The sequence below is a fragment of the Primulina eburnea genome, chromosome 9, assembly GCF_022965805.1.
Source record: "Primulina eburnea isolate SZY01 chromosome 9, ASM2296580v1, whole genome shotgun sequence".
NCBI classification, from domain to species: Eukaryota; Viridiplantae; Streptophyta; class Magnoliopsida; order Lamiales; family Gesneriaceae; genus Primulina; species Primulina eburnea.
In genome coordinates, this window is record NC_133109.1 from 28,492,802 (window position 1) to 28,634,426 (window position 141,625).

The following is a 141,625-nucleotide window of genomic DNA, read 5'->3' on the forward strand; positions in this document are numbered from 1 at the left end:
TTATCATGGGCCATTGATAAATAATTTTTTGGAAGGATAAGATGTCATTTCTATTAAGTGTGATAATTTTAATTTAATGATAAAATACACTGTAAATTACTTAATTACCCTCAATTTATAAATGATTTTTATAAATCTATGCTAGTACATAGAAATTAAAATCAAATAAATATTTTTATTTATTTTTATATATTATATAATATTATATAATATGATAATTATGTAAATGAAATCGAGATAATTATATAATAATTTTTATAAATCTCAATAAAATTATTAATATCACCCGATTAACCTTAAAAATTTATATTTGACTTAACTCACAAAATCAAGGGCTCAATTATCATATTATATAATATATAAAATTAGGTAAAAATAAAAAAATCATGCAAGCACTATCGTCGCATGAACAGATAAAAAATATGAACTCAAGCAACAACTTTGAAATTATAAAATTTATTATGATAATGTTAATTTTGTCATCACAAACTAATATATAAACTTAATCACTCTTATTAAATCATACCAAACATTAAATATAATATCTCACATCTTATTTATCCTTAACTTATCCTTATATTATATATCACATGTTTATCCTATCATGCGTACCAAACTATACCTTATAGTATTTATCATATATAGGACATAAATTAGAATAAAAGAGATTAAGTTTGTAGTTCATCGGTCTCAGCTATTTAGAGTGGTCAAGTTGGACTAGGTCATGGAGTCGATCACCACCGCCATAGAAATTGGCGGGATGAGTTGGGAAAATCTCAACTTGTCTAAAAGCGTGTCAAACAAATTCATCTGTGTGAGTTGCAAGTTAAGGCGTGTTGTTGCGATAATCAGAATATGTTTTTTATATATTTTTTTAAATGTATTTTAAGTTTTTTTTAGGTAAATATTTTTAAGTTTTATTTAACTTACTTTGAATGAATTTTAATGATAATTAACTTTATAGTATTTCTTTAGTTTTATTTTTGTTTGGCTTACTTTGAATGAATTTTAATGATAATTAACATTGTAGTATTTCTTTAGTTTTATTTTCAAATTTTATTTAACAAATTAATTTATACATTACTAATTTCTTAAACTAATGCTTTTAAATATTGGTTGAATTATTTGATTGTAATTTATTTTCATTTGCTTATAATTTCAAAATTTTTAGCATTTTTTAATAAAAAAATTATTAGTATTTTCCCAATTTTTTTAAATGTGAAAATGAAGTTATATTTCTCTTTTATCGTGTAACACACGTGTTTGGAATCCATGGTTGAGCGCTTGGGATAGTGATCTAAATATCGGTGAACTAAGATCCGACTAGGGGGAGGACCACTTTAGGCGACTTGACGTGGCTACGGTTCGGGTCTGGGGCTCCATATGACCCGCCTTAATTTTCTCAACCACGTGTGTTCTAAAATATCGCATCATTTTGCTTTCCTTTTTTATTCGATTAATTGCAAATAGCCCCCAAATTTCCTGTATATTGCACTCTCAGCGGTTTATCACTTATATAGTCGTGTAGATCTACACTGGTTCGACAAATCTTTAATTTTTATTTTGTTCCAAAGTTTTAGATTTGGAAATTTTCATCTAATGACATCTTTGGATTATATTAATTATGGAAATTATAAAATTGGTTATAGAAACATTATCTGTTTAGAAATTATTTGTATAAGATATTTATGTAAAAGTTATGTATAATTATTTTTTTGGTTATTATGTCATTTTTAATGTTTTGTGATTATATTTATTATTATAACCATACATGTAAATAAAATTTAAAAATTGTCATATTAAGATTCACATCTAATTTATATTTAATTATTATTATTTGTTTCTTATAACTTTATATGAATAAATTAATTAAATTGTGATTAATAAAATTATCAAATCAATAAAAAATTGTTTATAAAGATCTACAGTATGAATAATTAAGTTGAATAATAATTATGATGTGACATATTAAAACGATCTGAGAGAGTTTAAATTGTCTTGACTTGACACTAATCTTCCTAAAAAAATGTTATTCTATCATTGGAGTTGGATTTTTAAAGAAGTATTAATCATGTATGTCTTTTATGTGAATACTCTTGAAAATAGATGATCGTGTTAGTAAATAATTTTATTATATAAAATATTAAGTAAATCAATCATTATACGAAATTAAATAACTAGTTGAAAATCACATGAAAAACATTTAGAGTATGTCTATTGTGAGAAGGTCTCACGAATATTTATCTGTGAGACGGGTCAACCCTACCGATATTCACAATAAAAAGTAATGCTGCTCTTAGCATAAAAAATAATATTTCTTTATGGATGACTCAAATAAGAGATCAGTATCACAAAATACGACTCGTGAGACCGTTTCACACAAGTTTTTGCCAAACATTTAGTATGATCTATAATTAAGAGCATAAATATTTATGCATGGTTAATTTAACTTCATCATCATCTGTAAAATAAGAACTTTCTTTCAATGAAAGCCTGACCTATTTATAGAATTGTCAAGTGGTAATTAGACTTTGGGCTAATGAAATATTCTGAAGGAACCCATAATTAATTAAACACAAACAAACCCCTAATTTAAATTGCACAAATAGACTTAAATAATTAAATCATATCCCAACCCATCGGAAACGTGGGAGGGAAAAAATATTAAAGATGATCTCATAGGGCCCAACCGGGTTCGAACCGGTGACCTATTGATCTGCAGTCAATTGCTCTACCACTGAGCTATGGACCCTTCATGGTTTCACTGTTCTTTTATCATAAAATATATTATAATCAACATTATTTTGCATCCATTTTCTATCAAACTCCACCTTATGAAAGAAATTGTTCACATTTTATGTATAAAATTGAACTGTAAATAAGATTACTCACATTATATTTAAGCACTAAGATAAATTATTTTAATAATATTAAGTTTCGAAAATTTGAGAATATTTAAACCTGGTATCGCCGTATCGGTAATGTGATAAAATGAAAGGATCACATGAAACCAAATCATAAAGAATCCATGATAGCTAAGCTTCACTACTAATATAATTGTTCTTCACATTGTTTCTTTGATCAGTACAGGTAAAATGGGATTCGAAAAATGCTTTCTACATAGGGTTATGTAAAGCCATCACCTCACTTAATTCCATCCATCAAAATCGGAGAAGCAACACGTATAACTCGAGAATAATTTGTAGATCTTCATTCGTTGATATCGAGCTTGGGATTTGCAGCACGAAAAGACTCTTTTGTTCGGCCGTAATACACAGATTTGTTGCCTAGGAATGTGACGAAATTCCAACCAAAAGCCGAACCACCAACAATGTATGTACCTTGGTCCTGATGATCGGAGATTATGGTCGGGCTTCCTCCATCAAGAGGAATGTTTTCAGCCGATTTTGCATTTTCTTGGAGTTCCACAGGCTTTTGTCCATCGCGTGTGTCACCAGACGAATCATTTGGCACGGTACTACACTTTTCCAGGGGAGAAGAATCTGCTGCCATTTCTTGGTACAGATCCATCATAACTTTCATCCCTGCAGATTATATTTTACATTTTTGTAAGGCCATTTCAGATTCAAGTGGTAAAATGAATTATTCGTGCATTTTTCTTGTCATACCGAATTTCACAACATGAAAGATGGTTTCCCCCGAAGAATTTTGGCACAACAATGCTATCCAAGGGGAGAAGGACAAGTTAAACGGTAACTTGTATGAATTTTCATGCTTATTTTCTCATCATGCTCGTGAATTTGTCAAACATGCTAAGGCGGCGTTTATGCACAAACTTCTACTCAATAAGTCAATACGGGAAGATAAAAAAGCTAATACTCAAGAAGCAGACTATCAGATAAATTTGCAACACAATAACAGTCAGAACAAGAAGTATTCTTGAACGCAAGCACAAAAAAGACAAGGCATCAGAAGCATAAAAACCAGAAAACACACAAAAACTCATGAACCACAGGTAATGGACTATGGTATAGAACAAAAGTTAAGGCATATGCAGTTTAAGTATGCATCTGGTAAAATGCAAAAGCTTGCAGATTACTAGAATAGGAAAGGCTTAAATCAGAAATGAGGTAATCGATAACATAGGGCACCACAGATGATGACAGTTTCCATTTATAACTTAGAATGTGGAGAATCACATTCCACCTCCCAGAGAAACTCTCTCCTCCTGGCTCTACTAAATTCCAACATTGGTTTGTGAGATTCAAACCACACAAATCTTATGCAGAGATGGATATCCGAGTCACAAACCACACAAATCTTATGCAGAGATGGCTATCCGAGAGAACACAAATGCTATTGGTAAATAGCATAATAACCCAATTCTTAAATCCTCACCTTCACGGATCTTATCAGCGGCATCACAATTATGAAAATCCGGAGTCATGAGCACCTACAAGATCACAAAAGAATTCATATATCAATTAGAAAATTAAGATTCCCATCATATAAAAATCGATGCAGGTGCTACCATAAGTGCAAAACTCTCAACTTGCATCATTTGCGAAAATTGAAGTCCACAGGTTCTAACACTTTATCTTATACAAACACTTCATGTCAGTCACCAAAACTAATAAACAGAACACAGCTGAAAACAGAATCCTTCGTCGAATTTAGTCTCCTTTGGACTAAAGAACATAACTTTGTGCAATCCTACATATTCTCGAAAAAATCAAAAGCACCACAGAAAAACGTTTGCAAGCAAAATTCAGGGGTGAATACAAAAAAAGGCCACGAGCGTCTGGAAACCCACAAATATTCAAGAAAAAAACCCCACCGAACATTTTAACCACAACAACAAGAAACGCGGTTTAAAACTTGAGACCTGAATGAAATGGGGTCGAAGATCTTTAAGAACAACATGCATCTTGTAACAAGGGGATTCCCGAAACTGTTCTACGGTTCTCTTCCTGGTTTCCTGAAAAGGTTTTGGCTCTTCCATTGAAGCCCTTCCACGCTCGGTTCTCTGCTCTGCCTTTGCGAGACGGGCAAGCTGGGGTTTTGTTAACATTGGTAAAATATTTTAGGTTATTTTTTTTTAAAAAAAAATAGTTGATCCAAAATTAAAGTGAGGGCATGATTGAAATCACTAAAAAATATTATTGACTTCTTGATTTTTTAAAAATACCAGTTTTGCCTATTTTTTAAACTCAATTTTATGTCAATTTTTTTAATTTAATTGAAATCTAAAAGTTAGTGAGATAGTGATTATAATTTTAAAATTAATTATATTAAAATCAATTGTTTATCAAATATTGTGATGACCCCTTATTTAAAATAGTATTACTTTAGAAGAATAAAAATTTTCTTATTATATAATTTATTATAAACATATCTTTTAAATTAAGACAATGGTCGCCACACATTTAAAAATATATATTTAATAATAAAACTCCAACATTTGAATATCACGATTATCAAAATCAACAGGTAATAACAACTAATTTATTTGGAAAAAAAACTCTAACATAATAAATTTCAACGTGCTTGTCACCTTCACTAATGAATAAACTTTTCATTTTAAGATTTTAATTTTTGTTCACGATCAATAAACCATTTCTTTGAAATTATAATGTATCCCAAACATTCCCTTAAATTTATAAATAAATAAGTATATTTTGTCAAAAAAATAATTTGTTCCAAAACATATTTATTAATTTTAAGAAAAATATAATTATGGTCTTTTTTTATTTAAAAAAAACAAAATAATATTCTTTACAAAATTGTGTCTAAGGTGATTGCCAACATGCTTAAGGTGGTGCTTAAATCTATTATCTCTCCAACGCAAAGCACTTTTCAATTAGGTAAATTTATAATAGATAATGTTCTTATTGCATTTGAGATCGGTCTTTATTTGAAACGGAAATATAAGGTAAGAAAGGGGAGACAACATTTAAAATTGACATGTCTTAAGGGTAATAATCGTGTTGAAGGAGAATTCTTGAAAAATATGATGCTCCATTGGGATTTATTAGACAATGGGTTGATTTGATTATGCTTTGTGTTTTATCTGTGCGATATACTGTGGTCCACAATGATAGGGTCCTTTCTGTAACACCGACAAAAATTTGTGTGAGACGGTCTCACGGGTCGTATTTTGTGAGACAGATATCTTATTTGGGTCATTCATGAAAAAATAATTACTTTTTATGCTAAGAGTATTACGTTTTATTGTGAATATCGATAGAGTTGAACCATCTCACAGGTAAAGATTCGTGAGACCGTCTCACAAGAGACCTACTCCTGTCACACCTCACATCATGGAACACATGTTCGAATCATTTAAAAAGTGTGTTCAAATATGTATAATGATACAAAGACTAATTTAACAATATATTTGTGTGTGCATCATATTTATTCAAAAACTAAAACTAATAAAGATTAATAACTCTATTAAAATAAAAAAAAAAATGAAAAAACACTAATACTTTTACTATTATAAGTTAATAAATAACGTTTTGGTGTCTTTGGTCGTTTTTTGGTTTCCCTATTTTGCCCCTATTGATATCAATAATTAATTTTGTTTTTTTTAATTTCAAAAAACATTTGATTTTATTTTTTATACAAATTCATAGCACTTTAGTACATCGATAGTTGTCAAATTTCATTTTAGCCATAATAATTATAAAAATTGTCCACGGTATTGGCAGAGTAGCTAGTATTAGAAGGTCAAGCAATGACACTAATGAGTCCAATATATGGCTATTTGCATATTTAAGAAGTGTTCTCTCACGCGCATTTTAGTTTTAAATTTGACTATGGGAGAAAGGTTTGATGAAATAGATAGAGTAATCTGTTCTTTTATCCGAGAAAAATATTTCTATTTTGCATTCTGCACTAAATTTAGGGTTTGAGTCCAAATTTCAAAAAAAAAAATTAACAAAAGTTTTAACTTAAAAAAATCAACTCCCTTGTAGCTTTACTAACACATACGTATCACAAAATTATGATAATAGGAAAAATTGAAACAATTGGAGTAATAAATCAAGCCATTGCGTAAGTTGAAAGGTGATGTTTTACTACCCTAATTCTTTTTAAGCAAAAACTTGTGTGAGACGGTCTCACGAGTTATATTTGTGAGACGAGTATCTTATTTGAATCATCAATAAAAAAGTATTACTTTTTATGCTAAGAGTATTACTTTTTATTGTGAATATGAGTAGGGTTGGCCCGTCTCACAGATTAAGATCCGTGAGACGGTCTCACATGAGACCCACTCTTCTTTCTAAATAGTCTTTTGGCATTTGACCCAGTATTTATGATAAAATTTATATCATTTCATTCTTATATATTGCATCATGTTGAAATGTCACAGATCATATTGTATTGCATGATTGATATTGCAAAAATATTATTGATTCTTATAATTATTGAGCTATTATATATGAATAGATGAACAATTATTAATTGGAGACATGAACAGTGGTCATTGTATCGAAAATTGAGTCCATCCAACAATGCAGATTCGGTCCGAAAATTTAGTCCAATGAACAACGAGTTATCAAACCAGGTATATGGTTTTTCTGAACAACGTGACTTCGGTCCTGAAAATGTGAGTTCGCCTTGACTTATAAATGATATATTGTATGGATCCTATTTGATTACGTGAAGAAAATGGTACATCTAATATTGGTGGGAACCACCTTTTTAGCCTACGATATTCACTATAAATTCAAAATCTGTACTCGAACTATAGTATCACATGCTTAGAATCGAACCCTAAATTTTCACTAAGTATCTTTTAAGAACACAAACGTTGTCATCACAAAAAGTTGAAGCACTAGAAATATTTCTAAATATGTATCTTCATTATCCATAGATGAAATAAATCTGCCATTGGGTCAAACAAATCATTCCAACAAGACCAGAATGAAAATTTATAATCTGTCGAGTCAAATGACAGTGTGTTAGAATCTGTTATAAGACTTCCTTAGAGTGTTTCATGGTTGAGTTAACAACGATGACAATATTATTGATCAAAATTGATCATTCGATTAACTTTTAGTTAAATTGTGGAAATAACTCGAATTGTTGCAACGAATATTTTGGTCAAATTAATTTACGAAACATGAAAAGAAAATGAATATGTGTGTTGGAACTTATTAGAAAAAGGATAAAGATGAACATTCGAGGTTGTTTTTGGAAGTTCGATGACCAAATCTATCTGCGTCTCCTTTTCATTTGTTTTCAGAATGTTCTATTAGAAGACTTTGATTTATACAAGTTGTTTTACAATTTCACTCCAACTGAATATACGGTCAAAACTCCTTCCATACTCAATCGTCCGACGACAAGCCCTAACTAATCTCTACATATCTTCTAAACGAGAAGTTTGGTAATCAACTCTAACTTCTCAATTGTTCTTGTGCGTCTTATGAGTTGAACTGGTGTAGAAGATTGAGTCTGGGTGCAACAAGTTACTGAAGGGGGAGCATATTGATAATTTACCTGAGATTAAGATTATGAACCATGATTGGAGACAAGACATTAATGGTGATTTGAGAACATTGATGTATTTTTGATAGTACGTAGATAGAACTTTTCTCGTTTTCTCAACACTTAAAATTTTTCGGAATTCTCTCTTTTATATCAACATCTTCTAACAGTTTAACGACTAAATCAATTTTATATAAAGTTTATCGATTTTGACATGTTTGAACTTGATGGTTTGGAACTTGTAAAACATAGTCTTGGTTTATACAGTAAACATAATCTATCGACATGTCTGACTCTTTCCCTTAATTTTTTTTATAAGTTTAACTAAAATCATGTTAAAACATAGTTAATTAATAACAAAATTTATTGTATTAAAATTTCTTATATTGATTATTTAGATTTTCAGTGTATACTTTTTATTTTTATTTTTATTTTTATTTTTATAGAGAAGCATGTTCACAGGGGCAGATCTAGGACTCCGATAGAGGGGGGGCCGCTTAGTTTATTTTGCGACGGTTTTTCAACAACTGTCGCTATATTGCGACGGTTTTTCAATAACCGTCGCTATATGGCGACGGTTATAAGAAACCGTCGCAGATTTTGCGACAGTTGTTCAAAAACCGTCGCTAAGTAAAAAAAAGACGGGCTCAAGTTTCGAAATCGGGTGGAGCAAACGTTATAATTGACTTTAGCAACTGAGATACATGGACGTATCCTTCATTTTAGGGGGGCCGTGTATATATATATATCTGTTTATATATTTAGTTTAAAAAAAATTAATATATACTAAATTTTTTTTTTAAATTTTTTAGGGGGGTCGTGGCCCCCATTCGCCCTACACTAAATCCGCCCCTGCATGTTCATGTTTCGACACTTTTCATCACAATGCCGATTTAGGTCATTAAAATATAAAAAAAAAACGATTGTAAGTATCATTGAGTATATTTTCTTGCCGACCCAAAAATGGTAAAATATTATGATGTACATTAATATAAAAAAATGTTAAAATAAATAAGTTGAAAACTGGAATAATCAATGCAAGAAATTATCATAACATATACGTGTGTTAATATCAATGAATGTATACATATATATCAACTATATATGTTTATTGGAAACAATGGATTAGGTCTAGGGTACAAGCGACCAAGTTATTCGTGAGCAGTTCGATCAAATTCGACACGAGCGTGATTTGGTTGAACTCGATTCGAGTTCGAGTTCGAGTAGCTTGTTCCTTCACATGAGTTGAGCTCGACTTTTAATTATTACCACTCTAGTAGCTCGAGAAAATCTCAAATGACTATATATATTATTTTAATTTAAGGGTATTATTGTCCGTATAAATACAAAATTTAAATTCTAAAATTATTCTACGGTTTTTTGAGCTTGAGTAATTATATATCTTCACGAGTCGAGCTCGGACTTGAAAATTGAATATTCGATAAGTTCAAGTCGAGCTCAATCTTACAAAATCAAATCGAATCGATATTTTAACTTGATTTATATCGTTTACACCTCAATTAGGTCAATGACTTCATCCATTGATCTCCAAACTAAATATTCAAATTAAAAGTCTATTGGTGCATTAAACAAAGTAATAAAAAAAAACAATCATATTTAATTATATTAATGTATACTCACGTACCGTCAAATTTAAAGGTATTTTTTAACTACAATTTTCCCCCAAATAATTTATCTATTGAAATACATATATAAAACTAAATTTTAATTTTAATAAATTTAAGATCAAATTTAAAACTAAAAATATAAATTTATAATTACATTTAAATTTTGAAATCTGAAACATGCAATTATGATAGCAAGAATGTAAATTTTCCATCAAAAATTGAAAATTAAAACTAAAAATGTAAAATTTTAAAAATTCCAAATTATGAGGGGAAAATAATTTTTGAAACTTAAAGGACTAAAATGATAATAATACCGATCATAATAAGAACGCGGAAGCCCATTGAAACTTCTAGAAATCTCGCAGTTGAAATCCGAACTCATCGCTTGTCAACAGAATCTTGAACAGAGCAGAAACCCTCCATCGTCTGAGTTTCTATGCCCAAATTTTGAGCGGGAAATTGGGAGAAAATGGACCCAAGAACTGTTAAACTGGTGCGGAGCACAACAATGTTGGCCACTGTCAATGCTGCTTATTTCCTCCTCAATGCGGACAATGGTCATCAACCCAATCTTCTTGACCCCGTGAGTGTTTTCGGCGGCATCGTGTTGCATCGATTTTTGTGACATTTTGTGGGTTTTTGTTTAATTTCTGATGTTTAAAGATAACGTGTTCTGTTCGAGCTGGGGGTGTTGTGCGTGTTTTGTCGTAGATTATGTTCATAATTTTTTATTTTAGCTGGTTGTTTGTGTGCATTTCATACTGTAAGCGTAATAGTTTGCATAAATTTATTGTGAAGATTATTAAGATTATGAACCATGGGTGATTGAGATGAAGAAACTTGAGGTTGAATTCTTGTGTAAATATTGTTGATACTTGTTTAATTTCTTGGCGGAATCATGAATATGTTTTAGGAGATTTAATGCAATTTTTGGCGGTGAGGATCGCCTCTCATTGGGTTGGCCCTGGTTAAGTTTTATCTTAAGCAAGACTGTGATTGAATTAATTTTTATTGGTATTGTTCCGGCATTTAGGGAACAATACCGAAAAGGAAATCGACGTTGAAGATTCGTTTAGCCAACGAGATGACAATAGGAGCTCAGCTGAATGCCAGTCTAGTGTGCCTTCTCTGCGGGGAGAATATTTGTGATTGGTAATATAAACTTTTTTAATGAAAAACCAACCAAAGAAACTTCTGTGCAAAGTCATTTCAGCGGAAGCAATTATTTGATGTTCGATTAACATTGGTTTCTCATGAAGGCTACCGTTAAACTGTAGCTGTTACGAGCTAAGACTCCAACTATGAGTGAAATATAGAGGAGCAATGGGAAGCAAGGGAACATGAGGCAGGTGTAGGGGGTCCAGTAGGAATAAGGAACAACCTGTTGGAGGAAAAACTTTGCATAGCATTTCCATTGCAATTCTATTCTTACAATTTCATCTAGTTCTCGTGTCTTTATCTGGTAGATAGTTTAGTTGTGCGGTGACTATTGGAATTGTTTGACTTGGAATGATAAATATTTCTGCTAATGCAATGCAGTTCATACTCGGCTATTCTTGAATTTGTTTCATTAATGCCTAATCCAAATGAGGCGTGGCTCTCAGTCTAATGTTGTCAGTATTCCTTTTGAAATTACGGATAAAAAATGCGATACTATCGGCTGAACGATCTGTGAAAGAGTTTATCTTTGGACAGGAAAAGAAAGTTCAAAATGGGACTAGCAAGCTACCTTCTCCTGCTGCAGAGAAACACCCGTAGGCCGTTAAAATCTGTTGTAAGATTTCTTGGTCAAAGTTTGTATATGTTGTTGCTTGGATCTCCTTTCAGCGTTCAAAGCTTTTGTACAGTTCAATAGTGGTGAATATAAAAGTAGCATTGTAAGCCTGTAGATATTTTGTGCAGAATGCAACTTGCTAAGCAACTCGAGTTTATTAAGCAAGATTGAAATCGAGTTAGGGTACATCTTCAACGAGGGTTCTTTCTCACGTTCATCAAGTATTGTTTGCGTGTGTATTTTAAATATTTCCCCGTAAACCTGAAAGTTTTTACGAATATGAATTTGAGTTATTACAAGCTGAAAGATGTAAAGTCATGGTAAAATCGAAAAAGAAATCTTTATTGATTTTACAGCATCCTGTTTGTTTTACTACCCAAGGCTTCGATACATTTCGATATCGAGAAGCCTTTTTGGCCAAAAACACAGATATATAATATGCACATTAATGCTATGAGCTCCTTTTACAAGACAACACAGCTACAGCAGGCTCCAATGGTTTTACTTTCGAGTTTCTCTTGAATGGTCTCCAAGTGCAAGATGATCTCTTCGAATGTAGGCCTTCGATCAGGATTCTTATGCCAGCAATCTTGTAGGAGTCTGCCACCAAAGTAACCTTTTTTCATTCGACAGTGAACTTTATTCGAACCAAGTAGTATATGTATGATACATAGAAGATGAATAAAAGGAAATTGCACGAGCGTAACAAAGGCTCTATGCTTGAGTTCCACACACACACACACACACACACTGACCGGCGAAACCAAATGAAACAGTGGCATAAGACAATCACAACGCATGCCCATTCTTTACGAAGTCCTGCATTCTTTACGAAGCCATCTATTGCTAATATTTACTCTTACGCTTTCAAATGGACAAGGTCGTGATTTTGGTGTTTGAAAGGTGTTAATTTTATCAAACCTATACTTTTGCAATGAGGCAATTGTTTTGCTTGCAAACCCGACATTTAAACTGGCCATAAACTTCTTGTGAAACAGTTACATGGCATTAGGACATAACTAGGCACCGCCAAGTTTTCATAAAGTCAAATGGTAATAAGCTAAGGATAGGAACTGTAGAGAAACTGATAAACTCACTTCTTGATCGGTTCAGGGTACAAAATTGATGAGAGATATGGCCTTGAATCTTCGTAAGCTCGTTTATCTGCCAACTTTTCTGCATCCTCTCCCCTATCTGATGGTCCTCCTTGAAACATCTGCATACTAACTAAATATGAGCAGTATTTGGTCGCAGGTTGGCAGCAAATGACTATATTCTGTTATATACTATACAAGAAAACCTTATACTTGACCGTCTTGCATGTAACTGAACTTTAAAAAAAAATGAATGGTGGTGTAAGAACACAAGAAGTTTCCAATTGCATATAACAAAACATAAGAAGTCAATTTACCTCGTGGACAATCAAAGCAAAAGAGAAGACATCGACACTTTTTCCATATGATTCTCGACGATAGACTTCTGGAGCCATGTAGCGATCTGACGAAGGTCACAAAAGCATCTTGTAAGAGTTTTTATCATTATTCAAAACTGCGAAGGTTTACAAGAAGTATACACTAGTACATGTTCCAGTTCCACCGGTCATTTTATAACCGACATCCTTTCCTTGTGTGATTTTGCTAAGCCCGAAATCTGTTACCTTAAGGTGCCCTGCATCGTTCTGCAAAACATTCCTGCAAGGAATCTTCGATGATGTAATGTCTAGAAGATATGTAGTATGTCATTTCAAGAATGATAAAATGCATCTTAGCAGAACAATACTGTGAAACTACAATTCAGACCTGGGTGTCAAATCGCGGTGGATTATAGCATGCGGAGTATGTTGATGCAGATAATTCATGCCTCTGCAGGAATAAACAAAAGCTTGATTTTGTTACATTGATATTTGCAGGGGTGGCAACAAATAATGACCTCTACAAATGAACTTAGTATCAGTAAAATTTACACTAATTTTCCCTGAATCTTAAGAAAAGATGTGAGCAATAATACTCCTTATGATGAAGATGGACAAGTATTAGTATGTCCTCCTCGACATTTTTGTTACTGTACGCCAAAATAACAGAGTCTTGCATCACATTGCATCTAGGGTGAGAGACCTTGGAATTCAAGGAGGGGGCGTGGTCAGGGTGGGGGTGATTCCAGAAACTTGATTGTTTAGAAAATCACATAAAATTTTAAACTATTCTGTATGAGTAGGAAGAGAGACCACGAATTCAGAGTATGTATATATACCTAGCTATGTCAAGAGAAAATGCAACTGCAGTCTGCATATCAAGTCTTCCCTTCCTTCTCAATATGTCATACAAACTTCCCTAGAATTTCCATTTACAGAAGCATTATTTCATGCGTTAAAAAATAACGATTGATTTCCGAGTAATACGTACATTTTGTAGATACTCAGTGAGGAAGACCAAGTGATCAGGATACTTCAGAACACCAAGGAACTGCACAATGTTAGGGTGTCGCAATTTTTGCCACAAGGCCAGTTCCTTTAGGAAGTTGTCCCTGTAATATATCGGCCAATCGAAATCAAATGAAATGGATGAGAGATACTCAACTCCCATAATCCTTCTAGGTAAAGTTGCACCCTTAATTAATGCTTCTCTTTTCATATGGATTCAACCATAGAATATAGATGATTACCAAAATAAAACTTAGAAATGTCTATTTGCCTCGTTAAGATTTAAACAGTGTTCTTCCCCCATAAGATAAACTCACTTTACTGTCTTGTTTGATGCAATGGAAGAACGAATTGTTTTTGCAGCAACTTCTGTACCACGCCATTTGACTAAGTACACTTCACCATAGGCACCCTGTCATTTATTCGTAATATCAGTATCACGTAAAACGATCCATTTCTAGTAAAGCATACGATAAAGATTCTATATTAAAATGTGTGGGATGTCTTCGGACTAGAGAATTTTAAAGATGAAAAAAATGAAGAAAAAATACAGTTGGTTTTATAGGAGATGATTGCCTTGGTATCAGGAAAGAGAAATTACTTCTCCTATAAGTGTGCCTTCACCCATGTTCACTTCACTGCTGTCAATTTCACAATATGGAGCTTGAGAATTAACTCCCATCTGTTGCAAGCAAATTGACATGAAATGTTTACTATGATAAATGCCAAAACATTACAATGTTCAGTGGCGTTAAATTCTAGTGAGAGTGGCCATGCTGGAAACTACAAAGCGACATTAATCCTGAAGCTGTTTGTAAAGACCACCTGAGTGCTTGGAAATATAACCGAACTAGCAAAACATATGCTTTTCCAGCCCTCCATTAGCCCTCAACAATTAAGTGAAACATATTTGGTATGTAAAGAAGATCAAACAAGTGCAATTTGCATTTCACATTGGCATAACTAAAACAAAAATGTTAGAAAATATTGTTCTAAAACAATGACTACTTTAGCTGGTAAAGATATTGCTGAAGCATAATATACCGGGTCAGTTCCACCATGAGCTTCCAGAATTTTGCATATGTCTTCATGGCCAAAGGTACGAGCATCAGACAGTGCCTGCAATGTATGTTTGGAAAAAACTTATATGGCATATTAAAATAGTAGCATGGTGCGCAGCAACACATGGTATAGGCCCAAAGAATCTTCTAATGCTATTAACTTTGGTCATTGATGCAGTAACTTACCCAAGTCTTGAACCACAATTAATAGCTACACTGGTTTGTAAATCATGTGACCTTAGAGTTGAGAGATGTTAAGAAGTACTCACAGTGCGACCCCAACGATCCATGGAGTTCACATCAGCTCCTTTATCAAGAAGTAGATCAACTATCTCTGTGCAACCCTCACATGATGCCAAGTGAAGAGCTGTTCTCTTGTCATAGTCGGCTAGGTTGGCATCCACACCTTTCTTGAGTTCTTGGATAACACCGGCTTTATCGCCCTTGCTCGAACAAAACAGGAGCCGGTATGGACCGTCCCACTCCCCTCCATGAGATGGGATCTGTTATAGAAAGAACAAGATGGTTAATCCCAAGTCAGTAAAGGAAAACAAGGCATCATGGCACACAACTAAAACTAGAAGTATGAAGAAGCAAAAAACACAATATTCACAAGAACGCAATATTGCATTAGTGATTCAGACACCAACCAAATTAAAAGCTTGAATATTTCACAAAACTAATCTTAAAAGACTGCCACAAACATGAAAATTTTGAATACACCCTTTGGGTACGGATTATTTTCATTAGGAAATGCATTATCGAAAGCAGTAAATAAACAGCACACACTATGGTCCGAAACAACATCAGAAGTTTGCATATTCAATAACCGAAAAGTTTATGCTTTGTATATGTTGTACAAAACTGGTTTTTTTTACCTTAGCAGGCGAAGAGCCCTGCCTCTGATCTTCCATGAGAGAGAGAAGAACGAACCCTGTTCCCAGAGACACTTCTGCAAACACTAACTGGCGTTATTAAAGGAAATGAAAAGTTCAAGAATAACCACAAAGCTTAACATGTATAACCTCAATCATGGTCAACCAACCGTGTTACAGTTGCAACTGCTGATGGAGGACAGTCCAAAAGAGTCCCGATCATCGTCGGAAAATCCCTATAACTCGTAGCATTGTCTTTTGGTTAAATTACAACTGAAAAATCGAAAACTTAGGACAATTCGTCCAAGCTGATTGACTGGATTAAAAAAAGAGGAAAAAAATCCGTTTACGTGGTTTGGATTTTGGGTTTTTCTTAGTTTAGAATACTTTGTATTACCAAATTTTCTTTGACCATGGCGTGATATCGCCGGACGGTTTCATGATCGTTTCTGCATTTTCATTTCCGAACAGCAGCTTGCTGAAGTATCAAAGACCAACACCGAAGTGTGAAAAAGAATTCATTTTTGTTTCATGAGAATCCGGGGATAAAATTTCACTGTAATATGAATACGATGAATTCTCAATATTCTAAATAATAATAGTAAAGAGGAATTTCCTCTGAAATGAGACATGGAAGGGAGCCACTACGAAGAAGTTCCGGAAGTTACCAAGGATGGTTCGAGCTCATATTGGCACAAGACGGTCAAGCGATCATCTCGGGTAAAAAATACACAACATTAAATGTTGTGTTTTTAACACAGTAGAAGATCCAAATCCCTAAACATAGATTGAGGGGAATGAAAAAAAACCATCCCACTCGCCAATGTTTTTATTTAATACTAAAAAACTTATTTTAAAAAATATATAATATATAGATAAACTGAAAATGCATTTAACATAATTATATCATTAAATTTCTTTTAAAAATTACGCTATATTCAAAAAATAATAACAAACTAGAAATGAATAATTTTAATCATGAATTAGGAGACCTTGAATGCCTCAAATTTTTTTATTTTTTTGACAGAGAATGCCTCCAATTTTAGAAATCCGGTATCAATTAACTAATTTGGTGAAACATGTCAAGATATTGAAAATTAATGACACTACAGTACTATTTATTTCTCAAACAAATCGTTACATAAGAAGGAAAGTATTAAAAATGAAAAAAAATAAATTGATTGATTAAAAATATATGATATTTCAAATCCTTAATTTAATGGATATATTAAATTCATTCAATTAATGAAATTAAATTTCTTATGGCAAAAGTTTCAAAATTGTGGACGAGGATTATTTTACCGAAGGTGCGTTTGTTGGTCAAACGATGTAAGAATTTCACCAAAGTAATATGTCTCCTATTTTCATGTATTTATTTATTAAAAATCTCGAAAATACAATAATAATCGGAACTCTTTAATTTCTCCTATATATTTCTAATCGATTTTTGGGTTTTATCCATTAACTATTTTTAGAATTTTCCTCGAAGGAGTATTTGTGGAAAGTAGAGATGGCAATGGATAGGGTATGGATCGGATTTCATACATCTATCCGGACAATTCTATCATACTCCGGGAGATTTACTCCCTCTCACTAAATAATATATACATATATAGCATTTAAAAATAGCTACAATAAGTTTATTAGCATTTATAAATGGGTAGAACATATAATTTCTTATCATAATTAAATTTTGAAATATTGATTTTTTACATTTTATATGATTATACCACAAAAATAAGAATAATAGAAATGAAAATTTCAAACCTCAAACGTAAAAGTTTTACTATCAAATAAAAATTTCATGTAATTTTTAAATATAAAATATTAAGTTTTAAAATTTGAGAATAATAATAATAATAATAATAATAATAATAATAATAATAATAATAATAATAATAATAATATAATGATATAACACATATTATATACATGAAACGAAATTAGTTTAATGATTAGTTTGGTTGATTTTGGTCAAAGTAGTTTGAAATGTAATAATAATAATAAAAAAAGGCGTGTAAGAAAAAAAAAGTAAAGGGGAGTACTTCACCTGGTGTAGGATAGAATTGACCCATCTATCCTCATACACATTTATTAAATTCATCCACATATCCTTCGGGTATTGAATTTCATCCTCATCCGACATCCACATGCCCATCGGATTATCAGATAGCCATACCTTATCCAAATATCTTATTTTCATATATAATTGAATTTTTTCAAATTTAAATTGTTTCAATGAAGTTATGAATATTTAAAAAATTATGTAAATGAACAATAATAAAAATTATTAATGATAGAAATTTGTAAAATAAACTTTATAGAAAAAATAACAAAATATTAAAAATAGTTTATGTTAGTTGAATAAAAGTACGCAATTCAACAAAAATAAAGTATTTTTCAATTTTTAAAGTTAAACATGGAATAAACTTACCAATAAAGAATATGAAAAATTGAATGAAAAATAAAAGAGTGGTAAAAAATTGAAACGTAAAAGTGAAAAGGAAGAGAAAAGAAAAAGTATGAATCTTTAATATAAATAAATATAATTAATATATATATATATATATATATATATATATATATATATATATAATTTAAACGGGTATTCGGGTCGGATGTGGGTCGAATTATATCAAACTCGCCTCCATTCTCGAACCCGAAAATCCTCATACCCGATTACCAAATTATTTAATCGGGTTTAAAAATCCTTTCATACCATCGGATCCTCCAACGGGTTCGGAGGAAATTGTCATCCTTAGTGGAAAGACGATATCATATCCGTTCACGAGACAAAATATTTGGTCTATAAAATGTTACAATAAAATTTTATAGCAATTTAAATATTGTGATAAATTTTCGATAAATGATATTTCCATTCACTTTTATTAGTTTTGGCAAAAACTTGTGTGAGATGGTTTTACGGGTCGTCTTTTATGAGACGGATCTCTTATTTAGGTCATCTATAAAAAACATTACTTTTTATTCTAAGAGTATTACTTTTTATTGTGAAGATCGGTAGAGTTGACTCGTCTCACAGATAAAGATTCTTGAGACCGCCTCATAAGAGATTACTAATTAGTTTTATATTATTTTTTTGCAGATTGCTTTTTCAAATGAAAAGACCAGAAATCATGCTAGAGGGCAACGATGTTGGGAAACCAATCTGCAGGACAATTATAAGTAGACAAAAATTTGTATGAGACGGTCTCACGAGTCTTATTTGTGAGGCGGATCTCTTATTTAAGTCATCCACGAAAAAGTATTACTTTTTATGCTAAGAGTATTACTTTTTATTATGAATATGAGTAGGGTTGACGCGTCTAACAGATTAACATCCGTGAGATGGTCTCACATGAGACCCACTTTTATAAGTATTTGGAAACCGCAATGGTGGAAGATTATCATTTATTAAAGTTATATATAGGGATGACCATAATTCAGATTTATTAGGATTCTTATCATCCCTCATCTTTTTTATTTATGATATTTAACATCATCGTCATACTCATTCTCATCGACTATTCAATTTCATTCGAATGATTGAATATCCATACTCTACCCAAATATCTTATTACCACATATATTTTTTTTCAAATCTGAATTATTTCGAGTAAGCATGAATATTTACAAAATTATTAAAAACAACATGAGAAAAATATATTAAAAAATTAACAAATTAAACATTGTAGAAGAAAAAACAACATATTAGAACAATTTATCCTAACATCATTATCTTACAAAAACAGTATCAGCTTTATACTAATAGTTTTCTTCATTTTATTCAACTAATACAATTCAACAAAAGCATATTAAAATTAATATCATAGTTGAATGTACTGTAGCACTATATCACACCGAAATTCTATTTAAAGACAACGAAAATCGAAATTTTAACAGCATGTTAAAATTAACAACATATTAAAATTTTAACATCATATTAAAATTAACATCATATTTAAAGACGACGAAAATCGAAAATAACTATATCACACCGAAATTCTATTTTACATATAAGCTTAGTCCTTAGATGAGTGAGGCTCACCAAAATGAGAAATATCTCTTCTTCTTTATTCAGCATCTCTTTTCTATTTTTTTTTTTAGAGAAATATTACAAGTGAGTTTCGAACATATTTTCATTTCATGCTTTTCAAGATTATTCTCACTTGAGAACTCCAAAATTTCTCAATTCTTTACGACAATTCCAAACAAATCTCTTGACGGGCAAATGCACATTTTCAGCAGCATCAATGATAATTTAAAAAAAAGGTGGATACACTTTTTTCCAGGAATGTCAAATTTGGTCCAAGTCGAATAGATAAATATTTTAGTGAAATGTACAAAAGTCCATGCCATTTATATGTTTTTATTTACTGATTTTTGGCATTCTTCGTCAGCAGAAAGAGTGAAAAAAAAAATTGATCCCAAGTATGTCCTAAGCAATAATAAAAACAAATTTTATACTTAATACACATCATTATTGAAAAATTAATGACAAAAACTTGTGTGAAACTGTCTCACGTGTTGTATTTTGTGAAACAGATCTCTTATTTGATCCATGAAAAAATATTACTTTTTATGTTAAGAGTATTACTTTTTGTTGTAAATATCGATAGAGTTGACTCGTCTCACAGATAAAGATTCGTGAGACCGTCTCACAAGAGACATACTCAAAATTAATAAATGAAATATTTATTTAGAAAATGATAATTCATAAATAATGAGTCGTGCACATTTTTCCCATTGACCTAAAATTTAAAAATTCCCACTCCATCACACGTTCTAATATTCACTTGGAACACATAATGGTATGCACGTCCATCCAATGGACCAAAGTCTAACATAATCATTTATTAAAATACTATAAATAATTTCTACAAAGTTTATTTATACTAAATTTCAATTCACCTAGAATAGTTCATTCATGACATAATGCTTTTTTTATATTGTTTCACACCTTCGAGACCATGGAAATTATACATAATAATTATCCAGCGTATATCAACAAGTAGCAATTGCGGGTTTTATCGACATAAATTTTTTTATACATAATAAAAATCCACTAAAATTTAATATTTTTTCTTAGAAAAAGAAATGTTTGAAATTATTATCTGTTCTAGCATCAAAATTATATAGTGACGGGTATCTATACATAACTTTATTATCGTGATCGTATTATCATCGATTACAGATAAGATAATATTTTGTGACGAAATTTTAAATAGAAAACAATGAATTTAATAAATTTGAAACGAAACGACAATTTTAATAGAAACTATTAATGGCCAACTCCGTGCCATATGCTAATTAAAATTTTATATGACACCTAATAAAATGAATAACTATTTCGTAATTATTTACTAACACAACCACCCCATTATCCATTTTTTGGACCTATTCTTACAACTTGACCAAAGTTTCCATAAATGGTATTTTTCTATAATACGACGATTTTCCATCCTAGTTCGCCTTACATATAAATCCAAATATTTGGAGTTGACTCTCATATTGTTTTTAGGCAAAAATTTGTGTGAGACGGTTTTACGGGTCGTATTTGTAAGACAGATCTCTTATTCGGGTCATCCATGAAAAAATATTACTTTTTATGCTAAAAAAATTACTTTTTATTGTGAATGTAGGTAGGGTTGACCCGTCTCACAGATTAAGATCCGTGATACGGTCTAATATGAGACTCACTCTATAGTTTATATCCCTTATTGGTGTCTGAATTATCACGTTATGACGTTATCCTCCAAATGTTTTCTCGTTAAATCATGATAATTGAGCTGATTTGTTTTTTATTCATCATAAAAAAGAGTAGGTCTTTCGTACGGTTTTGCGGATCTTTATTCGTGAGACGGATCATCATGTTCATATTTACAATAAAAATTAATATATTTGACATAATAAGTAATATTTTTTCGTGTGTGACTTATATAGAATATTTGTTCACAAAATTGACATGTGAGACCATCTCACATGAGTTTTTTTTTTTTTTAAAAAAAACCCTATAACCCCTAAAATAAAAATAGATAAATATTAAAAACAAAAAAAAATTAAATAAGTTTGTAAAAGGCCATTCAATCTAAATAAAAGAAATATTTTAAAATATACTTAATTAAATAAATATTTCTCTATAAAAAAATGTATAATATAAGCACACTCATCATGTAATCCATTCATTCTACACACAAATATCAAACTTTTGCATATTTTGATCAAATTAAAGTTGATGTTTGGCTTTATTTTCCTCTCAGAATGAAACTTCAACATCTTTAGCAACTATGGCTTGTAGTTTAAGATTCCGACCACATGGTATTCGCATGAACAAATTTTGCTTTCTTTAAGGTAAAGTTCTTGCAGATATGTAGAGGGAACTGTTTCAATTTCAAATTAACTTCTAACTCTTTGAATTTCAAATTCTACTTGCTCTAATCAAAAGGTATAAAAGATAATATATCAAGATTTTCTTAAAAAAAATCCAAAGTTCTGATATAAACAATGACAGTTGCTCTTTTTCTTGATAAAGATCTTCAATTATCGAATATTTTCCTTTTCTATTTCTACAACTTTTTGCAGTTCCCGGCTAGTTCCTCGCATTCAAATTTAGAATATAAGATTTTCATATTCATACCCCTTTTCTGTTATAACTTATTCAAGTGATTTCTTGACAAAAATATACAAGTTTTCTCTGCGGATTCTGCGTTCTTCGTTTCAAGAATATTGTCTCTTTTATGGAATGGTAATATTTAAGTGATTTCTTGACAGAAGTAGACAGTTTTCCATTGCAGATTTTGGTTCCTAACACATTAAACCAGAAGCCTACATATTGAAAAAATCAAGAAAATGGACAGAAGCACATCAAATTCTCATGATGAGAACAATGATTTGGGATATCGCCCTTCACTTTCTACTGGTCCATCATTAAACACAGAAACCATGAGTTACTCGGCTTCGAGTGGCGATTCTTTCGCCTACTGCAGGACTAATTCCGAGACCTCGGCGTTTTCGGGGCAAACGGACGACATCACCTGTTCTGAGGCAGCCTCTCCACTCAGCTGGCAGGGCCTCAAGTCTCCAGCCAGAGCTGCACTTGCGAGATTATGCATGAAGCAGCACAAGCAAGGAATGGATGAGGAGATACTCGATTTAGGTGAGATTTTTTCTCTGTTTTTTATCAAGTAATGCATGAAGTCATCAAGAATTGGTGACCAGAATCTATTTGTGGTTGCGCTCATGCAAATTCATGTGTATATAGTATGAGTATAATTTTTGCACATTTTTCGTTTCATATGATGAGTTTAGTGTCAATGGTTTGTGGCTTTGGGTATGATTTACAGAGTTGGAATTGATGAAGGAGAGATTTTCAAAGCTATTATTGGGAGAGGATATGTCTGGAAGTGGTACAGGGGTGCCCACTGCTATCACAATCTCAAATGCCATCACAAATCTCTATGGTATGATTTGAAACTCCACCGGAAGTTTAATCGAACGCGGGTTTTGTATTTTTGAAATCTTGTTTTTATTTACAGGCTGCATCTAATTATAGTTTTATGTGATGCAGCTTCAATATTTGGTCAGCATCAGAGATTAGAGCCTTTGAATCTTGATAGGAAGATGATGTGGAAAAGAGAAATGAATTGTCTGTTATCTGTATGTGATTACATGGTGGAATTGAGTCCAACTTTGCATAGTTTGAAAGATGGGACTACTTTAGAGGTGCGTTTATACATACACAATTACGCACACTCAACAACTAAGTTTTTAGGCCATATTTAACACCATTGGATCCAAGAATTTAGTTACTTTTCTCGGCACGACATATTATTTTTTTGGAGAGGGACGACTGCATGCGTCTTAATGACGGAGGAAGAATTCATTTGCAGGTGATGACAAGTAGACCAAGACCTGACATTTGCATCAACCTTCCCGCCTTGAAGAAACTTGATGCAATGCTACTGGTAAATATTTGAAATTCGAAACAATACGCTCTGTCATTTCCCTTCGGGATGTGTTAAAACGCCGTTTCATATCCAAAAATAGCAAGAAAAAATCGCTTACTGCGAATTTTGAAGTCAAGCATGAAGAAATTTTTTACTGTTCTCGCTATTCGTCTTGAACTTTCTATCAATTCAAACAAGAATGTTTGGAGGTGAAACTGAGGATGAAACCAATGTACTGAACAGGACATATTGGAGAGCTTTAAGGAGACTGAGTTTTGGTATGCAGAACAAGGTAGCATATCAGGGAATTCGACACATTCTGGGTCGTTTAGGAGGATAATTCAACCTCAGAAACCTGTACATAAAGAAGAAGAGAAGTGGTGGTTGCCTGTTCCATGTATACCCATAGATGGGCTCTCTGAGGAATCAAAGAAGCGTTTACGAAAAAAGCGCGACATTGCCAACCAAATCCACAAGGCTGCTATGGCTATAAACAGTGGCATTCTTGCTGAAATGCAGATTCCAGAATCGTTCATGGCCTCTCTTCCTAAGGTAATAAACTCAACTCTGAATGCTAAATCTTTGTATCACCTATAATGTCCTAAATCTTACCTTATGATCTGGTTTTATGTTATTGTAGAGTGGAAAAGCAAGTGTAGGAGATGCAATCTACAAATACATGTACAATGCTGAGAAATTCTCAGCTGATCATCTTCTTGACTCACTCAACATATGTTCGGAACATGAAGCCCTCGAACTGGCGGACAAAGTCGAGGCGTCCATGTACACTTGGCGTCGTAAAATGTTCACGGCTCACTCAAAATCATCATGGGGCATGGTTAAGGACCTTGTGTCTGACATAGATCGAAGTGACAAGAATCATCTCTTAGCAAACAGAGCCGATACCTTGTTGTTATGTCTGAAACTCAGATACCCAAAACTTTCTCAAACGACACTTGATATGTGTAAAATCCAGTACAACATGGTAAGTCTCCTGTCCAAATTCGTTAATCGAATATCTTGGTATTCATTTCAACACGGAAATGAATTATTCGGTTCGTGCATGCAGGATGTAGGACAAGCCATTCTAGAGAGCTACTCCAGAGTGTTGGAAAGCTTGGCATTCAACATTGTTGCCTGGATTGATGATGTTCTTTTTGTAGATAAGACCATGAAGAAACAAGAGTAGGTTTTTCTAGAACTACTACGAACATGGAACAGACAATGAAAATAGACACGACTACAAGCCAGTAGGTGCACGCCTTATGTGATTCGATCTTGGAGTCTACGAGCCCTCTTGATAGACACGAGTTTTCAGAACGGAAATGAGAAATTTTGACGTAATTAGCTCCTTCATTCAAATGCCAGGACTATACAATTGTTGACATGTATAGCAGTATAGGAGGAAATTGACGCTTATGTTTACTAAAATTATGCAATGATTAAACAAAGGAAGTTCAGATGGGTTCACATCTCAACACATGTACTTAATCATCTGAGATTATTAGCTTATGATCAGCAATATCAATAACCCGTTTCTTCCATTCTGACATATTTTACTTGGCATCCCTTTGCTATAATTTTCAATTTACAACTCATCTTGTTCATTCTGTCATCACAAAACTAAACATATACTCAAAACTATAAACATATAGATGCAGACACTCGCTAAAACAATCACAAAATCCAGAAAACTATATATAGCACCCCACACCAACACCTTGTTTCCTAATATCGGGTGGTTTAGATCTGCTCAACACTTACTGAAGCCGTATTTCAAGCTTCTGATCACTCGCGGTATCCCCCTATTCATGGGAAAAACTGGAACGAAAATGATAATTTATTCGCAGACTCGAAAAATCAAGAAAAAGTCTCACATTAGTCAGCATCAGGGTATGTCCACGGGCTTCCGGCATCATGCTGCTCTCTCCAAATGAGGAATAAAAAGTATTGTTACATTTTCATCCAAGTATCATGAATCATCGTCTATGATAGTATCATTTAGGAAGGTCAGAACAGTATCTTCCACCAGTTCATCAAAAATGGTTTCCCCCATATCATAACCGGTTAGCTCAATATCTGACCGGTTGCTTAGCTGTTTTCCAAATTTTTCCATGTCGGTTTTGACAAGCTGATCCAGAGAATGAGGCACAGGAGACCGTAAGAGATGCCATTCGACTCGTTTCCATACCTCGTTAATTAGATCCATCCCTGTTGGAACTGGCAGAATATTATGTGAAACACTTGATATTCCAGTCCAGCACTCGAAATGTGCCTCACACACTTCCTTTAGAACTACATTAGAACAATCAAAAAGAAGCTTTTGATCGTGCCGTGGTCGGCTAGAAAATAACTCAACTTCATCAAACAATGAAGGATCGAGAAATTCAATGAGAGAGAACCATCTTAAAAGAAATTCATCCCAGTTCAATCCAGAACCAAGCAACACAGCTTCCACATATTCAAATGCTGATTCTTCATCCTCAAGCGAAATTTTCATACAAGTTCCTTCTTGTTCACTTGCACAAGATTGCTCTTCGAAATGGACTTGTCGAGGTTCAATGCCTTTTCCAACTGAATGCCACGGTTAGTTTAATATCAAGATGAAAGATAAAAAGCGAAGAGATCCCAAATTATTTATGAGCAATCTAACCTGGTTGAGATGTGCTTGCAGGACTGATATCATCATCTGTGAATAATGGCTCGAGAACAGATATGGGACTGGTTCGATCTGTATTGTTAATTGCATCCTCAGAATCTTTGGTTTCCCTGGCTCCTGGAGAATGCACAGGGGGTAATGCTGGAGAAGACAATAATTGATCCTCTCTAAATAAATCCTTGAAAATACAAGAAATTGCAGGTCATTCTAAGAAAACGATAAGTAGAACAAGACACTAATGAAATTTTATGGGAGCATAGAATCAACAAATAGGAATTTTCACCGATTTGGATCCTAGGCTAGAATCTTTCAGGCATAGGGAAGAACTTTCTTCACCGTCGACTTCCTGGATGTCTCCATTCTGATTATCAATTAGGTTTGCATTGCTGGGTAACTCGCTAGAAACACTAATAATTTCACCCGCTTCATCAGGCCTTGATTCATTCATTTCTTCAATCCCCAAAAGTTTTGAAGAATAACTAGGAACTGTAGCTCAAAGAAAAAATTTCAGCACCAACCAGTGGAGTTACTTGACTTTACAACAATTTTTATTGTATAAACAATATTCACCTTCGAGAATAGTGTTATGCTCTGTACAGGATTGAATTTCTGAGGAATTTTCATGATCCTCTCCGCAGGGAACAATGATATTGGAAGATAGCACTTTGTCATAGAGGGGATATGACATATTCTCATAGTTTTGCCTATCCAGACTTGCTCGAGTGATGTGATTTTCTTGCGCTAACGTACTAACATTGTTTTTAACTATGCCATGCGGAGATAATCTAATCAGGGCAGTTATGAAGATGTCATCTACATGTTTTCTCGGGATGCAGAAAGGGGAACTATTATTTTCAGGTAGACAAAGAGTCCCACCTAAGGATTTGGGCAGCTGCCGACTCGTTGAATCTGCATTTACATCTACATTATTCTGCATCTCACAGAGATGCTTCTTAGCTTCAATATAGATGTTAGATTCCCCAAAATTCGGATATTGGCATATTTCCTTCACAGCTTTCAAACCTTTATCTCTTGATTTGCTGGCTTGTTCACCTCTCTTAAGAATGGTAGATGGATTCTCAAATCTTTCAGAGTAGAAATGGTTCCTGTTAGGAGATTTCCAGCCAAAATTTTCTACCACTTGATCTTTATCCTCAATATTGTTCCTATTTTGTTGCTTAGAACAAGATCCGTGGATAATACCATCATAAGAAATTCCATGTCTCTCTTTTCCCATTGCATTCTTAAGCCTTCTTTTAATTTCACTGAAAGAAAACTGGGACCTATTTCTCTCGTTGTGTGGATTATTAACAAAATTACATGGTGAATGTGGTGAATATCTGGCAACAGTATCAGGGCTCTGTAACCCTTTAGATCCAGGCCTTGAGATTACAATTTCCTCATCTCTTTCAGAAGTGAAGCTATCCAGAGATTTGCTCCTTCGGCGGAAGAAGTGGTGCTGTTTACGGCTACTAAATCCATCATCTTTTAAGTTTGTTGGCTTCTCTTCAGACACATGGGATTCAGTCACCGAACCAAGCTTTTGGTCTTCTTCGAACCGAGCAACTTTTAAACTCTGTATGAGCTGAACCAGAGCAGAGTTTGGATCATGTAGCAGTTTTAAGAACAATCCCTCATTTGAACCGAAGGTATCCATCAATTCTTTTGAACAACATTTCCCTTCTTCCCCTAAATTTATACAGTCATTTAGTCTCTGTTCTACAAGTGCCTTTATCGCTGCAACTATATTCTCTCCAACCACGACAGTCTGACCAGCTGGATTATGAGGTTCACTACATAAATCACGGTTCGTGCACTTTGTGTTTCTCTCGTTAATCCAGGATGCTAACTCTTCCATAGTCATTTCAAGATCAAGAATGTCCGACGAGTTTTGCAATTGGGGTTCACAAGATTCTTCACGCATCAAGCAAATTTCAGCATCGAACTTGGAAACTTCCATATTGCCTGAGTAACTACTGTAAGCTTTGTTTTTTCGCCTGTGATTCTTTTTTACTCGAGATCCTTTTTGCGAATCGTTTTTCCTGAAACCTGTATCGGAGACATTTGACTGCTCTGTTGAACCTTGCTCGTTCAACATTTCCTCTTCCATAAGTGCCTTCACTCTAGTCTTGACAACAACAGCCCTTGCCATCTTCTTTTCTTCAACATCCTGACATTCTGAATGAAATCAATAAAGCAGACGGATAAATAATATGTCAACTAGGAAAAGATACCTAAACTTACAGAAACTACTTCAGATTTTTCAGTATGGCCAGATAGAATTCTTTTGGCATTCGAAGGAGCAACTGCAGAATCACAGGAATTGAGTTAAAATAAAACTGGTATCGGATTAAAAATAACCTTGATTCTTGAAAAAGAGTAACACTTGCAGGCGTAAATCTTACCAACACATTGCTTGCTTGCTCGCATTCTATTTCCAAGCAATCTATGGGTGGAACGGCCATGACCGAATCTAAATACGTTAATCAAACCCCATATACAACTTGCTTGATTCCTTTCACCCCGTGAAGGGCGTCTTTTTGATCTCTTAGCCATAACAAGTGATGTGTGATGTTTTCACTTCAGTGTTATGAAATCATTTAGTTATCTGTCTGCTGCAACCTGCGAGCTAAATAAAACATTAATTGCCAATTGATGAATTAAGTTGAAAAATAAAAAAAAAAAGAAAAAGAAAAAAGGTACTTAGAAGCAATATCAAATAATCCAGATAAAACACAAGCTCCAACTAATATTTTCGAAACAAACTATGCTGGTATCCACAAACAAACGGACAATAAATTTTTAAACTTTACTACAGGAATAATTCGGTAGATATGCTTGCAATTGATTCTATTAAGTCAGCCATCAAAAAATGCTCTCTTCGTCTTATCCAACGCAATGAACTTCCATTCCATGACATTACATTTTCGTGAAAAAACTCGTGTTTGGAAGCAAAGGCATATACTTAAAGAGAATGTTCTAACCATGGCGGTCGAAATTCAAGACCGAGCAACATAATTTCTTGTCATACAAAAATTTCATACGCAGTTACTTTAAAAATGTAACACATACTTATGTTTTACATCTAAACACTCTTCAATTTACAGAAAAGACACAAAAGAACTAAATCAGCGAGAAAAACAAAGATTCTAATTTCTAAGTATATATAGACGTACTTGAGAAGTAAATTAAAATGCAAATTTTCAAATTAGGATAGTTACCTGAAAATGGATCCAACATGCAGACAGATATACAAAAGAGTATAGCTCAAATTAATTTAGCTTTCTGTTTCTGTCAAGAAAACAGCATTTTGCCTTCATGGATCTTCTGTTTCGACCCAAGATTCAAAATGCATACTGCAATTAGAACTATTTTACCAGAACTTTCTTGCAATCTTTCCATCCATTTGAGAAATTCAAGATTTGATTAGAATATGTAAGTCATCCAAACTTGCCTTCAAGTAAATCTTATAGAATATATGATCACATCAAACAATCAAGCAATAAGCTATGTGTATGCATGCTTCAAAGGCTATAATCCCTTTAATTATCAACATTCAACAACATCAGATTCCTTCAACATAAAATTTGAAGCCCATTTGGGAAATGAAAACTCCGTATCAAGATATAAAATCTTTCTCCGAGAAATCGGTATTTTGTCACAACGATTGGAATGCCCAGCATTTTACACTAAACCTTTAGAACAAGAACAAAGTAGCTGAAGGGAAAAAAGATTAAATCTTGGCAGCATTTACAAGCATACCCACAAACGCAAACCAAGAAAAATGCAGAAAGATGGAACTTTATTGCTTAGGTGGGAGCGTATCTAATTCCAAACCGACCAAAAAGAGAGTGGCCCAAATAGGACACCCACCAACACTCATTAGAAATGGAGCAAAATACTCATTAAAGTCCGAAAGCGGGGAGAAAAGAAGCAAAGGTTGGAAAAGTGAAAGTAACAGTGCGTGTCTGTGTGAGAGAGAAGACATATCTCTCTAGCTTTTGTAAATGGAAGGAGGAGGGGAGGCATTGTATTGCATATGCCATTTGCCACCTGCGTGTGCACAGGTGGGATTGAAGGGTGGTGGGACCGTCAGAAAGCGATGGAGAAAGGGTCTCTTTCTCGAACAGATTTCTTGGGAGTGTATATTTTTATTGTTTTCTCCAATTTTTTTATAAATTATGACATTCTGAGTCGAATGTTTTCTTGTTGTTGCCATGAAATTTTGCAAATTTGGAGGATAGTTTGATGTCATCACGCCGAGAAGCGAAGATATAACGTTTTGGAAGTTGGTACAAAAAGGGACGACGAAGAATGGTACATCTGATAAAAATGCGGAGCACAAGCTCTCGTGTGCATACTATCTTGGATGAGTACATGAGACAGTTTCACAGATCATAATCTGTGAGATGGGTCAACCCTACCCATATTTACAATAAAAAGTAATACTTTTAGCATAAAAAGTAATACCTTTTCATGGGTGACCCAAATAAAAGATCCGTCTCACAAGTACGACCCGTGAGACCGTCTCACACAAGTTTTTGCCTACTATCTTTTATCTTGCACTAGTTACTCTGCACACACGATATATGTGTACAATTTTTTTTATTATTATCGATGGACTAAAGCGAAATTTGACAAATTATAAAAGGACTAAATTGATATTTGAATGATTGAAAAAAATAGAAATTAAAGTGTGTGTTGAAATTTAAAAAAAAAACAAAAAATAAAAATGTAATATTAGTATCATATAAGGGTAAAATTGGAAAAAATAAATTGGTGTCCTCTCTAGGTAGTTATTATCATGTCCTCATACTTAATAATATAGTATAGAAGTATATATATATATACTTCTATATATATATATATATAATTTTATAATATTTTTTTATTACAATTTATTTAAATATTTTATTTTAAACATAAATATATAGATTCATGGAAAATAAATTAACTTTTGAGTAGCTTATTTTGGTTTTTGTTTTTTCAATTTGATTGAATAGCTTTGTGCTTTTTAAATTTTTTTTTTTTTGGTTTTGTAACATCCAATAAATTGGACAAAATATCGGTTGTATTAAACTCCATAACCGATATTTAGTCCAATTTATTAGGTGTCCTCTTCCTCCATATTTCTTAATAAAACTGTTTTCTTAATAATAAATTTTATATCTCTACATTCAAATTTAAGTTTGCATTCAGTTTTGATTAGAATAATTATGTGTTTATACTCTATCATCCACAAAAATATGTTTATGCACGCACTCTCTGGACTCTTATGCTTTTACTCAAATGAAAATCGATACAAAACATTTAAAATATTATACTAATATATGATATTTGAGTACAAATTATTTCACATCTATTAATAATATATTATTTTTGAGTACTCAAACATGTGCAGCAAATAATAATATCAATAAAGTTGCTCCAATTTTATAATCAAAATCATATTTTTTGTATTATGTATAAAACTGTTGATGCTCATATATTATATATTGGCAGTATATTTTCAATATTTTGTACTTATTTTCATCCGTGAAAAACATGTGGACTCAATGAGTGCAAAAACATTTTTGACCGAGATGGAGTGCAAAATTAACTTTGATTTTTGAGGTTTAAAGCAAATTCACTCATAAAACGAATATTTTTATATGGTATTCTAGAAATAATTCTACATATAAATTACCTTGAAAAAGTTCATAAATTTTTTTTTTAAAAATAATTAAAGGGTTATATCTTATAAATTGGTATATATAGAATATGGTCATCTAGTTGGTCAAAAGTTTGCATAAATAATATAAAGTAATTGTTGGGTGCAATAATTATCTTTATTGATAGAGCAATCAAAACAACGTATGGTTTAAAATATTTGATTTGCACAATTACCACTGGTTATGTTTTTTTGATAAAGAGACAAGCATTCGTCATACAATTATGAGATCAATTCCAAAGTCACGAGTTCGATTTTCAATAATTGTAAGGAGTGAAATTTTGGGAGAGAGATCGTTATTGTAAAATAATTATCTCTGCTTGATAGATAAATCGACACGTGGTGTGGAAGCTGCTATGCGGTATAAAATATTAGAGTGTCACTATTACCATCATCTATAACATTCGTTAAAGTGATGGTTCTACAATTAGTATCAAAACCGAGGTCATGAGTTCGATTCTCGTTGATTGAAAAAAGTGAAATTATTGGAAGAGAGATTGTTTGAACACAATAATTGACTCTATTCAGTATAACAATCGAAACATGATATTTGAGATGTTGTATAATTTAAAATATTATAATTATATTATTATCACCAACTATAATTTTTGTAACAAGGCAAAAACTATAACTTTTATGTCATTCATTGTCTCTTTCTTTTCGATACCAAAACTCATCCCAAATTACAAAAAATTTCTCGTTTATAATTAATAAAAAAATCATAGAAATATATTTATTAAATTTGTAAAATATATTTTATTAAATTTTTATTTCATCTATAATTTGTATATCTTATCCACTTTTCGATAATTTAGAACTATTAAAAATTTCTTTATATTTATCTAAGTTTTCGATTTTTTTAATGAATATATAAACCTTCTTATAAAAAAATATTATAACAAATCATAAATTGAAAGAAACAAATATACATTTTAACACCAAATTTTTTTTCTATACAAAAACGTATCGTGTGCCAAGAGACGCATATATTTAATCTCTTGGAATAAATAATTTTTTTTGATAATAAATTATATTTAATATGAGAATAAAAAATTGAAAAATATGAATAACATGATTATTTTTATCTCCAGCCGAACAGTGGATGTAATAAAAATGCAGAATTTTATCGTTTGCACAAAACTGTTGGCCACTCAAATATTTTGATATATTTGGTGCATATTATTATTAGAGTGGGTCTCATGTTAGACCGTCTCACGGATCATAATCTATGAGACGGGTTAACCCTACCCATATTCACAATAAAAAGTAATACTCTTAACAAAGTAATACTTTTACATGTGTGACCCAAATAAGAGATCTGTCTCACAAATACGATCCGTGAGATCGTCTCACACAAGTTTTTTGTCTTATTATTATTATTATTTTTAAATACTTCCTACATATAATAGGACGGGTATCCTAGCTCTCAATCATTTATTTAATTTGTAGAAAATATAACACCATGCAAAATTTGATATTTCATTGTTTAAAACGCACACGAGTGATTGCGACATTGTTTTGCGCATCAAAAACGTCTTTTATTATGATTACAAGTATAATCGTTAATTTAGATCGAGTTCGTTGGGTCAGCTCGTTCTGCCACACTATTTAAGTAGGTCGAGTTGAAATTTTTCTAACTCATTTAAAGACAAGCCTAAATGTGCGGACTTGTACGGATTGCGGGCCTACTTGGGCTGGCCTCATGACTCGAAGGAAAATAAAAAATAATAATTTGTTTACCTTATGAATTTATTGTGATGCATGTATTTTTTTAATGAAAATGTGAATTTTTTTTATTAATTACTTTTGTATAAAATATAAACTTGTGAAATTAATAATTAGAAAATATATATATATATATATATATATATATATATATATATATATATATATATATGAAATGAAATGAAATTTTTAATTAATTATAATGATTTTGTATTTTATTTATTTTTGTAGACCAATCCGCGGACTGACCGCCTAACCCGCAACCTGCCTTGAGTTGGGGATTCCATCCCACCGGATTGGCGGACTGGCCCGTCCCGCCATAGGTTGGCCGGTTTGACACTTGTAATTGCAAGTGCTATACGTGATCCACATTCTCACTCTATTGAAAATAATAATAACTAGTAAATCATGCACACACATTGTTTGTGTAAAATTATAATCATAATTTATATAAGATTTTTTAAATTTTATTAAATTCTTAATTTTGATGTGAATTTAATAATAATTGACAGAAACTAGTGACATGTCATAGTGCAATTTGAAGTGATAATATTAAAAATAAGTTGCAATGAATATATCGAGAAAAAATGTTTGCGCAAAGACAAATTTGAGAACAAAAAATGGAGTCCTCCAAGTGACATATTCTTTATAATATATATATATATATATATATATATATATATATATATATATATATAAAAAATGTTTGCGCAAAGACAAATTTGAGAACAAAAAATGGAGTCCTCCAAGTGACATATTCTTTATAATATATATATATATATATATAGAATATATATATATATATATATATATATATATATATATATAGAAAAAATGTTTGCGCAAAGACAAATTTGAGAACAAAAAATGGAGTCCTCCAAGTGACATATTCTTTATAATATATATATATATATATATATATATATATATATATATATATATATATATATAATATTATTATTTTATCACGGTATCAAGTTCTTTATTTATGTTATAATAAATGATTTAAAAAAAATAATCATTTCTATAAGTTTTTCATTACAACGCTATTTGTATACTGTGTTTAAGAGATGTATAGATGAATAGAAAATTCTATGGGACGACAAGAAAGCACTCATCAATTTTGTTTCTCCTCACTTATATCTATGATTATTTATTTATTTATTTTCGGACAAAAATTTGTGTGAGACGGTCTCACGGATCGTATTTTGTGAAGCATATATCTTTTTTGGGTCATCCATGAAAAAATATTATTTTTTATGTTAAGAGTATTACTTTTTATTGTGAATATCGGTAGATTTAATCCGTCCCACAGATAAAAATTCGTGAGATCATCTCACAAAATATCTACTTTTATTTTCGAGAGGAAGAGAAGACTCGAACTTGAATTATTACTACAATGGAGACGAGGGCGAGACCATGGAATCGGTCTCTACCTAGGATTCTTAAAACCGTATCCACGAAGCCAAAAATAACACGTAAAAGTAAAAAAAAAATAAAAAAAATTAACTGCTTTGGAGAAAAACATCATTGTCACTTGTCACTCAAACATATTAAACTATATGGCTGCGTTTGGTTGGAGGAATATGATAAACTAATGATTAGTATGTAAATGATAAAGAAAATGATTGTGATAGGATTGTAATATATGATGTAAAATAATATTATGTTTGGTAAGATTTTTAAGTGTAGGATAATTTTGAATTTTTTGATGAAAAGACGAAATTGCCCTTCCCCTTCGCGACGGCGACAGTGGCGGCCGACGGAAATGGTCGACCGGAAAAGGTCAGCAGGTGAGACGGCCGGAAACGGCTGCCGGAAACTTACCGACGGATTCTCAAAAACCGTCGCTCATAGCGACGGTTTTTGAGAAACCGTCGCCGATCTTGTTTTGAATTATTTTAATTACTAAAAATTAGACATTTAACGACGTTTTTTAAACACACCGTCGTTAATTGCGACGTTTTCTAAACAAACCGTCGCTAATAACGACGGTGTTTTGACAAACCTTTCTATACAAACCGTCGCTAATAGCGACGGTTTTTTGACAAACCGTCGCTAACCGCTGTCGGCCGGTGCTCGGCCGGTGGTCGGCAGTTCGTCGCTGGTATTATTACTAAAAACTTTTATTTAAGGCTAAAGCATATATATTTTGTGTAGCAGAAAATATGGCATAAACTCGATTCATTGCTATGCCCACCACCTTTCAGATTTTATTGATTGTGGTCGTCGGGAAAAGAAGCTTAATTGGGAAGAAAGTAATTTTATCATGCTGCAACCATTGCTGAGGCCTGGCTAGGAAAATTTGATGTTTTTTAATTAGTTTCATCAAAATATCAAAACCAATCTCTTCCCTAGCTAACATATAACAATTTTTTTTTACTGATATAGTTTACATTATTAAATCAAAATCAGAGATAAGCATTTCCACAAAAGTGGAATAATAGACAAATGTGCTATAAGTCATTGAGACAAGTGATGTGAAATATTAACATCAAGATAAGCATTCTTCGCATATTGTTCCAAACTTGAAAATTTGGTATCAGATGGATTACAAATCATCAACAATCATAGATAATATTGGAGAGATTTAGAAGTGACGGTTTATTAACTTGCTTGCCTTTCTACATACAGATCCCAGGCATTTAAGCATTTCCACAAAAGTGAAATAATCCCATGTGAATTGAATAACTGATTGTTTTCAAAGGACGACCTTCGATTTCGTTCTCAAGCATTTGCTATCATCATTTCTAAAGAAAATGTTCCATATGATAGAGAAATCAGCACAAGACACAACAATGACTTCTATCTTTTACGCAAAAGATCTAAATAAATGGATTGTCTACGTATATAAAATGTCTTGTTTGATCAAGGATAGACAAATTTATAGGGGGCACAATGGCGTAAATTTCACATGTGGAGCATCAAAAAAGGTAAAATTTGATTGGCGGAAAATCAAATTTCGAGTAGTTATATATGTTCTTGGTTTATCTTGAATTTTTTTAGGTTCTTGTCTAATCTATGTCTTTTCAGGTTCTGTAATAAATCTCCGCTTTCTTCGCGGTTCTCTAGAAAAATAATAGTAAAAAGTGGAGGTACTACCCTGGTCTTGTGATGATCAAGAACGAAGCCATGTTGATTTATAAATAAAAGTGAGAACTAATTACCATACAGAAATAATAGAAGCTACAGAAGCGTTAAGAGGATCTTCTGCTTACATTTGGAAAAACTTTTCTCCTCCTTTCCACAATAAACTCAATGAGGTTTCGGCTTATACCCATCAACAGCAAAGTTTCTCGTGGCAGCAGGAATCGCCAAACGAATCCCATCAAGTTCTGGTTTCGCAATTATTTGACAACCCAGACGAGACCTGTAGCAAATAATCCAGTAATTAAATTGCTGGGAACATACAACATAAAGATCAAGCGAGCCAAGGAACCTACATTTCAGTGAGGCCGAAAGCGAGATCTAACATATCATTTTCCTCGTCAGTAGGATCTGATAACTTGTTGTACTGGTCCACATCCTGTCAAAAGCTATTGTTATGAATGTGGATGAATGGTGAAACTATCTTAGATTCATTTCCCAGTAATATCAGCATCCAAATTTTTTAATATTGGGAACAAACATTGTGAAAATTTTGAAATAACAGAACAAAATAACTCACCATCACTATAACATGACAAGTGGAGCAAGCAAGTGAACCTTCACATGCCCCTGAAATATTTAGATGATTTAGATGGTTCAATAAGAATAACATCATGCATGAATATAATTGTTGAAATCTCCAAAAGAATTTTAACAGTACATAAATATAAATTAAAATCAGATGGTATTAGCACTAGACAGATTCAATTAAACAATAAACTGAATTAAAAATGATAACTTGTTGAAAACCTTGAAGATATTTAACATGCGCTGCAAAATGAAAGCATAGCCCTGATAAGTTCACCTTCAAGTTCTATATCATTCTCATGTGCAGCTTCTAACATTGACATTCCTACTGGGACCTTAATATTTGTCTCTTCTCCATCCTTATCCACAAACGTTACATTTATTCTGCAGAGTCCACACAAAAGCATGGTAAATCAGTGAATAGCACAGCTCCACATAAAAGACTGCCTTTAACCTCATATGCTTTAGGCCTTATACACAGATGGGTAACTACTCTGCTTAATTTTGCACTCACACCAAACATTTATTGCATACCTATTCACGGAAGTGAAAAAGACAGTGGCTGATTTCATGCATCATCTTTGGAAACTTAAGAGTGTTGGTTTGGCATGAATAATCAGTTGGTTTGACATAGATGATCAGCTCAACCAATGAAACCGTGCAAAGGAACACTTAAGTTACACTTGTCCGGAGTTGAATAAACTTTTTGAATGCATTTTGCTGCCCTGAGAGACTGTGAAACCAATGTATATTTGGGTATTAACATAGTATCCAGTGGTACGTAGCCGTAAACAACTGTACTTTCTCTTATTCTCGTAACTATATTTTTATCCAATGCAGCTTCTAACGTTGACATTCCTACTGGGACCTTAATATTTATCTCTTCTCCATCCTTACCCATAAACGTTACATTTATTCTGCAAAGTCCACACAGACGCATGGTAAATCAGTGAATAGCACAGCTCCAAATAAAAGACTTGCCTTTAACCTCTTATGCTTTAGGTCTTATACACAGATGGCTAACAACTCTGTGCTCAATTTTGCACTCACACCAAACATTTGTTGTATACCTATTCACGGAAGTGAAAAAGATAGCGGCTGATTTCATGCAACATCTTTGGAAACTTAAGAGAGTTGGTTTGGCATAAACAATCAGTTGGTTTGGCATAGATGATCAGCTCAACCAATGAAAACTGTGCGAAGGAACGCTTAAAATACACTTGTCAGGAGTTGAATAAAGTATTTGAATGCATTTTGTTGCCATGAAAGACTATGAAACCAATGTATATTTGGGTAATAACATAGTATATAGTTCTGTGTAGCCTTAAAGAACTGTACTTTCTCTTATTCTCAGAACTATATTTTTATCCAATACAGGTTAAACTTTCTACCTCTCTCAAACAATCAGGCCCAGGCCTCTGAATTTGAAGAAAATAAAAAATAAAGAGGAACTAAAGAGCATGGATCATGGTATTGAAACAACATACTTTTGTTTTGCTTCACTTCCTTCCTCTGAATCAAGTTTAGCTGCTTCCGTGCAAAATGATTCACGTCTCTGGATACATGGAGAGAGAGAGAGAGAGAGAGTCAACAACGTCATTCCAAACCTTTTAATATTTGAGTGCTATAAACAAATAAGTGATGCCACAAACTTATATTGAAGGTGTTACCATACTAACCAGTGTTTCTACATAGTGATCATGAACAGTGGGTAAGTATGGTATCCTCCATGTAAAATTTGGAGCTACAACGAAACAAAAGGCAATTAGTTAGGAAGAAAAAAGTAATAGAACAAAGTTCAATAAATAATTAGGTTCCACTATGTGGATATCTCTTATTCATTGATCTGTATCTAATATAGCCTTACTTATCCCAATCACCTAAGTCATGCACAATAAATGTATGTCAAGTTAATTGCATCACTTCACATGAACACAACTAGGCCCTTGGGGCTGTAGCCTATGATAACTATAATCATATAAATTATAGGATAAGGTTATGGTTTTGGATATGAAGAATCCGATGATATCCCCCAAACCTGTCCATTCCTTGCCTTTTCGTGACCTTCCATTTTTTTTTTCAATTTCTAGACCTCGAGCAAGCTAGTTGTGCCCGATAGAAATCCATTAGACTCATTTGTTCTAGTTGAGAATCGACTTAGGATAAGGCGACCCATGAAAAGGCTACTATTGAGGCAATATCTCACTTGACATGGAACTTAAAATGTATGCACCATATTCTCATAGGTAAGCAACAGCCATCCGGATTGAGACGCTGAGGGCATTGTCGAGGGGTTGGCAATATTACATGGATTACGTAATGAGATAAGGTGAGGTTAATAACCTTGAACGCCTCCTACGTAAAAAGCTAATCCAAAGTTCAAAACTCGCCAAAGTTACTTATTTCCTAACACCCCTATTCATTCCATCCTGCCAACACTCACTTTTTCGTCTCTGTTTTTCACAAATGCAATCCCTAATTTAAATTTTCATTTGTCAATGAAGCAACAACTCAAAATGGCCCCTTTTACTCCAACTGAACAATAATAAACCATATAAAAGAACAAACCTTCCACTATCCTTTTGGCAGCATGAGCGCTCAGCTGATGAAACTTAGAAATGAACATAATCCTCCAACCAGTGAACTATCCAATGTCAAAGAAAGACTGATCAATAATATTCACAACGACCCGCAACGATTATGTTATAGCTTAAGCCGTTCAAATTCTTCAAAGCAAACGTTTTCAAAACGGCTCCAATACTATCCAATTTAAACACCGATTCTCATCGAATCTATTCATGAAAAAAAAAAAAAAAGAGAGAAGCCCAAATATGTTCTGTAATAATCGCAATTTCCTAAATCTGCACCAGAAACAACAGATCAAATCAGGAATGGAAAACCAAAATAGCAGACATGATTTTGGGGAAATCAATAAACAAGCGAGTGGATGAGTTCGCGTGGATAGGCGACGACGTCACATTGATACCCAAACAAATTGGGCCATCCTATTTTTAGTTTGGTTGTTGGGCCTTTAAATGGAAAGAGGCCAGCTTGTATTTAGTTTGTTAGTTGAGCCCATGTCCACACAACAAAAGTTAGTACTTTATTAGACATTTTTAGATGTTTTTATTTTTAAAAAAAAATAGAAGAAGAAAATTATTTATTGGGATATATTGATGGATATGTATATATTCTATAATTTTTGGAAAATAAAATGTGTAATATTCATATCCAATATTAATATAAATGAACTTTTTGAAATGATTGATAATAACTTGATATTACAATTTCTATAAGACGATGACACATATGTTGTAAGTGCTTGTAGATTTTATCGTATAGTCGTAGCATTTGATTTTAATCTCAACTAATTTGACAATAAAACTAGATTATAATCATCTGGCAATTTAATGATAATTTTTAAATATGACTACCAACACTTTGAAATGAGCCAAACTAATTAGAAAAAATCGTAAACAATTAACGGTTAATTTCTTAATATTGTCTCATAATTGGGAAATTTTCATCATAATCAATGGACGACCCTAATATCTAACTCGTTGCAACCTTAATATTTAGTGTTTACTCTAAGAATATGTTTTTTTGTGAAACGATCTTACATATCTATATTCATGAGACGGTCAACTGTTTCATATATGAAGTAAAAAATAATATTTTTAATATAAAAAATATTATTTTTTAATAAATCGAGGTGCATAAAAGATTTATTTCATAAATTTTATCTGGGAAACGATCTTGAATGTGTTGTTCTTTCCTCAAAATTATATATTAGTTAGCAAAGAGGTTAGCCGACTTGTCTCGACTACGGTCACTTACAGGGGCTCATGTGCAACGGAAGCAGGGGATCCTACCTCTGCAACTCACCGTACGGTCTCACACGGATGGTACTCTCACGCTCTTCCTTGTTTGTCTCCCGGCATCTGCTAGGCTTTGTTTGGCAATAAATACTCAAAATCACAAAGTTAAACATTAATCTAAGAAATAAAAGCTAAAGGACAAAGTATTGATTTTAAAAATAATAATAAATTTAAACCATACTTCCAATAATTATTATAAGACAATTTTATGAGTTAGTGCAAGACGAATTATTTACTAGACACACACCTACTCAGTTAAAATATTATTTTTTATATAAAAAATATTAATTTTTTATTTATATACTTACAAATTAGATTCGTCTCACGAATATATATATATATATATATATATATATGAAATCGTCTCACATAAGACTTACTCTTCAATCTATCGTGACATAAGCCACCTACTCAATTAAAAATATTATTTTTTATATCAAAAATATTAATTTTTTATTTATATACTTACAAATTAGATTCGTCTCACGAATATATATATATATATGTATATGAAATCGTCTCACATAAGACTTACTCTTCAATCTATCGTGACATAAGCCACCTACTCAATTAAAAATATTATTTTTTATATCAAAAATATTAATTTTTTATTTATATACTTACAAATTAGATTCGTCTCACGAATATATATATATATATATATATATATATATATATATATATATATATATATATGAAATCGTCTCACATAAGACTTACTCTTCAATCTATCGTGACATAAGCCACATGGCTTGTAGTGAAATATTTATGATTTAGAAACACAATTTTTGCATGATATTTATTTTTGAAGGAGATTTTGCATGACTTTTTAGCAACAATTAACTACCCAAATTAATAATTATTAAGGGATAGAGAACGATCAAACAAGATAGATAAATGACCAATTATTATGTAAGGATAATACTAAATATTATAAACAATTAACGAGAATTAATATAATATTTTAATCTCATACTTATTCCACAAGGAATTTTTTTAAAGAAGAATAAATATTGTATGTCCAATTAGAATATATAATATAAATATAAAAAAATATTTTCAGACACAAAATTAATTGGCAAATAATTGCCAAATGCATTCAATTTTGTTTTTACGAAATTTGAGTGAACTTATTTTAATGCACCAAAGTGATAATATTTTTTATTACTCTTACTCTGACAATAAAATAATTATATCCTTATCCAACGTTGTATTTATGGTCAACATTACAATTTTTTTTATAATATATAAATCGGAATGTGTAATAAGAAAGTATTGTGCATAAATGTTCACAATAATCTAAAAAATTTAATGCATGAGCCAACAAAATTAAAAGTGAATAAACCCAAAGTGTAAAGTGGTGTGAATTATATATAATCTTGAGCAGAAATAACATTTATATTCCGTTTGAATTTTAATTTTGAAATAATAGTTTAAGAAATATAAACTCTGATATTATTTCAGTAACTAACCATAAACAAAATCATATGAAGAATATATATGATCAAAATAAACAAGGGTGGTAATTGGTATTGGAGTAATTTTTTTGTGAGACGATCTTAAGGTTCTTTTTCGAGAGACGGATTAAACGGAGCCGTACTTAAAGTGAAAATTAATATTTTTAGCATAACTAATAGTTTTTCATGAATCGAATCGTGTCAAATATCAATCTCACAAAATTGATCTATAAAACTATCTCGCGAAAGTTTTTGTTTTCATGAAATTACATAGTGCTTCGAGACAAGTTTCAAATTATGTAAAAAAAGTTTGTTTTTGTAATTTATATAGATAATGCTTATTTTTTATTTGATTTATTTTTTCTATTTAAAATGACCATTATAATCTTTTATTGCCAAACTAATTTAACAGAAATGATTTTTTAAAATAAAAAAATCTTAAAACTATATAATATAAATATATATATATATATCAATCAATAAAATTTAAAAATATATATGAAAGTGAGCCAAGTACACAAAGTACTTGATATCTCACATCAAGCCAAATACAAAACGTGCGGCGTACTAAATGCAGAGGCCTAGAGATCGCGTGCTAACACGCGCCGCCGTTGCGAGTGGCCGAAGGATCATCGAGTGGGAAAGTTCCCCAGTACCGTTTCGACGATGTAGACAAAGTCCGCACAGCGTGTAAAAATCCCACAGGTAATGAAAGCAATTTCGGAAGCCAAACAGCCCCTTCTACATTTCCCATGAATCACTCGTGTATATCTCTAATCATTTTGTCTCCGGTTTCATATCTCTTGAAAAAAATATTCCAAGTGCAATTAAAATTTGAATAAATGCCAGCTGACCCTTTGAACCTTCCCTTTTCACATACGGAAAATTTTCTTCTTTCTGACTTTTGAACTTTTGTTTTACTGGGTTGATGGAGATGAAGAACAGAGCTTTCTACTGTGCAATTTTTGCGTTGTTGAGTGGTTGTGTAGTGTTTGCGGGCGACATAATTCATCAAGATGATTTCGCTCCGGCGAGGCCTGGTTGCAATAACAACTTTGTACTGGTAAAAATTCTTCTTGTTTTTTAATCGATTCTTGATGTTAAAGATCGATCTTTTTTGCATTTCCTGGCATATTAGCTGGTTTTTTTGTGCGATTTCTTGGTTTTTGACCGAGTCCAGGTCTCGGCACCGGTAGAACGGGGGTGTAGACTTGAGATTCTTTTGTTCACCCATTTATAATCTGTTACATTTGTATCTATTGAATAATTACCCTTTAGAGTTTTGGGTCATATGTTTGTCTTTGTATTTAGTAAAGCTGATACTTGGAATATCATGCTAGCCTTTTGTTGCTTTTTGCTTCTGTCTTATATTTTTGTCTGCTTATTCATCTGGTGCCATGTGAGAGTTGTCTGTTGAATTTGATAGATTTCACATCGATACATAGATGTCTCGCTTTTTTGTTTGCACCTGGATCTTGGACATAGTTAGGAAAGGAAACTGCAATTATAGAGGGAAAGGAGCTAAAAGTAAATGCGGTGGGATGTTGGCACTTATCCAGCACTTTGACATTTTACTGAGCATTTACTTCTTCTCCGCTAAAGTCCCTGATTAATTCATGGTTCCGTTTTGTGTCTTTTACACCTTATGTAACAAATATGAGGATGCAATTTCCAAAAAGACATAAATTGTGCTGTAAAGTGGGTCATAAGTGGAGCAGCATCACTAACTTTCTATCATGCCACATGTTTAATTGATGTTTTTATGTACTATGTTAAATATGATGTAGCATTCTATTGTTACGATGCTGAAGTTTTGACTGGAGACGCCTCCGTATTTCATAACTTTTGCTCCATTCATTGGTAGATTCTTACAAACAATGTAATCGAGTTAAGTTATTAACCTTTTCTAACTTCCATTTATGTTTGTAACTTAAATAGGTTAAAGTACCAGTGTGGATTAATGGTAAAGAAGTGGCAGAGTTTGTGGGTGTAGGAGCTCGATTTGGCCCCACGTTGGAATCGAAAGAGAAGCGTGCAAACCTTACTAGAGTTGCTCTTGCAGACCCTCCTGATTGTTGTAGTAAACCTAAGAACAAGGTTCGTATTTTAAATTGAGTGTTTAGGAATCATCATATATATCTTCCTCATATTACAGCCCTTTGCTATTGTGTAGATTACAGGTGAGGTAATGTTGGCGCATCGGGGAAATTGCAGTTTTGTCACCAAAGCAGACTTGGCAGAAGCTGCTGGAGCTTCAGCTTTACTTATAATAAACAACCGGACAGGTTTATTTTCTTTATCAGCCTCATGAATTGCGGTTTTCTAAATTGGAAACTAGTAGCTGTGTTCCTGTAATAGGGCATATTTAATATTAAACTTCCAATTTGACTCATGTATATACATAGTATTTTTGTCTTCTTTTGATTAGGTAGCAACAGCTTCTTGTAGGTAACTTTTTAGAAGTGGTGACTACTCTTCTTCTTTTTGAACCTAATGTCCCAGTAAAAAAACGATGTATGTTTCGTGCTGAATACCACCCCACATCAAGTTATTATGCTCCATTATGATCTAACTAACAAATTCTCCAGAACTCTTCAAGATGGTTTGTAAGGCAAACGAAACCGATGTAAATGTTCACATTCCGGTTGTTATGCTCTCATTGGATGTTGATGCAACCTTGATACAGAGTACGAGGGATAACTCAAATGGTAATTAGGCTTTCCTTCGAACAGTTTAACTTTTATCGTTTTCGGGTTTGTGTATACATATGAGGTATTTCATAATATTTCCCTTATAGATTTGCATTTGTCTCAGTTTCCATTCAGTTGTACTCTCCAAAACGACCAGCGGTTGATGTTGCTGAGGTGTTCCTCTGGCTAATGGCTGTTGGTACAATATTATGTGCATCTTATTGGTCTGCATGGACTGCAAAAGAAGCAGCTATTGAGCAGGAGAAGCTCTTGAAGGTAGCGCATTCTGATTTGAAGTTAGCACTCTACTTAGTGGTAATATATATATATATATATATATATATATATATATATATATATATATATATATATATGCTGATTGTGCAAACATTGTCACACAATTAACATTTTATGCTGATCTGGCAGGATGGGTCTGATGAATACCTCAGCAAGGAGACATATAGTTCCAGCGGTGTCATGGAAATCAACATTTTATCAGCAATTTTGTTTGTCGTGATTGCTTCTATGTTCTTAATTATGCTCTACAAGTTGATGTCCTATGTGTTTATTGAGATTCTGGTGGTTGTGTTTTGCATCGGTGGCATGGAGGTATTACAATCTTTTGCAACACACTGGTTCTTTTCAGGATTCATGTGTCAATAGATAGGTATTTGCATTTATTGAGGATTGTGATTTAAAGTTAAGGGCATATTTTCAACAAAATTTGGTAAAAAATGGTAAAGTTCTGTAGATTGTAGGACATAATCAGACATTCGAGTTCTTTACAGGATTCACAAGTTAATACAGATTTTTGGGAATTTTAGTATAGGATGTTTTCACCAAAACTTGTAATGCAGTATGATAATAGTGAGGAATCCTTTTAACCACATATGCTATGTATGAGTTTTGATTATGATTGATTTGTTTCTAAGAAGTATATTCATCATGTTTTATGTATTGAATATGTTCACTAGTGTCAGTTAAATGAAGGGTACATTCATTTGCATACATAAATATTTTCTCTTTTACTGAATGCTGGTTCGTTGTCTTGCTGGGCTTACAGGGTTTGCAAACTTGTCTAGTGGCTCTGTTATCATGGTATGTACCGTGTTTTTCCTCAAATTATGCTTATTGTGCTTCATGGGATTTGAGTTGATGCTTTGGATTTGAAACACTGGACTTACAACAATTCAGTATAGTTTCAGATGGTTTGAACGTGCTGCCGGATCGTATATAAAAGTACCTTTTCTGGGAGCCATAGCTTATCTTACACTTGCTGTTTCTCCTTCGTGCATAGCATTTGCTGTTTTATGGGCAGTTTTCCGACGTGTCTCCTTTGCTTGGATTGGTCAAGATATACTTGTATGAGTGCAGTTTCTGTTTCTTTTTAGTTTGCTTTCCATTTTCATTGCATTTTCCCTTGGATATATAAGAAGAACATGTGTTTCAGTTTGTTTTCATAGATGCCGATAACTCTAAATTCCATAATCTGCCCATCTTCCTTATTGATGTAACTTCTTCTTCGCAATGGAATAAGGCCTAATTACTTGTTTTCTCTGGAACAGGGCATTGCCTTGATTATAACTGTTCTCCAAATAATACGAGTTCCAAATCTCAAGGTAATAACCAAGATTCAAATTCTTTTAGATCAATGAAGTAGTTCACACTGCGGAGAAACATAACTTGTTGTCAAACGTCTCACATCATCCTCAGGTGGGCACGGTTCTACTGAGCTGTGCATTCTTGTATGATATCTTTTGGGTCTTCGTTTCCAAATGGTGGTTCCATGAGAGCATCATGATAGTGGTGAGTGAGCACTACATGAATTTTATTTATTGAAACTCATCGAGCCTATGTGATTTTTTATGGGATTAAGCTGAAGTTTGTTGCTTGGTCTCTTAGGTAGCTCGTGGTGATGGAAGCGGAGAAGATGGCATCCCAATGCTGCTAAAAATCCCTCGAATGTTTGATCCTTGGGGCGGATACAGTATCATTGGATTTGGAGATGTCATTTTACCAGGACTAGTAATAGCATTTTCCTTGAGGTTTGAGCTCAATGGCTGTCAAGTCCTCCACGTGATTGTTCGATTATTAATGCTTCTTGTTCTATGACCCTTAGTTCCAACTAGTTGAGATCCCTACATGACCTGTCTCTATCATTCTCTTTAAAATCAAAGTTTCAGTTACATACATCTTATTCAATTTTCTTCTTTTTAGAATCATGTTTTTTACGCCACTTTATTCAAATCGTACGTACTTAAAGTTCGATCATATTTCCAGGGAATACATGTGCTGAAATATTTCGATTCATTTTTGTAAACCCTCATCGGTCTTAAATATTCACATATCACCACTCTGTTAATTTTTTCTTATGCATCCTTGCAGATATGATTGGCTGTCCAAGAAAAGTCTGAAGGACGGATACTTTCTGTGGGCAATGATTGCTTATGGTTTAGGTATGATTAAATTTTAAGTTGATTTGAAATGAGAATTCTATCGATGACAACAATTTGTAATCCAATGCTTACGTTTCTAGCATAAGCAGCATTTGTCCTAATCCACTCTTCGTTTTTTACTTGACATAAAGATATATCGGAAGTGAATGACGAGGAATTTTGAATGTGAACTTAGGTAAAATGGCCTAACCACAGACGACGTCCTTAGTGCCCTTTCTTTCGTCGCTTTTTTTTTTGTGGTTCAAATGTGAACATGGGTAAAATGGCCTAACCACAGACGACGTCCTTAGTGCCCTTTCTTCTTCGCTTTTTTTTTTGTGGTTCGAGATTGAACCAGAACAAACTTCGTGGGTTCGATGGAATCTGCTCTTCAAAAATATGATTTATTAAAGACTTGGAGAACTGAAACATAAAACATCAGTGCTTTACTTTCGACATTGTCGGAGAAAATATTAGTAGTAGGCTTGGGAACGGATGGGCAATATCGTTTTAAGAAAAAATAGTTAAAGCTTTTGTCTCTGTCTGTTTACTTATAGCCATTTTTCTTCACCTCATATTTCAATCTCTTATGATCACAATTCACAGGGCTTCTCACCACTTATGTGGCTTTAAACTTGATGGACGGACATGGACAACCGGCTCTGCTTTACATCGTCCCTTTCACGCTAGGTAAGCAACAATGAAAACAAGGTCGAACCTCATCACAAGGAAAACGAGTAGGATACATGACACTCCTACAATAGATTCACATTGAATTTTTTGTACTGGTTTCAGGCACATTCATAGCATTGGCGAAGAAGAGAGGCGATTTGAATCATCTGTGGAACCGAGGGGATCCGGAGAGAGTTTGTCCACACGTTCAACTTCAACCAAATGACCGATGATGACTTCAAATTTTAAATCTAGTTCAGTTTACATAATGACTTAGTGGGTACCTTGTGTTTATATTTTGTCACGTGTGTTTCATCTCCTGTTTCATGTATATTTAGATGAATAGTGAAACATGTTAACGTATAAGTGTTTGTATATATGCATGAAACAGTAGATGAAACATCAATTGGATCACAGAATTTAGATCAGTGAAGTTTACTTAAAGATTAGATCAATGAAACGTGTTGATGTCTGTATATTACATGTGTATATTGCATTTTGAAGAACTGTAGACATAGACAATAGATCAGAGGGACCAGTGATGTAGTTTCACTTGAACGAGATCTTGAATTCGAAACTCGTAAGCGAAATATTGGTCCAACTCGATTCAACATGGCTTGGAAACCTGGTTTCCCAAAGTGAGGGACCGTATGAGATTGCTGGGCATCGGAAAACCAATACAACAAATGATTTTAAAATGAAAGGAGCTGATAAAAAGCATTTGGCAAATTATATGTCACGACTGACCCTCATCTTATTGAAAGGTCGAAGTAGTTTATAGCGCATTGAAACCTGCAAATGCTTCTTGACGTTCAAGTTACATGATTTTTGTTTGTAAGTACGATATAACAAACTCACTGACACAAACTGAAAACATACTCATTTTCTGTGAAGATGCATGAACTCAATTCAAAACATCAAAATTTTAATCTCTTGGAACGTGGAAACTTGTCTGTGAACTTCAAAATTTGTATTCTTCGTAACATGATCCAGATCTCGAGGAGTTTTGTTGGCGGAAAAACAAGATTTGTCTTGAATTGGATTGGTTTCATCACCATCCACAAAAGTATTCTTGTTCTTTATCTTCGATTATTTCTTCCCTCTTATCTGGGGTGAGAATGTAAGGGGTGAGTATTTGGGAAATACTCAGTAAATGGGGGTCGATCGTGCATAACAAATATCAATGTTATAATTACACGGATATATTATCATAATCTCAATCATAAGCATGTTGAATTTAATATGAACAAGATACAAACATAGCACTGAAAACCATCTTTTTTTCATGGTTCATTGATCAGTCCCCTATATGTTACTCCTCTAAAGGACGAGGCCAAAAGAACGATTATTATATCTCACCACATCAGGGTCAAAACATATCAAATATCAGAATTTCCTTGACATTTCTAATTCAAATAATTACAGTGCAATTCAAATATTTCAAACATGTTTTCAAATATTATAACTAATATTAAACAATAAATTGTTCAATTGTTTTCATAACAAATAGGAAATAATCGCTCTTATCTGTGGTGGGAATGTAAGGGGTGAGTATTTGGTAAATATTCAGTAAATAGGGGTCGATCGTGCATAACAAATATCAATGTTATAATTATACGGATGTATTATCATAATCTCAATCATAAGCATGTTCAATTTAATATGAACAAGATACAAACATAACACTGAAAATCATCTCTTTTTCATGGTTTACTGATCAATCCCCTACATGTTACTCCCCTAAGGGGCGAGGCCAAAAGAACGATTATTATATCACACCGCATTAGGGTCAAAACATATCAAATATCAGAATTTCTTTGCCATTTCAAATTCGAATCATTACAGTGCAATTCAAAGATTTCAAACATGTTTTCAACTATTATAACTAATATTAAACAATAAATTGTTCAATTGTTTTATAACAAATAAGAACGAATATATCATGACGATCGAATTTCAAGAAACATACATATCATATTTTTAAGCAATTGTGGACATACCTATGAAGAACAAGTATGTTGATATATATCGAGTATTACACTTATGAAATACATGTGTACATAATAATTTAGCAAAAGCACACTTAATTATTTTCTTCAAAAATTTGAGGGAAGGACAACTAAAATTCGAACACAAAAGCTGCTGGATTGCCTCAAAATGGACAGGAACTCGGCTATTGCAGGTGCTTCGAAAATAGCTGTTGGGTAGCTCGAAAATATGACTATTTTTCTGCTGGAATTTTCAGAGTGTTTGTGGAGGTTTTGTGTCTTCTTTCTAGTCATCATGCAGGGTATTTATAGGCTCATGGAGGGGAGATGAAAAGGCTATCATTCAAGGCCATTACCAATATGTTTATGGCCTCCTTAATTAAGGGATTTAAACACCATTAAAAGGGCTATTATGGCTCTTCAAATTTAGCTTTGAATTCATGGCTTGAATGAGTTTTAATTCATGGCTTTGTGTAGCTTGGGTCTTCACAAATTAAAAAAGATATCGTAATTATGATAGAAGGATGCAAAATATTTTTTTGTGATAATTTTTATGAAATAAAATGAGAGTTATTTTTGTTTATTTATTTAAATTTGCAATTGCTATGATGGAGTGGATCTTCGAATGACAAGTGTTTTTCCTTATGTGAATCCTATTTCAATGCGGCCCGAACCGAGGAATCCCTTAGATATGTCCTCTGCTCTACCAGCTGAGCTATCATGACCATTCCCAATGTAGCTCGATATTATATGTTTGCTCTAGTTTTTGTTGTTGATAAATATATATAGATGTAAATATAGATATAAATATGGATACAGAAATGATCACGTGGATATAATATGTATATTTGAATATAATGGCTCGTGGCTCGAATTGAAGCTATTAACGCTTAGTGCGATAAATTCAATAAAATATATGGTGATCATGACGATGACAATTCTTTAATAATTAAAGGAAATGACAAAAGATTACATTTTCTGCTTAAAATTTTCATAAATAAAATCCAGTCAATTTATTTTTCTGATGAAGCCCTTTATTCTAATAACATGATTAAAATATATATAATTTGTTATTGAGCTAGATTTTAATGAAATAAAGATTGCTATCTCACAATTTTTTTTATAGCCAAAGAAAAAATCTGAAAAAAAATGGTTTGAAAGACAGAAATAAAATTATGGCATACATAAATAAAAATAATTTCGATTTAGTTGGCCAGTTAAATTCTTTTGATATCCCAGTTGATTTGAATACATACAAAAAATTTGAGAGAGAGAGTTGGCGATTCTCCCATCTATTCCATTTGAACAACGATTCACGGGTCGTATTTTTGAGACAAATATCTTATTTGGGTTATTAATGAAAAAATATTATTTTTTATGCTAAGAATATTATCTTTTTTGTGAATATCGATAATGTTGACCCGTCACAGATAAAAATTCGTGAGATTGTCTTACAAGAGATCTAGTCTTGGACAACTATGATAGAGATATTTTGAAAATGGAGACGGATCAATTTTTTTTTTGTTTTAAAAAAAAATACTTCAATATATGGTATTTTAAGTTGCCCCGTGTATGAGAAATGCAAGGAATAGACGTGACTACATAACAAGGGGGGCGAAAAGTCTAGAAATGTGATTGATCGGAGAATTTAAAGTATCAAGTGCTTAAATTAACTACGTGTAGGAAGGAATATTTGCAAAAACTTCTCATTTCGTCTTCGTAAAAATCTCTCCTTTTCCGATTATGCAACTACTCCATTTAATTTTCATCAATAAAAAACATCATTAAATATATTTTAATAAATTTGCATCTCACCTATGACTCTAGGTTTTAACTATTATGTATAGTTAATATTTGATTTAATTACGATATTTTACAAAATCAGTAAATCAGATCGAGATCAAGAAAAGGAACAACAAGGGCAGTACTAATTCAAGTTTGATTTCGAGTCTAATTTGATTATATCAACAAACTATTTGAATTACTGTTCGAAAATAAATACTCGAAATGACTCGAAATATATATAAATTTTTTATTAATAAAATATTAATATTATTGAACAAAGTAATTTGAGACGTTGGAAAGGAATGGATTTAAGACATGTTACGTTGTTAAAACCTTATTTGTCTAGTTAACCAATCAGCACGCATGAATGTTAGAAGCCAGCATCCTGGACAGTTCGACGAAATAAATCAAAGCAAGTTGGAATTTTACATTGCGAGGGTCCCCGCCTAATTCGTACATGATTTGTCGGCGGCCATGAGAAGTCCTCTTCCAGATGGTGGACGGAGGAGCGCCGCCTCAAACACACCGGCGAAGCTTGCTCGCTCCTCAAGCTACTCTACCGACGATCATTCAAATAATAGCCACCGCTCCTCCGCCCGGAGCGCGGCACATTCGATCGCCAATGCCCTGTTTGGGTGCTTCACTCCTCCTGATGCGTCGAAAAGCTCCAGCAACGTGTTTTCTGATTCTTCTGGTACAGACACGATCATTGATCGATTTTTACGATAATTTTCAGATCGAGACTTGATTTTATTTTTTGTTATGTTTTCCGAAATTTGATTCGGTGATCATTGAATATTTAGATAGCTTAGAAACACCATGCGGATCGAGGTATCATTTGATATACTTTTAGGCCAAAACTTAGGTTTTTGAAAATATTATTCATAATTATTTCAGGAAAAAAGAAAATACTATGCATAAAATTTGAAGATTCGTATAAGGGCAACTGCCCAATCCCCGGTATTACTCCCCTGCAAAGTGTGAGTACTTGTATTCTCTGCTTGACATGCTTTGAGCTATAAAATTGTGGCTTACAAAATAAATTTAAGGCAAAAATTTAAGTGAGACGGTGTCACGGGTCGTATTTTGTAAGACATATATCTTATTTGGGTTATTCATGAAAAAATATTACTTTTTATGCTAAGAGTATTACTTTTTATTGCGAATATCGGTAGGATTGATCCGTCTCACAGATAAAGATTCGTGAGATCAATTGACAAGAGACCTACTCTTTATTTAATTGATGGGTTACTTTTGGAATAATTTTCTTTCTAGGTGAAGAAAACGGTGGGGATGTTGTTTGATAATTCATTACTTTATTTTAGGGACATAGTTGATGCAATATGTTTTGACTGGGTGACATCATTTTTAGATATTTGAAAAATCGAGAAAAGTTTATATTCTAATTCCAAACCTCTTTGAAGGCTCCTATAATTCTTTTTTGTTCACTTTTGTTTCTCGTCTTCAAAAATTTGGTGACTTATTGCAGCGAAGATGCTGACATATAAAGAATGTGGAAAATGTTGTCATACCGTTTTCTCGTAACCAATGCGTTGGAGAAGTTTTAAAATTTTGTTTCAACATTCGAAACTGTACTTGCGTATCGTTTGAATTAAATCATCTATATATTGTTTAGTTTTTATCCCTGCACGTATATAACACTGGACACCAAATCAATCCGGGGTTAGCGGAGATGACCCTTCTTGTATATCTCTACGAACGGATCTTCCTCATCTTGATCGTTAAATCTGTTCTACAAATCAGAGACTGTGTTTCTCTCTTGGTTCGCAATAGAGAAGCCAAATGATTTGTAAGTTAAAACTACATTGTCCGAATTTCCAAAATCTGAAGTCGGTGTAGGCGTGTAGCAACGCAGGGCTTGGTCGTGGAAGACAGGGCTTGGCCGAAAATTTCACCAATTTATTAGAGATGGCAGAGAGATTAGAACATTTTATGAGAATTTGTGTATATTAGTAATTCGCACTATTAGTACCATAATATAATCAGTAACTTTAAAATCACCAAATAAATGATTCTGAACTCATTATAATCCCGATCGACGATTCGACAACGCCAATGCGTCAAGAATACAAGTCTTGTTCATATAATGAAAATTAAAATTTTCACTTGCCATATTGGACAACTGTCAGTTTAGTGAACTTCTTCACCAAAATAGACAGTTCCACTTTCCTTTCTCGATTAATAATTAAGCTAACTTTCATTTCTTCTATCTTATGGAATCAACTTATAAACTCTTTTATAAACAACATGTTTAATATCTATCAAACTATAGTCGTCAAATTCAAATCTTGAATTTTGTCTTTCTCAACGGGAATACAGAGTCCGATACTTGTTTTGACCCTCAATGGTTAAGGGATACAGCTAGCCGTGAGTTCACATCTGTGATTCAGAATAACATTTATTTTTTTTCGTGCTTACCCTAATTAGCCCAATTCTTTTCATCAACTCTTTGATCAAAAATGTCAAAACTCATTTCTGATTGCACCTATCGGAACATGGTAAGAGCGTCTAGTAGAATCACACCATGATCCCCTAGGTATCGTTGATAGTGACCGCAAGAACCTTAAGTCATGGTTAGTGTAGAGTACGGTCCTTTCAACACATATATCCCGATCGAATATGCAACCAGCATTGGTATATCGAGAGTTACATATGAATTTGATAACGATGTGATTTATTTTTTAGTACTAATAGTGGTATGATATGTGTAATTAGGAAAACACCTTTCCCTAAAGCATATTTCTTGCTCTGGCCAGAGACTCCTTGCACTAGTAACTCATCAGATCACATATGATATCTTCACCTTTAGGCAAACGGTGAATCCCCGACTACAGTGCATTTGCTCCTACGTATTTTGAAACTGCACCCAACATGGCCACCTGATGACCCTCAATGGAGTCAGTAAACGGATCAAAGTACATGCTAGTACGTATAGCCCCTACATTGTCTCAGGTCAAAGGTCTAATAGTGTAGAACCATAACCGCGGACTATTCCACTCGATAAGCGAGACCACTTGGGCAGTCCGAGGGAAGGTTTTTCAGTGCATTATCATATGATCATCAATCTGTATGAATGAACATCTCCATGCTCTTGCCAATAAAACATGACGTCTACATCACAGATGCTAGCTAGTGTCGAGCTCAAGCGACCTTTATCCTTATTTTAGGTGTCTGATTCGACTAGGAACATGTTTAAAATATACAATACACTTCCTAATAAGTTTCATGATCTTATGTTGCAAGGCAGACCTCATGATAATTATTTTATATTCAAGGACTTTATGTATACAGTTTGCATGTGTTTACAGATAAAGCATAATGTCATAATTAGATAAAATCATAAAATATTATTAAAATAAAAATTGTTTTACATTAGAGTCAATAAAAACCCAAACCACAAGTTGACTTACTGGACACCTACTCTAATAGAAAACACATTGAATAATGGATATTGATTGGTATAGAAGTAAAAGTTTGCATATATATATATAAGGGAAATTATGGATACCCTAGGACATGACCGATATGAATATTGGTGGCAGTATTTCTTTTAATAAAAAGGATGAATCTTAGAGCTTGAAATAATTTCGAGTCTATTCATGGCTCCGCAAAACAAAAGCCACAAATTTATGATTCTCCATATTTTCCATGCAATATATTATTCATACATCTACCCTTCCATTGCCATGTGCATGTCAGCTAGACACTGCGGATGCCAGCCTCACGTACTAACTAAATAGATACAATCGAACCGATTCATTCATAACGACACGCTTACACAAGTAAAATGTTGTATTGTTGTCTGATTTCATCCTCATTAGATCCATTTTCTTGGATCCTTGGGAACTTTGCAAATAGTATGCCATATCAAGGGGACTAATTAATTTGAAGTTGTTATATGCTTCATTTAATGCAATTGAACGCAAAAGGTGGTGAATGAAGCATGGTCGATCGATAAATTTTTGCTGTATCAGGTGCTTCGAGTTCTGGCAGTGACAGGAGACGGAGTATCTATGGTTCTTCCATTGATTCAACTTACTCAAGAGAACCTGGAAGTGTCATATTCACCATGAAAGATATTAACAAGGCCACCAAAAATTTTTCGCCTGCCTTAAAGATTGGACAAGGTGGTTTTGGGACAGTGTATAAAGGTCAACTTGCAGATGGAACTTTGGTTGCTGTTAAACGTGCTAAGAAGGTTATAATATCTGCTCGTCTCTTCAAATTTTTTTTTCCATACAAAATAACCAGGGAATGAATATGTAACCTTTGTCTCCCTTTTTACTAGTGTTTTCTAATTTTCTTTCCTTTCCACAGATTATGTATGATAAGCATTTAGGAACTGAATTTCAAAATGAAATTGAAACCCTAGCACAAGTGGAGCATCTGAATCTTGTGAAATTGTATGGGTTTTTACAGCATGGAGATGAAAGGATCCTTGTTGCGGAGTATGTCCCAAATGGAAATCTTAGAGAGCATTTGGACGGTAAGACTTTCTTCTCTTCAGACTACTGGTTACCAGGTTCTGTATAGTCGGTTTGTTAAGATTGGAACTTGGACCTAACTCAACCCCAAAAGCCAGCTCAAGGGGGAGGATTGTCCAAGCCCATATATACAACTCCAAGGTTATTTATCCGGCCGATGAGGGATAATTAACACGGTTCCTCCCCTTCAATCATCTTACACACTTCTTATTTTACCCCTGCATGCATAGCGCATAGTAATTTTTAGCATATACCAGTGCTAACATCAGATTTGCATTCAGGCATCAAAGGTGACAGCGTTGATTTTGCTATGCGGCTAGAGATTGCAACTGATGTGGCTCATGCGGTAACATATCTTCACATGTACACAGGTGTAAATATCTTTGGCAGCATTTTTATTTATATGTTTAATTCATCAAAGGAAATGCCGATTATTTTGAGTTTACAAAGATATTTGGTTTTCTGGAAAATGAGTGCAGATCACCCCATAATTCACAGAGACATAAAGTCTTCCAACATTCTCCTCACCGAAAACCTACGAGCTAAAGTGGCTGACTTCGGTTTTGCAAGACTACGTGCTGACGGAGAATCAGGAGCAACTCACATATCAACCCAAGTTAAAGGCACTGCAGGCTACTTAGACCCTGAATACCTGGAAACCAACCAACTCACAGAAAAGAGTGATGTTTATTCATTTGGCGTGTTGCTTGTGGAGCTTGTCACGGGCAGGCGTCCAATAGAACCAAAGCGAGAGCAGAAGGAGCGCATTACTGCGAAATGGGTATGACCTTTCTCCCTACTGCCAATGTTGAACACATTTACATAATTGCGTTGCCATCAAGTACCTCCGCCCCTGGTTGCCATGCGTCTATAATTGTTGTTTTCTATGACAACCAACTTGGCCGTATATTGCGTGGAAAAGTAAAACAGCCACTGGTTCATGGGTGATTGCATAGCACCCGTCGAATACTATTAATCGTGCTTAAAATCAATACGTTCAAGTACAATTTAACCATGCCAGTGTGGGTCTTAAATCTTTCATTAGAATGTGGTTTCGTGCGTGGGCTTAAAATGTAACAATTTCCCACTTAGTGACATGTTTGGATAATGGTCTCTCTAATGCTTAGACTAATTGGTTTGGGATAGACAGTTATAGGTTTTGGATAGACCATGATGACAAGCTGAAGTTCAGGAAACCATATCAAATCAAAGCAACAAAACTTAATTAAACCGTGGACCAAATTCTTTCCCTACTTCATTAATAAAATAGAGGTGTTCTGAATGCTCTGATAACGCTTCATATGCATGCAGGCCATGAGGAAGTTTTCATGTGGAGAAGCAATACTCACTTTGGATCCAAGGCTTGTAAGATGTCCTGCTAATAGCTTTGCTCTGGAAAAGATTCTTGAACTAGCATTCAGTTGTTTGGCTCCTCACCGACACAATAGACCTTCCATGAGGAAATGTGCCGAGATTCTCTGGGAAGTTCGGAAGGATTACAGGGAATTTTCAGTTTTCGACGCCCTTACACTCCCGTCTAAATCTCCGGTGAGTAACTACATCAGAGAAGTGTAAGCAAAGCAAGCGACTCGAGGCACATATTCTGCATACAAAACTGCATGTTCTCCGAAATCCATGGCGGAAATATGGAGGGATCAACCGGGTTCAGACGGTACAAAACGATGCCACTTCTTTTTCAGAGGTCGTATAAATAGAAAATATAGCTTCCAAGAATTTGTTGCGAGAAGTCAAGGTGATTTGGTTGATGTGTGTGGGTTGTGCAGATAGGATATTCAAATTTTGCTATACCACAGATGTTAAATTACATCAAACAAAGACGAAATAAACATTATTTAAAAAATGTTCCATAAAAAAATATTTAATCAGATTAATTAAAAGATTATTTTAAAATTACTTATTTTACATAAAATATATATTAACTATGAAAATATATATATATTTTAAATATATGCAACTCACACCTCAATAATTAAGAATATATGAGCATCGGTATCATGAGATGTTCGAGTTGATGAAATAGGTGATCATGAGATCAAATAGTCATGAGTTCGATTCGATTCCGTTTACCAATATTTTTTTTGAGCGAGCTTTCTGCACACAGCTTTTCTAATGCGATTGAATTGATGGATATGGTTTGCAAGTTATTGCGTAGTCGATGTTTACTTAAATCATATCGAAGAGTATCGGCTGCAAGTTCTCTAGTCATAAAATAAATAAATAATATTTACATAATTTGAGAAGATTTGTATGATATAAGTCAATACGAGTGCTCAGACAAATCCAAAGAACAAAATTTGTGAGTTGTTACATGTTCGTGTCTGAACATCAAGCCAGCAATTGTTTCTTATAAAACAAGAATACATGAAAAATAGAAAGCGTACGTATTTCAAGAAGTTTGTGGGCTTAAACTTAGGTGGCCGGACCTATTTTAAGTTTAGTGTCCCTAAAAATGAAACATTGTCAAATAATAAAATAGATTATTGGATTGATTGAATATAAACTGGGACAGATAATCAAAATCGGCTATAAATCATCATATCCAAATTAAATTTAAATATCACGTTTATTATTCAATAAAAATGAAAGATTTATGATATTCACGGAAATTAAAGTGTTGTATGCTCTTTCATTATGATCGAAATTGTCGATTTTCAAGTTATATATATGGTGATAATTATATTTTCAATCGAAAGATAAAGATAATAATATTATAAATTTTGACTATTCGTGTTAGTTACTTATATGTAACTGATTTGGATAAAAACTTATTTGTTTAATTTTTTTAATCCAACTTTTCCTCATATGATTTTTTTTTATCACAACGTTTTCTTTTATTATTGTCATATTCTTTCAACAAATATATATATTTTACTGGAGTATTCAATTATTGCAATTTTGGGCCATCAATGATCTACAATTTTTTATTTACAATAATGTTGATTATTATTTTCTTTTATGTAAATTGACAACCATATATTTCTATTTTCTTAATCATCTTTAGTTTATCAGACACTTATATTTGATAACATATACAATGCATATTATAGAAAACAATTGATGAAGAAAGCATGTTATTAATAATTATGATTTTCTAGAACATTAGTAAATGATTATAATCAAATAAATGTTAGTTTCCCACCATAGTTTCGCGTGCACCTCTCCAAATTTTTACTGATCAATCTTAACCATATTCATAATAAAATCTTCTCCAAATTTTTACTGATCAATCTTAACCATATTCATAATAAAATGTAATATTATTAACATAAAAAATAATATTTTTTGATGCGTAATTCAGATAAGAGATTCATCACACAAATTCAACGTGTGAGAGTCAGCTCCACTTGGCAATTGCCATATTCCCCCTTTTCAAAGACACGTCTTCCCAAACCATCTCCCAAAAACCTCTCTTTTCTTACCAAGAAAGCAACTCTGCCATGGCGTTTCCTTACATGGAAGCAGTCGTTGGTATGCTTCATTTGAATATATTTGGATAAACTACTAACACCCATCGACGGAAGTGTAAACTTGCAATTTCGCAATCGTGTTATTGTGTTTTCTTGAATTTTTTGTTGGATTTGATGAGCGAATTAATTGGTATCTCTGTTTTTATCTTGTGATATGATTTAGTTTCTTCAGTCAGTTGTTTGCTTTTTCACAAGGTGTGGTTTTTCCAGATTTCCTCCTGATGTAATTTCTCGAGCTCGTTCTTGAATGTGGGTGGGTTTTAGGGTTTTGAACGACTTTTAATTTTCTCAAATGGTTGTTTACTCAAGTGGGTTTTGGAAGTGAATGGGAAGAAATTTATTTGAAATTGTGATTGGGTATAACCTTTGGAAATGTGAGGCTGAGGACTATAGAATGAGCAAGTGTAGTGTAGTAAGCTACGCTCTCATTCTAGTGCAAATGGGAATGCAGGAAGACTGCGATTTTTTTATTTATAATGGTAGAAATGTGCTGCAGTCTTTTTTGGTTTCGCGAGTTAGGAATGGCACTGCCATATTTCTTGACCCGTGCTGTTTGTTCTAACTTTGCTCTTCGACTATTCAGGTTTCATGATAATGGTTTATATTTTTGAGACTTATCTTGATATACGGCAACATGCTGCTCTTAAGTTGCCAACTCTTCCGAAGCCTTTGGTTGGAGTAATCAGCCATGAAAAGTTTGAAAAATCTCGTGCCTATAGCATCGACAAAAGGTTATGGCAACTATTTTTTAGCAAGAATATTTTTAGTTCAAGTGTTAATACACCTTGCTTTACTTCGTAAGTTTGTATTTTATTATTTTTGCTTCCTTTTCTCAGCCATTTCCATTTTCTTCATGAATTTGTAACCATACTCATGGACTCCGCGATCTTGTCCTTTGGGCTATTGCCCTGGTTCTGGAAGGTATGTTGCTGTCTCAGGCTTTCTCTATCGATCTTGAATTTGCAGTTGACTCAGTTGGCATTGTCATCATGCTTTCTTTGATTTCTTATGATTGCAGAGGTCTGGAGAATTTTTGCTGTATGCTGGCCTCAATGCAGAAAATGAGATACTGCACACTCTTGCATTTTTAGCTGGTGTAATGTTTTGGTCACAGGTGCACACAATACTCGAGTTCCCTTTTTCACTGTGAAAGATGATAAATGTTAATCGACTGCAGTTGCCTGCACTTTCATATATTATTTTTTCTTGTGCTTTTTTCTAACCTTTTGTTTTAAAATCCTCATGCAGTTAACTGACTTACCATTTTCTTTATACTCAACCTTTGTGATTGAAGCCCGCCATGGTTTCAACAAGGTATTCATTTTTCTGACCTTTGGTCATGTTATCTGTTCATATGAATTGTAGTTCTTTTTCCTAAACTTTTATGTTCTTTCCATTTTGCAGCAAACAATATGGCTATTCATAAAGGATATGATTAAAGGAATTGCCTTGGCTGTAGTGATTGGTCCACCTATTGTGGCTGCCATCATTTTTATAGTTCAGGTAATTAAATTTGTAGCATTTACATGTTGTCAGCTTCAAAGATAACCATTATCTGGTTGTTGCATCATAATTTCTACCTTCTTCCATTAATTTTCATGAAGCGTTTCAAAATGCTTTTCATGTTTTATTTTGATTGTGTTTTAATCTCCTTCCATTCTTCGTGTTCAGATTAACCTTTTTAAGTGAACTGCTGATTGACAGTGATATGTGTTTGGATGCAGAAAGGAGGTCCATACTTGGCCATATATCTGTGGGCATTTATGCTTGTCATATCACTTGTGATGATGACCATTTATCCAATTCTGATAGCCCCCCTATTCAACAAATTCACTCCTGTAAGTTATGGGAATTTTTTTAGGATAAAGAGCTGGTCTTATCAATATTGTTTTTCTGTATGGTCATATTATATGCTGAATAGAGTATTTACTGCTTGTATTCTCTCTCTATTTTTTGGTGAACAAGCAGCTTCCAGATGGAAATCTTAGGATCAAAATTGAGAGCCTTGCTTCATCACTGAAATTTCCCTTGAAGAAATTGTTTGTTGTTGATGGATCGACAAGGTCAAGCCATAGTAATGTGAGAACTCTTTTGTTTCTCTTCCTTCCCTGTTTGCATGTAGAAGTAAATAGATCCATGAAACCTCCCAGTCAGTTATTCATAGCACTGATTGTCTTGGACACTTCAAATATATGAAATGGACTTTAAGATAGATGTTTGTAGTTCTGCCCCTGATATTTCTTTGCTGTGTTGGATCATACATTGGTAAAATCTCGTTGCCTTTTGTCCGGGTCTTTAGCGTAGACAAGCGTGTTCATGAGCCATGGAGTGAGGAAATGAAGAGGAATTGGTTTGTGTAGCAGATTGATCAATTAATGATTCTATGAAAATTAACACATGGAAGAAGTATTCGGGTTTTGATGGTTACCGAAATGACTGTTACATTTTTATTATAGTTCAACATGTAAACTGAAATGGTTTATAGGGTGTAGTGTTATAAGAAGAATATGTCAACAAAGCTAGTATTTGTAATCTCCCTACTTGCAGGGGAGAGGAAAATTTTTCTGTTTCACTCATTTGATATTTATTAATTTTGTTTCTCTTATATTTTGATTCAGTCTTCTTGTCCTTTCCATCTTTCCAAGCTTATCTTATGGGCTTGTCTAATGTTAAACATTTTCTTCAGGCATACATGTACGGATTTTTTAAGAACAAGCGAATTGTACTTTATGACACACTGATACAGCAGGTATGTGGACCTCCCAAATGAAACTTTGATATTTTCTGCCTTCTTTTGGTTCAATAAATTCTGCAATGAACACGACTCAAGTAGTAGAGTACCTTGCACATCCTTGTTATTTATTCAGTGTACGCTTAATGTTTAATAGTTTTATCCCATCTGATCATTTAAACTCATAAATAATAAAGTAGAAGTGAGTGTACTAATATTATAGTACTAAAATAATAGCATAGAAGCGAGTGTGAAAATGTTAAAGTAATAAAATTGAGATGAATAATTTGAGTGAAAAATGAAATATTTAATTAAAAATAATTAACTTATCACACAATATTAGAGCTAAATATGTGAAAGACTAATGACGTAAAGTTAGTTAATTGATCTCTCTTTTCATTGGAATGGTGGTCTTTTTCATTGGAATGGTGGTCTCTTTCAATTTACTAAATAATTTCAAGGGTTCGTATTAAACTAAAATTTGACAAAAGTTTTTCGTGTTTGGTTGTTATCATGTATTTATAAGTAACTAATCATCTATTGTTTGTAGCTTAATTAGTTATTTGAAGACTCAACAAGTATAGGAATTACTCACACAACGAATTAAATGGTCTTTAGCATGGGGTGTGCACCACAAATTTACTCAATCATCCAAAAGAGCTAACATGATCCAGCATGGTGCACACAATAACCATGTCTTGGATAACTAATGAAAGAATAAGTTCAATAAGAGATGAAAGATTTATAAGAACAGATGATGAAATACATTACAAATCGAAGTTAAATGTCAATCAAATATGATAAGAATTTAGTGTAGTCTACATTGATTCTCTGAAACTCTATTTGTATTTTTTAAAACACATCAAATAAATAAAACATGGAGAAAGTGAAAGGATTAACCCGAATGCCTTCTCACTTGTGTCGAAGTCATCACCGACTAAAGATGATAGAAGTAATGATGTATGAATTGAATTAAAACTAAAAGTGTTTCTTAGACATTTTATATTGTGTCTTCAGCAGCCAATCGGTCTTCCTTCAACCAGTACAAGTCATCATCCTTCAACCCTAAAATTCCATCCACAGAACCTAATTGCATTCAGACTTTTCTTTTTCTGCAATGTCTCCTGTGTCAGATATTTTTATTTCCTTATCAAAATTTCATGCTCAGGACTTCTCATTTCGGTACATGACAGTGTTGTCCAGTGAGCAGTCTGGCCTGACTGAAACCTGGGTTTGGCTAAAATTTTGACTTTTTTGATATCTTATTTTTTTTTTTTGATAGGAAACATACTTTTTTGATATCTTATAGATCATGGTATGAAATGTCACTCACATTACTTGAGCTAGACAGCAATGTATTGGCTTCTTGGCACTGATTTTAATGTCTACAAATGTAAAATTTTAAAGGAGTTGAAAACCGTATTTAAAGTTCAATAACATTCACATCAATTCAAATGAAAAATAGCTCAATCATGTGATTTGATGGTTACATTTAATTTAATATCCGAATATGATGTCTAAACAGTGACGTAAAATTTATTCTTGGGCAGCATCTGCTTTTGATTGATCATTTTTATGTTTATAGAAACCGTTCTAATTGTGGGGAAATGTTTAGTGATACTGATTAGTGGAGTCATAATTGCTCTTATGCGGCCATCTTTTTGGAGCCCAGCTGTATTTGATTTGTTGTAACATATACAGATACGAATAGAGTTGACAATGATATACTTTTGGTATTTGTTAAAAGGAAAATTTTCTAGAGTGACAAGATAATGACTAGTTTCAGTGACCCTTTCAGCCTTATAGTGAGGCAGATAGTTAGATTTTGTACAATTGATGAACCATGGACGAAGTTTTAGCAATAATGGTAGCATTTGGTCCGAATTTCTGTTTTTCTTTATTCCAACTTGAACATTTTGAAAAGATTTTTTTAAAATGTGTAGTATAAAATTTTATGCTTGATGCGATCTTTTGTTATTTTGTTTGTCTATTTTTTCTTGTTTTGAAGTGAATGAGATTTTTGAATTTGAAAACTGTATTTGCATTGTCTGTTTATTGGGAATGATGAAGTGATATTGGTAATGACCAGGTGTTATTGAGTGGCTGCTGAGTGATGTGATGTTGATTTCAAAAGAGTATCAAATTGCTATGAACTTTCAGTGAGAGAAATCTCTGCTTGGAAGTTAAAAAAACTGGGCCAATATATTTTTATGTTGGACTCTATTTCTTGTGCATATCTAAGTTGATAGGGCTAGGTTTAGCAAAAGATCATTAAGTTGCTCAATGCCAAAAGTATCATGGTGATTGAATACAAGTGATCATCTTGTTTTCTGTATGTCTTTTGTTTTCGTCTTGCAGTGGTCCAGGATCTCTAATCATTTACTTCTTTTTGTTTCCTGGTAATTCACTTATTGACTGATTCAATGCAGTGTAAAGATGACGAGGAAATTGTAGCCGTGATTGCCCATGAACTGGGTCACTGGAAGCTTAGTCATACCCTGTATTCCTTCATTGCAGTTCAGGTATTACAGTAGTTTTAGATGTAGCTAATTGTCTTATAGTGTGAGTTGCGGTTCACATATCAAATGGTGATCACGGTGCCCTCGTTACATTAATCATGGAATATGTTTGATTCAATTCTTGTGCTAAAGAGAATGGGGGTTGGGTCATCTCTACAGAAAAATCCTTCTTGGACTAAGACAGTAGTATCATACTTGTATGGAGTTTTACCATCATCTGAATGTATTCATGGGCAAATATTGGTTGGATCAATATTTTAACTATTACCATGAGTTTTCTATAGATTATAGAATATACTGATTCACACGAGGACAAGATGTTCTCTCTTACCCATGTACAAGCTAATGTCTACTTTGTGTTTCAAGTCATAGTTACTTCTCTGAAAGCCTAGTGATATGGATACTTTTAATGCATCTTTCACTTTGATGCAGGTACTCACATTGTTACAGTTCGGAGGGTACACACTTGTCAGGAACTCGAAAGATCTTTTCCATAGTTTTGGATTTGATACACAGCCCGTCCTTATTGGACTTGTTATATTTCAGGTATCAAAGAAATATACGATAATATTCAACTTCGCAAGTGTTCAGTCGAACACGTGGCTTATCTGTACAAATTTGAAAATTGTCTTTTGGAAATAAAGTTAATCAGTGTGCTGGGACCTGTACATGTGTTGAATCTCTCTTTGTCAATGCAGCATACTGTGATTCCTCTGCAGCATATTGTGAGCTTCTTACTTAACCTAGTCAGCCGGTCTTTCGAGTTCCAGGTAACCTCTTGTTATTTAGGCGTGTATCAGTATAGAATAAGAATTTCTATGTTTGTTGTAGGGAGTTTGTCGATTCATCGGTCAAATCTGACTTTCTGTTTCATTTTTGAAGGCTGATTCTTTTGCCAAGAAGCTCGGGTACGCTTCACCTCTTCGAGCTGCACTTGTCAAACTGCAGGTGATTTCTTTTGTTTACCCTTTTATTTACTATCGAGCCTCATTTATATCGAACTTTATTGATTATGAAAACATATAGAATGAACAAGCTTTCAGTTTCCTGGGTGGGGATTTGTCATGATGGTAATACTAACAAGGTTACAATTGGCTTCTTTTACTTTGAGGCCTCTACTCTTCTAAAAGAGTTTTAGCTATTGATTATGCTATAGTTTTTCATGTCTCTGATGATTTGTATCACATGTTGGGCCACCTTTTACCCACTAGTTGCGATTGAGACTCGATGTAACTAGTCACCTTTATGCAAAAACAGCCAAGCCATTCACTCGTATAAACTACCCACAAGTTTCTTTTATGACCAATGTAAAGAGTTCAAATCTTACTCCCAGCTTTTTTTTTTTAACTTTTTTGTTCCCTTATCACTCCGTACATAGTCATTAAAAGCCTACAAGGAGGGCACCTAGGCTCTAGGCATAGTGAGACTTCATTTTTACACCTATACATAACTATACGAGCTGGTTTTTTTGACAGGAAGAGAATCTTTCAGCCATGAACACGGATCCTTGGTACTCTGCTTATCACTATTCTCATCCTCCCCTAGTAGAAAGATTAGCTGCTATCGACAAAACCGATAAGAAGGAAGACTAAGCACGAAGCATGGACAGTGGGATCATCTATACACATCATGATATACTGGTCTGATCACCAAAAATGATTTGTAATGGCGTGTCCTATGTCAAATCTATGAGAAATTTTCCATTCACATTAAATGAATGCTGAGTATGGTGCACAAAAACAGCTTATGATTGTCACTTGAGGTGTTGAAAAGTCCAGAATTTTCCAGATTAGAATTTCATAGCTCCTCTCATGAACGTTTTGTCTTCAGCTAAAGGTTTTGAGGCGGGAATCTTTTGCCCCTCTTCTCTGTTCATGATTTCTTTCTGGTGGAGGGTTTGTTTTTACATATCTTTCTTGAAGTAAGTTTAATATTAAATGTTAACAGAATACAATCCTCTAATATACATCGACTCCATGAGCGCGTAGAGTCGAGCCCGATATGGCTCATGAGTTTGGGAACAAAACTTGGATTTAAGAAGTAAGACAATAGTAATATTTATAGTTCTAGTAAATTATAAGTTTATGATATGAATGGTACGTATGAGATCTCAGACAAAGCTTATCAATTTATCTAGCATTAGTTTTATAGAAGTTTTGTATGGTATGATGAGGGGAGGTGCTGCAATTAAGAAATTGGTATTGTTTGATATATGATATGAAAAATTGAAGCAAGAGGATGTTTGTTGTGAGTGATAAAAATTGATAAATATCGTCAAATGGTTCATCAGGCTTCACAGCAAGCCAGGCCTAATAGAACATGAAAAGTTGTGAATTCTTGGACGAATAACTTTATTGTAATACTAAAAATATTTTATGATTTGGATGATAATAAATGAAATTATGTATCACTATCATATATTGAGCATCGGCCCTCTGGTGATTATTTCAAATAAATGGATAGAAGTGTCTTTTTTTGATTTGATAAAAATTTATTTTAGTAAATTCGTAGTCCATTTTAGTCAAATTCTCAAAATGTTAGTTTATTTTTATCTTTACTTTTTATTAGACGGTTGTGCGATTTAAAAAATTTGAGTTATATAATTATCACAAATTATAATTTTTAGTAGAACAATATTCGATTCTACAATTGATTTCAAAAACAAATTAGTCACATATTTGATTCTACAATTGATTTCAAAAACAAAGTCATAAAAAAACTGTGTAAAAAAAGTATTTTGAGGATAAAAATTGATGTATTCGAAAGATCAAAGTTACTCACAATAGGAATTTGAACCTTAATCATAGAGTATTAACTTAGTTTTCACAAAAGTCATCGATCTTTATTTTAAAGTTTCTTCATTGACACTAAGGCACCAAAACCTTAATGCTTTTTCTTTTTCTTTTTCAATATTCCGATGGGTTCGACCACCTTTAGTAATTACATGCACAATATTTTGACATTTTTAATTTTTATGGTATATTTATAATAAAATAAAGCAAAAATAAATCCCAAGATATGATGCTTGAGAAAAAAATATTTATGCACAAATAGATTCAATGGCATTGTAATTTTTAGATTCATGTGATTGCAAGTGTGGTATTTGTAAGTAAAGTTATAATCTTGCTGCAATAATTTATTCAGTTTCTTTCTTTGTCTAAGATGACACTTTAACCAGAGTAGTTTGATGATTTCTTTGAGTCATTAAATTCAAATTCTATTCCAAATAGAGTGTTATGGAATTTCAATACACCCGAGTTGGTAATTGAATGAAACGATGATTTCTCCTTTTTGGTATTTTAAGAAAAAAAACTAGGATTATTTATAACAGTTTGATGGTTTTTAACATCTTTATGAATACTGGTATCAATTGATTTCCGTTTCTTTTTTTATCTTTCAGATGGTTCCGAAGATACAGATAGATATTGGGAAGGTAGAACACAAAGTTGTGTTTTCCGATAGAGGGCCATCTGGTGGTGAGAGCAGAGCTACAGGTGGGACAGAAACTGGTCAGTTGGAGGCAGTGGATCCTTGTCCGAGGTGTCGCATTTGAGTTGAGGGAAATGGTGTACTTTACAAGAGCTCGAGGTTGTCTCTAATGGGTTGTCTGATGAGAATGTTATTGGTGAAGGCGGATATGGTATCGTCTATTATGGTGTGTTGGTTGATAACACAAGAATTGCTATAAAGTATTTGTTGAATTGCAAGTATGCAAAATTTTCCAAGTCCTGTTTTCAAAATTATGACACTTGATAATTCAGTTCTTTCATATCTGCTATACCTTGCTTTTGCATTGCTAATTGTGTACTTAAACAAACATGATTTCTTAGTATTTTGGGGGAATATTCCTTGCTTCTCGCTGTAGAAAACTTGCCTTTTTGACTCAAAAATCTGTGTAGGTTAGTTTTTATCCCTCACATGCCTTATTTGGTGTGCTTTCAGGGGTCAAGCGGAGAAAGAGTTCAAAGTGGAGGTGGAAGCTATTGGGCGTGTCAGACACAAGAATCTTGTAAGGTTGTTGGGGTACTGTGTTGAAGGAGCTTACCGGTATTGATATATGGCGGGACTACATGTCAATATGATGAAATCTAATATTTACATGGCTGGTCTTGATGATAGATTGCAAAGTGAGATATTGCAAACTACTGGTTTTATTCAAGGTGTGTTACCGTTCTGATATCTGGGTGTTCCACTAGCTGCTAGAAAACTGAGATCCTCTGATTATTCGAAGCTTGTTGATGGAATTGCTGCGAGATTCAGTTCATGGCCGAGACATTCCATATCATATGCCGGGAAGATTGAGCTTATCAAGTCGGTTATTCAAGGTATTGAATGCTTTTGGTTATCTATTTTGCCAGTCCCCAGTTGTATTATTGATGCCATATACTCGCTTTGTCGCAAATTTGTTTGGCCGACTAAGCACCCGCCGATTGCCTGGAACACACTTTGTAAACCTCTATCGGATGGGGGGCTGGGGCTTAAAAATCTAAGATCATGGAATAAAGCCTTAATTTCAAAGACTTTGTGGAAAATTCATATGAGAAAGGAAAGCTTGTGGATTAGGTGGGTTAACAATGCTTATAGTCATTTTGGTGATGTTTGGAAGTGGGGTTGGCATAAAAGATGAATCACCTCTGATTAAGCAGATTCTCTCTATACGGGACGAGTTGGTACAGTCCTCAGGTTCGTTCACTGCTGCTGCTGCCACTCTAGACTCGTGGTTTGATAACAATGATGGCCTTTCAAAAGCGTATGGTTTCTTTGCTCGGAATAACGGCCATTGGCCGTGGAAACCGATTATTGACAGAAGTTGTCTCCTACCTAAGCATCGATTCACACTATGGATGTTGGCACACTCAAAGCTACGGACGCGTGACAAGTTGGTCTACGTGGTTGACAAATCGTGCGTTCTTTGTAAAATCCATAGTGAATCGGTTGAACATCTTTTTTTCCAATGCTCATTCTCGAAATCGGTTTGGACAGAGGTGCGACAGTGGCTTGGAATGCTTAAGAACATGGGTTCGCCATCAGCTGTTTTGAGAGCTTTTAGAAATACATACCGTGGGAAATCAACGCTAGCACGGATGAGGATCATGGGTCTGGCCGCCACCGTATATCACATCTGGAATGCAAGAAATAGGGCGATGTTTGAAGACGAAGAACCAAATCTCCATGACATGGTTAGGAAGATCAAGATTGTCATTTACCGTTGTATGCCTACTTCGATAGATTTGTAGTGCGTAGTAGTCTTGTATTGTTTTATGACAGTTGATTATGATTGATTTATCCTGGGTATGCCCAGTGTACTTGTACCAAAACTTTTTACCCAATTTTAATGAACTAGGTAGGTGCACGTGCGATGCACGTGGGGATATACAATGAGATATATGTTTCAATAATTGTGCAAGAAATATTACAGAGTAAGCAATTCATTGACAAAAGTTTTCAAATTAAGCAATTGAGAGATAAATCTATATAATAATAAGATATCATGTTTATATAAGATATAGTACGATAATAATTTTCAGTTAAGATTGCGAACAACAAAACAAAGGATTACACAATGTACTAAGATTGTAGCAAACAACTTACGCAAAGCAATAGACATGTGAAACTTGCTGCCTCATTTAAACACTCAAAATTTCTTTATCACTTTCTAATAGCCTCCTACATTGTGCTACTTCCTTGAAAGTGAAACCAAATATTCCACCAACAGTGAGCAAATCAGATTAGGACTTAGGGCCTCAAATATGAAGAAGCGGTAAACGCATATAATACCTCTCACCTTCTGCCGGATTTGCGAAGTTAACATGTCCGATAACCTGTCTTTGTTTCCTTGGTTTCCAAGTTTTAGTTGGTCGATCCCAAACAAAATGCTCCGAGAATTCAGGATATTTTCCTACTTTCAGGTTGGTTTCTTAAAGACCTGCTTTTAGTGTGCCTTGTTTTCGTTTCTGGAACTCGATAACATAAACATAAGCAACAACAGAGCCAAATATAGACTTTTTAAGAATCTGGTCCTTAAGATCAAGTAATTTTGCACGAAACACTCGAGAGACCAAATCTGGACGATCATGAGCAAGCTGACCTTCAAATAAAATTTCTCAAATCTCTTTCCAATCCGGATTTCAAGTCATCATAATAAACAAGTCAGATTTTCCAAATTTCTGAACCAATGCAATTTCATCAAGATATCGACGTCGCATATCTCTTGGACCTCTTATGAAAGATGTTGGTAAAACAACACGTTGCCCGACCTCATTCCCACGTGATTCAACATTGGCTACACTGTCAACCACACCATGGTACAATTTCGACCTTATCTCAATTTGGTGTCTTCTGTAGTAATCTAATCTCGTGTTTCTAGTTTAAAGTACATATCGACAACAAATTGCTTCAATAATCGACCACCATACAAGATTAACGAAGTGTTGCTACCACGAATTTGCAAATTGTAACAATAATAATCCCTACAAGAAACCATCCTATTTTCCAACTCATTATCGTTGTCCCAAAAATAAAGTTGGAAATACCCTGGACCCATCCGATTTAGGTATAAGTGGTGGCAATGAATGGAAAATCTGGCCAGACGCACGAAATGTGTATACCCCACGTTGAAGAGAAGCCAATTCCTTGTCAAGTCTAACCCCAAATGAAGTGAAAGAGAAAACATTGTTGTACAATCGTACTTTACGACGGGGATAAAATAGCCAAGGGAGACGATGGGTCCTTGAATAATTCCAGCAAGGCAATCAGAGTATTAGGAGATGCCAACCTAATCTTACCACATGCGCTACAAAAAGATGGAGCTTCACAAGGGAATCTATGTGCGCCACAAAATTGACATGAAGGAACCTTTGGCAAGACACTGATACCATCAATATCTCCTTCATTGTCTGAATTTTAAAAAGAAATGCAGTTGGGGAAAAACCCCATGTATTTCAGGTGCGAAAAAATGAACATAGGAAAACCGAGCAAAAAAATCCAAGTAAAATAAAGGCACGATGAAAATAACAATATATTACTTACAAATAGAAGAACACGCCAGAGGAACGGACACAATATATGTTGTATGATGGAATTATATCATTGAATGACAGCAACACATGCGATAAAAAAATATAAACAGATCAAAAGGGGAAAAACAATCCAATCGATGCAAATAAACATCGTGAAAATAACAGAGCAGCTAACTGTTAGAAGTAGATAAACCGGAACCACCAACACGCCGAGCTTGAGCAGTGCTGCTGCCAAATTAAAATGATTACATGAAACTCTTTAAGATAACACACATATCTAAGAGGGAAAATAACGTTAAAAGAACTTATAGAAAATGCAGGAACTCGGTTAAAAAAAATAAATAAATATAGTTTCGTCTAATGCTACAGCATTGCATGACCTTTGAATGGCTTATACACGTCTTTATGGCAGCTTGGCTTATCTTCATGAGGGTCTGGATCGAACCAAAGGTTGTTCATGGTGACATCAAGTTCAGCAACATACTGGTCGATTGTCAATGGAATCCCAAGTTGTCAGATTATGCATGGGATTTCAAAACTACTGAATTCAGACAGAACTTAGTATATATATATGAATTTGTTGTCATGTTTCCTCACAGTAAGTTACTTCTGTAGTTGGGAAGTACTGACCGACCTTTTTTTTTGTGTGGTACACTAGTTATGTTGCTCCTGAATATGCTTGCACTGGTATGCTGAATGAGAAGAGTGATATCTACAGCTTCGGAATATGATTATACAAATTATAACCGGAGGATCTCCTGTTGACTACAGTCGTCCTAACTCCTAAGGAAAAGGTCGGTTTAAGTTTAACAGCAAGAAAATCTCGACAGTCTCTCTTTTTTTTTGGAATTCGTGATGGTTGTTTATTTCTAACCATTATTTATGACTGAAAATGGCAGGCCAATCTGATTTAATGGCTGAAAAGATGGTGGGGAACCGGAAATCAAATCTCGACAGTTTTCTTTTTTTTTTTTTTGGAATTGGTGAGGTTGTTTATTTCTAACCATTATTTATGACTAAAAATGGCAGGCCAATCTGATTGATTGGCTCAAAATGATGGTTAGGAACCGGAAATCTGAGGAAGCAGTTTATCCTGAACTTCCCAAAAAGCCTTCAAATCTCGACAGTTTTCTTTTTTTTTTTTTTGGAATTGGTGAGGTTGTTTATTTCTAACCATTATTTATGACTAAAAATGGCAGGCCAATCTGATTGATTGGCTCAAAATGATGGTTAGGAACCGGAAATCTGAGGAAGCAGTTTATCCTGAACTTCCCAAAAAGCCTGCTTCGAAGGTGCTGTAACGTGTTATTTTGGTATCCCTTCGATGCGTGGATCCTGATGTTCAGAAGAGACCCAAAGTGGGTCATGTGATACACATGCTGGAGGCAGATAACTTCCTTTCTCATGATGCATGGCTTAAACCCATGATAACCTTATATGTCACTTTCATAAGGAAAAAAAAAACAAGTGGTTCCTTTTTTATTTTTGATATTCTTCCTCTCATTGAAAATGCAGGAACGGCAAATTGTTCCAAGATTTGTCCAGTTCCCACTGAGAAAGGTAATCGTCCTGTTCCAGAATTGATCATCCATTAACAAGGCATGCACTGTAGGTATCTCTGATTTTAACATAGGGGACATCAGAAGAAACCATGTCGTCCTATAAGCTCGGTGGTATTATCATTTTGATCATTGGCTATCCATGTATTTTGAGGGGCTGGGCATCTTACGACACACGAAAATTTCAAATCTTGGGACTTTTTAGACCACACCTTTGTCGTATGTCGTTTTGAATGAGAGCCACCTAGAGGCCGAGCATGACAGTGCATGTGTAATCTTTTCCTATGAATGGAAGTTCAATCCCATGTAAAATGCTTGAATCAACTCATGTTTGTTGGCATTTATGTGCGCCAGAGGAAAAGCCATGCCATACCCTTTAGGTCAAACCCATTTTCGTTTATTTAGTTTGAAAATTAAACCTTGATTGAAATTCTTATTCTGTTAGACTTGGATTCTTGACAGATATGATACATTTTTTTAGAAGATTTATGGGTCATAAAATAATGTTTGATTAAGGTGTTTGAACATAAGTCATTGTAAATAGAATGTCAGAACATTGCCTCCAAATTGTGTGCACAAAATAGTTGGTTTTGACATTCTCGATATCCCCTCTTTGTAAAATTTGACCATATTGTTTCGTTTAAAATGAGTTTTACAAATGCATACACACATAACAAATAGAGATAATACACCTCATACCCATTTTTTTTGAAAATTCATTTATGAATTTAATGATTTTATGTGGATGAATTAATAAACACATAACAAATAGTGATAATACACCTCATACTTTGAGAAGTCGACGTTCGTGGCTGCCCACTTTAGACGGCTTTTAGAAACCTTTCAGTATTTGGTGTATGCATCATGTATCTTAGTCAAACCTATAATTTTTTTTTATCGACACTGATATGATGGGTAGTCTTTTTCTAGGTCTTCACTTCTCCTATGTCGATTATCAACGAGAGTATCAATGTTAGATTATAAACCTAAAGGGGTACAATCCCAAAAGACTTACCTAATGAGCAGTATACCCTAATGGTTTTTTATAAGCTACTATTTATTAGTTTTAATATTCGATATGAGACATTTGTAACATTGCAAATCTTTTAAGAAGTCGACGTCTGCGGCGGTCTACTCTAGACGATTTTCACTCAACTTTCAGTATTCAATGCATAAATCACGCACATTAATCTAACCTATAATTTTTATTATCGACATTGATACGATATTAGCCATTTTTTAAGTCACCTCTTAGGTTATAAACTCAAGAAGCGTAACATCCTAAAAAGCTTGTCTAATATGTGGTATACCCTCATAGATTTATAAATTATTATTTATTAATTTTAATATTCAAATAGAGATATTTATAACAAAATCTCGTTCGTTTCAAATCCAAATAATGTTTTTGAGTCTACCAACTATATGATCAAATGTTTTTTGCTCACCAAATATTATGATAGAGTACTCTTTTATTATTGTTGTTGAAATTTAAAACTAAAATGTAGGCAATTTCGATTGTGACATTATTTGTGGGAAGCCTACGTTAGTACATCACTAATTACTTGTCTGGCTGCCAATGGTTGTCTCCCAACAACTTATATACTCAAATAAAAAGTAATTTCCCTCAAAAAAATAAAATAAAAAGTAATTATTTCTAAAAAAAATTAATTATTATTACTGTTATATTTATATTTAATTTACAAGGGAAGACTAGTTGATATTTCTATAGTCAACCTTTTTCCAACCCATTAAGCACTTTGAGAGGTTCACCAACATTATTTTGCAAAATTATTCTCACCAAATTACAAATACTAATTATCTCTAAAAAAATAAAAAAATAAAACATAAAAATTATCGAGTCAAATTAAATAAAAAAATGGTTTTAAACACATATTTTATATAAATATTTACCATATTGAAAAAACATCTTTAAAAGTAACTATTGTAACTATTTATTTTTTTACTTTTATTATATATTTATATTTACTTTAAAAACAAATACTATATATATATATATATATATATATATATATATATATATATATATATATATATATATATGAGTTTTGATATGCTCCACACTTATCGTGCACACCTATGTGAGCATCGATGATGTGTCACTCACCCATTAGACGTGATGAAATATAGAAAAATTGTGCATCTAATTAGTGAGTGACACCTCATCGATGCTCACATAGGTGTGCAGCATATCAAATAATATATATATATATATATATATATATATATATATATATAGTCAACCTTTATCCAAGGCCAAGTGTATGGTTGAAGATTCATAGAACCAACCTACAATCGTCCCTCTCAAACGAGTCAATTAATTTCACGAGTAATCTCGAGTCATTCCAGTTCAAAAGTTCACACGCCAACACCACTTTCTCTTCCCAAAATTATAAAGAAATCGAAATAAAGTTGTATTTTACCACCGAATAACACGGCCCAGAGGCTAAGAAATGTAAGAGGATCACGTTCTGCTTTCAGAGGCACCGACACTACCACCAAAGAAGCCAAGAACTTGATCAAAGATTCAATCTTTGAGCTGGGTTTTTGGTCTTGAGTGTTGTTTTTTTCTTTCTATGGAGTCAAGTTCTGGTGCCGGTGATCATGGTGGGCATAATATCAAAGGGGTGCCCGCTCATGGAGGAAGATATGTCCAGTACAATGTGTATGGGAATATCTTTGAAGTTTCCCGTAAGTATGTTCCGATCAGGCCTGTGGGTCGTGGGGCATATGGCATTGTTTGGTGAGAATAGAGAAAATCTGTTGTTTTTTCTTGATCTCGAGTCTGTTGTGCTTGGTGTATTTTAGTTTTCCAAAATAAATTGATTTGGGAATAAATTTTGATTCCGAGTTTTGATGGTTGTATGTCTGATCTGCTTCCAGATCTTCACGATACTGAATTTTGGAATTTTGAACAAATGTCTCTTTTGATCAGGATACTGAATCTGAGAATATTTTGAGTTATTTCTTATTTTTCTTCTTCTTGGTGTTTGCTAGTTTACGTGTAAAAAGGCTACTTGAACGTCGTCCCCTGCATCCGGAGGTGCAAAATCATGGAAGAAAATTTGATTTTGTTATCATCGTTGCTTTCAGTTTTATATTTTTGAATAAATCTCTAAATTTTTTTGGTCACTTGTGATTATGGGGTGTGGTTTTCAATCACTGGTTAGCATGTCATGACATGTGATGTGTCGCAATTGCTATCTGTTTTCCTTCTATTTCCCGTTCATTATTAGCATGAAGGAAAGTGTGATATTTCATCTGCTTCAGTGCTGCTGTGAACTCCGAGACACGCGAAGAGGTGGCTATTAAGAAGATTGGCAATGCATTTGACAACAGAATTGATGCTAAAAGGACCCTTCGAGAAATTAAACTTCTGCGCCATATGGATCATGACAATGTAATTATCCTACCAGCCTATAGAATTAAATCTTGATAGAGCTATTTTTATCTTGCTTGGGTCTTGGCCGTGCTTCCTTTCTTCTGAATGAACTTATAAATGTTTAACTTGATTTTGTTGCTTCTTAAATATTTCAATCACTTGTTTTAGTCACCTGCTGTGCTAATTTCCTTGGAATTTGTCAGACAGGAAAATATAAAAATGTGATTTTTTTCTTATTAGGTCAAAAAAGTATGTAGCCTACAGAACAAATGCAATGAACCAGTTTCCTAGTCAAAGTAAGTAAAATCCCATGAATGGAGCAAGAAAATTATTAGATCTGGTGATGTATGCTAATGGAATATTATAAAGGATAACCATGAGTAATATTCTAATCTCACAATCAGCGCCTTTTTTATTTTGATTACCAAAGAGACCCTCCAATCTGGTGAGTATTCTTAGCTTTCTAGTGCAAAGATCAAAACCAGTGTTTTGTCTGAGCTCCTCTAGCCTTTTTTTTCCGAAAATATTAGTGAAGAAAGTGGTGTAAACTTCGAATTGCAAGAGGTCTTATTTATAGGTGTTGAGGAGGAGTTTGAGATTGACTTGAACTCCATCTCCATCTTCAAAATTCTAAGATCGGGATAGATTGAAATCTAGATATTTAAATTTTTTATTTTTGATTGCGGATAGATGACGATCACAATCTGCTTATCTTGAAATATATATTTTCGTATATACACATTAAATTTCGAGTTTCTTGACAACAATCCAGTACGAAGTTCGAAAATTTAAAATGCCGAGTTCCAAAATTTGTGGGCTTTACATCCCTCTCTCTTTATTTAAAGATTCTTTATCAAAACTTGAGTTGACTTGATTTTCAAAGAGGTAAAGATATTGCTCACGCATTTTTTCTTTCAGTTTCCAGGTGGCTTATCTTTCAGTATGATTAAACCATTGCACCTTGGCATAAGGAATAGTTCTTCACCTAAGCACCTGATCTTTGGTGTCCACGATGTGAATATGAATTTCCTCGTACTTCAATTCTTCCTTTTAATTCCCTTCGATCAGGAGTGGTCCCGCTTCACGAACATGGCTTGGATTCATAATCTATTTCTTAATTGCGAAACTATTGTGGATCCTTGACATATTGGGTGGTAACGCGAATCTATAAGCCAATGTTACCAGTTTTTCGAGAATTTCGAAGGTCCAACATATCTAGGGTTCAGCTTCTCAGCCTTGCTAAATCGGACAATTCCTTTCATGAGTGAGACTTTTACATAAACCTTTTCACCGACATATAATTCCACTGGTTTTCTTTTCAGATCAACCAACTTTTCTTTCGATCTTGGGCAGCCTTAAGTTTTTCTCCGATGAGAATTACTTTGTCCACTGTTGCTTGGATCAGCTCAGACCCAATCATAACTTTTTCCCCTATTTCATCCCAGTATAGAGGTGATCGATATTTCCGCCCGTACATGACTGCGTACAGTGTCATTCCAATGCCGCTATAGTAGCTTTTTTTTAGGCGAACTCAATTAACGGTAGATGCTCGTTCCAATTCCTACTGAAACTTAGGGCACATGCTCTTAGCATATATTCAAGGGTTTGTATTATTCTCTCAGTTTGACCATCTATTTGTAGGTGATAAGCCGTACTGAGAGTGACCTTGGTTCCTATGACTTGTTGGAAACTTTTCCAAAAGCGCAGCCAACTTGTCCAGATTATATTTCATGCTAACAGGAAAAAAATGTGTATATTTTATGAGTCTATCTACTACAATTACCTATATTCAATCACGACTCTATCTTGATTTTTGCAAACCACTACAAAATCTATGGAAATATGCTTCATGTCCATTCTGGGATTTCCTGGAGTAGTCCTCCAGGTCGTTGGTGTTCAGCTTTTACCTACTGACATACTTGACATCTAGAGACGAATTCTGATATGTCATTCTTCATTCCGCTCAACCAGATATTTTCTTAAAGTCTCTCTACATCTTTGGAAATTTTGATTTATGTGCTTCAGACATCACTTCTTATGGAAAGTTATCAACGTCTGGTGCGCACAATCGTCCTTTCATTCTCAAGACTCCTTTGTCACCAGTCTAAAGATCTTGAGACTTCCCTTCTTTGATTTGTTCTTTAAGTTTCGTCAAAGCGGGTCTCTATCCTAATTTAGCTTAACGTTTTCTTAAAGGTATGGTTGTGCAGAGAGTGATGCTAGGATCATCTTACCATTTAAAGTATCAGCTACCTTGTTTGTCTTGCCTGGATGGTAGCTTATTGTTAAGTTGTAATCTTTTAACAGTTCATTCCATCGTCTCTGCCTCATGTTCAATTCCTTCTGTGAACAAGTACTTAAGGCTTTGATGATCTGTGAATATTTCTCACTTGGTACCGTAAAGATAATGCCTCCAAATTATTAATGCGAAAAATATGGCGGCTAACTCTAAATCGTGAGTATGATAATTTTGCCCGTACGACTTTAAACGTGGTTACCCTTTCTTTTTGCATGTGTACTCATCATAAACCTCCATTTAATGCGTCGCTATGAACGGTAAAGCTCTTGCCTTCGGTAGGTAGTATAGTACTAGTGTGGATGCGAGCTTCTCTTGAACGTTTGGAAGCTCTTTTCACACTCTTCACACCACATGAATTTGAAGTTCTCTTGTGTGAGTTTTTAAGAGATATGTATGGTTATCGAAGAAAAACCTTCGACGAATTTTCGATAGTAGCCTACCAACCCTACAAAACTTTGAATTTTTGTTATAGTCTTTGGTTTAGGCCAGTCTAAAATTGTCTTTACCTTCTTGAGATCCAATGATACTCGTGCCTATGATATTACATGACCCAAGAAAGTGACGCTCTCTACACAGAACTCATATTTCCCTCTAGCCAAAACTCACACGTTACTTGTGGTCATCTTCACTTGGTGAATACGCGAGAATGTCGTCGATAAACGCTACTACAAATTTGTCGAAGATTGTCTTGAATACTTTGTTCATGAGATCCATGAAAGCCGCTGGAGCATTTGTCAATCTAAATGACATTACCGTTAACTTGTAATGTCTGTACTTTGTTCTGAAGGGTGTCTTTGGAATGTCTTCTACTTTGACTTTCAGTTGATGATAGCCTGACCACATATCGAGCTTGGAAAAACCATAGCTCCTTTAAATTGATTGAATAGGTCGTCTATTCTTAGAAGAAGATATTTGTTCTTGATTGTGATCTTATTGATTTAGAAGGTAGTCGATATACAACCTCATACTTACATCATTCTTCTTTACAACAAATAGGGCTGGAGCTCTCCCAAGGAAATACACTTGGTCTGATTTGCTTTTTGTCTAACAGTTCTTGGGGTTGTTCTTTTAGCTTCTTGGGTTCAGCTAGAGTTATTCGGTAGGGTGCCTTTAATATTGGTGCAACACCAGAACCAAGTTAATCTCGAATTCTACCTTGCGGTCTAGGATCGTTCCAGGTTACTCTTCCTGAAATTGTAACATCTTGTTGACAAGTCCCAAATATATGTTGCTCTTATTCGTCTAACTGCTCCACGTTCTTATCTGGAGATGGAGAGTAAGGGATGAGTGTTTAGTGAAATACTCAGCAAGTGGGGACAGATCGAACACACACAACACACACACACACAACAGATCATATCATAATCATATTATAAACGTGAAGCTCGTAAACTTGAAGCTCATAAATTTGAAGCATGGAAATTCATCTTTTTTCCATAGTTTATTTTCCATAGTTTACTGATATCAGTATCTAATTGTTAGTTCTCTAAGAGGCGAGATCATACAATGATTACAATCTAACATATAAGGGTCATACGGTTACAATCACACTGTATAAGGGCCCTACATAGTTCGGAAATCCTTTATCATATGCAGTCGGATCATAACATTGTTTGAAACATATTATTTTTAAACAAATCATATAACGAAAAATATATTCGATCGATTTAAAAGATATACACATCTTTGAAATAAAAGTCCACTTATCAATTTTCTTCAAAAATCGTGAAAAGCCAGGGGGTGATTCTCGAAAAATTCTGCAGCGTTTTGTCTAAGTTCCTCTAGCCTTTTTTTTCCGAAAATATGTGAAGAAAGTGGTGTAAATTTTGAATTGCAAGAGGTCTTATTTATTGGTGTTGAGGAGGGGTTTGAGATTGACTTGAACTCCATCTCCATCTTCAAAATTCGAAAATCAGGATATGTTGAAATCTGGAGATTTAAGTTTTTTATTTTTGGTTGTGGATAGATGATGATCACAATCTGCATATCTTGAAAATCTTTTATCTTGAAATATACATCTTTGTATATATACATTAAAATTTGAGTTTCTTGGCAACAATCCAGTATGAACTTCGTAAATTTAAAATGCCTATGCCTGAGTTTCAAAATTTGGGAGCTTTACACTTGTGGGGCAATAGCTGACTTAAACATTCACTCATATTCTCAAACCAAAAATATGAGTGACTGTGTTTCTTAACAAACCAAATTTAATCAGTTTACTTGAGTTATCAGTTTGTACCTACACATTTCACTCATGTTTTCAAACCAAAAATAGGAGTGACTGTTTCTTAACAAACCGAATTAAATCAGTTTATTTGAGTTATCAGTTTGTCTGAATTTTTGTTTCTCCTTATCCATGTGTACTTGAATTTAGGTGGCATGCTAATGACATCAAAACAATGTCCTATTAATGTCTATATGCATTTTCTGCGGCCTTGAATATTTGAAAGAATCTTCAGTTAAGTTGCATTCTACTTAAACAGGTTATTGCACTTAAAGATATCATTCGACCGCCACAAAAGGAGAACTTCAATGATGTCTATATCGTTTATGAACTAATGGACACTGATCTTCATCAAATTATTCGGTCCAACCAGCAATTGGCTGATGATCATTGTCGGGTTAGGCCTCATTTTCTTATGGCATACAGAATTTCCCTTTTGGGTGGCAGTAGTGATAGATCACTGTGAACACGTCATTTCTGTCTATAGTAATTTTTTTTTGAAAAGCAATATATTTTTTTTTTAATTTGGAAGCTCCTTATGAGTTGCTTTTACATTACTGAGTGTCATCTTCTACTTCGCATATACCTTTTCTTCTTTGACCACCTTCAATAAATAGAAGAGAAAAGGCGTCACTGTAGAAACTAAATAGGAGCTACTAGATACATTGCAAAAGAAAATTTAGTTGGTGTGCTTATAGAAGTTAGTTTAATTAACTTGTAATTGAATTTAACTTCTATATAATGCTGTAGACTTCTTTGTTTTTAATACAAATTTGCAGTACTTTCTCTACCAAATCCTGCGAGGACTCAAATATGTTCATTCTGCAAGTGTGTTGCACCGTGATCTGAAACCAAGTAATTTGCTCCTCAATGCCAATTGTGATTTGAAAATTGGAGATTTTGGGCTTGCAAGGACAACATCTGAAACCGATTTTATGACGGAATATGTCGTTACTCGCTGGTACCGCGCACCAGAACTGCTTCTGAATTGTTCGGAATACACTGCAGCGATTGATATATGGTCTGTAGGTTGCATACTTGGTGAAATAATGACAAGACAGCCTCTTTTTCCTGGCAAAGATTATGTACATCAGTTGAAACTTATCACAGAGGTATTTTCTTACGAAAAAATTATACCAGATATACATGTCAACATTTTTGGCTTATTTGAATTTTATCTCAGGCATTCGGGTTTTCTTTAAAACTTCAACATATAAAAACAAACTGATTTGATTTCTTCTTGTTCTTGTTCATCTTGTTTTTCGTGATGTATTAAAAACTAATGTTAGTTTCTTCTTGATGTTGCTCGTTATGTTTTTCGTAATCGCGATAGCTCATTGGCTCTCCGGATGATGCTAGTCTCGGATTTCTTAGGAGTGACAATGCCAGAAGATATGTGAGACAGCTCCCACAATACCCGAGGCAACAATTCTCTGCTAGATTTCGTAACACTTCTCCGGGGGCTCTGGATTTATTAGAAAAAATGCTAGTTTTTGACCCAAGCAGACGTATTACAGGTATATATATATTCCTTTTTAAGTCATTTTATTAAACAGTGATCTAAAGTTACATTTGCCACCTTTAGCTAAACCCTGCGCAAATTGTTATAATGTTGTGGAATTGACCATGATTTTGGATCCTAATACTTGAACTATCTAAATCCTTCATCTCTATCAAGGCATGACTTTGGAGTCATCTGAAAGGTGGGTGATATGAAGTATGCCTCAATCATGACACTTCCACATGGCACTTTACTTCAACAACCTCATCTGAATGATTCTTTTATATTGAGAAGCAGAAACTCTGTTTAGTAACATTTTTAGTTCAACTTTGTTGGCTTTACGTTGTTATTCTACTCGCAGTTGATGAGGCACTCTGTCACCCGTACTTGGCACCTCTTCATGATATCAACGAGGAGCCCGTTTGCCCTAGGCCTTTTGTTTTCGACTTTGAGCAGCCATCTTTCACTGAAGAGAACATTAAGGAACTCATTTGGAGAGAGTCTGTGAAATTCAATCCCGACCCAACTCATTGAGGGAAGCGATCGTGCTACGTATCCTGTCTCTGAATTACTCTTGACATATGTAGAAATCTTCTTTGGACCCCCATTGGAAATGAGAAATAATTTTAGTGGAGAACTGGTGAGATACATTTGTTACCGTTGTATGATGATAAGCTTGTTTTTAAGATGCAAGAATTATGGTGTTCCTTGTTATCTTTGCAGTGAATGTTGTACAAAGAGCTGTACTAAATGTTTCTACTGTCTAGAAGAAACTGTTGCTATAAATTGGTGTCATTTGTAATTTTTGCGTGATAAAATCAAGATTTCTTCTCATTGATTGTGCTCACTTCATGCATGTACTGTTTTCGTTTCATATCTACTGAAAGTTCCCAGTTTTCAGATGCTCAAATAAAGAAATCTTAACACGGTGAAAAAAAATGATTCAAGAACCAACTAACTAATTACCAAAGTACGTGAGATTAGCCAGTATGTGAGCGACTTTCATTATACAATGAATGCCAAAGAAAACCATGGAATGAAAGGTACATGAGCTCAATTCACTTTTTGGTTCTTTGCTTTGATTTTGCTTTTGAGTCAAAATGATGAGACTTGAGCTTCTTCTTTCGTACCTCGGTAGCTGGGCCACTACCTTCTCTGAATGGCATACCCATTAAAGCCAGTAATCTGTATGCTTCTTTATCTGTCTCAGCTGTGGTCGAGATACAAACATCCATCCCCCTTGGTTTACCAAGCACATCATAACTTATCTCTGGGAACACACTCTGTTCACGAAAGCCAAGGCTGTAATTACCATTTCCATCAAAGCTATTGGAGTTCACCCCTTGAAAATCTCGCGTGCGAGGAAGCCCCAGATTGATGAGCCGATCAAGAAACGAGTACATTACCTGCCATAAAAAGATAAAGCATAGTAATTACCACAAAGAGAACAAGAGGAAATGAATTTGATCGCGTTATGGTAATATGATACTTGAGGAGACTTCCCCATTGGATGAGGTCAGTTGAAACACCCAACCATAGAAACAATAATATTGAGATATGCATAGTATCCAGAGTACAGTACATATCGGCGTCACTTGATACCAGATTATATCCACAAAGAAGCCAATTCGTTTAATTTGAGTAATACAAAAAGTCGAGAATTCTTATCCCTCAACCACAAGCTTAGCAAGTTCATATTTGATGTACTACTGGTTTCCTTTTAAAAATGATGCATCATATCTACGATATTGTCTGGGGGCGAGAAATTCAACATCAATGAAATTGCATTTGGATTAATAAATTTGAATAAATCCATTGGTTTGTTTGGGTAGATCCATTTGACAATGGATTTTAAACCCTTGACTAGTCATTTTTTGGACCATTCCGGTGGATTTCAAATCTTTCTAACCATGGAGTCATTTAAATCCTTCCTTCAAATAATTTATTAAATCCGAATCCTCCAATCCAAATGTAACTTGAAACAGGTTAACAGATGACAAACAACATATGATTGGACTCACTATATAACATAAGTGGAAAATTTATGAGTTTAGAAGTCAGCAGTGAGATGAGCCTTTATTACGAAACTAGTTTACAAAATGAAGCTAATCCAATTTCTATTCAGGGAAGGAAAATTAATGTTCAAGTTTAGTTACATTGCATTACATATTGTACCAACAAAATTTGTCATTTGAATCTCATATGCCAGCAAACAAAACTAAATGCATTGTTGACACAGTTCTGTTATGAAAAACCACAGTTCTGTTATGAAAAACCATCCATGTTGCGGGGTTTGATTGATAACTCGCGCTATTAGCTATTTGGTCATCTTTCATTGGCCAGCAAAATATCAATAGGCCAGATACTACAACAATTTTCGGGCTGATTACTAAACGCTTAGGCTACGTTTGGTTGGAAGGATAGAGTAAACTAATGATTAGTACGTAAATGATAAAGAAAATGATTGTGATAGGATTGTAATATATGGAATAAAATAATATTATGTTTGGTAAGATTTTTAAGTGTAGGATAATTTTGAATTTTTTGATGAAAAGACGAATTTGCCCTTCCCATTCGCGACGGCGACAGTGGGAAATGGTATGCCGGAAAAGGTCGTCGGGTGAGAGGGCTTGAAACGATTGCCGGAAAATCGGCGACGGTTGATCCACAACCGTCGCTAATAGCGACGGTTTTTGAGATACCGTCGTCGATCTTGTTTAGATCGGCGACAGTTTCTGAATAACCGTCGCTCTTAGCGACGGGTTTTGAGACAACCGTCGCGATGTGCGACGGATTTTTACAAACCGTCGGTAAACGGTTGGCCGGTGCTCGGCCGCGGTCGGCGGTCCTTCGGTGGTCGGCCGGCGGCTGTCGTGGCGGTAAGTGGTGGTGAGTTTGAATTTAGGAGAAGGGTAAAATTGGAAAAGTAGGAGGTATTAAGAGTGGGATAAGTTATCACACCTAAATTATCAGTATTATTTGTCCAACAAATTGTAGCTACAGTGCGGGCTTTTTCCTATTGTCACGGGCTCATATATTTGATAAAAAACAAACCAAACATTGGATTAGCCCATGATTGTTAACTTATCATGGGCTAATCCATGATACCAAACGGGCCCTTAAGAAAAGTAAATCATCACAAACTACATATCACACTCCAATACATTATACATGGTACAATTACAAGCACAACCCTCTTCACCAGAAACTCAAATACCATATTTCCATAAATACCCCCAAATGAAGATATCTATTTCTCCAAGGCGCTACAATGAATAGAAAAATTATCACTTCAATTCAACCATAGTTACAAATATTTACTTTAGATGAAACTCAAAAAATGAAATCAACTCATGTGAACAAGAATGGAGACAAGGGGGCCCTCAGAAGAATGTCGAGAAAAGAGACAGGAATCGATGAGCAACAACTGAAAGACTGATCTGGAACAGTGAAGTTGAGTTAAAATCACTCATAAAATACTTTTCAAACTTGTCTGAAAATAACTAAAATTAAAATTTCCAAGTGAAAGCAAAAATAGAACATAAACATACTTGGGTGGTACTACAGTGTTGGCCGAGGAAATTGCTAGATATGTGCATAGTAGAGGGATTGTGTTGGTATTAAAACTAAATGTGAAAATGATAGGTAATGGAATGGAGATGGTAGATGTGGCCGTGAAAGTGGCAGAAATGATAGGTACCATTTGGGAAAAAGGATAGGGAAAAATGGTTGATGGTGAAGAAGATGAAGATTGCACAAGATGGTGAAAAATTGATTCAGTTAAAAAAGGAGGGCATATGCAATAGCCAAAAATAAAAAATATAAATATAAATATAATTTCTGAAAAACCGTACAAATGTTATTTCAGATTTTAATTTATTTTTGTTAACCTAAATTCAATCATCACAGATCAAACGCTTCAATAATTATCTGATATTACTACTTAACACACTGGATCATATTATCCACCACTCAATACAAATCATTCTATTATTAAATCATCTCAACTAAACACAACCTTAAAGAGTTGCGTGAATAATCTCTTACAACAGCATGGACTAGACTCTAGAGTAAATGGGGAGCCATAGTCACTCAACTTCTAACTGGAGTCTCTGAATATTTTCCAGTCATATTTTCAGTTCTTAACACTCAGTCATGCTGTGGATAATGTGTAAATAACTCGTTGTTTAATATTGGTCTATCAAGATTTTCAATTCTCTATCACTTGTACCCTGAAAAAATCCACAGAATTTGCCGAGAACAAAATAAAAAGTAATGCAGCTTTGATAGGTAAAACTGCTCACATTTCCCCTTAGAGTGACGGCTATTCCAAGAGGCTGGTTTTCTCTGATCTTAAAGGTGGCGATGGCCTTCTTTGCTCTCGTTTTAATAGGCCTCTGTCCCGTAATAAGTGCCAAATCATTAATCGCGGCTTCCAAACCCTTCGAATTCTGCGCAGCATCTCCAATCCCACAATTCACAACAATTTTCTTGATTTTTGGGACCTAAAAATAAAAGAAAAACCAAGATGCCCATAATTGTTAATCTAGCCCGTCTGCCCCCGGCTAATTGCTTTCCCAAATAATTTCAATTCGTTAATTCAAAATCCCCAAGCACAAAATCAAGAAGCCCCTTTTACCACACCAATGTCAACTCTTTCCAGAAAATACAACTGAAAAATTGCAGTGTGAAAAAACAATAATACCTGGTGAATGTTGGTGTAATTGAACTCATCTTTGAGCAAGGGTACGATTCTCTCGAGGTAACCGGACTTAAGACGTTCGACTTTCTCGGAATCCGTCTTCTCCACCAGGACAACCGGTGACATGGCTTTTACGGAGAAGCCACCGCGGCGAACAGAAGGCAGTCGAACGGAATGAGGAGCCAGTTGACCGTGGAACGTGGAGGCAGTAGAATGTAGCAGGCCTGGAGATAACGCCATCGGAGATGGAGCGAGCTGCTGGTTTGCTCTCTTTGTGGGGTGGTTCACTCGTGTGGCCTAGAAGACGATAAGATGATCTGTGCCCGGGAATTAAGATTAACTATGGGGACAATACTTGGGACAAAAACTTGTTTAGACAGCGGTCGTATTTTATAAGACTGATTTTTATTTAGTTTATCAATAAAAAATATTATTTTTTATGTTAAAAATATTATTTTTTATTGTGAATATCGATAGTGTTATTCGTCTCACAGATAAGATTCGTGAGATCGTCTTACAAGAGACCTACTCAATTCTTGTTTGATATTTTTTCGGTTCTTTCTTTTATTTCTCAGTGCCAAAATTGTCAGCATTCATAAATATTGTCAAGCTCTAGGTTGAGATTCGCATGAGCGCACATAGCACAAAAATTTATATGAGATAATCTCGTATGTGATTTTTGTAAGATGAATATTCTATTTCAATCACTCATGAAAAATATTATTTTTGTATTAAAAACATTATTTTTATTGTAAATCATTCAAATTTGTGTTAAGCATATAATCTCAGTAACATGATTTGAGCTTCTTAGCGATTAGACTACTACCTAACATTAACTAACTTACTACTATTCATATAGTAGTAATCAAGATCGTTATGTTTTTTTTCTTTCTTTATGAAATTTTTCGAAATATGGTTGTTGTCTCACGAATAAAGATCCAAAGATAATCTCATAAGCATCCTACTAATTGTATCGTAACAATTACTTTGTATCTGTCCACGTTATGAAGATGGTCAACAAGTTTAAATAGGAGTATATTATAACATTTGATGATTCATTGTAAAATTTACTTTTAATAAACACTACAATTAAAAGGCCAATTTTTCCCCGTTTTGGTAGGTACCCAGAATCTCTTATCCCCAATCTAATTGTATGTATCTCACTGCCTTCCTCAAATCACATTGTAGAAGAGGGGATAAGGAAATTTTAGGGGAATTGAATAAAATTAGGTAAGGGAATTGGTCGATTTCGAGATTCAACCTGGTTAAATAAGGAATATCTCATTTAAACCTTCTCCAACATACATCAACTCGGGAAGCCAATAATTAGACTACTATATTCATACAAACCCGAGCATAGGCATACGTCTGATCGTGAGCTGCGATCAGACACTTAAAACAGAATAATCATTATCTCTCCTCCTATAAATACTCAAGTTTTCTTGATTATTTGGGAACATTCACTTAATATTTTTAACAAGCACTCACTATAAACTAATCGTATAACAATTTCTTTTCGTATGAGTGAATACTTGACTGACTTGAGCGTCGGAGTAGTTGCGCTGAAACCCCTTCAAGCGCCTTACTAACTTTTTTTATTTGTCAAGTGTGCGAATCATCTAGTCCGGGATCTCTCTGCCCGGTCGTTAGCACTCACAGGGAAGGAACACTACTGTATCCTAGAAATTGCCCACCCAGTTAATTCAACCGATTTACCCGAAAGTCAAGAAGATAAAAAAACTTAACACCTCTCATTCTTATTCAACGAAAAAAATGACCGCGACATCATTGCTAATTTTCTTTTTTATGATTTATTATTGTTTAAAATAAATGTTATGAAAGTACTCAAATTTAAAATGTATGTATGTGTATACACACACACACATATATACATCTAGGAATTACATGTCTTGGATAACTTAAAAAAGATACTTGGTGAAAATTTTTTATACGTCACTTGATGAGTGCAGAACCATTTATTCTTGAACCTTTGATGAATATGAACAATTTTTGTAAACAAGTTTGATATCACATGTTTTACTGAGAGTTTGGATAAATCTTGATGGAATAACACATGTCTAAGTAGTAAATATTAAATTATAAGTAACATCTCAACATGATTTGAAGAACACTATTCCGGTCAATTTGATACTTATAATCAAATTCTTCAACACACTATCAAATTGAATATGAATTTAAGTAAATTCAGCGTAACATAATATGTATATATAGATGTCAAGTGTTGACTTAAAATAGATGAAATAAACTTTATCCTTGAGATAGAAAGGTTCGAATATTTCATGCTCTCAATGAGATATATTTTAGAAATTATTTAAATTTAATGATTTTGTTGATAAATAAAAATGTAGAGCACTCAGTGATATGAAAGTATATTGCAAGTAATTTGTCAAAATGTGTGTTATTATTGGATAACATACACATGTATATCTGGTGTTTAATATGTGTTTAATGTGGTTTATGTGATTTATTGGCTTTTATAAATTATTTGTGGCATTTCATAAACATCGATGTGTAAAAATAAAATATATTTTGCAAACAATTATATACTATATATATGTAGCATCGATGTATGACACATCATTTTATTGCATATTGAGCCTCGATTCCATTGATTTCCTACTTTGATATTTGTGGATTCGAAGTTATATTTGGATGTTATGGAGCTGCGACTAGCCAAGAAATGTTGAAGACCGATAAGGAGCAATATGTCTGTTGTTCCCGACGAGCCGATCGGCACACGGTAGTAGACTGGCAGAGGAATGGTCATGGCGGTGTAGTCGAGCCTTGATTGTTACTCGAGTTGTTGTTGCGATGCATTTATCGATTGTGTAGTTACTGTGATTCCATTTACCCTTGCATATGGATTTACCTGATCAACATCCATTGTATCCACATATCATTCATTACGTTACATATTGTTTTTATTTAAGTTTTTATCATACTGGGTTATTACTCACACTCTCGTGGGCGTTATTGTTTTGTGGTGGATGGTACTTAGGTGAAAATGGTATTAACAGTTCTGCTTAGCGAGAACGGGAGTGAGACATCTACTCATGTGGTTATGTATGTGAAAGAGATTAATATGCTTGTTGAATAAATTACATGTGAGTTTCCCAGGTTTCTAGTAAAGAAGAGCATGGAGCTGTCTTGCATCATCCATCGTAGTGAGAATGACTTGGAGTTTATATTTTCCTCAGCACCCTAGGTGCCTTCACTACCTCCTATGATGTAAATATAATTACTCAATAACTTTTGTTATACAACCTCGACGAGATAAATCATTAGATTTAATTGTAATATGTTCGAATATTTTGATGCAATGTAAACTCTAACTTATATTAATGAATAATTTTCCTTAGCACATATCCAGATGCTATTTAGTACTCGTTTAAGAAGATGTATTTTCATCATTACTGAAGTTTATATCAGTCTTGTCTCCTGATTGCTTTTGTAACTCTTGCATATTTTCTGAAGAAATCGAGGACTTATTTCACTCATTTACCAATAGGACTAACCTCTTGTTCTCATTTAGTAGAGACTGGTAATGTGTCATCACTCTTCCATTCCCGGTCTTTAAATTACTTACTTCAACCTTTAGATATTCACAATTATCTTTTTGTGAAAAAATGAACTTATTGATTTGATCAGTCAAACTTCGTTTTCAATTTTGACTTCCTCAAATGATTGAGAAAGCTTCGAATGATCTTCAACCATGTTGTGCAATGTAACGAGATCCGTTCGTGTAAATTCTTCGGATTCAAAATCAAATTCCTCGTTAGTGGTTGTGTCAATATCAACATCAACCATAAGGAATTTAACATTTTCAACATTAATGTCTCTGGATTGGCTTTGTGAGTCACAAGACTCAAAGCTGGATTATGCCCACTTGCTCTTTCTCTCTTCACCAATCATGTCCTTTCGATCCTTGCGTGAATTTTTGTCATTACTTTGTGTCCCTTCTTCTTATGATAGTATCTCTTGGTCTTGGGACAGCCGTAAATGTCCGATTTTTCTGCAATTGAAACAGGTCATGTCACTAGCGGGTGACTCGTTCTTGTAATCCTGGCTCTCATTCTGAAAGGTTATACAAATTTTCTTCATGAACTTGGAATTTTTTTTGACAAACAATGACATCACTTCATTGCTGAGTTGTTTGGCAGATTTCTCTTGAATGGGTTCGACAACAACGATAGTAAGAGCTTTGGTCAAATGATTAGAGGTGGATTCTTCTCTGTTTCTAGTCTCAAGTTGAAACTTGTATACTTTCAGATAAGCAAACAAGTCACACAAATCAAACTTGTTTAAGTCTTTCGATTCTCTCATAGCAATTGTTTGGTATATTCTTTTCCAAAAGTTGTCAACTCAATAATAATACCACTAAATCTTTTTATAAAAATCATTTAAAGATTCACCAGACTTTATCTTGATATTCTTGAACTTTTGCTTTAATGACCCGATTTAATTATATGTTATTTAGCGATAATTAAAATTAATTATTTTAAATTGAGTAATTTAAAATAATTAAGCCAAATAATTAAATTGTGTGTTTATGCATATTTAAATTTTATAACACACGAGAGTTGAAATAAAATAGATCGGATCAAATTGTAAACCCCGAAAAGATAAAAGATAAACACACATATAAGATATATATCACACACACCTATATATATATATATATATATATATGAAATAATAATAAGAATCATGAGTTAGTCTCATGTGAGACCGTCTCACGGGTCATAATCCGTGAGACGGGTCGACCCTACCCATATTTACAATAAAAAGTAATACTCTTAGCATAAAAAATAATACTTTTTCATGGGTGACCCAAATAAGAGATCCGTCTCACAAATACGACCCGTGAGACCGTCTCACACAAGTTTTTGCCAAGAATCATAATATACCTGAAACTTTCCTTGGAAACCGTGCGCCATTCTTCCCGTAACTTTTTGTCCAAATATCTCAACCCATTTTCGCCTCTTTGACCGCCGATTGTAGCCGTCCCGTTGACCGAAAAATTAAAGTAAATATATGGTTAGAAAGCTCTCGACAAGAGCTACGTTTTGGTACCCATATTGAAGTGTTTCTCGACACTTTCCGAAAACCCGTCGAAAACCCGTCGCCCCTTTCTCCGCTGGATCGTCACCGTACGTCGCCGGAGTTCGGAAATTGATTGAGGGCTTTTGTTCTCTGGGTCATAAGCTTCGTTTTGGTATATATATTGAGGTATAAACTATGATTCCAGAAATTGTTTAAGGATTTCTCCATTTTTGGTTAAATTTGATATCAATATTGATATTGGTTATATTTTTGGATGTATGTACAAACTTTGAGTTGATTCGAGATATTGAACAAATTTCAGAATATTTTACAAGAGATTTTTGAATTAGTGAGATGAATAAATCGAGTATCAGCTAGTTCGATGTTTTGCGACGAATTAAAATAGAAATAATTGATTTATGCATTTTAGTCAAATATTGGAATTTTAAGAATTTAAAATGTCTAAATAGTTGAAATTGGATTTTTAGAGAATTTAAATGGTTTTGAAATTGTTATATGATAATAAGACCATTTAAATTAATATTCAGGTGATTTGTCTGAGTTGGCAATTCCAGGACTTTCTTGAGGATTTAAGTTACTGGTAAATTAGTTGAGGTACGTAGAGATCAGTTATTTTTCACGATCTCTGACAGAGACATCTGATGATCCTGTGTATGATTTATTTGCTATTTGTCGATTTATGTGATATTATATGCTGACTCGCATATTATCAGTTGGTAATTGATGTGCAAAATAAAATAAAATATTTCTTTGGTTCACACACATTTTATTTTCGTTAGACACATCAATACCACTGAACATATCATATTGAGCCTATCTGTTATTGAGATCCAGTTATATTTCGGTTGAGATCCGTTATATATGTATGATGTGTTATGGTGTTCTGGAGATGTTTGGCTACCTTGATTCGGTCCGGCTTAGGTAGTTGCTGGTTTCGAGGCTGGGCCATATCCCAGGCACGGTCCGCTGCCATCGTGGACCAGCTCGAGCATATATGTATGATTGTTGATATCGATCATTTGACTCCTGATATCCTAATATCTTGCACCTATTCATGCATTGCATTCATGCATGGCATCATTGCATTTCTATGTCATATATCGTGGTTTCTTGATGTCTCGTACTGGGGTTACTGACCCCCGAGAGGGGGCTGTCGTGTCTTTTGTGTGTGGACATGACAGGTGGTACAGGTGGTTCGACCTCAGGCGCTCGAGAGGAAGCCTCAGGAAGTACCAGAGCTCCTTGAGAGTAGGCTCAGTTGTATTTAGGTACTGCGTGGTGTTGCTGTCTCCCAGATAATATATGTATATATTTGGAGGATTGTATTATGGTATTATCGAGCCTTGTCGGCTCTATGATATTTTGATTTGCATATGTCATAATCGTGTCTCACGGGCACGTGTGTATGCTGTTGTGTTTATTGAGGGCACATGATGTTTATTTTGAGTATTTGATTTTCTGGTATGTCCTATTTACAGGAAGGTCATGCCGAAATTTTTATAGGCCCAAACGCAAATTTTTAACTCACTTTTCCGCTGTTTACTGATTAATCAAGATTACATGTTAATAAATCGTGATTAGGATAACGGGCCCTCACAGTTGGTATCAGAGCGTAGACTGGGATACGCTCGTACTAGAGTTAGTACACTCGAGTTTAGGCACAAGAAATTTGTGCGCATGTGTTTGATTATTTGAAATTACTTGCTCTTGCCTGGAATGAATTACATGTTAGTATCTTAGGGATATGACATGTAGATTATACATTTGAGTTGTATTTCGGTGCTTTGGATTATATTGAGGTTATTGAATATTTTGGGAATTTAACCTTGAATCATGTAGAATGGAAACTAGAGGAAATAAAGGGAAAGGAAAAGAAGTGGCTCAGGAGTCTGGGGCACAGAATATCGGAGGAAATGACAGAGTTCCTCGAGGTAGACGTTGGCGTGCTGCTGCAGAGATAGCCGCTAAAGCAGATGCAGAGGTAGAACAGTTAGTGCACCGAGTTGATGAAATGGAATTGGCTGTAGCTCGATTTCAGAATATGCATCCTGCGAAATTCTTTGAAAATGAAGGCAGTGATCGAGCAGAAGGATGGTTGAAACACATGGAATTCCTGTTCAATACAGTACATCATGATGCTGATAGAAGATTAACTATGGCAGTCCTCCAACTACGGGATCGTGCACAGCGTTGGTGGGGGGCTACTACAAATGTACTGCAGCAAACAGGTAGTCAGATCTCTTGGGAGGTGTTTCGTACTAAATTTCTCCAAGAATATGCTCCACCATCCTACTACTCAGCCAGAGAATCTGAATTTTATCGACTCGTTCAGGGTAATATGTCTGTAGAAGAATATGCTCGACAACTTTCTGCTCTTCTCACTTATGTACCACATGTGGCCGTGAGTGAAAAAGAGAAAATTTCAAAAATTTTGGAAGGACTGGACTTTCAAATACATGCTATGGTTATGGCTGGGTCGCCTGCAACTTATGCCGAAGCTGTGGATAAGACGATTGGAATTGAAGCTGGATTGAAAAGGGGTAGACAACCACAGGCTTCACAAATGCCTAGTGGTGGTTCATTTTTTTCAGCAGGTACACCATATTTTCCATCTCAGCAGTCATATCCACAGCAGAAACAAAAACAATTCAGACCAAAAGGAAAACAGTTTAAAAAGAAATATCAGTCCAGTTCCTCTAGTTCGAGCAGTTCACAAAGTGCAATAGGTGGACAGTACCCCGTGATTTACTGTGATCGATGCGGAGGAAGACATCCTACTGCACAGTGTAGTGGAGTATTGGGTTCATGTCATACTTGTGGTCAGTCAGGGCATTTTGCTAGAGTTTGTCCGAACCGTGCACAGGGACAGATGCAGCCACATCAGTTGCCTTATGCCAGAGGTAGTTTTCCAGGTGGCTCATCTCAGCGACCATTTTCTCCTGCACCATCCTACCAGCAGTCCAGTTACCCACAGGTCAGGGGTAATGTGCCACAGTCTTTCCAAGGTCCTCAACAAGCTCGAGTATATGCTTTGACCGAGGATCAGGCTAGAGAGGCTCCAGGCGGGGTGATCGCAGGTACTTGCCTTATTTACGATCATATTGCACGAGTTTTATTTGATACTGGAGCATCTCATTCATTCATTGCATCCGATTATGTTGATGAATATGAACTCTGGACTACACCATTTCATGAAACTGTATATGTGTCTACGCCAGCTGGTCGATTTATTCCATCTGGGCAAATTGTGTTAGATTGTGTGTTGCATTTCGATGATAGCATTTTGATCACAAACTTGATTGTATTACCGATGTATGATTTTGATTGTATCATTGGTATGGACACACTGTCTAGTTATCGAGCCACTGTAGATTGTTTTCATGGTGTAGTACGATTTAGGCCATACTGTGGCAGCAAATGGAATTTTTATGGCCGAGGATCACAGGCTAAGATACCATTAGTCTCAGCGATGGAAATGTTTAGATTACTATCTTTAGGAAATGAGGGATATATGGTTTATGTTGTGGATGCTACCAAGAAAGAACCGAAATTATCTGACATCCCAGTACCGAAAGAATTTCCTGATGTCTTTCCTGAAGAAATACCAGGCTTTCCACCGCGGAGAGAAATTGATTTTAGTATCGACTTGATGCCGGGTACTGAGCCGATCTCTAGAGCGCCGTATAGAATGGCTCCTGCAGAACTAAAAGAATTGAAAGAGCAGTTGCAGGATTTACTCGAAAAAGGTTATATACGCCCTAGTATGTCACCCTGGGGAGCACCTGTACTGTTCGTAAAGAAGAAAGATGGTTCAATGAGAATGTGCATTGATTATAGACAGCTCAATCGGGTTACTCTTAAAAATAAATACCCTCTGCCTAGAATTGATGACTTGTTTGATCAACTTCAAGGAAATTCTGTTTATTCGAAGATTGATCTTCGATCAGGATACCATCAACTTCGGGTTAGAGAAGAAGATGTTCCTAAAACAACTTTTAGAACTAGATACGGGCATTATGAATTTCTAGTATTGCCATTTGGTTTAACAAATGCACCAGCAGTGTTTATGGATCTAATGAATAGAGTGTTCATAAATTTTCTGGATAAATTTGTTATTGTCTTTATTGATGATATACTGGTGTATTCGAAATCAAAACGGGAACATAAAGAGCATTTACGATTAGTTCTTCAAACACTTCGAGATTCTCAATTGTATGCTAAGTTGTCGAAGTGTGAATTTTGGATGGGTAGTGTGATATTTTTGGGTCATGTGATATCAGCCCAAGGTATATCTGTAGATCCGAGTAAAGTTGAAGCAGTCCTGAATTGGGCTAGACCAACCAATATACCAGAGATTCAAAGTTTTATGGGATTGGCTGGTTATTACAGACGATTCATTGAAGGACTTTCGCAGATTGCCCGACCTATTACCCAACTGATGAAGAAAGATGCAAGATTTATTTGGTCAGATGAATGTGAAAAGAGTTTTCTTACATTGAAAGAGAAGTTGACAACAACACCAGTGTTGGCATTACCATCTGGATCGGGTGGATTTGTGGTTTGTACTGATGCATCATCAAGAGGTTTGGGATGTGTTTTTATGCAACATGGAAAAGTTATTGCCTATGCTTCAAGGCAATGGAAAACACATGAATCCCGATATCCAGTTCATGATCTTGAACTAGCAGCCATTGTTTTTGCTTTAAAAGTTTGGCTACATTATCTATACGGGGAGCAGTTTATTATCTACTCAGATCATAAGAGTTTGAAATATCTGTTTACTCAATCAGAACTGAATATGAGGCAGATACGATGGTTAGATTTGTTGAAAGATTTTGACTGTGAAATACAGTATCGGCCAGGAAAAATGAATCAAGTTGCAGATGCATTAAGCCGGAAGTATCAGGATGTTATGATATCATCTATCCATTTCTGGCAGAATTATGATGATTTATGTACTTCTGGTTTGACTTTTCAGCCGAAAGACAATCATTTTATTGTTTCTGCTGTACAATTCGAGCCGAAAATTATTTCGAAGATCAAGAAAGCTCAAAAGAATGATCCACATGTTCAGAAATCGAAAGATTTGGTTTTGTTTGGTAACCCAGATAAATACAATATCTCATCAGATGGTTGTTTACGGATGAATAACAGGTTAGTGGTACCAAATGTCACAGGATTGAGAGAAGCATTGCTTCAAGAGGCGCATTGCAGCCGTCATAGTGTCCATCCTGGTACTCATAGAATGCACCACATACTGAAGCCATATTTCTGGTGGGATGCGATGAAAAGAGACATTTCAGAATTTGTAGCAAAATGTTTGACATGCCAGCAGGTTAAAGCCGAGAGAATGAAACCTGGAGGTATGTTACAGAGTTTACAAATACCACAATGGAACTGGGAACATATTGCAATGGACTTTGTGACTCACTTGCCCAGATCAAACAGAGGTTGTGATGCTATCTGGGTGATAGTCGACAGATTGTCCAAATCAGCACATTTTATTCCATACGATCGTACCTATGCTTATAATAAAATGGCACGATTATATGTGGATAATGTTATTCGATTGCATGGAGTTCCAGTATCTATTGTATCCGACCGAGATCCTAGATTTGCTTCCAAGTTTTGGAGTAGTCTTCAGAATGCTTTGGGTACTAAGTTGGCAATGAGTACAGCTTATCATCCCCAAACAGATGGCCTGACAGAGAGGACTATACAAACTTTGGAAGATATGTTACGATCAGTGGTAATGGATTTTGGGGGAAACTGGCAAGAATCTTTACCATTGGTTGAATTCTCCTACAATAATAGTTTTCAAACAACTATTGGGATGGCACCATTCGAAGCTTTGTATGGTAGAAGGTGTCGATCTCCCGTATGTTGGAATGAAGTTGGAGAAAAACCATTGGCACAACCTGAGTTCGTTGAAGAAATGAATGAAAAGATAAATTTGATTAGAAAAAGAATGAAAGCATCTCAGGATCGTCAAGCTAGCTACGCAAATAAAAGACGTAGACCTTTAGAATTTCAAGTTGGCGATCAAGTTTTCTTGAAAGTTTCACCGTTTCGTGGAACGATGAGATTTGGGCGAAAAGGGAAGTTAGCTCCACGTTATATTGGACCGTATATTATTGTTGAGAGGATCGGTTTATTAGCTTATAGATTGGACTTGCCGCAGAGTTTGTCTGCTATACATGATGTGTTTCATGTATCTATGCTGCGGAAGTATGAGCCGGACCCATCTCATGTTCTGAGACCCGAGGATGTGGAGTTGGACAGTTCTCTTAGCTATGTTGAGTATCCTATACAGATTCTTAATCGAAAGGATAAGCAACTTCGAAATAAGACGATTCCACTGGTTATGGTACAGTGGAGTAGACATGGGACTGAAGAGGCTACATGGGAATTGGAGGCTAAAATGCGTCAAGAATGGCCTCACTTGTTTGAAACTGTCACAAATTATTCCATGTACTCTGACTTTCCTATGTACTATAAGTGGTAGATGTGTGACTATGTTGTATATAATGTGTGTGTTGTGTGTTTCGATTTCGAGGACGAAATCTTTTGTTAGAGGAGGAGAAATGTAATGACCCGATTTAATTATATGTAATTTGGCGATAATTAAGATTAATTATTTTAAATTGAGTAATCTAAAATAATTAAGCCAAATAATTAAATTGTGTGTTTATGCATATTTAAATTTTATAACACACGAGAGTTGAAATAAAATAGATCGGATCAAATTGTGAACCCCGAAAAGATAAAAGATAAACACACATATAAGATATATATCACACACACCTATATATATATACTAGCAACCGAGGCACACGCGTTGCGTGTGTTATGAATATATGAGGTTAATATAATAAACTTTCATGATTTTACCACACCCATGACAGTAAAAAAAAAATTTACTTGATCCATGAGAAGCAAGGGAGTCCAAAGCTTAAATATATTTGAGAAACTCAATCTGTTGAGAATATGTGAGTGATTACATAATAAGATCATGAAGTTCGTAATAAATATATTATCTCACCTACAAGATCAAAACAAACAGACGAATATGATATGACCATTAATATAATGCAACATAATAAATGATAGGTGATAAACAAATTCACTGTTAAAAACAAACCAGATGAAGATGGGAGCGAGTAGATCTGATCTTTGAATTGAATATGTCATTTATACAAATACTTTGTTTGCTACCAGTAGCCTTCAGCTTTTGAGAAAAAAAAAACGCCAAGGCAATTCATAATCATCAAAGAAATTAAAATTAAGCCAACAATCAAATAATCATAAATAATATGTTTATCGATTAGGCAATACCCAAGTAATGTTTGAATTTGATTCAATAAATATAGAAAGTATAGTAGCAATGCAAAAAATGGTTATTCGTGTTGCCTGATAAGTTAGAGGATGAGAAATAGATAATTATGGGCAGAGATAAAAACATGTATAGATGGTGGCCCATGTAGATGAATGTGTTTGAACGTAGATAATGGAATTTATTAGCATCCCCCAAATTCTAGCGTTGAAACATGAAACATGTACAAATTATTATTGTAATTATTTGTACAAAATGTTTTTTTAAAAAAAATTAGATTAAAGAGAGTTGACTTACTCACAATTAATTATTCTCTATTAGGTAGCAATACGTCTTTGAAAACCACGTTTTTTGTGAATACTCCAGATTGACGCTCTAAATTCCAATCTTTTACCATAATTTTGGTAGAATTTTGTGAGACTCCTCTTGAAAGTGCCACATATAGCTGACCATGGCTGAACACATGGTTACGCAAAAATATGCCAATATTTGGGATTGTTTGACCTTGTGCTTTGTTTATTGTCAGATCAAAACTAAGCCTTATGGGAAACTGTCGACGTGTCAACTCAAATGGTAATCCAGAATTATCTTCACTTTTCAAGGGCATTCTATGTAGAAAGAATCTGGTACCGTTGTGAGGACCTGTTATGATCTCAGCATCTATAAAATTTCTACCAAGACTGCGGTATATTAATCTTGTTCCATTGCATAGTCCAAGTTCGGGAGCAACATTTCTCAAGAGAATGATAGGACTTCCTACTTTCAATATGATTTTATGTGGTGGCAAACCACTTGGACAAAGGGAATTCAAAAATTCTTCTTGAAAGAGGTTGTGATTGTCGTCTTCTACACTATCCCAAGAGGTATACTCTTTTTCCTCTCCAGGAAACCTCATAATGGGCATTTGATTAATATTGTCGACATTAACATTTTTTTGGTGTGATGATGGCTCTATCAACCATATAGTTTTCATCGTTAACATGATTTATCATGTTAGGAAAAACAGAATCAATCAAAATCTGAATTGATTGTTCTCCCTTGCTCAAAATTTGATGTCATCGATTGATAAGATAATGTCTGTATACGACACACTTGTCCAATCGTAGTTGTGGTGATTCCTGACATAAAAAATGAATGTTAAATAAATAATTATTTTGTTGTCTAAATTATTAGATATGGAAAATATTGAAATGATAATGTTAAATTAATAAAATATTATCAGTTTATTTATGACATGTGGATGTAGTATCAAATATTGTTTTGCATATCGTATAATATAATATTTTAAATCGTTTGATTTCAAACGATATAAATGAAATATACCATATTGATTTGAAGCAGTTTCTGTTATTGCATGCGATGTGGTAGTCGTAGCCAAATTGTTGTTGAGGGGAACTGAAAAATGTATAAGAGGGTTATATGTTTGTAGTAGAATAATTAAATAAATTTATGAAATAATAATATAAATAATAATATGTGATTGAGTTATATAAAATTTAAAGTATAAAAATGAAAATAATGCCTGATAAATAGGAAGCATTACATATTTTATGTTACATATCATTCAAATGTGTAGTAGAATCTGTCATTTCAACGGTGGATTCGAAGTTGTAGCATGTGCACTTCTATGTATACGTCTTTGGTAGTTTGACCGACGCCGGGCTAGATTTGTTTGTCGTTCAGCTTGTGTCATTAATTCTCTTTGTGCTCGTCGTCGCGCTGTGTTTAATTGACGTCTTTCATTGTCATTGCGATTGGTATGACTCGTATGAGTAGTAGCCCGTGTAGGAGGAGAAGACATTAAAGCCAAATAGTATTTAAATCTGTGTAAATATTTAGAAGAAAACTATTAAATATTAGTGTCGACATGTTTAAATTCCAATAATTAAATAAATGTAATAACACATTCGTAGATAACATGAATATACCAGCAGTACATCGATATAAATTGAAGAAAGTTGATGACAGAAGATGGTAACATGTTTTAATTGGATAAACAGTTGTGGAAGCATGAGTTATAAACTTGAATTATTAGATAATATACATTGTTATACGGTGTGAATTGTGGAAAATATGAAATAATTTTAAGAGAATTTTCGATAAACCAAACCTTATGCTTTGTTGCCGAAATCTGAGAGTATAACGTGTCCCTTGCTCATTGTTTCGTCCGAACTATGTATTTGCGCTGTGTAATTCATACATATTAAAAATGAGTTTGGGTTTTATCTAATTCAATTTGGTTCCAAGAAGAATAATAGAAGCACATTCTTACTACCATTTATTACCAATATTGCTCATAAACTATTTCGGAAATCAAAACCAACAACGGGAGAGATTGAGGGTAAAAAGTCACAAACTAACATGTTTCAGTATCTGACCGTGATTGGAACTTATAAAAGAAATAATGTGTTGAGTAGAGAAGAGAAAATATGTGATTATCACAAACGTATATGCTTCAGTTTATGTTGAATATATCAGGTTCATAAGCATGCGTAAGATTTCAATAAATCCCCTGATAATATTCGTCATTATCATTTAAATCCGTCGAAACACGACATTCATGACAACACGTATATATGCCAAGCACAGAGATGAAGAAAGGTATGCATAATATTTGATTTTTAAGAAATTCCGTTTTTGATTGAAACTAACCTTGTAGGCAACATGGTGGAATGAAAAACAATGGGCTAAAGGGAATTTTGGAGCAAATAGAGCTAGTAAATTATATGAACTTCACGACCAACACATGAAGCAACAAATAAAATATACATTTTTTAACAACATTTTTTTTTTGTTGGGGTGCAGAGAGGATGAATGAATATATGAAATGATACCCCAACCTATAATTAATTCTACGCCATTTTTTATATTATTTGGATTAACATGTGAACCTATAATTAAAGTGTTTAAATGATGTAGAAGGTATAAAAATAAGAAGTGTAACCCACGAAACATTTAAGAAATACAACAATATAATGAAAAACAACCAATGTACATTAAATAATATAAAAAAATGGTTGAAGAAAGTTATGATGTAGGATACACAACTAAGTTACAGAATGATTTGTAACAATAGTTATTAAAATTGTTGAAAATTTATATCTGAATTGTTTTTGCTTTGCATTTTTCACAATATTCTGTTAAATTTAAGCTTAGTAATGTTTGAGTGAGAGTAAAAAATATTATTGTGTTTACAACAAAGATGGAAAAACGGTAATTATATAATTGAAACGTAATTATATCATTGGAACGAAATGAAAAAATTCAAAAGAACACAAATTTAAATAGTTGATTATTTAAGGGTATACAAATACATACCGTTAAACAATTAAATATATGATTTAATGGCACAAATCACATATGTAATGTATCATCATAAAAATATCAATGATATAAAATATGAAGAGACGTACAAATATGGTAAAAGAATATAAGATTTGAAATTAAATCATTGAAATAATGTATAAAATTATCCATGATTTAACCTATAAATTTGATTGAAGAAAAAATCGGAAGATATGAGAACAAATATGGGGAAAAAAATAAAAGTGCACATGTGTTTGTAAATTTAAAACACATGTGATGAAAACGAATAATTATCAATAAATGAAAGTTTTCGTATGAAAATTTTTTTGACCATACACCATAATACATTTTTCTTGATTCAAACAATTGAAATGTATGCACGAAAATCAATCCAAAATAGGCAAAGAGATGAAGCTTTAGCTCGCTGGAAGAAATTAGAATACAATGAAATAAAATGAATTTTTTAAACATATGAAATTTTTAAAAACAAAGACAATTGGTAAACATGAATACAAAATTCAAAAAATCATAGAATCAATACAATGTACAGAAATTAATGAAAATTTATGCGATGATTAAACGAAAATGAAGGATATAGATGAAGAAAGTTGACGTCAGAAGATGATAACATGTTGTAATTGGATAAACTATTGTGGAAACATGTATAAGATTTGAAGTGGGAGGTTAGTCTCAAACAAACCATTTTTTTTTTATTCGAAAGTCAAATTTTGTGTATTAAAATCCAAAATACAATAAGTTTCAAATATTATATCTTTATAATGTTAGAGTAGATGCCCTGCAAGCCAACGGTTGGCTAGGGAATTTATTGACTCAAGTGTAATAAACAATCTTTATTTTAATATAATTTATTTTTTTAATGGTTTCATAATACTTTATCTGTATACCCATGCAAGCAGCATAGATAAAGTCCTTGATTATGCTTTAATACAAATGAATCGTAATTCGATGTTGAAACTCATTTGTAAACACTGCATATTCTAAATTCGTTCCTAGTCGATTCAGCCGCCTAAAACATGGATAAATGTCGCTTGAGCTTGAGACTAGCATCTGTGATGTTGTGTACTGCGTTTCTTGGTAAGGACATAGAGATGTCCAAACATACAGATGGGTAGTCATATGATGATTATACCGAACAACCCTCCCTCGGACTTTCCAAGTGGTTATCATTCATCGAGAGGATAAGTCCGTGGTTATGATTGTACACCATTAGTCCTTACGACCCGGGACAACACTGAGGCTCTATATGCTAGGGCTGTGCTTTGACTCGTTTACCGGCTCCAGGAGAGTCATCAGGTGGCGAGGTTGGGTACAGTTGCGACACATATAGGAGCCAGTGCATTGTAGTCGGGGATTCACCGCTCACCTACGGGTGTGGATATCCTATGTGATCTAATGAAGTAATAGTGCATGGAATCTCTGGCCAGAGTATGAGATGTACATTAGAGAAGGAGTTCTCAAATAGTACACGCGATGCCACTATTATAGTTATCACATAGTTATCGAATTAATATGCAACCCTCGATGAACCAATGGTTGCAGATTCGATCGGGATATATGAGATGAAGGGACCGTACTGTACGTTAATCATAATCGACTGGTTCTTGCAGGCACTATCAGTGATACCTAGGGGATCATGGGGCGATGCTACTAGACGCTCTTACCATGATCCGATGGGTGCAATCAGAAATGAGTTCTGACATTCTTGATCAAGGTGTTGATGAAAAGAATGGGGCTAACTAGGGTAAGCCCGAATAAAAGATTATGTCCTGAATCACAAAGAGTTGTGAACCCACGGCTAGCTGTATCCCTGAACCATTGAGGGTCACACAAGTACTGGATTGTTTGTTCCCGTTGAGAGAATAAATTCAAGGAGTTGAATTTATATTATGATATAGTAAATTCAAGGAGTTGAATTTATGATAATTAAATTTTGAGAAAAATAAATTCAAGGAGTTGAATTTATGATATAGTAAATTCAAGAAGTTGAATTTATGAAATTTGGAGAGAATAAATTCAAGGAGTTGAATTTATAAAATTTGATAATTTAATTTATTAAACTCAAAAGTTGAGTTTATTAAATATTAAATTTTTGAGGTGATGTAAATTCAAGTAGTTGAATTTATAATTTAAATAATAAATTCAAATGTTGAATTTATAATGTATTTAATTTATTAAGCTCAAAAGTTGAGTTGATTAATTAATAAATTAAATATGGTGGATAATATGTTTAATGGGCTTGTAGGGGTACGAGTCCAACATATTAAATAATTAAAGTTTTAATGGATTTGATTAAATTAATTAAACTAGTTGGACTAGCCCAATTAATTAAATCAAGCCCGTTAATGTTAATTATGTAATTAGGGTTTAATTTAATTATATATATAATGCATGAAAGTAAAACCCTACACCACCCACCACCAAACTCACGAGAATCTCAACTCCAAAAGAAAAAAATTGGCCACCTTTTCTTTGAGAAAAACCTTTGAGCCGTCTCTCAATTTTTTCTTCTCCTACGCAAAATCTCTTCTAGTTTTTCTAGTGCAAATCAGAAGAGGAACGAACGTTCTAGTCGTGGACCTAATTTGAAGGAAAGAAAGGAGTCTTTTGAAGAAAGATCGTAGGGATTCATCAAGAGCCAGATCTGTTATACCGGATCGGTTGGTGTCCAGTGATTTATTCACCAAAGGTATAATTTTCTAACATCCTATGTATGTTTTGTTAAAATCATACGAGCGCTCAAACATATATATTTTGATTGTCAAAATAAAATAAAAATTTTAAAACTTCCGCTGCGTTTGGGCGTGTAGAAAACCAGATCCAACAGTGGTATCAGAGCCAAGGTTCTCTATATCGTATGATTTTAAATCATATAGAATAATTTATTTCTAACCACACAAGAAAATTTTTCAGAAAATTGATGCACCATTAAAAAGTTTATTTTTCCAGAATTTAAAAAAAAAAAAAAAAAAATTAAATCTGCCCGGAACTGTTCCGGGCAGTCCGTGCGCGCAGGGCCGCGCACGGCAGCGCGCAGCGTGCGCGCAGGCGCCGGACGCCTGCCCGCACCGCTCGCGCGCAGGCGCCGGACGCCTGCGCGCACCGCGCTAGCGCAGGCGCTCGGTGCCTGCGCGCACAGCGCTAGCGCAGGCGTCCGACGCCTGCGCGCCCCGCGCTAGCGCAGGCGTCGGACGTCTGCGCGCGGTGTCGGCGCGCCTGTGCGCGTTCTGCGCGCACACGGCCGCTGCCGCTGCCCGAAACGTTCGGGCAGCGGGCGGGCAGTGGGCGGGCGGCTGCCCGAGAGCGTCTCGGGAAGCGCGCTGAATAATGGGCTTGAATTGTTTGGGCCTAGAGGGCAATTTTCTGATTTTTCAAATTTTTGGGTAAAATTGATATTTTCGAAAATTGGTTCAATTTTTATTTTGGAAAATTGATTTTTAGAAAATTAATAATTTTCTTGTGAAATAAATAATTAGAATATGATTTTAATTATTCATGGTAAAAATGAGTTTTTACAAGAAATCAATTATTATTGATTTAATTGGAAATTAAATAAAAGAGTTTATTTAATTTATTAAATCTTTTAATAATTGTGGTGGTTAGTGATAAAATTATTAGATATATGATTGATCAATTAATTAACTTGTTTAATTAAATTGATGTTAATATTTGATATTAAATGCATGAAGGATGATCGAGAGCCTTGACCAATGTGTTAGGTGTATGTTAGGATATTTTAGTGATTTATTCATTTTGTTAATATTTGATATTATTAAAGTGGGCCTGGTTTATGGTCCGTTCCCACCCCATGAGATGTATCCCTTATGTGCCATGGCTATTTAAATGTAATCATTAGAAATAGTGGGAGATCAAGACTGGAAGATGGTGGACCTGATGATCAAGATGAAGACATGTAAAATATTGGAAGCTTTTGTAATTGTTGCATTTGCATCCCTGCATTCACCTAGGTTTGGACCCGGATCCATGTTTGGCTCACATGGATCTAATAGTGTTGGCGATCGATCATCCTTATTTATTGTTGAATGTCATATTATGATATATGCGATATATAGTAGTATGCATGTATGTATATTATTAGATAATATAGTTGCATGAATCCGGCAAACATACAAACTCGTGGCACGCGATTTTTAAATTAAAATGATGAGATAATTTTTAAAATTAAAATCCCTCATTTTGAATAAGATTCAAAATTTATATCAAACCGAAAAAGTAAAATTAAAGGAGTTTAATTTTTCCTTGCCTTCCATCAACCGTGGTTGCATGTTGATCGCTACCCGCGGACAGTGTCTGGCTCATATTATTGGGGAGGCCTGTACGCCGGAAAGCTGTGACTTCCACCGGACATATGATGTGAATTGAGTGGAACTCCCATGACTTCGGCTCATATTATTGGGGGAACTCATGGCGACCGTCTACTACAATTCAACATTGATGGGTTGGTTTGACACGCGAAAATAAACGGCGTCATATTATTGAGTCCTTATTAAACGTGAGGCAAAACACGCGGAGGTTGCATAGGGATGCAATTGGATTCTACCTTTTAGAAATTATAATTGGCTGATATTATTCGGGATTATAATTGGCTAATTGGACTCTACGTGCCCACTAAGGAAATGTGATTTCCCTTTTTTCATCAGAGGGTGGTGGAAATGTCAAAATAGTGGGAGGGAGATTTATAAAATAAAATCCATATTTTATATCTTAAAATTATTTTAAAATAATCAGCAACCATTATTCTGTTTCCGTATCAGTATATTTTCGATTTCGTCACATAATCAATTTTTTTATTAACAAGCTAATCGAATCTAATTTTCAAGACTGGTTGGGAAAATTGTTCTGAATTCAGAGAAAATAGCATACACACTAATGTCAGTCTTGTTGAACTGACAAAGCATGCAAGATGGTAGGACCATAGTATGCAAGCTAAAGTGTAACATGCTCGCTTCTGTGTCAAATGAACTGTAGGGAAAGTTAGAGGAAATGTTGAATGCTGCTGACATTCGAATGCATGTGCAAGAGTTGCATGGTGCATGAAACTCGTATAGTGATGCACACCACTTTTAAAAGCTCATGACTACACGAATGCAAGACTGGGCTTTGGCCCATGAGCTTTGTGTACATGTGACTGAGCTTATTAAGTATGTGGTGGGCATGGAATATGTGATTCCTAATGAGTTACTAGATAACATCAATTTGTTGTCATTATCTTCCTCATTTGACGGGGTTATGGTGAACTTTAATTTGAATAAGATAGATGATAGCCTTGAAGAGCTAGTCAATACACTTATAACTTATGAGATCACCATAAAACATGGAATTGTTGTTTTTCTTATGGCCCTCTCGTCAGAAGAAAATGGCCCACAAGGTAAGGGAAAGAAATGTTCTGCCCCTCACAAGAAAAACAATCCCAATAAGAAGCAAACTCTGAAAGACACTTAAAAGGCCTACAAAGTCCGATAAGTTAGAACATATTTATTTCACTGCAAGAAGTCCGGACATAAGAAATTATATGCGCCAGAAATGTTCTGGAAATGATAAGTGAATGTCCAAGTAAACATAATTTCAACAACAAACAAAAGAATGTTAGATGATCCAAATCCCACACAAATATGGCACGCTAGACTATGTCACATTTCTCAAAGAAGGATGCACAAACTAGTGGGAGAAGGCATGTTTGACTTGTCAGACATAAATTCTCTACCTGCTTGTAAGTCCTGTCTAAAAGGAAAATTGACCAAGACTCCATTCGATGGAAATGTGGAACGTGCGCATGGTCTACTGGATTTGATCCAAACAGACATTTGTGGCATGCTAAGTGTTAGCACAAAATATGGGTAATCCTACTTCGTTATCCTTTCTGATGACCATTCGAAGTATGGATATGTTTATGAAACACAAATCTGAAGCATTTGAATGGTTCAAAGAATTCAGATCTGAAGTAGAAAAATCAGCTAGAAAGAAGTATTAAGGCATTTCGATCTGATCGAAGTGAAGAATACTTGAGTGCTGAATTTTTGGGTTATCTAAAAGAGAATGTGATTCTCACAGTGGACTCCACCAGCAACACCACAATTGAACGGTGTTTCTGAATATTGTAAGCAAACCTTGTTTGACATGGTTCGATCAATGATGAGATTCACTGAATTGCCTACATCGTTTTGGGGCTTTGCGCTTGAAACTGCGGCAATGTTGTTGAATAATGCCTATACTAGAGCAGTGGATAAAACACCATATGAGATATGGATGGGAAAAACTCCCAAATATTCTTATGAGATAATATGGAGATGTCTTGCTTACGTGAAGCAGACAGTGGAGACAAATTGGATAGTAGATCCACTTTGTGTTACTTTGTAGGATATCCAAAGAATTCTGTTGGGTATTAATTATATCATCCCAATGAAGCAAAATTGTTTGTTTCAAGAAATGCCACCTTTTTGGAAAAGGAATTTCTATTAGATAGAAAAAGGCAAGATGATAGAACTTGAATAAATTCAAGATACTCCCTCAACTATAGTAGTTGAACCTAATCTCCAACAACCAGTAGTTGAAGTACAAGCTCCTAGGAGGTCTGATAGTGTTATTAGATCACCTGCTAGATATATGCTTCTTCATGAATAAGACCATGATGAGTCTTTTGTTGGATATGATCCAATGAACTTTAAGGAAGTAATATCTGATACTGATTCAACCAAATGGCTTGAAGCCATGCAGTCAAAAATGGACTCTATATATTCAAACCAAGTCTGGACATTGGTGGATCCACCTGAGAGAATCGTTCCTATATGGTGCAAATGGATCTACAAAAGAAAGCTTGGGGCGGATGGGAAGGTAGAGACCTTCAAAGCAAGACTGGTTGCAAAAAGATATACTCAAAGGCAAGGAGTTGACTATGAGAAAATTTTTCACCAATTGCTATGTTTAAGTCCATTAGATTACTACTAGCCATAGCATCATGGTATGACTATGAGATATGGCAAATGGATGTAAAGACTGCATTCCTCAATGGAGACATCAAAAAGGAAATTTATATGTCTCAACCTGAGGGATACACATCAGTAGGAAGTGAGCATAAGGTATGCAAACTTCAGAGATCAATATATGGTCTCAAGCAGGAGTCAAGGAGTTGGAACCTCAGATTTGATAGCACTATCAAAGGGTTTGATTTTGCTAAGAATCCTGAGGAACCGTGTGTACAAGAAAATTAGTGGGAGTGTAGTGACATTCCTAGTACTTTATGTTGATGACATCCAGCTCATTGGGAATGATGTAGGATTACTACAATCAACTAAAGTATGGTTAGCAAGTAAAATTCTCCATGAAAGACATGGGTGAAACATCCTACGTATTGGGAATACAAATCTATAGAGATAGATCAAAGAGGATACTCGGACTCACCCAAGCCACCTATATCGATACCATTATTAAACGATTCTCTATGGAAGAGTCCAAGAGAAGATACTTACCAATGTGTCATGGTATTACTCTATCTAAAGCTATGTGTCCCAAAACTGATGAAGAGATAGAGATGATGACACGTATTCCATATTCGTCAGCTATTGGTAGTATCATGTATGGTATGATATCGACACGTCTTGATGTTACTTATGCTTTGAGTGTTACAAGCTGATATCAGGCGAACCCTGGTCCAATGTATTGGAAGGCCGTGAAAGATATTCTTAAGTACTTGAGAAGCACTAAGAACTTGTTCATGGTCTATGGGGTGGAGAATTGAAATTGGAAGGCTACACTGATTCTAGCTTCTAATGCGACGTAGATGATTCGAAATCGACCTCTGGCTTTGTATTCATGGTGCAGTTGTCTCTTGGAAAGGTTCCAAGCAAGACACCGTTGCGGATTCCACCACTGAAGCTGAATACGTTGCTGCATCTGATGCAGCCCAAGAGGTAGTTTGGATGAGGAATTCTGTCCAAGAGTTGGGCGTTATTCCTAATTGAGTTGATACAGTCCCGTTGTACTGGGACAGCACTGGTGCCGTTGCACAAGCAAAGGAACCAAGGTCTCATCAGCGATCCAAACATATACTGAGGAAGTTCCACGTCATACGGGAGATAGTGGGAAGAGGAGACATATAAGTTGAAAGACTCCCCTCTGCAGATAATGTTGCTGATCCACTTACAAAGCCCTTGCCAGGACCATTGTTTGAAAAGCATCGCGAAGCAATGGGATTAAGGGTAGTTGGCTCTAGGGCAAGTGGGAGATTGTTAGAGTAGATGCCCTGCAAGCCAACGGTTGGCTAGGGAATTTATTGACTCAAGTGTAATAAACAATCTTTATTTTAATATAATTTATTTTTTTAATGGTTTCATAATACTTTATCTGTATACCCATGCAAGCAGCATAGATAAAGTCCTTGATTATGCTTTAATACAAATGAATCGTAATTCGATGTTGAAACTCATTTGTAAACACTGCATATTCTAAATTCGTTCCTAGTCGATTCAGCCGCCTAAAACATGGATAAAGGTCGCTTGAGCTTGAGACTAGCATCTGTGATGTTGTGTACTGCGTTTCTTGGTAAGGACATAGAGATGTCCAAACATACAGATGGGTAGTCATATGATGATTATACCGAACAACCCTCCCTCGGACTTTCCAAGTGGTTATCATTCATCGAGAGGATAAGTCCGTGGTTATGATTGTACACCATTAGTCCTTACGACCCGGGACAACACTGAGGCTCTATATGCTAGGGCTGTGCTTTGACTCGTTTACCGGCTCCAGGAGAGTCATCAGGTGACGAGGTTGGGTACAGTTGCGACACATATAGGAGCCAGTGCATTGTAGTCGGGGATTCACCGCTCACCTACGGGTGTGGATATCCTATGTGATCTAATGAAGTAATAGTGCATGGAATCTCTGGCCAGAGTATGAGATGTACATTAGAGAAGGAGTTCTCAAATAGTACACGCGATGCCACTATTATAGTTATCACATAGTTATCGAATTAATATGCAACCCTCGATGAACCAATGGTTGCAGATTCGATCGGGATATATGAGATGAAGGGACCGTACTGTACGTTAATCATAATCGACTGGTTCTTGCAGGCACTATCAGTGATACCTAGGGGATCATGGGGCGATGCTACTAGACGCTCTTACCATGATCCGATGGGTGCAATCAGAAATGAGTTCTGACATTCTTGATCAAGGTGTTGATGAAAAGAATGGGGCTAACTAGGGTAAGCCCGAATAAAGGATTATGTCCTGAATCACAAAGAGTTGTGAACCCACGGCTAGCTGTATCCCTGAACCATTGAGGGTCACACAAGTACTGGATTGTTTGTTCCCGTTGAGAGAATAAATTCAAGGAGTTGAATTTATATTATGATATAGTAAATTCAAGGAGTTGAATTTATGATAATTAAATTTTGAGAAAAATAAATTCAAGGAGTTGAATTTATGATATAGTAAATTCAAGAAGTTGAATTTATGAAATTTGGAGAGAATAAATTCAAGGAGTTGAATTTATAAAATTTGATAATTTAATTTATTAAACTCAAAAGTTGAGTTTATTAAATATTAAATTTTTGAGGTGATGTAAATTCAAGTAGTTGAATTTATAATTTAAATAATAAATTCAAATGTTGAATTTATAATGTATTTAATTTATTAAGCTCAAAAGTTGAGTTGATTAATTAATAAATTAAATATGGTGGATAATATGTTTAATGGGCTTGTAGGGGTACGAGTCCAACATATTAAATAATTAAAGTTTTAATGGATTTGATTAAATTAATTAAACTAGTTGGACTAGCCCAATTAATTAAATCAAGCCCGTTAATGTTAATTATGTAATTAGGGTTTAATTTAATTATATATATAATGCATGAAAGTAAAACCCTACACCACCCACCACCAAACTCACGAGAATCTCAACTCCAAAAGAAAAAAATTGGCCACCTTTTCTTTGAGAAAAACCTTTGAGCCGTCTCTCAATTTTTTCTTCTCCTACGCAAAATCTCTTCTAGTTTTTCTAGTGCAAATCAGAAGAGGAACGAACGTTCTAGTCGTGGACCTAATTTGAAGGAAAGAAAGGAGTCTTTTGAAGAAAGATCGTAGGGATTCATCAAGAGTCAGATCTGTTATACCGGATCGGTTGGTGTCCAGTGATTTATTCACCAAAGGTATAATTTTCTAACATCCTATGTATGTTTTGTTAAAATCATACGAGCGCTCAAACATATATATTTTGATTGTCAAAATAAAATAAAAATTTTAAAACTTCCGCTGCGTTTGGGCGTGTAGAAAACCAGATCCAACATATAATACTATACATTATTCTTTCGAACATAATTGTAATAATTTTGTAACTCATATATGTATTTTCAAATTTAAAAAGTTTAGTTTTTAAAGATCAAAGGCACACTACTAATAATATAGAGAAGCCCAAATCATCTGAAATCCAACATGTGGTAATCAACAACAGTAATTATTTTGGGTGGCAAAGGTACAGTGGTATTTTGTTTGTGCTGAGTCTATGCATGGACAGAAATTTATATTTAAACTGATTGGTCAGACTTTGTTTCTAAATTTTCAATCATAATTTGAATAAAAGACACAAATGGAAAGTGAGAAATGCAAGGGTTAGCAGTTAGCACTCACCTCCACAGCAATAGCAACAATAACAGCAGGAAAGGATCATGAGAGTTTCTCTGCAGAGCAGAATAAGGCCTCCAAAGCAAAATCGATAATAGCAGTTAGTGCTGCACTCATTTACCCCATTATGTTTTCCCAAAAGAGTGTTGAAGCAGTATTCGATGATGCTGTCAAAGTTGTGCTCCAGCCACCCAAGCAAAAGAAAAAGAAGACTAAGGCTAAAAAGGAACGTTATATATTGTCATAAGCAATTTGTTTCCCCATTCTGTTTTGATTCGTTTTTTCTTGGTAATGGACATTTTAATAACACGCAACTGAAATATTTTAATACATGTGAGAACTGAGAACGTACGACTGCAACCACACATCAAAGCAAACTCTTCTAACCTAACGCAGCGAATAATCTTAACAAACAACAATATATTTTCAAATCATGGCAGATATTTACCATCAACGAAATAGCATAAAATCTTAAGAAAAATGAAAAAAATTATTGATTGGACTTTCACAAAGCTTCTCTGCAAACAAAAGCGTATTCCGTATATCCAATTTGAATCCAAATTGCTTTTATTTTGACAATAGTAAAACAAAACGTGATAAAACTATCAATCTCAGACACATTTATATGATAAAAAAAACCGCAGCGCATCAGGTTAAGAAACAACGATAAATTAAACTACAAAACGATTAGTTTTCAAAAGCTTACCAAGCAAAACAATCACGAAGACGAACGGAGATGCGCGCCTTTCCCACGCGGAAGCCAGCAATCAACGATTAAAATCTCTCTGTCTCTTTATTTATACACAATGGACGAACCCGTCACAGGTGATGAAGTGGATCAGTAATCTGGGGAAATTAGATTGACGCAAAAAATTACGTATTTAATTGATGGATCGAGACAATGTCCAGAAATTGCAAAAGAACGCTGTTGTGTACTTACCAGCGGACCCTTACGATTTCTTCGATGGAAAATTGAATTTCAATCGGCAGACAGGAGAGTGGAGATCAAATGCAATGGATGTGGTGTTCGGATCGTGGACGCCTCAACCGAATATATGTAGTAGGAGGTTGTGGAAATCCAGGAAATTTCGAGAGAGAAGATTTGTGAGGATCCGAGAGAGAAGATGTGGATTTGGCCCATCCCAATCTAGGAAATTTCGATAGAGAAGATTTTTGGGGATCCGAGAGAGAATATTTGTGAGCCTCCAGATAATTTAGGGAGAGAAGATTTGTGAGGGAAAATCAATCGGATAGAATCGTGCAGAGTAGGTGGTTTGTTGGAGATGTGGAGTTTTGAGAGAGAAATATTTTTTAAGTGAAGCAAAAGGTTGAAAGGGCAAAATGGTGAATTAAAATTTGGTGTCCGCAGTGGCAGTTTGTATGTGCCTCTCAACCTTAATAAAATAGTAGAGATATATATGAAATAATAATAAGAGTCATAATATACTTGAAACTTTCCTTGGAAACCGTGCGCCATTCTTCCCGTAACTTTCTGTCCAAATATCTCAACCCATTTTCGCCTCTTTGACCGCCGATTGTAGCCGTCCGTTGACCAAAAAATTAAAGTAAATATATGGTTAGAAAGCTCTCGATAAGAGCTACGTTTTGGTACCCATATTGAAGTGTTTCTCGACACTTTCCGAAAACCCGTCGAAAACCCGTCGTCCCTTTCTCCGCTGAATCGTCACCGTACGTCGCCGGAGTTCGGAAATTGATTGAGGGCTTTTGTTCTCTGGGTCATAAGATTCGTTTTGGTATATATATTGAGGTATAAACTATGATTCCAGAAATTGTCTAAGGATTTCTCCATTTTTTGGTTAAATTTGATATCAATATTGATATTGGTTATATTTTTGGATGTAGGTACAAACTTTGAGTTGATTCGAGGTATTGAACAAATTTCAGAATATTTTACAAGAGATTTTTGAATTAGTGAGATGAATAAATCGAGTATCAGCTAGTTCGATGTTTTGCGACGAATTAAAATAGAAATAATTGATTTAGGCATTTTAGTCAAATATTGGAATTTTAAGAATTTAAAATGTCAAAATAGTTGAAATTGGATTTTTAGAGAATTTAAATGGTTATGAAATTTTTATATGATAATAAGACCATTTAAATTAATATTCAGGTGATTTGTCTGAGTTGGCAATTCCAGGACTTTCTTGAGGATTTAAGTTACTGGTAAGTTAGTTGAGGTACGTAGAGATCAGTTATTTTTCACGATCTCTGACAGAGGCATCTGATGATCCTGTGTATGATTTATTTGCTATTTGTCGATTTATGTGATATTATATGCTGACTCGCATATTATCAGTTGGTAATTGATGTGCAAAATAAAATAAAATATTTCTTTGGTTCACACACATTTTATTTTCGTTAGACACATCAATACCACTGAACATATCATATTGAGCCTATCTGTTATTGAGATCCAGTTATATTTCGGTTGAGATCCGTTATATATGTATGATGTGTTGGTGTTCTGGAGATGTTTGGCTACCTTGATTCGGTCCGGCTTAGGTAGTTGCTGGTTTCGAGGCTGGGCCATATCCCAGGCACGGTCCGCTGCCTTCGTGGACCAGATCGAGCATATATGTATGATTGTTGATATCGATCATTTGACTCCTGATATCCTGATATCTTGCACCTATTCATGCATTGCATTCATGCATGGCATCATTGCATTTCTATGTCATATATCGTGGTTTCTTGATGTCTCGTACTGGGGTTACTGATCCCCGAGAGGGGGCTGTCGTGTCTTTTTTGTGTGGACATGACATGTGGTACAGGTGGTTCGACCTCAGGCGCTCGAGAGGAAGCCTCAGGAAGTACCAGAGCTCCTTGAGAGTAGGCTCAGTTGTATTTAGGTACTGCGTGGTGTTGCTGTCTCCCAGATACTATATGTATATATTTGGAGGATTGTATTATGGTATTATCGAGCCTTGTCGGCTCTATGATATTTTGATTTGCATATGTCATGATCGTGTCTGGCTGGCACGTGTGTATGCTGTTGTGTTTATTGAGGGCACATGATGTTTATTTTGAGTATTTGATTTTCTGGTATGTCCTATTTACAGGAAGGTCATGCCGAAATTTTTATAGGCCCAAACGCAAATTTTTAACTCACTTTTCCGCTGTTTACTGATTAATCAAGATTGCATGTTAATAAATCGTGATTAGGATAACGGGCCCTCACATTTGCATTGCAACAATAATCTTGTTCACTTTTGTTTTATCATTGCCTTCACAAAGTTGAATAAGTTTCTCCCAAATTTTCTTTGCAATAATACACATCTTGATTTTGCTGAAATTGTTCTTTTCTAGGGTTTTTGTACAATATTTTTTTTTTCCATTTTATCTATGTTTCCTTTCTTTTTCTCATCAGCAGACCATTTTGATTTATGCTTTTCAATCATCCTAGGTCTACATTAGTAATGACAACTGCAGTGTTGGCTTTTATAATCTCGATAGGTCTGTCTAGTACCATATATCATTGTCTTGTGCAGCTAAATGAACTTCCAATATAATCTTCCAACAATCAAATTCCTCTTTGGAGAAAAAAAGAATTTTGCTGAATAACGCCATCGATATATAGATAGGTTCAGAGGTTGAGAAAGCCTTTTCTGATACCACTTGTTAAGCCCAGTGGATGTGTTTATATGGGGGTTGAATAAACACATCACAAATTTTTCTTTCTTGAAACTGAGTAGCTGTGGTCTCAACTGGTGTTAGCAGTTGAAATTGTATCTCAACATTCAAAGTTCATTAGACAACTTAAATAACATTGCGAAATGATTCCAGCAGAACTTCACGAACTGAAGTGACAATTAGTAGAACTTGAGCAGTAGAGAGACACACTATAAGAAATTTCCTAATCAACAACACACATACGACAACGGTTTTCAGTAAAACCGTTGTCAAAAAACTTTTTAACAACGGTTTTACCGTTGTCTTTTGGGGATCAAAGACGACGGTTTTTATAAAATCGTTGTCTTTTGGGGGGTCAAGGACAACGGTTTTTAGGGTTAATGACAACGGTTCTATAAAACCGTTGTCTTTGAACGTTTATGACAACGGTTCTATGAACCGCTGTCTATTAGCTTGTTTTTTTGGACAATCGACAACAATTTTAGAGAAAATTGTTGTCGATTAGCGTGTTTTTAGACAAAAAACAACAGTTTTGCCATATCTAGCGACGGTTTCACTAAAACCGTCGTTGAATTTAGCGACGGGTTTGCTAAAACCGTCGCTAATTTCAAAATTGCGACGGTTTAGCTTAAAGTCGTCGCTAAATTTAGCGACAGTTCCGTCGCTAAATTGTAGCGACGGTTTAAAGTAAAACCATCGTAAGTTTAAATTTTGCAACGGTTTAACTAAAACTGTCGCTATATTTAGCGAGAGTTATAAGCAAAACCGTCGCTATATTTAGCGACAGTTATAAGCAGAACCGTCGCAAAATTTAAACATGTTTCAAATACCACCATAATTAGCGACGGTTTTACCAATAATAGCGACGTTTAAAACAATAACTGTCTATAAATCCAGGCATTTTCGATCCATTTTCTTCCACCCACTTCACAACACTTAAAATTTTTCTCTCTTACACAATTTTACCACTTCACAACACTTAAATTTTTTTTCTCTTGCACGATTTTAGTTTCGATTTAATGTAAATTTTTTTGCTTTAATTTTTGGTAAAAATTTTTAAGTTTTAGTTAAGATTAGGAATATTGTTAGCATAGTAAAATTGTAAATTTTTTAAGATTTATTAAATTAATAATTTTTTTTTATTTTACCTAAAATATTAGCGACGAAATCATGAAAAAATCGTCGTTAAACAGGGGCTTTAACAACAGTTTTAAAAGGGGTATGACAAAATAAATTGTAACATAAAACAAATCACACAAGAGTTGTTCCTTAAAGTTCAAAGGCTGAATCCCTCTATGCATCCCTTTATTCTGTTTCCTGAAGGTTTTCACTAAAAGAAACATTCACATAAGTAGGACATATACATTGCTTACTGAAACTCTTAGCTAAAACCTCTAAAAGAAATTTACAAGATTTCTGAGCTGAAAAACTCTTTCCATCAGTTACAAAACTCATACCGATATAAAATGTAAACTTGAAACAATTTTGAATGTAAGTTCCGTACAAATGAACTCTGAAAAGATATGATATATCTCTTAAGTGTGTGCTAGAACATTTTTAGCAATGTTTTGGTGGCCTGACCTTCCTAAACACCAAATATAGTATGCAACAATAAAATTATGTCACTGACATTCAACGACCACAATGTTTTTGTTTGTATTCTCGGAACATTATATGATTATCAGATTTATTGATAGAATGTTTTCATATTTTAAGAAAACAAATATGATATTTTTAAACGACCGAAAATAAAATTCAATAAATGTTAAAAGACATTTGAATATTCGGTGAAAGTTGTCATCTGAGTTTGGTACACCCAAATCAGCTCTTTTGAAAGTACGCGAGAGGGCTGTTGAACACGATCTACTGAAAAAATGCGTTTGCAAATTTTTAGTACTTTTGAATTTTAGTTGACTTAAAGTGCATTGCCAAAACTTATAAATACCTATCCGTCATTAAAAATAAAAATAAGAATATTAATTTTTCAAACACCTGTATATAATTAATTAAATTAATTTTATTATGAATAATTGATTGTAACTAAATCAATGAAATGGAAAAAAATAGTATAGGTAGTAGCAATCTAATTAAATTCTTCTTCAATATAGATATTTTCTCTCAAATTTACTATTTCAACAATGGATCTATTATTATTTAAAATATACATTAATATAATGTCATATTAACATGAATTCTATTTAAAAAGTAAATATATACTATAAAAATAATATAAAAAATATCTTCATCCACATATTTTTTAGGAATTTTTTTTTCAAATAAAATTTAGCTCACAAGACGATATCCTGGGTCCGCGCCGCATAGGGGAATGTCCTCTCTCATAACTTAATTGGGGTTCACATATGTTTTTTTATATATATATGAAAAAACTATACAATATTTAATTCTTTTAGTTATCATAATTATATCACTAGATATATATTTTTAAAACAATTACCACCCTAGATGGGAGTTGGTATAGGGATTATATAGAAGGAATGATAATCATGACGATAATATATAGTACCAAAAAACGAACTTACGAAAAAAATCAATTAGAACACAAAATATATGTGGTTCGTCCAATATAGACTACGTCCATGCACCTACTGCAAATCTTTTTAACATAAGAAATATTACAAGTGTTTAACAATACACTCAAACTCTCACAATCCCGACCCCGAATATTAATGTGAAAACAATTTATGTAACTCATACAAGAAAACACTAAACATTCAATATTTTTCTTCTCTATATATATTTGCTCTCTTGAGCTTGGGATGAATAAACCGAGATAGTTTATGGAGCTCTACGTGTGAAATAAATGCACACCAATTTTCATGGAGGAAATTGTTTCACATAGAAATTTGAGCTGCCTCAATTGTCAATTTTTGGCACAAAATTTCAACTACCTTGTCCACCTTCCATACCTAACAACTAGTTTGCTGGATCATTAAATGGTTTATCGTATGTTTCACGACACATGGAATATTTCATCCTGCCCCTGCAGGCAGTTCTGGCCCTTATATATATATATTTTTTAAAAATTTCCCTCCATGAAAGAATCTTGGCCGTTGATTGGGTGTGGGGCCAACCACGACACATTCAGCAAAAGTGATCGACATATCACAATCAATAAATATAACAATATTATAATTGACAAACAACACGCCAGACAATACAAGGCGTTAGTGATCAACACAAGCCACACAATAATAACAAATTCAATAACTTCTGGGTATCCGATGCATTTTCCTTGCAAAGTTGACGACGCTCGTGAGGGTGTCTGTGCGTTGCTTTTGCGAAATGACTCGGCTTGCGTATGGGAACGACACGACTCACGTTGGACATATCCGTATATATTTATGATAAATAAGTGTGTGTCTGTATACATATTGGCAGGGGCGGGAATCTCTAAAATTTTTAATATTTTAAATTTATATACCCGGGCTAATATCATATTATTCTAAAATTATACAAAATTTACCTATAAATTTTTTCAAAAAAAATTGGGCCACCCGGGCTAAAGCCCGGGTACAAGCCCATGTACCTCCGCCCCTGCATATTGGTAATATACCAGTCATACACACACATATATATTAGTTTTGATATGCTGCCACTTATCGTGCCCACCAATGAGTTGAAACTTACTTATTAGATGTAAGGTTCGAATATGTTTCATCACACTCAACATATGAATATCATCTTATTGACGAGCACGATGAGTGAACAACGTATCAAAATATATATATTTATATATTGAAAGTGGACTCAGTCATATCCATAATTGCAGATGGTTGTTGGCATTTATCTCATATGAACGCAAAAGATGCAATTAATGTGATGGTTGAAAGTTGTTTGGTGCATTTATTTCTAGTTTTGTTTTTTTTTTTTTTTTTTTGCAATTAAGAGCTTTATAAATTGAAGTTTCATGCACATAATAAGAATAATAATTCAGGATCTCATGCTTGTCTCATATGTATTCAAACAATGAGAGAAAATTATATGGCAACCATTCTGCAGAGCCGTGCTCTTTCCAAGGTTACATTTCTCTTACTAATTGAGTACATTCCCACAATTAAATTAATCATAATTCTCAGCTATTGATTTATAGAACCTATCTTATTCTAAAGATTTTATTCCAAAATTTAAGAGAATTTTCTGTTTGAAATCATGAATGATTTTTACCTCACAGGATGACACGAAGAGATAAATACTCGTAAAAATTTCAGTTTTTTTTTTAAATTTCTTCAAACTTAGATACAAATGCTACTTTTGCATGTCAGTCATATATAGTAATTAACTCACTACTTTTTTTTTTTTTTTTTAAACTGTAGTACATTTTGGAGACAAGTGCATATCCCAGGGAGCATGAACAACTCAAAGAAATAAGAATGGCCACGCTCGACAAATATAATATCGTGTAAGATTATATTATTTTTTCTCGATTAAATATATATGCCAAAAATGTATAAAAATTATTCATTGATTATGTTATAAATTGAGCAGAAGCATGATGAATGTACCGGCAGACGAGGGATTGTTTATATCAATGTTGCTGAAAATCATGAACGCGAAAAAGACTATCGAAATCGGTGTTTTTACCGGCTACTCGCTTCTATCGTCTGCTCTAGCCCTTCCCGACGATGGAAAAGTGCGTAATTTAAATTTTTTTTTTTTGAGCTGATCTCTATATTGTATTTCTTGTTTATCAAACATGAATATTCTGAAGATTTACTAATATTTATTACTATGTATTCTTGTTTTTAGATAGTAGCAATTGACATAGACAGCGAAGCCTTTGAGACCGGATTGCCATTTATCCAAAAGGCAAACATGGAACACAAAATCCAGTACTTCGAATCTGAAGCCGACATTGTTCTCAGGCAACTTGTTGCTAATGTAAAAAAATAATTTGGTTTCATTTAAAATATTTATACACTAATTTTTTTTGTATTTATTAAAACTGAAATTGAATATGCATGCAGGGTGAGAATGAGACCTTTGATTTTGCATTTGTCGATGCTGACAAAGTTAACTACAGAAACTATCACGAGGAATTATTGAAATTGATCAAGGTTGGAGGAATTATAGCTTACGACAACACCCTGTGGAGCGGAACCGTGGCGTTCTCCGATGACGAAGAAATGGAGAATCATTTGAGGTCTTGGAGGCAAGAACTCGTGGGATCCGAAGAAATGTTGGATGGAATAGTGGATTATACGAGGGCATGCAGACAACCGGTGTTAGAGTTTAATGATTTCTTGGCTAAGGATTCTCGTATTGAATTGGCTCTTATCTCTATTGGAGATGGACTTACTCTTTGCAGGCGTCTCACATAGACTAAAAATGATTTTTTTTAAATAAACTAGCTAGCTAGTTCTAAAATGGCTTCTTTTTTTTTTTTTTTTTTACTTTAGAAAAAAATTATTCAGGTGTGATTCAATAAACAAATTAAATTGTATTAATTATTAAAAATCTAGCCAAAATTTTAATCTATTTTCTTTAATAATTTCTTGTTTAATTTGTATCAGCAGCATGATATTTTTATCTGATCATGAACAAGTTCAGAATGAAACAAATCAACTTCAAATGAAAATAAAATTATTTAATTACACGATTTAGTGTATTAATCTTTATAATTCCAACATGCGGCATTATTCATATTGTGAAAGTCAAAATTCATATAAAAACCTTGGAATCACTAGCTTTCTTAAAATCTTGGAATCTCAGCGTATTTCATTCATCCCGGGTGGTCGGAAATATAACTTCCCTTATATGTTCAAATCTTTCTTTTAATCCTTTCCACAAAGTCATGAGATCTTTTTCAATTAGATATTCACATTTTAATCCTTCGTCGAGATGTCGATGCAAAAATATCATGACTTTTGCCTTTTCTTGTGATGTGGATATGCCATTTTCTTTTATGGTCTCATTTAGATCCAATGACTCAAGATGCATTTCTACATCAAGGGTCCATGGTATATAATTTTTCCCCGTAATATCAAGAGCAATGAATTCAAGCTTTGACAAGTTTATCATGGTGGTACTAAAAAAAATTACGATGCATTTTATTAGTTAATTAATATTACAATATAAAGTAATGGATAAACAAAAAGTACAAGCATTCAAAATAAAAAAAACACACGATGATGATATTCTCCAATAAATACAAGACTCATGAGTATGATAACCAAAATAATTAAAAATAACCTTGAGAAAGCCATCTTCTTTTTTCTTCAAAAATTTGATGAAGAATAATTTTTATAGAAGAAGAGAAAGTTGGAGTGATTGAATGTGTTTGTGATATCATATTTATAGAGCAAAAACTAGCCGTTTTTTTACCGTTTGTCACACCCCGCGACCGGGGTTAGTCGACATCGGCGTTGTTCATCAATCATACAATCGAAAAAAACAACCAGCCTTGTAGCACAGTATAAACCGAAACCAGTTTATTTTCATAAATCTCAACATATTGTCTTTACAACCGAAAATGCTAAACAAATGCGGAAACGTTTTACAAATAAAATTACGAATAATTTAAAATCCTGATATTACTATTCTCGAATTTGATCACCAACCCCAGAATTGTTCTGATTCCTCTTCCTCCACCTGTTCTTCAGATTTATCTGGGAAGGTTGTAATGGGTGAGTATTTTGAGAAATACTCAGCAAGTGGGGGCCGTTCGAGTACACAACAATATGCATATAAAATTTCGAAATACACACACACACACACCATGCAAATTTTGACTCATATCACATTCGTATCCTTGACCTGACACTGAGATTCCTCTACTTTCAATGGTTTACTGAATTCAGTCCCTAATTTTTATTCCTCTACGGGGGCGAGGCCGAATCGGTTATATCCCCACCGTATGAGGGTCATATCATAGTTGGGATTCCCTCCCATATCAAGTTGAATCCTTACAGTGTCAACATAAAACCCATGCAGCAATCATAACCAGAAGGGGGTAGAAGAAGAATTGTACTCGATCGAAATTTCGAAAAACGAAAATGCATACATCGAAATTAAACATTTAAAACAAGCCCACTTACTTGAATTCTTGATGGGAAAAACGTAAAAAGCCTAGGGATTCTTGTACTGGAATTTCGAAAATTCCTCTTCGACGACTGGACTGCGACAGCGCTTCGCGGCTCTCGAAAATCCTAAGGAGACTAGAGAGGGAGAACTCGAAAATTTTCTGTAGAAAATGGTGTGAATTTTCGAGTTATAGGCCCTCCTATTTATAGGGGTTGGCTGCTATCTCGATCGAGTTTATCCGCGTGTTTGAATTAAATCAAATCTTCATCTAGAATCGTGATCTAATCTAAATCTAAATATTTATCCCCGATCCTTGATGATAAATTTCGAAATCTTGATATCCTTCCCTTGGATAAATTTCGAAAATATGCCATGTCCAGCCTGAAAAATTTTGACTTTGAGTCTAATTTCTAATATTCGGTAGACTTTTTATTCCCCAATATGATAAAATTATTTTTCTTAAATCCCAAAAATTTCCCTACCTAAATTCGAAATTTAGTGGTATTTTCCAAGATAAGATTTTGATATTTTTTTCTTAAAAATCCTGGTAGGTAAACTTTTAAATTTTTCCCAAGTCTGTATTTTATATCGTGTAGACTTCTCTATATCTAATGATTTTCAAAAATCCATAATAATCCTTCCAATATTTCGAAAATCCCATGATATTTTCTTCAAGATTTGAGATCCAAGATTGAGTTATCTTCCTGCTTAAATCTTTATCCAGGTATATCAAATCTTAGATCTATATTCGTTATAATTCTGCATATCTCAAATTCCGAAAAATATACACGATATTATTTAAATTCTTGAGTTCCAAATAATGCTCAAGATAAAATTATCCATTCCATTTTCGAAAATCTTGCAAATCTTGGTACAAAATATTATCATGATAAAATCTAAAATCCTGGATTTTACATCTCTCCCTCCTTATGGGAAGTTTCGTCCTCGAAACTTGGGTTGGCTTGGTCTATGAAAAGGTAAGGGTATTGGTTCCTTATTCTTTCTTCTAGCTCCCATGTGGCTTCTCTTTCAGTGTGGTTAGACCATTGCACCTTGACGTATGGAATGATTCGTCGCCTTAGTACTTGGTCCTTGGTGTCCACGATTCTGATGGGGACTTCTTCGTACTTCAGCTCTTCTCCCAAGTTACTTTCGATCATGAGCGGTTCTACTTCCAACACGTGGCTTGGATCCGAGATGTATTTCCGTAGATGGGACACGTGGAAAACATTATGAATTCTTGACATATTTGGCGGCAGTGCCAATCTGTATGCCAGTGTACCCACCTTTTCCAGAATTTCGAAGGGTCCTACATAACGGGGGTTCAGCTTCCCAGCTTTGCTGAATCGGACAACTCCTTTCATAGGCGAGACTTTTACATAGGCCTTCTCGCCAACGTTGAATTCCACTGGCCTTCTTTTCAGATCTGCCCAACTTTTCTGTCGGTCTTGAGCTGCCTTGAGTTTCTCTCGGATGATTGTAACCTTGTCTATGGTTATCTATACGAGCTCGGGTCCTACTATTTCCTTTTCTCCCACTTCATCCCAATATAAGGGTGACCGACATTTCCTTCCATACAGAGCTTCATATGGAGCTATCTCAATACTGCTGTGATAGCTGTTATTATACGCAAACTCGATCAATGCAGATGATTGCTCCAATTGCTACTGAATTTTATGGCGCACGCTCGCAGCATGTCTTCCAAGGTTTGAATTGTTCTCTCAGTTTGGACATCGGTTTGAGGGTGGTAGGCCGTACTAAGAGTGACTTTCGTTCCCATGGCCTCTTGGAAGCTCTTCCAAAAATGTGAGACGAACCTCGGATCTCTGTCAGATAGGATGCTCACTGGTACCCCATGAGGTTGTACCACATTGTCCATGTACAGTGTAGCCAGCTTGTCCAGATTATAGTTCATTCGGACGGGTAGTGTAGTAGCCCGAATTCCAAATTGGGTAATTAACGGAGTAATGGTGATTAAGAAGGTTTAAGGTGTAATTTTGACCGAGTCATGATCGGACGGACCGAAGATGGTTCGGAAGCACCGAAGAGTTCGGAAGGTCCGAAGTGCGTTCGGAGGATCCGATCATGAGCTGTCAAGAGCCAATGGACACGTAGTGTTCGGACGTTCCGAAGTGTTGTTCGGAGGATCCGAACATGGCCTATAAATAGTGCTCGGATTTCTCATTTGTGACTTGCCAATTTCTTGAGTTTTCTCTCATTTTGGAGAGTTTGGAAGGTTTCTAGGGTTAGTTGTTGGTCGAGCGATAGCCAAGAGCTGCCAGGAGTAGTAGCGTAGCGGCGCCTGAGTTACGAGGCAATCGACATCAAAGGGCTGTCGACGGACGAAGGTAAACCCTAAACCCTTGGTAGTACTAGGGAGTACTGGTTTTGCTAGTCGAGCATGGTAGTATTGATTGAGTATGCTTTTGATGCGTAGGCTTGTTCTAGACCTGATTAGCGGTGTTGCGTAAGGCTAGGCTTGCTGTGATAGAGGTACGAAAGTACTATCCGAGATATCCTGGTTGAGTATACATTCTTATATGTGTTGCATGATTATGTGGTGCATTGATATATGTCATATGATGCATGCTATTATGTCACGTTTATTACTGCACGTTGCATTTCATGTTGAGCCGTATCTTCTTCGAGATAGCCTTTACTGTTGAGCTGTATCTCTTTCGAGATAAGCTATATCTTGGGGCCGCTCAGCCCTGTCTTGTGGACGCATGGACACCGAGAGTACACAGTGGCCGACGGGTCGGGAGGGCTTCGGTGGTCCGGGACATTTTAGGTCCACGTCTGTCTTGTAGTGGATGCAGTGACCCAGAGGTGTACCGCGCGGCACTATCCACTTGGCGCCTCTAGACTGAGCATTGTTGAGATCCTTTTGTGACTCCTGTTTCTTGACTACCCCGGTATCATGATCATAGCATGTGCATTTCATATAGGTCTGTATACTCATACTTTTGTACTGGGCGTTCTTATCGCTCACGTCCTCGGTTTTGTTTATTCTTGGACACCCCATTCCCACGGGGCAGGCCTCAGGTTGGACAGCTCAGGAGGAGCAGGAGGAGGACGTTGAGTAGCTGGTTGGTTTAGTTTATCGGTATTGTTTTGATTCGATATGGTTGTATTGGGTATTTTTATTTTGAGTTATTCTAGACTTCGATTGGGTTGTATAACCATTATTTTTGTTGACTATTTCCGCTGTTATCTCTGATTATTGTTAATTAGGTTAATTGCATGCTTAGTTCTTGCCTAGTAGGTGATTCTGGAACGGGTCACTACATTTATGGTATCAGAGCATGCGTACGATTTTGGGATATAGATTTCTGTTTTGGGATTTCCGTTGACCAATTTACTAGTTTCCCCATTCTATGTTGTAGCAATGGCTGACCACTTTGGTGACGGGAGTAGTCAGGGGAGTGTAGGTCGATGGGGTGACCAGGACGATCATAGACGTCATCGTGAGCATCGTCATCGTCGGGATGGTCCTAGGCGTTTCGATATGCATCGTTTCATGCAGATGGGGCCTAAGCCTTTAGTTGGCGGTGAGACTCCCGATGATGCGGAGGATTGGTTAGAGCGGATGGAGAGTTGTTTCCGCGCATTCCAGTGCACCGATGAGCAGAAGATGGAGACCCTTAGTTTTCTTCTCGAGGGCCGTGCTCGCAGGTGGTGGCGATCAACTTCTGCGCCGATAGTTCAGTCGCAGGGTAGAGCGACTTGGGTCGATTTCCGTGCAGCGTTTATGCAGCTGTACTTTCCTCCAGCCCTTCGCCAGGCCAAGACGATTGAGCTCCTGAACCTTAAGCAGGGGAGTATGTCTGTTGATGAGTATCAGCAGAAATTCTTCGAGTTGTTACCCTTCGCTCCTCATATCAGTGGCAGTTCTGAAGCCAAGTACGATCATTTCCTTCAGGGCCTTAACCAGGAGATCTTTGATCGAGTCACTGTCTGTGATAATCCTACTTCTTATGATGGGTTAGTGAACCGGTGTCGTCAAGCAGAGATCAGTGTCCAGCGTGGTAGGGCTATTCTTTCTTCTAGACCTCCGAGTGTTTTGAGCCCTCGACCTCAGTCTTTCAAGAAATCTGGTTCTTCTTCTTCTGGATCTGGATCAAGGTCTAGCGGTGTTGTTCGCTTTGGTGAGAAGAAGGATTCTTGTGCGCATTGTGGGAAGAACCATCCATCGGAGCAATGCCGATTAGCAGTAGGAGCTTGTTTTCAGTGCGGAGAGATGGGTCATCTCAAGAAGAATTGTCATCAGCTGCGAGGTGGAGCAGGATCTGGTTCTGGATCCCAGACGACTGTTCAGCAGAGGAGACAGGGTCAGGCAGTGGGTAGTTCGAATCTTCGACCTCGTGCCCAAGGTCAGGTTTTTGCGCTGAACCAGGATCAGCCTGGGATGTAACTGTTATACAGTTGTAATGAAGAATATTTGCAGTGTATTACAATGGTGTTTTATTCTCTTGCCTAGATTTCGAGGACGAAATCTTTTTAAGGGGGGGAGAATGTAGTAGCCCGAATTCCAAATTGGGTAATTAACGGAGTAATGGTGATTAAGAAGGTTTAAGGTGTAATTTTGACCGAGTCATGATCGGACGGACCGAAGATGGTTCGGAAGCACCGAAGAGTTCGGAAGGTCCGAAGTGCGTTCGGAGGATCCGATCATGAGCTGTCAAGAGCCAATGGACACGTAGTGTTCGGACGTTCCGAAGTGTTGTTCGGAGGATCCGAACATGGCCTATAAATAGTGCTCGGATTTCTCATTTGTGACTTGCCAATTTCTTGAGTTTTCTCTCATTTTGGAGAGTTTGGAAGGTTTCTAGGGTTAGTTGTTGGTCGAGCGATAGCCAAGAGCTGCCAGGAGTAGTAGCGTAGCGGCGCCTGAGTTACGAGGCAATCGACATCAAAGGGCTGTCGACGGACGAAGGTAAACCCTAAACCCTTGGTAGTACTAGGGAGTACTGGTTTTGCTAGTCGAGCATGGTAGTATTGATTGAGTATGCTTTTGATGCGTAGGCTTGTTCTAGACCTGATTAGCGGTGTTGCGTAAGGCTAGGCTTGCTGTGATAGAGGTACGAAAGTACTATCCGAGATATCCTGGTTGAGTATACATTCTTATATGTGTTGCATGATTATGTGGTGCATTGATATATGTCATATGATGCATGCTATTATGTCACGTTTATTACTGCACGTTGCATTTCATGTTGAGCCGTATCTTCTTCGAGATAGCCTTTACTGTTGAGCTGTATCTCTTTCGAGATAAGCTATATCTTGGGGCCGCTCAGCCCTGTCTTGTGGACGCATGGACACCGAGAGTACACAGTGGCCGACGGGTCGGGAGGGCTTCGGTGGTCCGGGACATTTTAGGTCCACGTCTGTCTTGTAGTGGATGCAGTGACCCAGAGGTGTACCGCGCGGCACTATCCACTTGGCGCCTCTAGACTGAGCATTGTTGAGATCCTTTTGTGACTCCTGTTTCTTGACTACCCCGGTATCATGATCATAGCATGTGCATTTCATATAGGTCTGTATACTCATACTTTTGTACTGGGCGTTCTTATCGCTCACGTCCTCGGTTTTGTTTATTCTTGGACACCCCATTCCCACGGGGCAGGCCTCAGGTTGGACAGCTCAGGAGGAGCAGGAGGAGGACGTTGAGTAGCTGGTTGGTTTAGTTTATCGGTATTGTTTTGATTCGATATGGTTGTATTGGGTATTTTTATTTTGAGTTATTCTAGACTTCGATTGGGTTGTATAACCATTATTTTTGTTGACTATTTCCGCTGTTATCTCTGATTATTGTTAATTAGGTTAATTGCATGCTTAGTTCTTGCCTAGTAGGTGATTCTGGAACGGGTCACTACAGGTAGGAAGTGTGCAGATTTTGTAAGTCTATCTACAATTACACATATTCCGTCCTGACCTTGCCATGACTTTGGTAATCCTACCACAAAGTCCATGGAGATATGGTCCCACTTTCACTCAGGTATCTCCAACGGTTGCAATAATCCTCCGGGTCGCTGGTGCTCTGCTTTGACCTGTTGACAAACCTGACACTTAGAGACGAATACTGCCACATCTCTTTTCATTCCGTTCCACCAAAAATTCCTTTTAAGGTCTCGGTACATTTTTGTACTCCCTGGATGGACTGAAAACTTGGACTTGTGTGCTTCTGATAGTATTTCATGGCGAAGGTTATCGTTGTCCGGTACGCACAGTCGTCCATTCATCCACAGGACTCCCTTTTCATCAATTTGTAGATCTTGAGACTTCCCGCTTTCGACTTGTTCCTTAAGTTTCTTCATCTCGCGGTCTCGGTCCTGATTTAACTTGACGGTCTCCTGCAGACATGGCTGGGCGGAGAGTGAAGCTAGAGTGATCTTACCTCCATTTTTCTGACTCAGAGCATTGGCCACTTTGTTCGCTTTACCTGGATGGTAACTTATAGTCAAGTCGTAATCCTTCAGTAGTTCGATCCATCGCCTTTGCCTCATGTTTAGTTCTTTTTGGGTGAATAAGTACTTGAGGCTTTGGTGATATGTGAAAATTTCACACTTGGCGCCATAGAGGTAGTGTCTCCAAATTTTTAAGGCAAAGACAACTGCTGCTAACTCAAGATCGTGCGTAGGGTAGTTCTTTTCGTGCGGTTTCAACTGCCTTGAAGCATAGGCGATCACTCTTCCCTCTTGCATGAGTACGCATCCCAGACCTTCCTTAGATGCGTCACTGTAGATGGTGAATTCCTTATCTTCAGTAGGTAAGATTAGCACTGGCGTGGATGCAAGTTTTTCTTTCAATGTCTGAAAACTTTTCTCGCAACCTTCGTCCCAGATGAACTTGGAATTCTTCTGAGTGAGCTTAGTCAGTGGTATAGCTATGGAAGAAAAACCTTCGACGAACTTCCTGTAATAACCTGCCAGTCCAAGAAAGCTCCTGATGTCTGTGGCGTTCTTAGGTTTTGACCACTCTGTAATTGCCTCAACTTTCTTGGGATCCACTAATACTCCTGCTTCCGAGATCACATGTCCTAAAAAGGATACACTCTTAAGCCAGAACTCACATTTCTTAAACTTAGAATATAGCTCTTTCTCCCTCAGTGTCAGTAGTGCAAGGCAGATGTGTTCTTCATGTTCTTCCTCGTTGGGAGAATAAATGAGGATGTCATCAATAAATACCACTACGAACCGGTCCAGAAATGGTTTGAACACTCTGTTCATTAGGTCCATAAAGGCTGCAGGTGCATTGTTCAACCCAAAAGGCATCACTGTGAACTCATAATGCCCATATCTTGTCCGAAAAGCTGTTTTGGAGATATCTTCAGCCCTGAACTTCAGTTGGTGGTATCCAGTCCTCAGATCCAATTCAGAAAAGACTGCGGCTCCCTTGAGCTGATCAAATAGATCGTCTATCCTGGGAAGAGGGTACTTGTTCTTGATAATGATCTTGTTCAGTTCCCTATAGTCGATGCACAATCTCATACTCCCATATTTTTTCTTCACAAAGAGTACTGGTGCTCCCCATGGGGACACACTAGGTCGAATTTGCTTTTTGTCCAGCAATTCTTGGAGTTGCTCCTTTAGCTCCTTGAGTTCAGCTGACACCATCCTGTAAGGTGCTTTAGAGATTGGTGCTGCACCAGGAACCAAATTAATTTCGAATTCAAATTTGCGGTCCGGAACTGTCCATGGGAGTTCTTCTGGGAAAACATCCGGGAACTCACATACTATTGGGATGTCTTCTATCCTCAGTTCGACTTCTCCTTGCACTTCGTTGATCATTGCTAGGTAGATGTCTTCTCCGGATTTCATGGCCTTCCATGCCTGGGAAGCGGAAAGGAGTGATTTTTCGTTCCTTGGATTTATCATGATACACGATCTCTTTCTGATTTAGGGTTCTAGCTTAACTCTTTTCCCTTTACAGTCCACTATTGCATTGTTTTTGGCTAACCAATCCATCCCTAGAATGATGTCGAAATCGACCATAACCAATTGTATCAAGTCGGCACTGAAAGTCTAATTAGCTATACCGATCTTACAATCCTTGTGAATTTCATGAGTTTCTATGGTTTTACTCGTAGGTGTGGCTTTCCGAAAAGGTTCAGCTAGAGATTCAGGCTTAAGTCCTAATTTCTTAGCAAATCTCTTAGACACAAAAGAGTGTGTAGCACCACAATCAAACAATGCATAAGCATGTACTTTTTGAAGTAAGATGGTACCTGATACGACTTCATTGGCGTCGTCCGCCTCTTCTTGGTTCATAGCGAACACCCTAGCATTAGGCTTGTTCTCCTTTGGTTTGTTGGGGTTAGCCCCCACATTCGGCCCAGTTCCCTTGTTGGGCCCAGCTGCTTGGTTGGCGGCCGTAGGACAATCCGCGATCCTGTGCCCTGCTTTTCCACATCCGAAGCACGCACCACTGGCTCTTTGACATTCCCCTGGGTGTCTGAAACCGCACTTCAGGCATGGCTTGGGTCCTTGATGGTTGGCCGCCGAGGTTTGCCCCTGAGGAAGGTCCGCCTGATTGGTTTGGCTTTCTGAACTTCTGACCGCCCTGAGAAGACTGACCGGCATGAGGTCGCTTGTTCTTATTCTCTCCTTCCCTGCGGCGGATGTCAGTTTCAGCTCGGATAGCTGCGCCCATAAGATCTACAAAATTGGTGGGCTGATAAACTGCTAAGGCTGACTGGATTCTACTGTTTAATCCTCTCTTGAAGCGGTTCAGCTTCAAAACTTCGTCCGCCATGATGGCCGGAGCATAAGACCCAAGTGCATTAAAATGGGAGGTGTATTCCACAACTGACATGTCTGGGGCTTGAGTGAGATTTTCAAATTCACTCAACTTCTGCAATCTGACTTCCGGTGGATAGTACTGTTTCAGAAATGTTTCTCGGAAGTTCTGCCATGTGACTGGTCCTGTAGCGATCATGGATGGCGAGACTGCTTCCCACTACTTAGCTGCTTTGTCTTCCAGAAAAGGCACGATCACATTCACTTTGAGTGCCTCGGGAACTTCCAATAGCCTCAACTGAGTCTCGACACTCTTTAGCCAACTCTGGCCAACTTCAGGATCGGCGTCCCCTCTGAATATCGGACATCTGTTCTTACGAAGGGACTCGTAATGAAATTTGACTCCATTCGGTGGTGGTGGTGGAGGTGGTTGATTGGCATTTGGGTTTCCCAACCCTTGCAGTGTTGTGGCCACTATGGTTGCTATGGCCATGAGATCAGCTTGGCTTAAGCCCACTCTGGGAGGTGGATTTCCGCCAGTATTTGGATTTTTGTTATTGTCGTTGTGGTTGTTAGCGTACCGCAGGTTGCGATTGTTTCGTGGGGGTCTTCCGGCCATTTCCTACAATTGCAAGTTCTATGAATTTGTAGTACGAGTAGGATTCATGCAATAGATTGTGCAGAAGTAAATTGAAATCAATGGAACAAATAAAATATTTTATTGATTTCTCAAACAGGAAAAATAAATGAACAAGACCAATCTAAACGAAATAAATGAACATGACCAATCTAAATGAAATAGATAAATGTACTGAAGGAAAGAAAACATAGCAACAATTGGAATAAACTACTAAGAATAGTTCACTAAAACGCTCTAATCCGCTATCTCTCCATTCCCCACGGCCACGTCAGGTGGGGCTTCTTCCTCCTCGGGATCCTCAGGCATCTCTGGGTCTAAGAACTCTGCAAGCTGCATCTGAAGACTCTGATTTTCCGATTCCAACTCAGCAATCTCTTCTCTGTGGGTCAGAATCTTTCCTATCGCGTCATTCAATTCATTTCTTGCATGTGCGCAGTTTGCTTCATTCTTCTGGATGAGCTCCTTCTCCTTTGCTTTCCTTTCGTCTACCTCCTTGGATAGCCTTTGGTTATTCTCAGATAATTGCATGATCACATTCCAGAATTCTTCAATTTTTTTCTCATCCATCAGCCGTGCTTGACGGGCTTCAGACAGTTCTATGTTGCGTCTATCCAATTCCTCCTTAGCTTGCTTGGCTTGACCCATCGTTATTTGTAATGACTCTCGTAGTTTGCAGTTATGTTCTTTAACGAGCTCGAACATTTCAAAGACTTCATCGATCCTCTTTTCCGCTGCCATCAGCTTGGTAGTCAGATTCTCCACTTGTTGCCTCCTCTCAAGATTACTAGCTCTCAACCTCCTGATAGTCCTATCCTGGTGTCCTATAGCCAATTCCTTTAGCCGTATAACAGCCTGAGCGCGAGTGCAATGCTGGTGGTAATCCAACTGAATAGTCTCCCTATGGGTAATCAGGGCTACTTTCTTACGAGCAGTGACACGAAAACGAGCCATTTCCTAAAAAAATAAAAAGGAAATGCTCAGAACATCATAAATAGGACATAATAAAAATTTCAAGGTTATATAGAGTCAAATATATGAAAATATTCAAAATTTTCGAAAATTTCTAAAAATGGGAAGTTTTGAGATAGACACATGGATTCGGAGCATGTGTCGAGAGGATTCCATAACAGTTGACGGAATCGAATTCGTAGTTTCCTATGAAAAGTTATAAGGGTTACAAAACTTTCCTAAAACGGCAAAAACGACGTTTTGGAGGCCTAAACGAAGGATTTTCGCGATTTGAACACCTACCTCACGACTTTAGGGTGTTGACTATCGATCGTTGGGCCGTTTCGGAGGGAATGGCGTCGGTCCCGATTAAAATTTCGTCCGGAAATTTTTCGGTTTTTTTTTTTTGTATTTTTCGAAAAAAATCTTTCCCCACCTGGATTATGAACCTGACGGCTCTGATACCACTTAAATGTAACGCCCGTGACTGGAGTTAGTCGACATCGGCGTTGTTCATCAATCACACAATCGAAAAAAAACAACCAGCCTCGTAGCACAGTATAAACCGAAACCAGTTTATTTTCATAAATCTCAACATAATGTCTTTACAACCGAAAATACTAAACAAATGCGGAAACGTTTTACAAATAAAATTACGAATAATTTAAAATCCAAATACTACTATTCTCGAATTTGATCACCAGCCCCAGAATTGTTCTGAGTCCTCTTCCTCCACCTGTTCTTCAGATTTATCTGGGAAGGTTGTAAGGGGTGAGTATTTTGGGAAATACTCAGTAAGTGGGGGCCGCTCGAGTACACAACAACATGCATATAAAATTTCGAAATACATACACACACACACACACACCCCATGCATATTTGGACTCATACCACATTCGTATCCTTGACCTGACACTGAGATTCCTCTACTTTCAATGGTTTACTGAATTCAGTCCCTAATTTTTATTCCTTTAAGGAGGCGAGACCGAATCGGTTATATCCCCACCGTATGAGGGTCATATCATAGTTGGGATTCCCTCCCATATCAAGTTGAATCCTTACAGTGTCAACATAAAACCCATGCAGCAATCATAACCAGAAGGGGGTAGAAGAAGAATTGTACTCGACCGAAATTTCGAAAAACGAAAATGCATACACCGAAATTACACATTTAAAACAAGCCCACTTACTTGAATTCTTGATGGGAAAAACGTAAAAAGCCTAGGGATTCTTGTACTGGAATTTCGAAAATTCCTCTTCGGCGACTGGACTGCGGCAGCGCTTCTCGGCTCTCGAAAATCCTAAGGAGACTAGAGAGGGAGAACTCGAAAATTTTCTGTAGAAAATGGTGTGAATTTTCGAGTTATAGGCCCTCCTATTTATAGGGGTTGGCTGCTATCTCGATCGAGTTTATCCGCGTGTTTGAATTGAATCAAATCTTCATCTAGAATCGTGATCTAATCTCAATCTAAATATTTATCCCTGATCCTTGATGATAAATTTCGAAATCTTGATATCCTTCCCTTGGATAAATTTCGAAATCTTGATATCCTTCCCTTGGATAAATTTCGAAATTATGCCATGTCCAGCCTGAAAAATTTTGACTTTAAGTCTAATTTCCAATATTCGGTAGACTTTTTATTCCCCAATATGATAAAATTATTTTTCTTAAATCCCAAAAATTTCCCTACCTAAATTCGAAATTTAGTGGTATTTTCCAAGATAAGATTTTGATATTTTTTTCTTAAAAATCCTGGGAGGTAAACTTTTAAATTTTTCCCAAGCCTGTATTTTATATCGTGTAGACTTCTCTATATCTAATGATTTTCGAAAATCCATAATAATCCTTCCAATATTTCGAAAATCCCATGATATTTTCTTCAAGATTTGAGATCCAAGATTGAGTTATCTTACTGCTTAAATTTTTATCCAGGTTTATCAAATCTTATATCTATATCCGGTATAATTCTGCATATCTCAAATTCCGAAAAATATACACGATATTATTTAAATTCTTGAGTTCCAAATAATGCTCAAGATAAAATTATCCATTCCATTTTCGAAAATCTTGCAAATCTTGGTACAAAATATTATCATTATAAAATCTAAAATCCTGGATTTTACATCCCTCCCTCCTTATGGGAAGTTTCGTCCTCGAAACTTGGGTTGGCTTGGTCTATGAAAAGGTAAGGGTATTAGTTCCTTATTCTTTCTTCTAGCTCCTACGTGGCTTCTCTTTCAGTGTGGTTAGACCATTGCACCTTGACGTGTGGAATGATTCGTCGCCTTAGTACTTGGTCCTTGGTGTCCACGATTCTGATGGGGACTTCTTCGTACTTCAGCTCTTCTCCCAAGTTACTTTCGATCATGAGCGGTTCTACTTCCAACACGTGGCTTGGATCCGAGATGTATTTCCGTAGTTGGGACACATGGAAAACATTATGAATTCTTGACATGTTTGGCGGCAGTGCCAATCTGTATGCCAATGTACCCACCTTTTCCAGAATTTCGAAGGGTCCTACATAACGGGGGTTCAGCTTCCCAACTTTGTTGAATCGGACAACTACTTTCATAGGCGATACTTTTACGTAGGCCTTCTGGCCAACGTTGAATTCCACTGGCCTTCTTTTCAGATCTGCCCAACTTTTCTGTCGGTCTTGAGCTGCCTTGAGTTTCTCTCGGATGACTATAACCTTGTCTATGGTTATCTGTACGAGCTCGGGTCCTACTATTGCCTTTTCTCCCAATGTAACCTTGTCTATGGTTTTGGAGCTTGGAAAAATATGGAGGACTTTTAGAGCTTCGTGCTGATAACGTATTATGAAAAAGTAAAAATTTATGGTAAAAAGTAAAAATCTCAAACTTTCAAAATTATCAAACTACACACTTTATAATATTTTTCTCTCAACTCAATTGCGAATTTCTTCACAAATGGTGAGCCTACTTATAGAATTTCTTTACAAATAATCAAAAAATAAATTCATCATTACAAACATCATCACACACTAATTTTCAATATTCTACACCAAATTTTACCTAATTTTCAACATTAAACATTATAATTTTCAACACAAAGATTTATTACATTTTCAACACTTAAATCATTTCTTGTTTTTTAGGGCCTTTTGTGTGTGTATATTATATATATACACACATTAATCTAGCCATAATTATAATATATTTTCTTAAATCATTTCTTGTTTGTTACGGGCTTGTGCTCCGGGTTTTAGCCTCCATATATCGATCACTCTTCTCCCTAATGTTCTCTTCAGAATTTCTCTAGGAGTATTAGATTCAAGTACATTTGATAAATCAAACATATTTGTGCTGATATATATATTTGTGCTGATATAATTAGTCAAATTTAAAATTAGGAAATTTCCACGATAACAATTCCAAACTTAAAAAAAGACTTGAAAGGATGGTCAACTCCGATCCTCCAGCTAGCTTAATGTTGAGGTCTCTTTTCTTCTTATAATCCTTGCCCTCTTCTCCTAACACACAATTTTATTTTCCAAGAAAGAAACAATAACAACAATGGATCTCATAATTTGAGGTATAATTCTCTTTTATATATATATATATATATATATATATATATATATATATATATATATATAATGTTTGATTCTTTTGCAAACCATTTTCCTCTTAATTCATGGCTAATTTCTTTGTAGAATTCGATCTTCAATTTTTTCACACAGACAACTGCATCAGGTGAGTCCTCTACTCCACCACTGAAAAGTTACCTTCATTTGATCGTAGGAACTGATCAGTTCATTATTTGTAGTTTAATTTATGCACCCTAATTGTGTCAATTTGTATTATATCCTAAAAATCTTAGCCTATCATATTCTAATTTGTTGTGCTATATATATATATATATATATATATATATATATATATATATATATATATATGCACGAAGAAGATTTAGATTGGAATGTGGATATGGCCTTTGATTGATCGAATACTTTGTTGATATCTCGACTACTCGAATCGAACCCACAGTGAGTATGATCAAGATCAGAAGCAAAGGGATTTGGGGAGAAAAGATTTTCATTATTTTTGTGCAAATTTTGTAAAGATGTGGAGTATAGGAGGAAGAGGTGATGGGGGGTGGCTGGAATTAGTTATTTGACAAAATGCTGGCTGAATGTACATGTTGGCCACTCTTTTATTTATGTGATAAACCCAATCTCAACTCTAAAATTCCTCATTATATTCTTATTAAATCAAAATTTTCTGGTATTATTTCAGTTTTAAACATGATGTTGCCAATGTTTCAACAATATTTTGATTCTGATGATTTTTTATTGATGTAAAACTAATTTAACAAAAGAAGAATAACATCATTAAGCATTTTTTAATTAAATTAAAATCTTAAAAATTTGTAAATAGTAGAAATATAAAACAAATTTAATTAAAATTTATATAATAAGCTAGCAACTTAATTTCTCGGCAGAATATTGAATTGTTATGCTGTGTGGTATCATATTTTGATTAAAATCTCGATGTGAAAACCTTGACCAAAACGATTAAATAATTTGACAGCAGCGCCATTTAATCTTTGTATCTTGCAGCACAACAACAATGTACATATGTACGAGGAGTTGAATGAATAAAAATGGCAGAGAGTGCGGCATTGTTTCTCTTCAATCGGCTTACTCTCTTCCTCCAACAGGAGCAAGAATTGCTTGGAGGGATCGGAGACAATGCCGTGTATATTCGAGATGAATTGGGACAGATGAGGGCATTCCTTCGAGCTGCTGACGAGAAAGAAGAAACTGATCCACAACTCAAAGAATGGGTCAAGAAAGTGCGCGAGATCACTTACGACACTGAAGATGTCCTCGAAAGATACATGCTCAAACTAGCCCATTTACATTGTGATGCAGATGGATACAAAAGATACGTCAAAAAAATGTATGCCTCGGTAAAAAAAGTGATACTTCGCCATCGAATTGCATCTGAATTCCGAAAAATCAAGTTTAGAATGGAAAATGTTGCCAAGACTCAACTGAGATTCAAAGACATTTATGGTTTCAAGAATCAAGAGTCAAGCAGTAGCAGTAAAACGTATGACACACGAGGTGATGCGCTTCTATTGGAAGAAGAGGAGGTTGTGGGAATTGAAGAACCAAAGAAACAGCTGGTCGAGTGGCTTAAGCAGACTGATGATGGGCTTATGGTCATTTCAGTGGTTGGCATGGGTGGGTTGGGGAAAACAACCCTTGTTAAAAAGATCTATGATGATTCATCAGTAAACGCCAATTTCAATTGCCATGTTTGGGTTACTGTTTCAGAGAATATCAACTTAGATCGTCTTTTGCGAGACATGATTAACCAGCTTGCTAGTGAAGTCAAGCTACAACCACCGGAAAATCTGGAAGCAATGAATGGCGACGGAATGAAAGAATATGTTTATAAGTTTCTCAAGGATA

The 141,625-nt window shown here is 35.0% G+C and overlaps 15 protein-coding genes, 5 long non-coding RNA genes and 1 other non-coding gene across 33 annotated transcripts in view; 12 read left to right on the plus strand and 9 right to left on the minus strand.

The window, feature by feature from the left end:
- Window positions 1–2,680: 2,680 nt before the first annotated feature.
- Window positions 2,681–2,752, minus strand: TRNAC-GCA (transfer RNA cysteine (anticodon GCA)). The gene has a single exon. It is a non-coding gene; the product is annotated as a tRNA-Cys (tRNA).
- Window positions 2,753–3,018: 266 nt separating this feature from the next.
- Window positions 3,019–5,063, minus strand: LOC140841456 (uncharacterized). The gene is made up of 3 exons (XM_073208911.1): window positions 4,847–5,063; window positions 4,360–4,414; window positions 3,019–3,545 (listed from the first exon to the last, which is right to left on the minus strand). Exons 1-3 carry the CDS (start codon window positions 5,030–5,032, stop codon window positions 3,211–3,213), a joined length of 576 nt encoding a protein of 191 aa, XP_073065012.1. The 5' UTR covers window positions 5,033–5,063; the 3' UTR covers window positions 3,019–3,210.
- Window positions 5,064–10,407: 5,344 nt separating this feature from the next.
- LOC140841458 (uncharacterized) lies at window positions 10,408–12,139 on the plus strand. 2 transcript variants are annotated; one of them, XR_012120192.1, is made up of 2 exons: window positions 10,408–10,668; window positions 11,625–12,139. It is a non-coding gene; the product is annotated as an uncharacterized lncRNA (long non-coding RNA). The 2 variants fall into 2 exon arrangements; XR_012120193.1 differs by having other exon boundaries at window positions 11,704–12,139.
- A 62-nt stretch (window positions 12,140–12,201) lies between these two features.
- LOC140841457 (serine/threonine-protein kinase 12-like) lies at window positions 12,202–16,702 on the minus strand. The gene is made up of 14 exons (XM_073208912.1): window positions 16,565–16,702; window positions 16,385–16,487; window positions 16,218–16,291; window positions 15,609–15,842; window positions 15,323–15,397; window positions 14,880–14,960; window positions 14,596–14,690; window positions 14,262–14,382; window positions 14,110–14,189; window positions 13,659–13,721; window positions 13,441–13,550; window positions 13,271–13,356; window positions 12,957–13,075; window positions 12,202–12,459 (listed from the first exon to the last, which is right to left on the minus strand). The coding sequence occupies exons 3-14, from the start codon at window positions 16,251–16,253 to the stop codon at window positions 12,324–12,326; spliced, it is 1,236 nt and encodes a 411-aa protein (XP_073065013.1). The 5' UTR covers window positions 16,254–16,291; window positions 16,385–16,487; window positions 16,565–16,702; the 3' UTR covers window positions 12,202–12,323.
- A 6,034-nt stretch (window positions 16,703–22,736) lies between these two features.
- On the plus strand, window positions 22,737–25,630 carry LOC140841460 (rop guanine nucleotide exchange factor 3-like). Its single transcript, XM_073208919.1, has 7 exons — window positions 22,737–23,367; window positions 23,555–23,671; window positions 23,779–23,933; window positions 24,101–24,175; window positions 24,401–24,709; window positions 24,798–25,142; window positions 25,227–25,630. The coding sequence occupies exons 1-7, from the start codon at window positions 23,061–23,063 to the stop codon at window positions 25,344–25,346; spliced, it is 1,428 nt and encodes a 475-aa protein (XP_073065020.1). The 5' UTR covers window positions 22,737–23,060; the 3' UTR covers window positions 25,347–25,630.
- Window positions 25,631–25,681: 51 nt separating this feature from the next.
- On the minus strand, window positions 25,682–30,936 carry LOC140841459 (uncharacterized). 5 transcript variants are annotated; one of them, XM_073208917.1, is made up of 8 exons: window positions 30,690–30,936; window positions 30,038–30,143; window positions 29,222–29,438; window positions 29,061–29,122; window positions 27,387–28,986; window positions 27,100–27,302; window positions 26,811–26,994; window positions 25,682–26,731 (listed from the first exon to the last, which is right to left on the minus strand). In XM_073208917.1, the coding sequence occupies exons 3-8, from the start codon at window positions 29,370–29,372 to the stop codon at window positions 26,130–26,132; spliced, it is 2,802 nt and encodes a 933-aa protein (XP_073065018.1). In that variant the 5' UTR covers window positions 29,373–29,438; window positions 30,038–30,143; window positions 30,690–30,936; the 3' UTR covers window positions 25,682–26,129. The 5 variants fall into 5 exon arrangements, with proteins under 5 accessions (XP_073065018.1, XP_073065015.1, XP_073065014.1 ...); XM_073208914.1 differs by having other exon boundaries at window positions 30,038–30,936; XM_073208913.1 differs by having other exon boundaries at window positions 29,222–29,445; window positions 30,038–30,936.
- A 5,801-nt stretch (window positions 30,937–36,737) lies between these two features.
- Window positions 36,738–40,916, minus strand: LOC140841461 (uncharacterized). 3 transcript variants are annotated; one of them, XM_073208921.1, is made up of 8 exons: window positions 40,495–40,910; window positions 39,606–39,670; window positions 39,414–39,481; window positions 38,204–38,310; window positions 37,919–37,968; window positions 37,695–37,777; window positions 37,470–37,621; window positions 36,738–37,001 (listed from the first exon to the last, which is right to left on the minus strand). In XM_073208921.1, the coding sequence occupies exons 1-7, from the start codon at window positions 40,550–40,552 to the stop codon at window positions 37,507–37,509; spliced, it is 546 nt and encodes a 181-aa protein (XP_073065022.1). In that variant the 5' UTR covers window positions 40,553–40,910; the 3' UTR covers window positions 36,738–37,001; window positions 37,470–37,506. The 3 variants fall into 3 exon arrangements, with proteins under 3 accessions (XP_073065022.1, XP_073065021.1, XP_073065023.1); XM_073208920.1 differs by lacking the exon at window positions 36,738–37,001 and having other exon boundaries at window positions 37,367–37,621; XM_073208922.1 differs by lacking the exons at window positions 36,738–37,001; window positions 37,470–37,621; window positions 37,695–37,777; window positions 37,919–37,968; window positions 38,204–38,310 and adding an exon at window positions 38,317–38,843 and having other exon boundaries at window positions 40,495–40,916.
- A 3,086-nt stretch (window positions 40,917–44,002) lies between these two features.
- On the plus strand, window positions 44,003–49,537 carry LOC140841462 (signal peptide peptidase-like 4). The gene is made up of 14 exons (XM_073208923.1): window positions 44,003–44,324; window positions 45,200–45,358; window positions 45,435–45,546; window positions 45,850–45,969; window positions 46,076–46,227; window positions 46,378–46,560; window positions 47,015–47,049; window positions 47,151–47,313; window positions 47,517–47,570; window positions 47,665–47,757; window positions 47,854–47,996; window positions 48,337–48,407; window positions 48,993–49,076; window positions 49,182–49,537. Exons 1-14 carry the CDS (start codon window positions 44,190–44,192, stop codon window positions 49,289–49,291), a joined length of 1,614 nt encoding a protein of 537 aa, XP_073065024.1. The 5' UTR covers window positions 44,003–44,189; the 3' UTR covers window positions 49,292–49,537.
- Window positions 49,538–53,181: 3,644 nt separating this feature from the next.
- Window positions 53,182–59,174, plus strand: LOC140841463 (calmodulin-binding receptor-like cytoplasmic kinase 2). Of its 3 annotated transcripts, none has more exons than XM_073208927.1 (6): window positions 53,184–53,525; window positions 56,827–57,050; window positions 57,272–57,338; window positions 57,618–57,707; window positions 57,816–58,117; window positions 58,648–59,171. In XM_073208927.1, exons 1-6 carry the CDS (start codon window positions 53,306–53,308, stop codon window positions 58,909–58,911), a joined length of 1,167 nt encoding a protein of 388 aa, XP_073065028.1. In that variant the 5' UTR covers window positions 53,184–53,305; the 3' UTR covers window positions 58,912–59,171. The 3 variants fall into 3 exon arrangements, with proteins under 3 accessions (XP_073065025.1, XP_073065028.1, XP_073065027.1); XM_073208926.1 differs by having other exon boundaries at window positions 53,185–53,525; window positions 57,170–57,338; window positions 58,648–59,170; XM_073208924.1 differs by having other exon boundaries at window positions 53,182–53,525; window positions 57,170–57,338; window positions 57,618–58,117; window positions 58,648–59,174.
- Window positions 59,175–60,695: 1,521 nt separating this feature from the next.
- LOC140841464 (CAAX prenyl protease 1 homolog) lies at window positions 60,696–67,949 on the plus strand. The gene is made up of 14 exons (XM_073208928.1): window positions 60,696–60,825; window positions 61,408–61,555; window positions 61,661–61,745; window positions 61,843–61,938; window positions 62,073–62,138; window positions 62,229–62,327; window positions 62,549–62,662; window positions 62,793–62,903; window positions 63,511–63,573; window positions 65,985–66,077; window positions 66,507–66,620; window positions 66,773–66,844; window positions 66,957–67,022; window positions 67,550–67,949. Exons 1-14 carry the CDS (start codon window positions 60,795–60,797, stop codon window positions 67,664–67,666), a joined length of 1,275 nt encoding a protein of 424 aa, XP_073065029.1. The 5' UTR covers window positions 60,696–60,794; the 3' UTR covers window positions 67,667–67,949.
- A 1,154-nt stretch (window positions 67,950–69,103) lies between these two features.
- Window positions 69,104–71,397, plus strand: LOC140841466 (uncharacterized). Of its 2 annotated transcripts, none has more exons than XR_012120196.1 (3): window positions 69,104–69,179; window positions 69,475–69,781; window positions 70,017–71,397. It is a non-coding gene; the product is annotated as an uncharacterized lncRNA (long non-coding RNA). The 2 variants fall into 2 exon arrangements; XR_012120197.1 differs by lacking the exon at window positions 69,104–69,179 and adding an exon at window positions 69,195–69,335.
- A 2,044-nt stretch (window positions 71,398–73,441) lies between these two features.
- Window positions 73,442–75,140, plus strand: LOC140841465 (uncharacterized). Of its 2 annotated transcripts, none has more exons than XR_012120194.1 (3): window positions 73,442–73,654; window positions 73,752–73,887; window positions 74,123–75,140. It is a non-coding gene; the product is annotated as an uncharacterized lncRNA (long non-coding RNA). The 2 variants fall into 2 exon arrangements; XR_012120195.1 differs by having other exon boundaries at window positions 73,442–73,605.
- A 1,828-nt stretch (window positions 75,141–76,968) lies between these two features.
- On the plus strand, window positions 76,969–84,910 carry LOC140841467 (mitogen-activated protein kinase homolog MMK2). Its single transcript, XM_073208929.1, has 6 exons — window positions 76,969–77,413; window positions 77,941–78,070; window positions 82,835–82,972; window positions 83,355–83,687; window positions 83,909–84,092; window positions 84,438–84,910. Exons 1-6 carry the CDS (start codon window positions 77,247–77,249, stop codon window positions 84,608–84,610), a joined length of 1,125 nt encoding a protein of 374 aa, XP_073065030.1. The 5' UTR covers window positions 76,969–77,246; the 3' UTR covers window positions 84,611–84,910.
- A 95-nt stretch (window positions 84,911–85,005) lies between these two features.
- LOC140841468 (large ribosomal subunit protein uL5c) lies at window positions 85,006–89,110 on the minus strand. Its single transcript, XM_073208930.1, has 3 exons — window positions 88,782–89,110; window positions 88,381–88,581; window positions 85,006–85,482 (listed from the first exon to the last, which is right to left on the minus strand). The coding sequence occupies exons 1-3, from the start codon at window positions 89,016–89,018 to the stop codon at window positions 85,135–85,137; spliced, it is 786 nt and encodes a 261-aa protein (XP_073065031.1). The 5' UTR covers window positions 89,019–89,110; the 3' UTR covers window positions 85,006–85,134.
- A 4,594-nt stretch (window positions 89,111–93,704) lies between these two features.
- LOC140840861 (uncharacterized) lies at window positions 93,705–100,368 on the plus strand. The gene is made up of 5 exons (XM_073208023.1): window positions 93,705–94,028; window positions 94,391–94,457; window positions 95,045–97,609; window positions 97,922–98,571; window positions 98,716–100,368. The coding sequence occupies exons 3-5, from the start codon at window positions 95,704–95,706 to the stop codon at window positions 100,366–100,368; spliced, it is 4,209 nt and encodes a 1,402-aa protein (XP_073064124.1). The 5' UTR covers window positions 93,705–94,028; window positions 94,391–94,457; window positions 95,045–95,703.
- A 311-nt stretch (window positions 100,369–100,679) lies between these two features.
- Window positions 100,680–116,571, minus strand: LOC140841469 (uncharacterized). Its single transcript, XR_012120198.1, has 4 exons — window positions 116,104–116,571; window positions 115,170–116,009; window positions 101,005–101,091; window positions 100,680–100,905 (listed from the first exon to the last, which is right to left on the minus strand). It is a non-coding gene; the product is annotated as an uncharacterized lncRNA (long non-coding RNA).
- Window positions 116,572–116,624: 53 nt separating this feature from the next.
- On the plus strand, window positions 116,625–117,714 carry LOC140841471 (uncharacterized). Its single transcript, XR_012120199.1, has 3 exons — window positions 116,625–116,931; window positions 117,027–117,050; window positions 117,295–117,714. It is a non-coding gene; the product is annotated as an uncharacterized lncRNA (long non-coding RNA).
- A 5,051-nt stretch (window positions 117,715–122,765) lies between these two features.
- Window positions 122,766–124,218, plus strand: LOC140840494 (flavonoid 3',5'-methyltransferase-like). Of its 2 annotated transcripts, XM_073207681.1 has the most exons (5): window positions 122,766–122,852; window positions 123,149–123,234; window positions 123,321–123,465; window positions 123,582–123,713; window positions 123,800–124,218. In XM_073207681.1, exons 1-5 carry the CDS (start codon window positions 122,802–122,804, stop codon window positions 124,151–124,153), a joined length of 768 nt encoding a protein of 255 aa, XP_073063782.1. In that variant the 5' UTR covers window positions 122,766–122,801; the 3' UTR covers window positions 124,154–124,218. The 2 variants fall into 2 exon arrangements, with proteins under 2 accessions (XP_073063782.1, XP_073063784.1); XM_073207683.1 differs by lacking the exon at window positions 123,582–123,713.
- A 2,548-nt stretch (window positions 124,219–126,766) lies between these two features.
- Window positions 126,767–127,219, minus strand: LOC140840862 (uncharacterized). Its single transcript, XM_073208024.1, has one exon. It carries the CDS (start codon window positions 127,217–127,219, stop codon window positions 126,767–126,769), a length of 453 nt encoding a protein of 150 aa, XP_073064125.1.
- Window positions 127,220–133,879: 6,660 nt separating this feature from the next.
- On the minus strand, window positions 133,880–134,792 carry LOC140840863 (uncharacterized). Its single transcript, XM_073208025.1, has 2 exons — window positions 134,432–134,792; window positions 133,880–134,253 (listed from the first exon to the last, which is right to left on the minus strand). Exons 1-2 carry the CDS (start codon window positions 134,790–134,792, stop codon window positions 133,880–133,882), a joined length of 735 nt encoding a protein of 244 aa, XP_073064126.1.
- Window positions 134,793–140,808: 6,016 nt separating this feature from the next.
- Window positions 140,809–141,625, plus strand: part of LOC140840864 (putative disease resistance protein At1g50180) — a 1,434-nt gene continuing 617 nt past the window's right edge. Inside the window, exon 1 of the mRNA XM_073208026.1 lies at window positions 140,809–141,625. This exon is cut by the window's right edge and continues 617 nt beyond it. Coding sequence (XP_073064127.1) covers window positions 140,809–141,625 — 817 coding nt within the window.

Bases quoted from the DNA above. Each gene is read 5' to 3' on its own strand.
- LOC140841456 (XM_073208911.1), bottom strand. From the start codon at position 5,032: ATGTTAACAAAACCCCAGCTTGCCCGTCTCGCAAAGGCAGAGCAGAGA. The intron at 4,415-4,846 runs GTCTCAAGTTTT...GTGATCTTGTAG, and splicing joins TTCGACCCCATTTCATTCAG to GTGCTCATGACTCCGGATTT. The intron at 3,546-4,359 runs GTGAGGATTTAA...TATAATCTGCAG, and splicing joins CGCTGATAAGATCCGTGAAG to GGATGAAAGTTATGATGGAT.
- LOC140841457 (XM_073208912.1), bottom strand. From the start codon at position 16,253: ATGGAAGATCAGAGGCAGGGCTCTTCGCCTGCTAAG. The intron at 14,691-14,879 runs GTAATTTCTCTT...AATAAATGACAG, and splicing joins AAGGCACACTTATAGGAGAA to GGTGCCTATGGTGAAGTGTA. The intron at 14,383-14,595 runs GTGAGTTTATCT...GATATATTACAG, and splicing joins GCATCAAACAAGACAGTAAA to GGACAACTTCCTAAAGGAAC.
- LOC140841460 (XM_073208919.1), top strand. From the start codon at position 23,061: ATGGACAGAAGCACATCAAATTCTCATGATGAGAACAATGATTTGGGA. The intron at 23,672-23,778 runs GTATGATTTGAA...TATGTGATGCAG, and splicing joins TGCCATCACAAATCTCTATG to CTTCAATATTTGGTCAGCAT. The intron at 24,710-24,797 runs GTAATAAACTCA...ATGTTATTGTAG, and splicing joins TCATGGCCTCTCTTCCTAAG to AGTGGAAAAGCAAGTGTAGG.
- LOC140841459 (XM_073208917.1), bottom strand. From the start codon at position 29,372: ATGGCTAAGAGATCAAAAAGACGCCCTTCACGGGGTGAAAGGAATCAA. The intron at 29,123-29,221 runs GTAAGATTTACG...GTGATTCTGCAG, and splicing joins AGCAAGCAAGCAATGTGTTG to TTGCTCCTTCGAATGCCAAA. The intron at 26,995-27,099 runs GTGAAAATTCCT...TGTATTTTCAAG, and splicing joins CTAGCCTAGGATCCAAATCG to GATTTATTTAGAGAGGATCA.
- LOC140841461 (XM_073208921.1), bottom strand. From the start codon at position 40,552: ATGTTCATTTCTAAGTTTCATCAGCTGAGCGCTCATGCTGCCAAAAGG. The intron at 37,778-37,918 runs GTGAGTTATTTT...AGCTTTTGACAG, and splicing joins CTTGTCATGTTATAGTGATG to GATGTGGACCAGTACAACAA. The intron at 37,622-37,694 runs GTAGGTTCCTTG...TATTTGCTACAG, and splicing joins GCTTTCGGCCTCACTGAAAT to GTCTCGTCTGGGTTGTCAAA.
- LOC140841462 (XM_073208923.1), top strand. From the start codon at position 44,190: ATGGAGATGAAGAACAGAGCTTTCTACTGTGCAATTTTTGCGTTGTTG. The intron at 45,547-45,849 runs GTTTATTTTCTT...CAAATTCTCCAG, and splicing joins TATAATAAACAACCGGACAG to AACTCTTCAAGATGGTTTGT. The intron at 47,571-47,664 runs GTAATAACCAAG...CATCATCCTCAG, and splicing joins TACGAGTTCCAAATCTCAAG to GTGGGCACGGTTCTACTGAG.
- LOC140841463 (XM_073208924.1), top strand. From the start codon at position 53,306: ATGAGAAGTCCTCTTCCAGATGGTGGACGGAGGAGCGCCGCCTCAAAC. The intron at 57,051-57,169 runs GTTATAATATCT...TCCTTTCCACAG, and splicing joins CTGTTAAACGTGCTAAGAAG to ATTATGTATGATAAGCATTT. The intron at 57,339-57,617 runs GTAAGACTTTCT...ATTTGCATTCAG, and splicing joins TCTTAGAGAGCATTTGGACG to GCATCAAAGGTGACAGCGTT.
- LOC140841464 (XM_073208928.1), top strand. From the start codon at position 60,795: ATGGCGTTTCCTTACATGGAAGCAGTCGTTG. The intron at 62,663-62,792 runs GTAAGTTATGGG...GTGAACAAGCAG, and splicing joins TATTCAACAAATTCACTCCT to CTTCCAGATGGAAATCTTAG. The intron at 63,574-65,984 runs GTATGTGGACCT...GATTCAATGCAG, and splicing joins ATGACACACTGATACAGCAG to TGTAAAGATGACGAGGAAAT.
- LOC140841467 (XM_073208929.1), top strand. From the start codon at position 77,247: ATGGAGTCAAGTTCTGGTGCCGGTGATCATGGTGGGCATAATATCAAA. The intron at 82,973-83,354 runs GTTAGGCCTCAT...ACAAATTTGCAG, and splicing joins TGGCTGATGATCATTGTCGG to TACTTTCTCTACCAAATCCT. The intron at 83,688-83,908 runs GTATTTTCTTAC...TAATCGCGATAG, and splicing joins AGTTGAAACTTATCACAGAG to CTCATTGGCTCTCCGGATGA.
- LOC140841468 (XM_073208930.1), bottom strand. From the start codon at position 89,018: ATGGCGTTATCTCCAGGCCTGCTACATTCTACTGCCTCCACGTTCCAC. The intron at 88,582-88,781 runs GTATTATTGTTT...TTTTATTTTTAG, and splicing joins ATTACACCAACATTCACCAG to GTCCCAAAAATCAAGAAAAT. The intron at 85,483-88,380 runs GTGAGCAGTTTT...TTTTTATGGCAG, and splicing joins CCGTCACTCTAAGGGGAAAT to GTAATGTACTCGTTTCTTGA.
- LOC140840861 (XM_073208023.1), top strand. From the start codon at position 95,704: ATGGAAACTAGAGGAAATAAAGGGAAAGGAAAAGAAGTGGCTCAGGAG. The intron at 97,610-97,921 runs GTTATATACGCC...CAAATGCACCAG, and splicing joins GCAGGATTTACTCGAAAAAG to CAGTGTTTATGGATCTAATG. The intron at 98,572-98,715 runs GTTTGGCTACAT...TGTGAAATACAG, and splicing joins CCATTGTTTTTGCTTTAAAA to TATCGGCCAGGAAAAATGAA.
- LOC140840494 (XM_073207681.1), top strand. From the start codon at position 122,802: ATGAGAGAAAATTATATGGCAACCATTCTGCAGAGCCGTGCTCTTTCC. The intron at 123,235-123,320 runs GTAAGATTATAT...TAAATTGAGCAG, and splicing joins CTCGACAAATATAATATCGT to AAGCATGATGAATGTACCGG. The intron at 123,466-123,581 runs GTGCGTAATTTA...TCTTGTTTTTAG, and splicing joins CCCTTCCCGACGATGGAAAA to ATAGTAGCAATTGACATAGA.
- LOC140840862 (XM_073208024.1), bottom strand. From the start codon at position 127,219: ATGAAAGGAGTTGTCCGATTCAGCAAAGCTGGGAAGCTGAACCCCCGT.
- LOC140840863 (XM_073208025.1), bottom strand. From the start codon at position 134,792: ATGATCGCTACAGGACCAGTCACATGGCAGAACTTCCGAGAAACATTT. The intron at 134,254-134,431 runs GTCAGTCTTCTC...GTGGAAAAGCAG, and splicing joins GAACAAGCGACCTCATGCCG to GGCACAGGATCGCGGATTGT.